This window comes from Ammodytes marinus, assembly GCF_949987685.1.
Source record: "Ammodytes marinus genome assembly, chromosome: 19".
NCBI lineage: Eukaryota > Metazoa > Chordata > Actinopteri > Uranoscopiformes > Ammodytidae > Ammodytes > Ammodytes marinus.
In genome coordinates this window covers 9373654-9517832 of record NC_137223.1, presented here as the reverse complement: position 1 = coordinate 9517832, position 144179 = coordinate 9373654, and the positions used below count along the sequence as shown (strand labels likewise).

Here is a 144179-nt window from a genome sequence, read left to right as displayed (position 1 = left end):
CAAATGCTCAAACACTGCACAACAGTTTAAATCACTACAAGGAAGGATCTTAACTCTATGGAAATGAATAACCTCAATGACCATTTCATCCCCTGCTGCAATAACTGTTGTGTTTCTTTGCCCCAGCATGACTGTTGTTTAAGCCCAATAATTTGTAGCTCTTCTGAGTGGCCATATATGAAGGTTGGTTCGTGATAAGAGTATTCATCATGGTGTGAAGTAGGCATGATTGTCGGATTGTTTCATGAAGTTACAAAAAAGAGTTGGACATAACTCCTCCAATTCTGACGTGGGAAAGGAGTACCGGTAGTTCCAGACCCTGTTAAAGGTGCAGTGTGTAGAATTTATTAGCATTTTTCAGAACAGACTTGGTAGAAGATTCAATAAAGAAGATAATATTCACAATTATGTTTTAATTAGTGTGTAATCGCTTGAAAATACGTAATTTTCTTCATTTATTTCCATAGAATGAGTCCTATTTTATCTACATAGGAGTGGGTCACTCCACACGGAGGCAGCCATTTTGCACTGCCATGTTTCTTCAGTGGCACTGAATGGACAAACTTAACAGCAATATTACCCACCGCACATGTTGATCTTACAACATTTTCGATTCAATACTGAGAGCCTATAGGAAAAAGGAAATGCAGCATTCATATAGGAAGTTAATTTGAGCAGCAACATCCACCATGAACAAAGACACAGTAATTGTTGACTGGAAAAACACAACAGCTGCAGCAATGGTTAAGTGCTTTGCAAAAAGGGATTTCCATTTTATGCATTACACATAATTGAGGATTTCCACTTTGGGTATTACAGGTAATTGTAATTGTGTGGTAGAACTCAATAAACAGTACTGCAAGTGTGAGTACGGTTACACTGAAGTTCTCTGCAAGTAAGTGAGCCAGATCCCTCATGTCAGTGATTTTAAGTCCTGCAGTGGTTTAGGAGAGAGTGATTGTACCAACAAGCCCATAGGTATTTTGCAACTCAAACGAAAAACTTGAGCCATAGAGAAGTGAAACTACTTTCGGGGGTTGAGCTGATGGAGCAGCTGGAAAGCAACATGTTCCAATGTTCATGCAACAGGAAAATAAAAACGGTACTTCCCCATTTTTCCACTATATGTAATTTAATACTGAATAAAAAAAAGAACGTCTGCTGCAGAAGTGGATGGCAGAGGTGTGATCTATAACATGCTGCAAGGTTAGTAATGATGTGTCTCAGTATTTCTATAATGTTAGTTTAAATATTTTGTCCTTTCCTATTTTCAGTGATAAAACAGGGTGATTCTTAAGGTCATTATCTCCAGAAAACTATATTGATACCGCAGCATCTTAACTTCCTCATTCTGACAATGACACATTGTGACTGTTTCCTGTTTTATTATCATCAGCGTTACAGGTTGCTTAAGACTGAAAAACAGCCCCAAGGTAAATAACCCCTTAAAGTTCATTTGCGTACTTACTTTGTGTCACTGATATATTAAAAATTATGAAAAGGTTTTGCTGATCCTACAGACATATATGGTAATCAAAGTGATAAGTGATACCATGGCAACCAGGTTCAAAACTAAAAAACAGATTGTTCATAAACTAACTGATAAAAAAAGACCATTTACGTGTCTCTGACTTTTTCAGTTTACTCTAAGCAGGCCTGTGAAGTGCAGTCAGGCTGGTTCCTCAGAGGGGAAACATCACCCGGCTCGAAGCACAACCAGTGGAGACGCACAATGTTATTCTTTCTGCCCTACAGAGTGGCAGAGACAAGCTAAATATCTAGCCATAAATTTGACCCAGTGTAGGCCAGGCTGCTGGCTGAGCATCAATAGGGTGTACCTAGTGTGTGCCAAGAAGCCAAGCCCCTTTTTACCACAGAACTGCTCATATATCTGAGTCCTCACATCATTCTGACTCGCTCTCCACATGGTCACAGCACCTGAAATTTACATTAACAAGTGTATTTTAAGATTGCAGTGAAATGCTGTAAATGAAACATTTCAGTGTTTAAATATGTGTTTGTAAAATATATCATGATGCATTAGTGCTGTTAGAGTAAACATATAAATGGTGCTGCTTGGTGTCAAAATTAAGACTTTATTACCCATAAACCTAGAGAAGATGTAACTACTTTTGACCTTTACCTGGTGTTGGTCTGTATGCGTTTGTCTAATTTTTTTCTTTAGCTGTAAAAATTAAAGCCTCTTGAGAATCATTTCCGTCCGCATGCTTTTAATTTGTTTCAATGTATACTGTTGAAAGAGACTCTGAAACCTTAATTCCTCGATGGCAGGGGTAACTTAGTTTTATTTTGCCCTGACTAATAAGTAGCCGGTGAAGTATCAGAGCCGAGAAGAAGTCGATATCATTAGACAAAGATGTTGGGGTAGCAGTTGCTAGTGGTAGTTAAAGCAGCATTTTGAAATGCATATACATATTTCAGCGTAAATACTTATTAATGCATTATTATCGCTGGAAGTTGCAACAAACTGTAAAGCCGGTGCGTTGATTGAATCTATGCTTGGCATTTTTTGTCACAGTTTTCTGTAAGTATTTTCAATGGAAGCTATGTAAGAGGATAATGTGCACCAGGGTTTTTTCCCTGGCACAGAATAGGGTGGTGGTGGTAGGTGCCATGAAAAAAATGTGATTGGCCATTTTCACAACTTTTTTAATTCATGCTAACCAGCCACACTTTCAGATACTTAAAGCTAATCAAAACATTTTACAACAACTTTTTTTTTGAGATGGCAAAATGCGTAGTTTCAGAAAGTATATTTTATTTTAGTGTGTTCAAGTGTTTCCACATTACAGGGTATTCAAGTTTGTTCTTATGAAGACAGTTCACAGCCAGTCAGAACATTTGAAAACTTCGTCATGCACTCCCTCTAGTCAAAGGCCTCTTCAATCGATAGCCACCTTGCAGCCCATCATCCAAATATCTCTCCTTCAGTCTGTTGCACAGCTGGTAAGAAATGAATAGTGCTAGTGTTTTCAATCATATTTTACAATATGTAAGAAGTGGATTAGCTGCCCAACAAAGCCAGCTGCAGCTCCTTCCTCGTTGTGTCTGAACCAGGTGAATTGCCAGCCATTGTGGGTCAAAAACTCTGGCTCTGTGTTTAAAAGATCTGGGAAGATGAATAAAAAGTTGATGTTAAAATCACGTGAAATTGGGCTTTCCTTTAATACAAGCCTATTAACATTGCAGCTTAATCTAGTATTCCTCGCTTTGACTCCTCCTTGCCTTTCCCTGCACTCAGCTCCTCTCTGCCAACAGTTACTTGAGGCTGAGCAGCAATAGTTTCATACAGGATACATAAACCGAATCTCGTCTGTAACATTATAACTTTTGTCGGGCGTCGCGTCGGGCCAAATAACGCCTGTTACTGTGATATATATTGCATATATAACGGCATACATGTCACAAGCCTTAATTAACTGGCTTAGAATGATCGACTGTCCTCCTCGCAAAATCGTTTTAGGTAATAACTGATTTTACGAGCCATACCTGCAAAACTGTAAACAATTAGGCCTACACTGATAGAATGCAACGTTAATTTAGGCAACCCCTTAATAAATGCAAAATAAACAATATTCACCTGCTCAGGTATCAGGGCATCGCCTGACGCCGACGTCTTCTTGCAGGAGGAAATGTCATCGAGAAAAATGTTCTACCTCTGCTTCAATTCTGGGATGTAGACATAAAGTCAGGCACCACGACAGCGCTGCAATGGACAACTACGGTCATTGCATGTTATTAGGAAAATGTGGTGAAGTAGTAGAATGATTATAGAATGATAGTTTTAGCCAACATTCATTTCATTTTAAGTGGTGGCGGGCTCAAAATCGGCGGTACGGCCGCCTCCTCCAAAATGAATATGCAGGAAAACCCTGTGCACTCTTAATTAATACACCATCAGATATATTTGACTTTTTCAACAATTGGTGATGTGGGTGGTCATTTGAAAGTCTAGGCTACATTTATCTTGCCTTACTTGATTATCTCATTTTCAATCCGGTTGTTGGAATTCCAAATGTGTGATTAATGTGAGGGACAGAATAATATTTTCAAAATGAATTTCAATTGTAATAAAGTTCCCAAAAACCTGAAATAATAATGGTTAAAAACCATATTCAAACAGGTCATCGTACTGGAGACGTCTCGGTAACTTTTCTCCCCTCATCAGTCGACCTTTATTTGTCTTTTGGCTTTAGTATTTATGAAATGTGTTGCACCAATCAGTCAGCACATTTCTCTGGCTTGGTAAACTCCCTCAAATTTGCAGCGTTTTATGTTGACACGACCACCATCACCAATATGACTAGGCACATGGTGACTGGGTTGCGTCCAATTTCTTCATACTGAGTTGACAAACAGTCACAGTGTAGATTAGACACATTTCAAAGGAAGTGATGGATGGGGAACTATTTTAGCCAATGCAAAACCACATATTTCATACACATTTCTGCCTAGAGGGTAATACAATCTCACATCCCACTGGCAAAATTAATGTTTATGAGTACTTTTAATGGGCTACCTAAGACCTGCACTTTTTAAAATTATGCCAGCGCTACTAGAGCCAGTAAAATGATTTCAGAGCTATGAAGGAAGCGTTATGTTTAACCACCTTCACTATAATTGAGAGCAGCTCTTTTCAACAAGTCATGAGAGTTATGGCAATGATGGAAAGGCCTCATCATGTAACTTTCAGTAAATCGTTGCTGAGGTTTCTAAAGTTACATTGTTTGAAAATTAGGAAAGCGCACGCTAATTGTTCACTGAAAAGATTCAGAGTGATTAATTGTCCTGTACAGTTACACAGTTGCTTGCACTGCAGAAGAAAAGCACGACTTCAAAGAAAGACACATTGGTATTATACTCATACAGGTATAAGTAATTATTCATTAGCCTAATGCTTAAACAGCAACTGAATAGAACCTTTCAAACAAAAATAGCTATCCGAGTGGTATAAGTAAGTAAGTAGTGGTAGGTATTTCAGACCCAAACCTGACCTGAGACCTGCGGTTATGTTTTTCTGCTCTATTGCATCCTTTACTGACTCTTACCTTGCCAGGCTGTAGCACTGCATTGGCTCCTCTGTCTCTTTTCCCCTTTCCCCCTGGGTGGTGGTAGGTATCAACTTGCAACACATGACGTGGATGGATGCAGACTATTGGCACGGTCAGAGAAAGAAAGAGAAAGATGTCTTGATGAATTACATTTTTGCAAAAATCAAACCAAAACCAAACCAAAATCCAAAGCTTAAAGCTGCATAATAGATTTGGGTAGCTTTACTACAGGAAAAACACAAACTATTGAGCATAGGCCAATAATGTGAAGATCTAGGTATATGGTCTTCTGTGGACACAATATTCAGCCTCAAAAACACACTGTCATGGTTCATATAGTTCATACAAACATCTTCCTCTTGGCTCCACTATTAAACCTGTACCACCAGAAGCCTGTGAACTACAGGTTTGACATTGCATATAGTCTTGAACATAAGCCAAAAATAACAAAAAACACAGGGAAGTTTGGGTACCGTGAATCTAAAACCGATCAAGTCTGAGAACTGCTCCTCCTCACAATGAAAGTATTCGCACTTGTTAGTGCACAGAGGGGAAGTAAAACGGGCCTACTCGTCATAACAGGAATCATTCATTTTAATCACCAAGTGCAAGAGACAATAGAGTTTGTCTTGTTGTCACTGGCCCTGAGACAGTTTGAGAATGTTCAGACTTTCACAGCCCATAACTGACACAACAGAAAGAGGCTCAGTTCCTTCTCCGACTGGCCTTAGGAACAGCAGCCTCGGTTTGTTTACTATCAAACCAATAATAATAATGTGTCTATCTAAATTGCTTTCCATCATTTGTTTTCACTAGGCCTACTCCAAATACTAAGTTGGTAAGGCACAACTTGCTGGAAACATAAAACCTGTCTCACTGAGTGAGCTATTGGGCTTCACCCTTAACTTATGACTTAACCAAAACATCCAACCTTTCAACGCTTAATACAATAATAACGTTGTTCATTGAATTGAATTGAAATGATATGCCAAAATTAATATGAAATATTGTTCCTGGCAGGTTGATTTCTTAATGAAAGGCAAAATATTAAAAGTGGCAACAGACAAGAGGGGCCCTCTCATAGCAGAGGTAAGCCTTTTTTTTTTTGCCGTCAAGGTCTTCCTTTTAAAGCCTCTCACAACAAACAGTAGCCTATGTGCAAGTATAGGCCTACTGTATTTTTCTTATAAACTGTATTGTTCTTTAAAAGTGTCATGCGTTGCTTTCTACATTCTCACACTACATAAGAAAGTCAAAACTATTATTTGATTTTAAGACTGCACAAAATGTAAAATAAAAAGTTGTTTAGCTTAGAGGCCTACTCACCACACAGCAGAACCTTAAATTGCTCACAGTCCCTCGAGGTTGGAAACGGCTGGTTGCTGAGAAACGTCGTTTTATAGGCTACAGTGGTTACCTGTGTCCGCGCTAGCTTGACATTAGCAATGCAGCTAATTTCCTTTCCAACTGTCAAAATTCGGATGAAGCAGAAAAAATAAAAGAAAAAAAGTTGTCTGAAGCTAGCTAAGCTAAGAACTAATATAAATAGTTACTCCAGACATTCTGGAATAGGTCTATATATCGACGTTTATTTCAGCATGTCCAATCTTCCAGCTTGATAGGCAGCCTCCATGGACATATGGCAGCCTCCTACACACCTGTTGTGCACTGCTCCCTCCCCAGCCAATCAGAGAGCATAGCCTACTTTTACTTATCCGGACTGTGGCAATTTTTTTTTCTTCTTTAAAATGTTACGTTTTTGTAGATCTTTTAAATCGCTAAAATGCACACATTATGTTAACTTGATGATGAAATAAATGAATAAATAACAGGCTAATGTAAAATGTAGCCTAAACATACTGTGTGCATAGAAGTTAGGCTGTATTATGTAACCATTTAAATGTCATTAAATAGGCTACATATTTACAGATGTATCTTTTTGTGTAGTCTGTGAAATTGCTCAACAACAATAGGCTATTTTCTATTTAATACAATCACACACACACATACACACATACATACACACACACACACACACACACACACACACACACACACGACACACACACACACACACACGACACACACACACACACACACACACACACACACACACACACACACGCATTAGCACTTAATATTATTATTTCTTTATTTACTCTTTATACACACCATCCATCACAGCTGCACTGAAAGTCATTGAAAGATATCAGGTTGTTTGGTTCGCACTTTTATTCTCTGTAAGCAGGAAAAATTATGACCACAGTGTTACACGACCATTAGTGCAAATGGAAAATACAGACACATTTCAAATTCACTATCCAAATCCCCAACTTGAACTTTTGCCAAATTATTTTATTATGAAGGGCTATGTCTGGGAAGATGTGTGTGTAGCATACACCTATTTTCTTTTTGACCCCAGTCAGGTTGGCCATGGCCCTATTTTAGGGGTTAAACCATAGACCCCCCCCACCACCACCACCACCACCACCCTCTGTATAGTTGGGGAGATGAAATGTTGCGTCAACGTGAATGGATGTGTGTGTACCGCTGCGCCCCTGTGAGAGGATCTGGGAGCCCTTTATCACCTTCCCGAGCTGTTGAGCAAAAATAATGCCCCCTCTGTTATCCTCATCAGCAAACGCAGTGAGCAAGTCTGAGGGGATATCCTGTTGGCGAAGTCAACGCATTCATCCTGCTTGCGGCGGTTTTGGTGACACAAGATTTACAAAATGTTCCACCCGCCTCCACTTACCTCTTTACAATACTCCGTATATAAAGTAATGGGCCTTAGATCCTCTGTTATTTCAGAAAACAGGGGATTCTCAAAACGGTGCCAACTTGCTCTCACTTGCTTTGAAGACCAGGATTTTAAGGACACACTGCTTTTTCTGTAAGGCAAGCAAAACATTCTGAGCTTAATTTAAACTTATTTATTACCCTTATAAAATAGATGTATACACAGAGTCTCACATTTTCAGTTCAATAAAACTGAAGCAGCCCTCTTGAGAAAATACCTCTTCCCTTTATGGTTAAAAAAATGCATCTGAAACATTAAAAAACTTAATTTCCATGAAGGTGGAGACAAGGCTCTGCACCTTTTGACATGCAGGCCTTCTTTCCCACTAAATGTTGCGTCATATTAAATACACTGCAGCCTTTAAACTAAAGTGAACAACCCACGTACAGTACTTGGAGTTGAAGGGTAGGTTTAGAAAGCAGATTACTCAACATCCAACTCAATGACTTAAGCAAAGTTTTAAAAACCACCATGAAACAATTCTGTGGGCTGGGTAAGGAGGAAGCATTAAGTAGCTGAAGTAATTCAAAACATCCACTAACCATAATGCACCGTGTGGTTTCTGATTTCTGGAAAAGTGAAGTACTTAAAAACTATTGGATTTAAAAAAATGTCATCCTCCTCTTCATTCCTTTTGCTCTCTGTGGCATCAAACTCCACACCAGTGGGTCAGAAATACCCCTAAAAACAACAGGGTTTTTTATTTCTGAATTATGGGGCTGTATCCTGCTATCACAGCTTGTCTCTTTTGTCCGACCCAAACCAGCGCTTGTGGTGAAGCTCCTGTCATACCAGCAAAAGCAATGACATTAACATCAGAAACCAGAGGAAGCAACGGTTGCAGGCCACCCAGGTTTTCCGGGGGTCTGGAGAGTTTGTGAAAGTGTATCTTGGACAAGTCACCGGACTACCCTTGCATTTCCTATTATTAATTTTTACGCAGGCAACTTACCCCTGTTCTGTAAATCATACCTGTGGTTTAGGCAGGGCCGATGGGTCTCTGTCTCTTTCTCTATCTGATTTGTGATGAGGTCTGCTCATTGTCTGTCTATCTGTCTTAGCTGCTTATCCGTCCAGTTATCCAAGAGATTATGCTTGTCACTTACAGAAACCTCTCACGCGTTTGATGTAGTCCTGAAATGCTGTCGAGGTTCAGACATAGTGACAAACGTGTTCAAGTTTACAACAAAAAAAAGTTCTGGACAAGTTCAAAGTGTCTACTTTATCCCCTTAACCTTTGGTATTGTCTTGTTTTTGGCACGTTTTTGTTATTGCAGCATCAGAGCTAGTTAAGAGAGGAAACTATGGTGAGAGAACCATGGACTCATGACACCCTTTGCCCTTCATATTAATAAGCAGAGGAGGCACATGGAGCATTCCCCTCTCAACCCAATATAACTGGTTATTTCTGATTCATGAAGCTTGGAGGAATTTCAAGGCTGTGAGACATTTTATTTTTTTGCCCTTTTGCATGTCAGGATTGAGCCAGCCACACAATACATAAGCTTGTCCAAGTGAAAAATAAAATTGATTGAGATGGATATTTGATGTGCAAATTAAAGTTGTGTGGTGAGCTATCGATATATGCGCAAACCGTACCCCCACCCCCCCAAATATATTTCACCCGTTGTGGGCACTCCTGTCTCTAAAATGAGACTTTCATTCGTAGACTTCAGACAGTAGCTTGGCCCACAAATGACTAATCCTCCTGCAGACCTAAACGGATTTGCGTTTAAGGCGTCTCCAAGCCGTCCAACATTTATAGAAAAATGTCCAGCAGAAACCACACAGGGACTATCATGTACATCTTTTGTTAAACACAGTAAGGCCATTCATTCCTCATTTTGTTATTGTACGTGCCTTAATCCCATTTGCAAAAATTAGATTTTTATCTCCCTGGTGTGTTAAGTCCTGGCAGCGCGGCGGGAGGAAGAAACTGCCTATGAAACCTCAAGTGATCGCTGGAGTCATTCATCTCTAGGTTTCTGGCATGCTCACTGCGAGGATGTGGCAGCTCCCACTGTGACGCATTTACTTAACTGGAGTCCATCAGAAACACAACTGTAAGGTATAATAAGTACAGAGCTGATAGGGATCATAGGAGGGGTAATGGGTTGTGCAGACAACTGGAAATTCAGGAGAGCAGTTTGACAAAAACAGTAAATAGCAGGTGTGGAATGTAGCTATGTACTGTACATTAGCTTAAATACTGTACTCAGGTAAAAGATTGTACTATAGTTGTTCTTCCATATTTCCACTCATCTATCTAACATACAAACTATTATTAACTTCTAAACAGGGTTGGCTGCTAGCGCATTACACAGACAACGTTTTAGAGTCTGGAATAATTTCTGCTAGATCTTTTGTCATTGAACGTACAGTTTGAGAGGGGTCTTGACGCCTCGTTATTTGACTGAAGGATCAACAATCTGGCACTGAGACAATCAGTTGGATTTCTGGCATGTCAAACAGTTTGGACTGCAGTTTGTTCCACGGTCCGATTTCCCTCACGCTTGCTGTCAAAAGATCCATCACAAACTTTTGTAAACTAATAAAAGTTACTGGAGAAGAACATGTGTTCATGTTGTGGTTTAAGGTCTCGACCAAGATTGTGCTGTGGTAGAAATAAAACTGAACTTTGCAGCGGAGCAGACAGACTCATTGTCTGCATCTTCCCAGTAATCTGCTGCTCCATGCCTGTCATTTTTCTTGATATTTTTACATTCTGAATTACATAAATGAACGATGCCATCTCACTCCTTTCCAGAACACTCCGATCTTGTTAGACTAAACTTAAAACGTGAAGTGTGAGTCTTTTTTTTATTGAGCTAGCTGAGTTGAGTAACTAAACTAAATCAAACGTAAGTTGGAAATACTTTTTGAAGTAACTTGCTAAACAATGCTTCAAAAGTATAATTCATAACGGTGTGAAAAAAAAAAATTCCCTATCTTTACGTCATAATAAAGCTCAGCTCAAACAATAAAAATTCCACATTTTAAAACTCAACATAATTCAAGCCTTTGTTGACTTAGTGAGGGATCTGCTTATGTTTAGATGCTAAGCAGTGAGGAGCTTCAGCCTACAGACAGCTGGACTCATAAAGATGGGCCTACTTGGAATGTGCCAGTAAAGCCGAGCTGTGGAGAGTCTCTGTGTGAATGTGTTTAGAGTCAGTGTCATCTGAGTGCATTAGGTAGAATGTAAACACGCACGGCAGACATTTACTAAAACCAGTCTGCATACTTAACACGCGGTGCAAAAAAGGACGCAAATGGTAGCCGCGTGCTAACCTTGAATCTGACTGGACGGTATTGATTTAAACACTACAAAAAGCCTTTGTGCACTGAGAGGGTGAATGGACCGGTGCTCTCTAGTCATCATCTCCTCAAGACTGCAGACAGATAGCTTGAGGAATTTTTAAACAAAGTCGGATAAATCCATCATATCAAAACCGTTTTAGGTTTTATTTGGGCCTCTGGTATCTCTCATCTCTTTTGGGACATGACAGTAATTACAGCCATCAAGGTGCTCGTCTGGAGCCATCAGCCAAGAGTTCTGGAGACTGCTTCTCCTCAGCTGCACTGACGTGGACAATCTGACATCACCGCTCAGTTTGTTTTAACAGAGCCTGAAGTATGTAGGCCTAATGGCGATAATCGCAGACAGGGCCAGATTTATTCCGAGGTGTCGCCCTGCTCTGATACATACATTAAGTTAACCGTTACTGGGAGGATAATCTTACAAACAAGGTAAAGGATTAGCCAGTGAAAGGAATGTGTGGATAAACTCACTGTAGGTTGTGAAATGATTCAAGAAGGGAGTTATCCTGCTCCCATCATATCAGTGATACATGGAGTCATTTTGAAGGGGCATTGATTTTGCACGTTGCTGTGAGGACATAGTGAATCAACGAGGCCTTCACACTTTTTAACTGTTAACATTTTTTACGCAATTCCCGGAATACAAATGGTAACTTGTGTGGTTGAAGGGAAGTGGGCATGTAGGAAGCAGAGAGGGCCTAATGAAAGTCTGCATTGAGTGGCATCATGGGAAATGTAGGCTCCAGCTTTTTGGCAGCTTGACCGATTCTAGTAACTAAAGGTCAGGATATCTTGGGCCCTGCTACTTCGATTTTGACCGTTCTCCCCACAACAAGTATGATACTAAATTGCTTCACGACCTCACTAACTGAAAATAGGACACCCTGAAGGTAGCACTGAAAGATGGAGAAATAATCGTTCACTCTCCCTGCCAGACTTTCTGAGGCAGTCCAGAGCTTTGAACTGGCAACCCTCCAGTTCCAGTCATACTGATATACAGTAGTGCACACATAATTTATATATTTATTTTGCTTAATGGTAAACACAAATGTCCTTATGTAGATGCAGGGCTTTACAGTATACTTCAAAATAATCAACCTGTCTGCTAACGGGCACCATACACCAACTGTGTTGATAAAATAAGTTGTGTTTAATGTTTAATGAAGGGGTAAAAAAACAATCTAATATATACTTAATAAAATAAATGGAAACTTTTGGTCAGATCCCTTGTTGAGGTTTTTATTTTTGTTAAAAAGGCAAAAATGACAAGTAGCAGTCTTTGTGCAATACTTTTTCTTCTGGGGAAATTAATTAAGGTGATAAACGTTTCCTTGTTGGTTAAAGTAGGACACAAAACCCCACTGCCAAGCAGGATTTGGCAGTGCTTGTCCACAATGTTCCATGAGTACTGAACTGTGCTCCAGTTTCATGCTTGTTTGACAATGTTGTCACCCTTTTTCCTCTTAAATATGAAACACTAAACACATGTGTAAAAATTATGGCATTTTAACAGCTATGAAATGAAAAGACAAATTATTTTTCTGCGTAAAAAAGGAGCTGATTGATTTGCAGCGCTCATTACTTCTAGGTGTTACTCTATTAGGTTTCAGGGTATTATGTCTAATGATGTCAGCTTTTTCCCTCAATGTGAGCGCACTCCACCACGTATTCATTCAAAGGGAAATGGCGCAGCTAAATCACGTATAAACTCTTTATAATGCTCCAATAAAACACAGGGCCCAGGTCGACAAAAAAGTCAACTCTGGAGAGAGAAATGTTCATAACATCAACAAATCTGCTGTGAAATGTGAAAATGAAGAAAGTGACCTCTGGTCCCACTGCTCTTGCCCCACTCCCATTCATCAGCTCCTAGGCTCCACTAAGAGCAGGCCCTACAGCCGGCTGGCACTCACACTCTAACATATGTTCTAGTGGATGGACACAAGTGTCGATGAGGTGGTATTTCTCAGGCCCCCTTGTCTTTTCGTTATCGCAGGATGTGGAGCCGGGGAGAGTGAGGGAGCCTGAGTGGGGAGGACTGGAGCCCTAAAGCATGATTTACTTGACCTTGCAGGGTTGGAACTCGCGGCCAGACCCTCATTAATTCCCAGGGTCATTCCCTTTTCGGACATAAATTGGTTAAAAAATCAGAATACGTGGACGACTTCCAGACATACTACCAAGACTTATGAAATTTCTGGCTTCACCCCGCCCCTCCCGACTCTCCTGGTATACCCAGTCTGAAACCAAGGCATTTCCAAATAGCCCCGGTGTAAATCATGCGGGTCTGTTTGGAGTCGCCTAATCCAGATCGGGAGAGGAGGATGCCCGTGGAACGTTTTTGTGCTTATTAGGCAGCAAATATGGCTTTGTTTTATGTGATGATCAACTGTGAATGATTTTTCACTCCCATCCATCCTGGAGCCTTGGCCTGTCTTTTGTTTGGGAAAAAGGAGCTGGAGGAACAGCAGGGCCGAGAGGGAAGCCCAATAAATTACACTAATGCACACATTTAAAGGGGCTCATATTCCCTCTGGCCTGTTATCAAGACTACTCCAGTGAGAATGTAAACCAGCTCTTTCTGTCCCCCCTCCCCTTCCCTCCCCAGACCCAATATTTAATGTTATCATCCTTTAAAACAACTCTACTGTTTACGTTATCGCAAATAAAAGGGCAGATCGCTTCGACTTTTTTCTCACTATTTCATATTGGCCGTGCAGACAAATAGTTGTCTAATATGGTGCCGTTGGCCTCATTAATCCAAGGAGATAGACCCGGGATTGTGTAAACACAGCGGAGTCAGGGCCTGGTGAATCACACCTTCAGTTTATAGAGACGGACAGAGTGGGAGGATGCGCTCTCTAAATGAGCCCACACAAGGCAAGCCGCGCAAAGGAAAACAAGCGTAATCCATGCTGATAAAAGCAAGGGATTGTTTCAAAGTTTATTTGGACACGCTGGGCCTGGCCTGAGGTTAGACCCTAATGAGACAGCGGCCTGTCCAGAGTGGATTCATCACCGAGGGATTGGGGTTATCGCCCTCCACCATGCTCCACCACTTTTAATCAGGCTCCTCTCTGGTCACTCCCTATCAGCAGCAGTCCATCTCTGGTGCCGTCAGCATCCATCAAGGAGCTGCAGACAGGCCCAGGGAGCGCGGCTGAGGAGTGCATTAGTAAATTATTGCCTTGTGGTTCAGCTTTAGTGTCTGTCATGTCGCAGAGTGCACGAGAAGTTGATGCACACACACACACACACACACACACACACACACACACACACACACACACACACACACACACACACACACACACACACACATAAACACACACACACACACACACACATACACACACACATACACAAACAAACATGCACACACTCCTGAATTTCTATCTTTGCGAGGACATTCATTGACATAATGCATTCCCTAGGGCCCCTTACCCTGACCGTCACAACTAATTGCCTAAACCCAAACCCAACCCTCACACTAACCCTAACCTCAACCTAATTCTAACCTGAACTTTAAAACTTAGTCTTAACCTTCAAACAGCCCCTTGAAGAAGTGAGGACTAGGCAAAAAGTCCTCACTTTCCAAAAATGTCCTCACACAAATGTTTAAATGCTAAAACTGTGTCCTCACAAAGATTCCTGTACAAGTACACACACACGCACGCACACACACACACACACACACACACACAAACACACACACACACACACACACACACACACACACACACACACACACACACACACGTGCACTCATGTACTTGAGACATTTATTTATGGGAGAACTCAATGGAAGAGATGAGACGTCCTAGTAAAAAAAAAAAGCAGTCTGATCCACTCTGGATCAGACTGGACAGCTTGGTGCAGTCAAACCTTGCAAAGCTGTACTTCAGGTTTTACATTTAAGTAATGCCTGTAGAACATAATGCAATCCAGGATATAAAGCAATAAATAGCGTTTGAGAATGTGATAATGAATAAACATGAGGGCTATCACTTGAAATCCAGGCCTCTCTTGTTGCCCAAACACTCTCAGACAAACTTATCTTCTGCACACACACACGCACGCGAACACACACACGCAGAGACATAATGTATGTCTCCTGTCGGATTAGTTTAACTTTAAAGGTGATTTAGTGCTGTTAGTGTTACTCACTACCATGACACGACCCGCTCCCACCTCATCAACGCGCCCCCACAACCCCAAACAAGCACATTAAAGTCACAACAGCTTTCCATCTTGTTCCGTCTCGAGATGACACGACGTGATTGTGCAGCACCTTTGTCTTGAAGGAATAAATAAAGAGCTTTCTTATCCCTCTCTCTCTCTCTCGCGCTCTCTCTCTCCCTCTATTCTAGGCCTACCACCTCCAGTTAGTTCAAATACACAAATCTCAAACGCTGAGAGGGGTGCCCTTTAAATCACTCGTTGTTGATGTTTAGACCAGTTAAGTCAATAATGTCAATCTCGCCGCCGCCGTGATAAGTGATATTGCAGGGAGACCCTTTGCCATTACTTTCTCTGTGTTTGAGTTGTTCTTATAGCAAAAACATCAGTGGGACCATGTGTGCTGAGTAATTGGCCCTGGGGGAGAAATACCCCTGGAAGTAAAAAGAACAATGTGACAAACTGCATTTCAGTTTTCTTTTTCTTTTTTTTTACATTTCGTGGTCACAGAATAGAATGCCAGCATTACCCAGAGAGGTTATGGAGATGTCTGTAGAAGATGTGCACAGTCTGTGTCGCAAGATAAGGGCAGCAGGACCGTGGGAATTTTTCTTAAAAAGAGAATGCAGACACTTTTGGTCAAGTACACAATAGTGGTTAATGAGCAGTAAAGGGAAGTCTTTCCCAACTCTACAAATACACGGCCGAGAGAGCAATGTGATGAGACTAGATAAAGGAGTTTCCTCATACATCATATCCTTATCACATACTATACAGGTGATAATACAAGTTAGTTATCACAACTACATTATGATACAAGTGATGATAAAAGTCTATGTATCCTATGTAAAATGTCCAATAAAAGCATTCGATTTGTGTGGAGCTATGAATCCAATGGTTCTTCTTCAACTGAACACTCTTTTCAACTATCTTACAATTGACTGTGACAGCTTGTTTAATGATGTTGTCTTAGTATGCCATCTTCTTCTGCAATGGTTTTATAGCACCTACCTCAAAAATGGCATAATGGCAGGGGATGGTAACACAACTCAAAATGATTTTAACATTGGAAGCATAGAAAAAATACATATATATTTTTTAAATACATTTAATGAAACAAAGTCAGATTGATCGACAATTGACACACGTCTAACTTCATACACTAATTAACAACACACAGCCATGTTTTCAAAAGGACTAGATCAATGCCATATCAAGATAAACTGAGCAGTTGTTGAGCTCCATCTGAATAATGGAAAAATCCACAATAAACCTGTTTCAGCTCTACAGATGACATACTCCTAGTCCTATCCCCCCGGACCCTCCCATATAGCAGTAATTACAAGCTGCTGAGCATGTGCCTGTGTATGTCGTGTGGCCTGCGCTGCCGGCTGCCGAGGAGCCCTGCATCCCATCACGCGGCCCTTTTAATGGAAGCCAGATGTCTCGCCCTGTCTGTTTGAGGCTCATAATCAATAGCCTCACTCACGGCGGCTCTGACTTTCTCTCCCTTTCTCTCTCGCTCTCTCTCCTCTTCGACAGCTTGTTATGAGAGGATCTGTAAAGGAATGGCGTGTTTCTGCTGCATACAAGTGGAAGTGTGTCAAGAGTGAGATTAACTAATTGGATTCCCCACATGAGTTCTGTGTTTGGAGGAGGAGGAGGAGGAGGAGGAGGAGGGGGTATGGTGGGGTGTGATGTGGCGAGGGTGCGAGTGGAAGGGAAGCGATCCCTCCTCCATAGCCTCAACAAAGCTACATGACACTGCAGCCTTGTCTTCCTCCTCCGAGTCCCATACACATCCACTCTCTGGGATTCCAAGAGCGATGGAGGGGAAAAGGGGGATTCCCATGATAAAAAAAAGAAAGACAAAAAAGTAAAGGAAAAACCCATCCAAATAAATAACCTGAAGTGGCACTCAAAGTGACGCTGTGAATCTCCATTTCCTGCGACTGTTTCCTGCAGTCAGACGGGATCGCTTTATATCTCAATCCCACAAGCTTGTGCCGGGGGGAAATTTAAGAAGCAGATGACTTTTTTTTTCCGTCAGTGCATGAGGGGGAAATGAGGGGCATGTATATGGCGCGGGGTTAGTGCAGGAAGAGGCAGAGGTGCCATGATTGGAGTGTGCGGGTCTCGACCTCTAACTTGTAATGATCACCTGATGGATGTTGTGAGCCTGAGGTCAACTGTGTAAGACAGAGGAAGGCAGGGATGGTATAAGGGGAGGTAGAGTGCATGGGCAGGATGCCTAGGCATACTGTACTGTGAAAAAGCCTTTAGCTCGTATGATGTTTCTTTCATCATCGGGAATCAGGAATTGTTGGTTATCTACCATATAGTAACCCCTTCTGATGCATCGAAATGTTAACTCTTTGAAACTAAACATATGTATATTTTGTGGCTATTGGAGAAAGAAATGTCAATGCCGGACAGACTGTTCAAGTGTTTTTTCTAACATGAGAGCTTAGCACTAAAGATGGACACAAAACGTTAAAGAACAAGATATAAAGTTTGGATTACTTCTTAAGCAAGCGGATCCAAATAGGAAGTACACCCCAAAAAATGGTTTAGGAGAATTGTATCAACTAACATGCCAAAAAAACGTGAAATGTGGGACCGATGTAAGACCTTGCATGCTTTTATTAGACTATTAGATTAAACTGTTGTTCTGGTAAAGATCCAATAAAAAAGGGAGGTTGAGGGAGATTTCAAAGAATTCAGATTTATTACGACTTGGGTCTAATTTTTGCAGCTTTTGCCAACATTTCTATCAGTTACGGTAGCGCTGTAATCGCTGATGTCATTTGCGGAGATTTAGCAATACAGAGAGATCGCTTACAGCCAAAACACAAGTAGGTAAAAAAGGGAGATAAAAGCCAACAGTTAAGGCAGATTCTCTCTATGTTGTTTGGAGGTCAAACTGAATATGAGAGGAACAAAAGTGTAGTATTGCCCAGGGAAACTGTACAGAGGGTCAAAGTTACAGGAATTCTGTCTGAAAAGTGATGGATAAATGGACTGTTTGGGTTGTTATTTCACCATTTTTCCTACGCTTTCACTTCCAAATAAGTTTGGCTGAGCAGCAGAGGTTGTATAAAACCTGTATGATCATGTGATTGCTAGTGTTTCCTGCACCTATTGGATTTACTTTTAGAATCGTCCCAGTATATCCCAGATCTCAACAATGATGTGGATAAGTACGTTATTATCAAAGATAGGAACGAATTACGATATATTCTAATAAAGCAGAATTATCCTTTAAAGTCTCTGAGGAGGATTATTTTTCAAAAACGAAACAGATAAACATTCTTACATACAGTAAGTAGAAGTTATGCAAAAAATGCAATACACAGAGAGCCTCTATCTTAGGTCATACATGACATGTGCATGTGTTGATGTATTATGTGATTGTTAGTATGTGTCTATTCAGGACCCATTGAATATTCACATCTTGTTAGGCTTCAGACAACTTGTATCTGATCAGAAGTCGTTTTCGTGGTTCCATTGAGTGCAGTTGATCTGAAGCGACTCTTTCCACATCTGTACAGTACACATATTAGCCCAAACTGCATATATGAAGGCTCCTCAATGGAGAAAAAGGAGGCCACTGGGAGCGGAGCAGCAGATCCGGGAGTTTTTTTTTCTTCGAGGCCTCCGTGCGTCCGGGGTGGGAATAACTCCATCTCCACACTGATAAAGGCAGCTGGCTCTGGTGACGCTCAGTAAAGTTTTATAGTCAGATATGCACAGATGATTAGGCCAGCTGTGCAGTGTCATATATTCCTAAACAAACCCTGCAGGAACTGAACTCTCACCCCTTGCACATATGGGTTACAGGGCTCGCACTCACACTCTTGATTTTGTGCACTTAAATATGTGCAAACCTTACGCACACAGGCACACACATACACACACACACGCACACGAACAAGAAAGTTACAGTGTGCTCGCTGGCTTGCGAGACAGCTTACACTATGTGACCCTTGTTAAAGCCGTGTAAATCACATTTCGCTGTTAAAGCTCCCATATTATACACTTTTTGGTACTATTATACACCATATTATATGGTCTTAGTGGTCCCTAATACGTTTTTATTTAATTGTTTGCTGAAAAAAACTTTCAGATAATTTATTGTACTATGCTGATGTTCAGCTAATCTCACAATGGCCTATTTTTTAAAAAGAGCTGCAGCTCCTCTCGTAAATATACAATCTTTGAGCTGCCCCCGCCCCCTGTCCGGAAGCAAAGCCAGATACGCCTTGCCCTCTGTCTGTCAGGGCCGTGGACCAATAAGAAATAGGGGTGTGGGCTGCACAGTGGAAGCTTCTGGCTTTCCAGTTTGTGAGGTCAGAAAAGGGGAAAATTCTGACTGGAGTATATTGGGGGGAGGGGTGGGGGTTTCAGAAAGGGGGAGAGTGAGAACAGGAGAGATAGTTATTTTTTTAAATATTTTGGCAGTCTCTAGGCACACCGTGGACCCATGGATATGTTAGAACACATTTAAAAAGTGCATTTAGGTGTATTAAAGCTACAAGTCTACAGAAAATGGCTTTTTGCTGTGACCACACATTGATGCAAAGAAGGACAGTAATTATGATCACTCAACCGCATCTAATTCTGTCTGCTAAATCAGTTAAAAGGAAGCGGGAAGGATGTGAAACTGAGTGGCACTTTCTCTAAATCACCTGTTCACTCTCACTTGCGTGTCTCTGGTTGCTGCGGTGACGAGTGTGACCCTATAGCCTGTTCTCGATTTCCAAATAGTTTTTCGATCAAATACTGCAGCACGATACTGCGCGGGCCCCTGGTCCTCTCCGTCGTGGTTCTGTTTATTTTGGAACAAGAACAAGATAAACCCAAGTGACGTCTTATTTATTTTCCCACTCTTGCCCTCTCCTCCCCTTAACAACTTAACAAGCACAAAGAGTCGCGAAGAAGAATTCCTCCATGATCCATCAGTATCACGTCCAAAGTGTGTGTTCCCCGGAGACACACATACACAAACACAAACACACTCTCATACACGTAGATGTATAATGGAGTGTGGCCAGGTCTAACGCTACAACACAGAGTCAGATAATGAGGGGCACTATCAGATAATAGGCCCTGAGCAATGACCCAAGTGACATGCTTGATTGTGATTGGTCCCCGGGGTGGTCTCTAAGGAAACAAGCATGATTAAAATGTGCGTGCGTGATTTTTTCTGTTCCTTTTTCGTTGTTTTAAGCATTATAACGATAGAAGTTGCTTTTTCTGTCTACTTGCTAGTTTGGCTACTTTTAACCAAACGTTTTCTTTTGTAATTATCCATGTTTGCAGAAGTTTAATATCGGCTTCTTTGCACTTCAAGAAGGCGACCTTTAGCACTTGTGTGACACTAGTTAACGAATAGATAATGCAACAACAGTAAACAGCTTTCCCCTTAATTGATCATGTCTGAGTTAAAAAAAAGAGGGAAGGCGTTTAGGTGACTGGTAGTTTACAGAATGATCCTTGTCAATTCCTTGACATGCTGATAAGCGGACGTGCAGCCTGGCTTGTTAGTCACTGTGCGCTGTTTCGTTTGAGCTGTTCTCCATGAAACGGCATCTGCCAGGCCACGATAAGCACTGAAAAAGGGGAAATGAGGAAACCTCAAACTATACTCAGCAGAGTTAAAACGTATCTTCAGAGAGGCCACGCAGGTGACCTCAGTTGCATCATGTTGTAACATGAGTTGCTACATGTCTTGTGTGTGATATGAACTGCACAATGCACATGCAGGAGTTTAGTGGATTCCACCAATAATTTACCATTAACTTGATGCGTTTATATATATTTATCAATTTCAACGCCATAAAAGCCAAGTGACAGGCACTTGGCTCTGTACATTTAAAGTGTCCTTTATACATACAGAATATATATTCTGTATATCATATTTCTTCATTTAGTATTATTTCTTGCATTTCTCCTTGTTACATTCATTATTATGGAGTATTTAATGTCTCATTTTACAGGTTTGAAATCTCAAGGTTTTATTGTGAACTATATAGGCCTGCATTTTTAATAGTTGTGACTAAAACACAGTAAATAAAGTGAGTACAAGTGATGTACTGTATTTGAGTTTTATTTTTTCAAACAAATTCAAAACTTTGAAACATTAGTTGTTTTAACTTTAAGGTGCTACAAGGAACTTCTTAATATTTGAAACAGTCAATTATTTTCTCTGATGATCATAAATTACATGCAACAGCAAACAGGACCATCAGTACAAAGAATGCTTTTTTATATAGCCTATATAGTTTTTCTTAATGCCTTTTTTCATGGGTACTTAATAACAGTACCACTTTTGTCCAAAGCGGGTGCAAGAATCAACACAATCTGAAAGTTCCTGAGAGCATCTTTCAAATGATCCGTTGAAGCAATGCACTGCAAAGAGTTTGCTGAACTTTCTCCAAACAAAAAGGATCTGAATTGAATTCCCACAATGCATTGTGTCAGAGTAAAGTTTAAATTAAGTCATGACGGATTCTTCTCATAATGTTAAAAACAATGCGAACAGAGATGAAAGTAATTCCAGCAGCACCAGCCACAGCTGTGAAGACCTGTCATGTTTGTGAGGTTAAATGTACAGCTGTTGAGTCAACTTAATATGGTAAGTTTATGAAACTTTTTTTATTTTATTTTATTTTTATTTTTTTTGCATTTTTGTTTATTTCAACTCTAGTTCAGTTTGTTATTTAACAGTGTTGAAGTCGTTTTACACAGTGTTCTTTGACTATAGCCCAATCTGGAGTGTTTCCACTTTGAAATCTGGACATAAACACTGAAAATCTAACCTCATAATATGATATTCTCATCGCAGAGAGAAATAATAATTTCATGCTCCCTAAAGCCAGCACTGAGGTTGAGAATCCGGGCAACTCTCTCATTTGCACGCACATAACGTCAACTCTCTCTGATGCTTGGACGACGAGCACGGTTAGTTTGGAAACCGCAGGCAGTTCAGCCCGGTTTCGAGGGAGCGGAGTGAAAATTTGCTGCTGATGACAGGTCCTGTGAAATGAAAGTGCTTTTTACATCCTCTCTTTTGTGTTTGCGTCTCAGCGGGCCGCCAGAGCTCAGCCATAATCCCCCCTCCCAGTGTGTACATCACTCAATGAATTCAGCCTCTATGGAAACGGGCAGGCGGTCGTACCGCTGCCATTTCACAGCCCTAATTAATACCAAACCTCTGCACCCCTTCACAAATTACAGCGTGTACCACACAGGGCTGGCTCAAGACAACAGTCTGCAGTCTGCAATAAAACGGTTCCTTCATGGCCACATTAAAAAACAGGGCGGTAGGTAGGTCAGAGGACTTTCAGCTTAATAAACGATTGCTGTTGGCCATCAGCTCCGGGCTGTGTAAGCATGCAGTGTAATATTTGAGAAGGGTGGTGAGAGAAAGCTTAAGTAGTGCTGTCCAGGTGGTGGATTCTCCCAGGGAATTCTCCACTGTGAGAGCCATCCAAGGACAACCCGGGGAGCTTTTCTGGTGAGGGTCAGGGGGCTTCTGTTCAGGCCCGTGAGGGAGGGACGGGCCGCCCCACAGTGCCCCGCTGGCTGTGGTCTGCAGCCAGTGCGGCAGTAGGTAACTCTGGAGCCAAGGTGGAGTGAGAAAAGGAAGGGAGGAAACTCAGAGAGAAACCATGAAAAATGTGGAGCATGAAAATGTCTCCCTTGGTTTATGGCAGCGCAAGCCTGGCTTCCAAGAGAAACACATCTTTAAATTTAACTTGAGATGTCTTTTCCTTTTTTTTCTTCCTTTTTTTTCTCCTTCCCCTCCCAACTGCTGGCAAGGGCTCAGTTTTGAAAGCAAGGCCAAGATGCTTGGAAAACTGCGACCATGTTAAAAAAGCACTCAATAATGTGGCTTTTTGGGAAAGTGGCGACAGCTTCTGTATGAGGAGGCTCGGCTTTCAGCCTTGGTGAACATGTTTGGTATGTTGGCAGCTGCAGTATAAATGTTCAGAAAAAGCCTTGATTATACAGACTGAAGGTACATATATATATATACATTTATATCTATGCTGATGTTTAACGTGAAGTTTAAGAAATAATAGGACTTCAATATTCTGCAGAATTATTCCACTGATATCTCAGCTTCTCATGCACTTCATCAAAAATATAAACTCCCATGTGGTGTTCAATGTGCATTTTTCCTTTTCCTCCGACTTCACACACACTCTCCTCTAATCCTACTCTGAGAGAAATGTCCCAACTGTGTTTGGAATAAAAGGCCATCAATAAAAGACTTGATACTGGTTGGACTTAAATGACGGGGGCGGCTGGAATTTTTTTTTGGCCTGCTATCAAATAAAAGGTTTGGTGCCATGCGATAACATTTTGTCTCAGGAAGAAGTCGCTCTCTCATGCCGATGATTCAGAGCTCATTTAAGGGAAAGAGCATCCAAGCCATCTCATAAATCAGTGTTTGATGGAACAAACATACTGTACTGAAGGAAGCACAGCCACCTCCGGAACATCGGCACTCACTCACTCACTCACTCACTCACTCACTCACTCACTCACTCACTCACTCACTCACTCACTCACTCACTCAAGAACTTCAGTCGCAATGACCGAATTAAACGCTCGGATGATGATGGACCTTTTAAAATAGTCTTCTGGCTTTGGAGTGCAATGCACATTAGACAAAATGTAACACCTGAGTTCTTAGCATAGTGGTCATAAAGCATTTATTAGGATATGGTTGGCAAACTTTGTTGGGTGAGTTATTCAGTAATGCATTTAACAATTAATGTAAATTACTGTAAGTAAATGTACTGAATGAGTGTACTATCCGTAAAGATAACTCAGTCATGCGTCAGTGATGATGGACCCATGCAGTTGCATTTTAACCCAGTGATTTGTAGTGTGAAGGTAAAATCTAAAAGAGGCGATTCTGTCATTTTTTTTGTACATGAAGTACATTTTTGCTTATAATCCTTTCATATATTCAACTCAAGTAACGTTTTATAAGTTGGAATTATTTATTTTTACAGTATGGTATTGCTCATAAAATTTGTAGAAAGCAACCATATTTACTCCAATATTGTACATAAGCAGTGTATTACGCAGAATATTTTTTCCCATTTCATACTGCCACTCCACTATATTTCCAGGGCAAATATTGTTAATTTTACACCACTACATTAACTGCAAGCATATTACTTTGTAGCTACAAAATTATAAATACTTCACATTTGTGCATAATACACCAATACTATGATACACCATTATATATGGGATCATTCCGATGGACAAGGTGTAGTTTTACTTTTGATACTTCTACTGGCACTGATGGACTTTCATTTGTAACAGAGTATTTCTATGCACTTCCTTGACCACTGCACTAAGTCATGAGAAGCTCACATCATCGCCATCACCATGACAACAACTGACATTATCTCCATCATCTTCCAAAATGAGGAAGAAGCAGAGCCACCAAAACCAAACCAAACCTCCATCTTTGTTTAACACTGCATCGGTCGCCTGCAGTTTCTCAAGCACTTGTTGAGTTATGGTGAAGCTTCATTGCCCCCCCACCACCCCCCACCCCTCTTTCTTTCCTCTAGCAGGGCCACAGACTCTCTCTTGAGGGCCTGGTCTGATGCATTACGGCAAAACGGAGGAGAAATCTCCATCAGCCTATCAAACAACTTCACAGATAATGCCTCAAAGAGACGTCACAGCTTTTTAGTCACGTTAATCCCTCAGCCACTGCAGACAGAATAACTCCCTCCCCCCCCTGCCAGTGCTCTCACAAGAGGTAATTTGTTTTACACAGCTACTTTTTCAAAGCGTTAAATATTGGTGAAACCTGCAAAAGGCTTTCCTTGTTTTATGAGTTGCCCTGTCCACGGGTTGCCAGGAGGGACGTACAGGACAGCTTTTAATAGAGGGGGGAGAGAGGCTGACATTAACTAGGGGCCAGATGGACTTTCTCCTATCCTGCTCATAAAAGTTCTTAGGACAGTTCACAAATCAAGGCCTCTCAGTATTATGCTAGGCGTTGGGGATTGTTATTGTTATTGTACATTTGCAAATACTAGTGTAATTTATAGCTTTTTTTGAGCATAATTCGAGACTTCGACCCACCCAGATGTTTAATGTGTGAGCGCTTAACGGTTAATATTGTGTTGATAAAGTGGCCGGGGCTTTTTTTACTGCCTTCCATCATAACACTGACAACTTTTCATACAGAGGGAATTAAAGGTGAATATTAAGCCCAGAGCCTTTCCACTTGCAAACTTACCCCAGCACAAGTTTTAGGGTGGAGGGGGCGGGGGGTGAAACATCTCCTGTATATAGGAAAAGTAATGCAGTAGAAGCAGCAGGTATACACTGTACAGGGCAGGAGAAGGGGAAAATGGGAAAAGTGAAATTCAAGATGCTATGCTAAAACGGAAAAACTTCAGCTCTCTGGGGGTCAGCCCTTCTTTCCGGAGTTGAGGGAAGTGGACCCCATATAGTGGAGAGCGTTTGCGGTGGTCCGGGGGTTTTGGGGTCACTCACTATTACGTTGCTGCTAACATGACAACAAATAGCACAGGGTCAAGGGTTTCCCGACTGCCATGAAGGGGTATATGGCTTTATTCAGCATCTCATCGGGCTTTATATTTATGTTTGACAGAGGTGTTGATATCAGAAGGGACGTTTTATTATCGTGAACACAAGTACTTTAGAAAGATTTTGAGGTACTTGAGTATTTCAATGTTGTATGCCACTTCATACTTCAGATTTCATAGGTAAATATGTATTTTTGTACTCTGTTACATTTATTTCAGTTACTACTTACTTTGAAGATGAAGACTTTACATAAAACAACAACAATAATTGTATATTATATGAGGGTTTTTTATTAATGGAAAAACACAAGAAGCCTATAAGAAAATAGTGAAAAGAAGCGGCACCTTGACCAGTTATGGAATTTAAATTCTGCTTAGTTGTGGGTATCAATAACATTATTCAATAATATAATATAATATAATATAATATAATATAATATAATATAATATAATATAATATAATATAATATAATATAATATAATATAATATAATATAATATAATATAATATAATATAATATAATATAATATAATTTATTTTTAAAAGTGCATCTTACTAGACTTGAGTGAACACTGCAGCAGTGTTGGAAGAAGTGTTCTCCCTTTTAGCAATAACGCATTGTTCAAATACTTCAAGGTTTAAAGTAAAAGTTCTGCATCCTACACCTCAGAGAATAGTACAGAAATAAAATAAAATTCTTTATGCAGAAACGGCCCATTTCAGAGCCTATATTGACATTACTGAATTATGGATATTGATGCATTAATGTGTTCATCACTTTAACTTTGCAGCTGTTTAAGACTGAGCTTAGTATACATATCTTTCAATATCATCGGGTAACATCATCTGTTATATACAGCATCATTGTTATTAAAGGAGGAGAGGAGGATGTGGAGTTGAAGAATAAAGTAGCATAACATAAAAATACTCAAGTAAAATATAACAACCTCAGATTTGTACTGGGATACTTGAGTGAATGTACTTTCTGAATGTACTACAGCACCACTGACGACAATGAGGTCTTCCCCTTAGTATTTTTCCAGGAATTTGGGCGTCTTTTTGTGGAGATTATATTGTACAATTAAACCTGCTTTAAAATTTGAGTACTTGTGGTCCAATAAAAAAAACACAAAAAAAATATTTACGCCAAGAAATGTGGAGAAACAGCATTTAGAGCTAAATTACTGTAAATGAACTAACACAAATCAAAATAAATTGAATAAAAGTCAGTTTAAAGAAAAAGTACAGACCTACTGTATTTATCTTTCTGGTTTCTGGTTTAATGGGTGTGTTTTGTGGACTCATGATGACTTCATTCTTTATAAAATCGTGCTCTACATTATAAGCACTTTTACTTTTAAATACTTTATTTCTGTTGTCAAAACTGTTATACTCTCATAAGAGTAAAAACATGAATGCAGGACTATTACCTGTACTATTTACAGTGTGGTATTGCTACTAAATCTGCAGACATTATCCTCACTGGTGTTTGGGATAAAACTGTGAAGGGTTGTTTATTTTAAGTGAACCTGGTTAAACTTGACAAACCTCTTGATGATAGAGGCGGATTGCTTACAGATTAACATCCCAAAAAATGACATATAATATTATTTTGGATTCATTGGAGCTCTTAAATATATAAACATTAATAAACAATTGTCTGACTCAAACCTCTCATCTTACGCAATCTTTACTGTATGTTGTCACTGGACTGCAGCTGCGTTTCGAAAACACTTATTCAGTAGGAATTTTCTGGAGAAGTCATCATGTTTTGTGCACCAATAGGGTTTTGAGATTGAATGCAACATAGCATGAATTTTGATATTCGTTAATACACTGAAAGTTAGTCACCCCACTTGGGTTTGAGGAATGACTTGTGAACTGAAATGTGGTCCTGATCATGGGCTTCTTTAGGATTTATGGGCCTCTTATAAAACATTATCACTCTGACAGACACACAGGTGAACTTAATGGACATGTACAGGGAGGCGCTGTGCCATGACATCATCCCATTAAACCTCTAAACAGGTTTAATTGTGCTGTGCATGTGGCAATAATGTGGATTTTATTTCCACCTTATAAATTGTGAGCAGTCACCAACGGCCATCGCGATAAGGCTGATTGGGAAATGACATTTCAACACTACAAGGTCCTCTCTTACGATATTAGTCAATGAGTCGCAGGATTTCCTTGTAAGTCATAATTAAAAAGAAAAGAGAAAAAAAAGCAGAACTGGGTTGGACTCTGGTGCAGTGCACAGGGAGGTTAAGATCAGCACTATAAATGGAGGAGCTGTTGATTGTATCTGTGTCTGGATACATAAAATACACCCATCCGGGTCGTCGCTGCTATCTGGAGCCAGGGAATGTATACACACTATAAATTACCCACTTCTTCTTCTCTCCTCTTTTTCTCTCTCCTCTTCTTTTTGAGCAAAGTCCTCTGGAGACGTTCAGTTCACTGAATGTGCATATAGGAAAAAACAGATCTTGAAACTGTATATGTATCATTGGGTTCTAATTTTAACTACTAACTATTCAGACTCAGTTTTTCCCGAGTTTAATTCAAAATAGTTAATTGAATTATTAATAAATGTATTATCTAAAGAATATTCTATTGTTTTTAGTGGCCTTAGACAAAAGGTCAAAATCAGTTCACTGTAATCAAGAGCCCTATGCAAAGGATGATGTTCATTTATCTATGTATTTGTTTACATGCAAATATCAGTTTTTTATTTTATTGCTGATGAGGTTTTTATTGTCCTTATGTTGAAAGCCAAAACAAAGAAATTTAAACAAGTACATTTTAAAATATATCTATTTTTTAAAACCTATACTAAGTTAAGTTAATTCACAACAAATGTCTAACAGGCTCTTCAAGAGCAGCTTGCCAAATCCTACAATAAAAATAAATAAAGAGGCTAATAATGATAATAAAAATTAATATAATAAAAGGCTTATAATAATACATTGTAATTCAATTTTCAAAGTAAGAAACGTTTTATTTACAATATTTTCAGTGCAAATTATTATTAACAAAATAGCACAACTATATATATTCAGAAAAAATAATTCAAATAAAATACAAGAAACACGTGAAACGAGTGGTTCATAACCTAAACAATAAAATTCACAACCGCACATTTTCCTTCACGTGAGGAAAATATGATGTACACGAAAGCTCTTGAGAGAAAAAACGACAGTAAAGAGACACTCGAGGTGACTTAATTTAAAATTTAAATAGCAGCCTGTGCTTAACATCATAACCCCGATAAGTCTATAAAACAATGGAGAAAAATGTACTTAAAAATCTCAGCTAATTGGGGCCTATGCTGTTCAAAATAACGTGACATGTTGAACAAATAATGCTTGTTGCTCCAATTGTTCCCAGGAATTAGACCGGGCCTGACTTAAGGTTGCAAGTGCTTCCACTTATCCATACCTTTATTGGAATGCCACTCCGGGTGCGTGTTAATATCACTGCCGTTCTTCTTTCGAGAAAAAATCAAAACAAAACAAAAAACTCGTTTTTATAGTCCTATAGTTCATAAACTGACTCTCTCACTCTTCATATGAGTCCTCCTATCTGTTAGGCCGGTGTGTCTGTTACTGTGGCCGCCTCCTCTGTGCTGCTCGCCGGCCCGCTCCCGCTCATTATCACGCTGGTTTTGTGGAGCTCCAAGTGTCCGTCTTCGCAGTTTTCCTCCGGAGGCTCGTCGGACTCACACTCGCTCCTGCCGTCGCTCTCGCACTCGGACTCGGCTTGCTCTTTGGGCTCCACGCCGCCGCCGGCCTCGAGTGTGGCGCTCTTGTCCGGCTGCTCCTTACTGTCTTTGTCCTTCTGGGCCTGGGCTTCTTTGGAGTGTCTCCACTTCATGCGCCTGTTCTGAAACCACACCTTCACCTGAGGAGAACACACGTGCACACGCAGTTTAGATCAGACGTCTCCTGTCTCTGGTTTTAAATTAAACACAGGTGCTGCAAACTGTTGTTTTCTTTCTCTTTCTTCTCTCTTTTAATTAGGAACACTTCTAATTTTAGGCAAGTAACACACTTCACACGTCTTCAAAAGCTAACTGGGAACAGTGAACAGGAATATTTTATTTAAACAGATAATTCTTATTTAGGTAGGGCAGAATTACATAACATCAAACAGTGTAAATAGTGCAAAACAGTAACACTATGCTACAGGAATATAAATAATATTTGTCATTAATAGTAGCAGGATCCGATAATCTGTGTTAGTTTTCATCAATGTGTGACAGTGTGCAAAAGATATGGTGACATTTGGCATTCACCAGGTAATCTCTTTCACCCAATCAGGTTGCACCATACGGTCATGATGCTGATGTGTAAGCGTCAGTTAAAGAGCTCTAATACTGCATGTCATTTTGTCAAACATTAATAAACTTAATCTATTTTAAATAAAGAGTTCTTGACCTAGTTTTTGAATTTAATTACATTTATTTATTTAGGGCTCGTGACCATAATCTCATGGTATGGAGCACAAAAATAGCCTACATTAACCGGCGCAAGGAAATGACCATGCAGGTTGCAAACGTGTGAGTTTCTTGTATTGGGAATAGTTCCTTCAGGCCTATGTGTAATTTCAGATATCTAAATAATGTGGCGGCAACTGTCCCTCAAATATGGAAGGGTACATTTCATCTTCACATCATGTCCTTTCCACCGAAGAAACTGAGGTCAATGTCCACTGCAATTTCTTTCTTTCCTTACATTTTTTTTTTGCAACATGCAGCTGACTTTACATTCTTTAAAATTTGAATGGCAAGTGCACCATTTTATAGGCTGTGTTTCAAGTACTTTTAGAAGCTGTAGTGAAAAAGGCCCCATTTAGACTTCACATTGCATGTGAGGGATTCAAAATATACAGAAAATATCATTCATAAAACCATTTAATAAATCAAGCTTTCTTTTCTTTTTGGCGACTGGTCATATTTCTCTAAAAGGGAGGTAAGGGGGGACTCATAACCTCTGTATCTAAAATCCTGTCTGCAGCCCTGTGGGTGCATTGTTTTATTATTGTTAATTGTTGCCTTGGCAACAGCTTCTATCTCTTTCTTCATCCAATACGCAAATGAAAAACACATTAATTTATTATCTCAGATTATTTGAACATCGACACATCAATGAGATAAAAAATAAAACTATTGAGTTTGCAGGCCTGTCTTCAAGAATAAGGTCTTTGTTTAACCTTTCTCTGTAGATGTATTTTGTGCAACAAACAAACAAAAAAAACACCTAATCAAACCATTCTCACAAGATGTCATCCAAAATTAAACCTTGTGCAGATTAACCCCTTGTTTAATCCCTCATGTAGTCAGCAGCACTGCTTCTCACCTGAGCGTCTGTCAGCCCCAGCATGGCGGCCAGTTGTTTTCTGTCCGGCTTGGTGACGTATTTCTGGATCTCGAATCTCTTCTCGAGCCCTTTCCTCTGCAGGTTGGAAAACACTGCTCTCGACCACGACCTCTTCCTCTTGTACGTCTGGGGCATTGTGTCTTTGGTGAGGACGGCGTACGGACCTGGAAGACATAGGAGAAGGAGGACATGAGATTTATGACAACACACACACACACACACACACACACACACACACACACACACACACACACACACACACACACACACACACACACACACACACACACACACACAACCAAACCAAGATTCAGTGCAGGTGCCTCACACCTCCACACACAGAAAAGCTTGACAAGGGCCAGATGTTTTGACTGTTTGATCCAGTCCTATAGTTATTATTGCTGTATTACATGGTGGTGGCTACCTGGGAAGGTGTCCTGAAACTGATGCTGGCCTGTTTGTCTGCTGCTGCTGCTGCCTAGTGAACTCATCATGGCCGAGGCGTCGCTCATCCCCGGGTCTATGGAGGAGAAGTACTGGCTGGCCGGAGGCGGGATGGGCATGTGGTGCATCCCTGACTGACGGCTCAAGCTAACGATGGACGTGAGATCTGTTACAGAGCGAGACATAAGGGGCTTCAGTCAGAATTATGTTATGGTATAGGGCAAGTGGACACAAAGGCAACTTTAGGGGACCATACATTCATAGCCTGGGGGGGTTCAACTTCAAATGTAAGTGTGACTGCTAAAGTGTGACTGTCTTTCGAAGCTTCTGCTGTTTGTGTCTGAGCCTGACCTTTGACCTCTCTGGTTGGGGGTGGGGAGGGCAAAAGAGGAGAGCGCACATTCTATGAAGGCTGTTTGGACTCTAATTGCTCTGTGAACCAGTCTGTCAGTGTTATAAACTATTATTTACACATGTGAAAGGTTAATGGTTTTCTAAAGTTTTGGACATTATTTTGTCTTGTGGGAGCTCCAATGATCTAATCTAAAACAAATATTGAGGCCCTAAAAAAACAACACCCCTGTTTATTATTTTCTTTGGCTCTCACGACAGAAAGCTCCTCTACAAACACCGCACATCTTTAAAAAATACATTAATTTTTTTTAAAATAAATCTGCTTGTAATAAAATCTCTCCTCTCACCTCTTAACGTCGACTTTTCCCTGCCCTTTGGATCGAAGTCCATCGACAATATCCGATCAATTCCGAATTTGAGGTCTTTGCTAGACGGCGGGGGAGCCTGTTGGGAGTTATTAAATACAGTTCTGGACACTGATGTGAGATGTAGTCCGTGTCTGTGGTAAGGGGACGCAGCCGCCGCCGGACTCAGCCTCGCGCCGTACGGCTCCGGCGCTACGGGAGAGGGGCGCAGAGGCGAGCCGGCGGAGTGGCTCTGTTGCTGGGCGCGATGGTGCTGGTGATGCTGGTGGTGGTGTCCCATATGCACCATGAGGGCCGACGATCCCGGGATGTTCTCCGCGTCTCCAGCCTGTTGCTGCAAAATGTCTGCGATGCAAAACGATGGCTTCTTCATCGTATCCACAGCGAAGCCCCCCGCGCAGTACGCAGACCACAGGCTAAAGTTTGATGCGTAAAACGGGTTGAGCCCGGCAGTGTACATCCCCGCAGCCTCTATACTCTCACTCTAACGCGTAGTCTGATTGTTTCTCGGAACAGGGTTACAAACGGACAGGCATGTAAAAAAAGCAGGGATCGCGTTTTAGTTGGGGGGATAGAGTCAGATAGATGACCGTCCTCTTTGTGTCAGTGCCAAAATCGCTCTCCCAACTCTGAAATCCAAACCCCTAGCAGTTCCACTCTGAAGTTCCTCCGCTGACACTGATTGGTTTGCTCTCTCGGCCAATGGACGCGTCGCATTTTTCTCACATCACGCCCTTGCAAATGAAGATGATGTGTACCACACACACACACACACACACACACACACACACGCACGACCGGGAAACTTTGGAGCAATTTTGATCCTGAGATGATGGATTGATCACTTAAAGAGAACCCACCACTAACACATTATTGGCTATAGCCCATGACCTCTCGCGTGATTTCGACTTTTTTTTGTTGTTGCTGGAAATTAATGATATTTCCCTCCAAAGGTGCGTATAGCCTAAAAACGCAGTGGGACTTAACATTTTTCAAGAAAGTCTTTATTGTCAACTCTCTTCACAAAGTCCCCAAATTGCCCTGCAAAAATAATAATAAAAAAAATCTTAATAAAAAAAAAAATCAGGTCAAGCAGTCAAGTAAAAAAAAGCTAAACAGGGAATAATACATAACTGTACAATGCTCAAGCCCAGGGGAGCCTCTATTAGCTCCGACTCATCCTGTTTTTGATGGGCCATGATTCGTGTTAAATGAGCGGATATTCCTGCTAGATTTGCCCCCCAAAATAGAACCTGTTCTAGTATTTTAGGATGCAGCAGAAATCCTTATTTCTTCCGGAGCCGAGGGGGGGACTTTATAATGACTGTTAGAACTTCCCTTTTTCAATATTTGTGCAACTTTATCTCGACCTGCAAGTCGCACGGTGACGCAAATCCGTCCCCATGCTCATAATAAACAGAGGAAACCTATTCCCCCTGCAAAACCAAAACACAATTAACTTCAGAAGGCGATAGCCTACTTCATCCGCAAGGCCCCGCAAGATTCACACGCTGGGCCATGGCCAATAAGGGACTTTAATGAACGAGGTTTTTTCAAATAGAGATTTTTTTTTATTTATTTATTTTTTTCTGGACCTGAGCTCATTTGACTAAATTGACCCAAAGCGACATGTTTTTAATTTAATTCTATTTTTAATATTTGCATTAAAAACAGTAGCTTTTAAATCAAGTTCATATACTTTCTATTATGTTTTAACTGTCGATTAAAATGAACTCTCTCGCTTTCTCCCCCTTTCCTCCCGCTGTCTTGATACTGCCCCCCCCCCCCCCCCCCCCCATGCTCCATCCTCCTTCACAAACTCTCCGATCGCATGTTTCTCTCGCATGTGTTGAAACAATGGCTTCTGAGGCCCGCATTCATTTAGTCTTGATTCATGCGGGCGGAAGGGCCGATGACCCTGGCTGCCTCCTATCATGCTGTTTTCGAGTGACACTTTTCCGGGTTAAATTTAGAAATGAGATTTTTTTTGTTGTAACGTTTGCCCTCCATCATGCAGTCAAAACAATCCAGGGAAGAGGATGTAGCAGGACGCAGCACGCCTCGAGTTATTTCAGGTGCCGATGAGCCCTGTTATTTTTTTCTTTTTTCAGTGGGAAGCGTTTAACAGGCAGGCCTCAGATCAGCCTTTACGCACGGCCTCTGCAACCCAGTCGCGTAACAACATAATTTTAAACCTCGTATTCGAACTTTTTTTTTGTAGAGAAAGCTGTTTTGCGAATGTAATTGCTGTGTTTTTGCCTTCGTCAGCCAGCCAAAGAATGGGAGGAAATTGGGTTTAATTGCAGGAAAATATAGAAATGTATTCGAGTCACAAAACTCACGGGGCGCAGAGGACTAAACATGTATCAAATTCATTAAGATTTATCTAGACATCAGAGGAGCAAACGTTCACTGTCTGCTGGATTTAAAAGTCCCAGAGGAGGGAGGATGAAAAAAACCCCACATCAAACAGGCAGAAGACTCTCTGGTACTAATGGCTTTTGAATATCCACACGCACGCACGCACGCACGCACGCACGCACACACACACACACACACACACACACACACACACACACACACACACACACACACACACACACACACACACACACACACACATATTTAAACAATATAACACACAACACAGGCTTTTATCCTGACAATTCGTAATATAATGTATAACTTACATTACTGTATCGGGCAATACGGATTTATTAAAGATGAATAGCAAGAATAGTATTGACACACAAAAAGAAGAGCTATAAGTTTCTACAGCAAAGACTGGTGGATGCAGAATGGTGGCTGTGCACATGAATACATCTGAATTTGAAACAGAGACAGGTTTTCATCAGAAGCTGGGCAGTGGGCAATAATGCTGCAGACTGATTACAATACATCGTTTCAAACCGTTTTGGTTGAAATTCTATTAGAATTATTTTCTCTCTCTGTTTGTATGTTATATATTACAAAATGTGCGTGTTTGTCAGTGTCTGTGCTTTAACACTGTCTCCATAACTGGAGTGAGAGCCATTTCCATTGCATCAAAACTTTCAGCCTTAGCTTGTAGTACATTTTGTTAATGTACATGAAACCTCTGATTGCTTTTGGTATCACTGTATCAATGTATCAATGCCGACGTTCAGTCCTCAAAACGCGGCTCCACGTTTTGATCCACACATCGCATGTAAAAACTGAAATATGACTTTTCAGGCCAGAGCCCTGCTGGATGCTATTATTCACCTTTATTTCCCTTCTCCATGCCGGTCCTCTGTGGAGCTGTATAAATGATGGCAGTTGGGACTCCTGCCAGTATACCAGGGACTCCTCTCTCCTGGGTGAGGAACTGGAAGTGCTCCAGGCCTGAGTCTGTTTGCTGCAACAGAAAACTCTCAGTGCAAGTTAATCCTAAAACTAAACTCTGATTCTCTTTCCTCAAGTGCTTTGGAAACAGAATAGACAGTAAGTAGTGAGTGAGTCACCTCATAGTCTTTTAAGACTTCCATGGCTGTGTTTTTCCAGTATTATAGTCCATTAATAGAAAATCACTACAAGACACTGATGTACATTTACTCAAGTAGAATTCTGAGATATTTGTTCTTAATGCTTCTAATCCACTTCATATAATTGACAGACGTAGTTAGTAGCTACACTGTCAAATTGTATTGTTGGTTATGAACCAATGATTAATCCATAAATCATATGGTCCAATAATTATTGGATCTCAACGTAACGTTATGTTTCCTTTGAGGGCCGAAAGGCTAGGTTACATATTTCTACGGTTTCTTACAAATGTAAAAGTAGAATATCAGGAGTGTGTGTGTGTGTGTGTGTGTGTGTGTTTGGCCAAAAAAGTTAGTCAAAATATACATTTTATTCTTAGTTTTTAAAGGTTTACTGTTTCCTTAATTATTTCAGGTAGATTTTACTTGTTGGGTATGGTAGAGTAGCCTTAAAATAAAATAAAATAAAAACAAGTTTTGTGTGTGGATTTGCAGATATGAAAGACAAGGGTACAAATAAATACTGTCAATGTCAAGGGTACACAGCGTTACCTTAGAAGGTACTGCCCCAGTGGCAAGCTAAAGCTGCAATAATGTGTTTGTTTTCTGAGTGTATAGAAAACATAATATGCGAAAACATTCTTAAATATTACCATTTTAACACATTTCTAAAATGTGTAGTAGATTTATTTAGCAATTCTCTCTCGACGTCCCAGATTTCCCCCGTGATTTATGTTATTTATGGAATAATGATTTATGGAAACCATACTACCTGCAGTGACTGTATTTAAAGCAACGGGATTCAACATAATGTAACAATTCATCAGTGGAAGGGGACATTTCTCTGGAGAACGAGTGCTTCTTCTTTGATTCTTTAAATGCATTTTGCAGATAATACATCAGTACTTTTGAATACAGCACTTCTTACTCATAATGGAGTATTTTTTCACATTGTTATAGGAGCTTTTACAGATAAAGGATCTCCTTCCACCACTGCAACAACCCCCTCAAAGTCTAGTGTTTATCAAAGAGCAAAACATCTTCTTGAACACTCTTGTTTTGAAGGGGATGTGTTGATCATCTAACTGACATTCACCTCCCTGCTAAAGGAGGACTGATTAGCTGCCTAATGAACTCAGGGGAGGCCAAACAATCCCAGCACCAAAAACAAACAGTGTACTGGATGAAAACACATCGGAGCAGAGCTGTGTATCACGTGAAGTTTGAAGTGTCTGATGTAGCCTGTTGTTGTTGTCACTGTGTGTTCCTACGCAATTAAATGATTTCCATTATTATTATTATTAATTTGAGAATGATTGTCCCCCCTCCCCCCTCCCTCCCTCCCTCAGTAAAGACTCCAGCTACGAGCCAAGATGACTATTTCTGGCAATGTTTGTCTCAGGAAGGAACTTTCACAGATTTAATAGGACCTGGGCCATTGTACACAGCCTTCTGTGTGGCACAGTGCCACCATTTCCAGAGAGCTAGAACTGACGGGAATACATCCACTATGTATATATATATCAAACAATGAACTCTCTCTGAGCTGGACATCAACTCAATCTGCTTTTTAATTTGCGTGCAGGATACGGCCTCAGCCACACTGTCCTGGGATCTGTCTTTGTAGATCTTAAACGAGACAGGCTGCATGTTCTAATCCCAATCACAGAAATTTTTGCTCACATTGAATATTATCATGGACAAGTGGTGGAAAAAGTATGATTTTACTACTTTAGTACAGCATTGAATGTAGTATTATCAGTAAAATGCACTTTAATTATCAAAAGCTTATGTACTCAGTACTCATGACCCCTGTATATTGTAATACAGTATTTACAAAATACTACTGAAACATTTAGTAGCATTCTGTAGTTGTAGAGGAGCTAATTTGACCTACTTTATAGGTACAATGCTTCGTATTTTATGTTTAAGTATATAAGATAAAAATGATAAAACATGATGCTTGAATTTAAATATAAGATAATTAAATAAGACATTAGAGCGTTGACATTAAAAAAAGCATTGTGCAAATAATTGTAAGGTATAATGTACTAAGGTTCTGATATTGCAAATAGTGGAGTCAAAATTGTAATATTTCCCACTGCAATCAAGCAAAGCGTCACATAATTTCACCTAACCTACACACATTGAATGCATATTCTTTACATATCATCATTGCGGTTACAGAATTACAAAATCCTAATTATTCCCACAGATATCACATGAAACATTAATGAGGCGTGACATGAAGACATGAAGTCACTAGATGTACAAGCAGGTTTGATTGGAGCCTTTGTTTAACTTTAAATGTGTCACTGACTGATTTTGTGATGATCAAAACTGTCAGTGGTGAATGGCTGCACAGGCCACTTGTCTTTTTGCACACTAACAACCTATCAATAAAGATCTCTTAACCACCCTTTCAAAATAATGTCCTACAGTGCAGGTATAGTTATACTGGACTTACTGGATCATTATGGTGAATGAATCCGTGCAGGGCCCTGTGTGTCTCCTTTTGTGGTAGCAGGGGTTCCATCCTTTACTCGTTCAGACTGTAAAACATTAAGTGGTCATTAGCTGGACAGTGGAGTGCTAGACTAATCACACTCGGCCCTGCCTGCCCTCCGCTGTATACAAGCTAAAGGAGCTGCTTTAATGGAAGCTTTTAAACATATGATGGTGACTCACTGAGTGTAGTTCGAGTACAAAAAAAAGAAATGGGAAAAAATACACCTGTTTACATTAAAACAGATTAAAGTCACCCCTTGTGCTGACGCCCCTTCTCCACAGCTCCAGTGTGCAAATGTACACACGGTTCAATCACATACTGTAAGCAGGAGGAGAGACTAATGGAAACACAAAAGGTCATAATAACAAACCATTATAGGGCCTGCTGCTGCTTCTCCGGCGAGCTGCTACAAGGAGCATCACAAAACGAGATGAGCTTGCAGTCCGAGGACAAACTAAAGCGTTATCCAGTTTTATTTAATTATTTCTATACTAATTTTAGCATTCGTTTTGCATTTAACACCTGGTTTAAATGTCTTTATTCTGCCAAAAAAAAACTTTATTATGAAGAGCATTTTCTTTTATTTTGCATATGAAGTTTGCGGGAGGGCAGAATAGAATAAAGCGTTTTCCCCCCTTATAACCAATTTTAGATTTTTTTGTTGCATTGAACACCCGGTCCAAAAATACGTCTTTTATCTGATCAAAACAAAAGCAAATAAAATGAAAAATACTATGCACAAAAAAGTGCATGTGTGCGCTTTGAGAATTAAATTAAAACCGGGTGATACGTTTCAGAAGATGCGTGCTGGTCGCTTGCGTGCAGCCTGACGCAGAGCAGAGCACTTGTCATGCGGCTCCAACGGTTCACGTCTCGGCCAAATCCGTCCGCTGCGGTTTATATACTATCTATGGTGGAAAACATACGATTCATCAGCCGGGAGAGAAGCTCAGAGGAAGGTGCAATGATCTCCTAACAAACGAGACGTCATACAATGTAATATAAGCTACTGTGTATTAGGCTACATGTATAAAAAACTGTTTATTTCTGCACAGGGTCCACGGATGGTGAAAAATATCTATCTATCTATCTATCTATCTATCTATCTATCTATCTATCTATCTATCTATCTATCTATCTATCTATCTATCTATCTATCTATCTATCTATCTATCTATCTATCTATCTATCTATCTATCTATCTATCTATCTATCTATCTATCTATCTATCTATCTATCTATCTATCTATCTATCTATCTATCTCAGTGGTTCACAAGCTTTTTTATTTTTTTTGCTCTGGGTTTTTATCACTTTGTCTCGGGGGAGGACAGATCGCATCGGGACAGATTTGTCCACAAAAAGCAGCTACTGGAAAGGTTTTTCCCGGGGTCCCAGGAGCGTCTTCTGCTCTGCTTTGGCTCATTTATTTATTTTTAATGTCAGAGGCTGTAGAACTTGATCCAACCGTAAACACGTTTTAGGCTTAAAATGAAATTCGTGCTCCACGTTGTTTTTACCCCACTAATAAACAACTTAAAAATGTTAAATAAAATGTAATGGGCTTAATATTCATAAGAGAAAAATAAATCCGTATACCTACATAGCCTGCCTATATGATGTGTGGTAAGTGAACTGTTCAAATGAATGGCTGCTGTTATTCAGTGTTCCCATAATATATTTTACTATATAACTATAATCTAACACAATTCATAGTGTGGTTTAGAATTATTAAAGGTCACCGATATTAAATTTCCTCATGGGTTTTCCAAAAATCCTACAGCGTAGGCTATATAGGGTTTTATATTTATTCAACAGAGTCATCCTTCTTTATGACCTTAATGTAGACTGTAGACAAAATAATCTAATGTCTTTTCCTCTCAGTACATTGAAGAGGTAGCAGCCCATTATCAGGAAAAGCCACACACACGCAAACAATGAAGAGCTGTTAGTTTCATATTGTATAGCAAAACGCTGCCACCTAGCGGCCATGTTGGGTATAACTGCGGCTCCAAACTGGTCTGCAGTGTGTCAGTCTGTGTTTCAGAGTAACAAAACATACACATAAATATAATAAACTTAATTTACAATGAGCCCCAATGGTTCATATTCGTCAGCTCATTAATTAATCAATTAAGTTATTTATTTTGATTATAATTTCTTAATGATTAAGATGAATATACAATGACATTTACTTCTTCATCAACGTGTAATTGGTCAATTAACACATGCACCTTCATCCTGTTGCAGGTCAGGGTCGTGTATGTGTGTGTGTGTGTGTGTGTGTGTGTGCAGACCTCAGGGGAATCCGGGGTCTTAACCTTTGACCTGGTGTGAAGCTGAAGGGAGGATGTTGGGTCTGACTCAGGAAGTGAAGGCAGGTGTCAGCTGCTGGTGACACTGGACCCTCCACTGGCTGTTCACTTCACTGGGCTGCTGTTCATCAGACAAAATGGCATCACCATAATACCATGACACTGCTTCACAAGTCTTGATTTGTTCTATTATATTTACAATGGGAGAAAAAGCAAGTCTTCACATTTCAGAAGCTGCACACAGAGAATATTTGTCATATTAGCTTTGGCTAACAACTGTGACAATTGATTAATCATTTGGTTAATCAGCTGATCAATTAATCGACCAATTGTTTCAGCTCTAAACACAAAATGATACTTCTCTAATCATGCAGCAAAACACGTTTTAAGACTTTTTGTGGTTTGTTTCAGAAGTGTATATATTTTTTACATGTTGTATGTACATTACAACACAGCCAATAACTGTAGTTTTCAGCAGTAAAACCAAGTACCAAAATGACAGTTCCCTTCTTTTTTTTCTGACCAAATGAACAGGCAACATCTCAGAGTACTAAATAGACAGTGAGAAGTGGGATTTACAGTGAAAAGTGCAAATGACTTGTTGGAGGCGGTCTGACTTCTTTGATAAAACTGTACAAACAAATCAACACGAATCAACGTGTCAGAGAGCAAATATACAGACGGACTCTTTCTAAAAACGACTTATCAGCAAACCTTAGATTATGTGTTCAAATAATGTGGGCTGAAGAAGTTTGATTACAAAGAAAAATGTTGAACTACTGTCATATCTCTGTGGTGCCACAAGGCAGTGAAGTAGCATTTACTAAAACACTATGACACGAACAAACACAAAATTAAAAAAAACTCAATTTCTTAAAACAGATCGTAAAACATTTGCATACAAAAGAGATGTTACCAACAATCTATTCATGATAATCTGCATAAAGTGTGCATTCATTTTCATCCAATGTGACAGTTATTTTCCTTATACCAGTGATTTAGTGATTCGGTACCAAGTCAGTTCAAGTTCCTTTTAAAAAAAATAAAAAAATATTTAAGGATCAAATTTGAGTTTTGTTTCAGAAGGAAACAACTAATCAGTCCATTTCTAATTTGAGTGAATCCCTTTAAAATAAGACCCCATTGTAATATAAAAGCTCCCTCACAATGCCATTTTTAACGGAATACTTTACCCTGCTTTCCTGCCAAGAGTTAAAATACACAAATGATACAACTTGTGTCTGCAAGGTGCATAATTTCGAACTATTCCTTTAAAAGAGCTCAAACACTCCCATACATTAAAACATTGTGTGACGTCAGTTAAAATCAGATGCGTGAACAAAAATAATATTTAAAGGTATAGTTCAACATGGTTTGACTTGCTCCCCTTGACTACCAGTGCTTGAGCTATAATAACGCACAGTTACAGGAACTGTTTCAGTTGCCTTTTTCTTGAGCCGGAGAGTGAGGTAAAAACAATTTTAAAAATGTTGAACTATTCCTTAAAAAAAAAAAAAAAAGAGATAATCACTGACAGCATTAAAGGTGCAGTCCTCTCTGACGGGACGGTCCAGGAGATCTTGGGACCGTCATCTCTTTAACTTAAGTTTCTTTTAGCTTTCGTCGGCGGCCTGCACCCGTCCGTCACCCAGCAGTCTCTCTCTTTCTCCCGGGTTGTGCTCGTCCCCTTCTTCCTCAGTAGTGGCGACCATGGCGGCGCAGCACGGTATCCTGGCCAGCAGGGGGCGGTGCAGTCCATTGTATAGCGCTGTACCCACTAGCAGTACTATGAAGCCCAGCACCTGCAGGCCTTGGAACTTCTCCCAGCCCAGGGCCAGGCTGACGGCCCAGATGACCAGCGTGCGCAGGCTGTCCAGCACCATGCGCGTGGTGGCACTGATCTCCTTGGTGACGCTGATGCCGGCGAAGTTGAAGAAGGCGATGCTGACGGTGTTGCCTAGCAGCGCCAGCAGGATGAGAGGCTGGTGGCCGATCTGACAGAAGGCGTCCAGTGCGTCCTCCAGCACGTGGCGCGGGTTGTCGCTGAACTCGCCCACAGGGATGAAGTACATGGGGATGAGGAGCAGAGACAGCACAAAGAACCCAAAGAAACCTGGAAGTAAGAGAGGGGAGTAGCTTTTAATATGACCCATGATGGGGGTTCCTGATCCTTTTTTTAAACTTGTGTGAGTCTTCTTCATGCAACCCGTCTTCCCCACGTGTAAACCACTTCAACCAAAGACTGATTCACCTTGCTGTATTTTAATCTTTTTTTGAATCCTGATTGAAGAAGTAAAACCATCCAGTTATTCACAAGATACAAGCAGGGCTTCTAGAATACATTTGTGTATCTGCCCCTTTTTTCAAAGTGTTGGTCTGACTTTTTCAGACCCTTTGAATTTTGCTATTTGATCATTTGGCATGAAGAGGATTCTAGAGAAAGGGTCAAGAGGTCAACAGAAACATTCATACTGAGGGTCAAACAGACTGACTGTTTCTGTTTCTCAGACTGGCCACGGCCAGGGTCTTAGATTCGAATGGAAATGAAAGATTCACCAACACAAAATAATTCTGAGATCCTTTGAACTGACCATTCATTGAGGTAAAAACTCAATACAAAGGCGCAAAAAAAAAAAAATGACAGAAAGAGATCACATCTGGACTTCTTCTGATATGAGACTGTGAGGCATGTTGTTGAATGAGCAGCTGCATGCCTCAGGTCTTATGAAGCTGTCACTCGTTAGTTTCTGACAGAGACACTCTTTAAAGCTGCACTGATTGATTTTTCTTTCATGGCAACTTGTTGGAAAAGTGTGTTGTAATACTGACACAATTATACAATAAAACGTTTTTGTAGAAGCAAAAATGTGCCTATCTACACAAATATCAGACAGATATATGTTTCTGTAATGTATGCAACTCCAATTATCACCCTCCGTTAAGCTGCACAATGCTTTAGTATGTTCATAGATTTTCTGCCGTTTGTTGATAGACACCTTTGTTATGCACAGTATGTTCTTGGAGCTTTTTCACTAAAATCATCTGCTACAAACATCATAAGAGTGCTGAACAAAAACAGGAAGTCTGGTTTTACATTAACCACCATTTATAATTGTAGGTTTTACAGTAATACTATGGCCAAACTCTGTAGACTATAGAGAAAGTTCTTGTATTATATGGATTTCTTCCTCCTAGAAGGTCACTGGTATCTGTGGATACACAATGATACAACTGGTTTATCTGTTGTTTTAGTTTGTTTGACCTTTGCATTACTTGTTGTTAACGTTCAATAATGCTGGTTTTAGGTTGTGAACCCAGCAATCGCACTCGGGTATGGACCAAAATAACTTCACCTATACCTTCTAGAGGAGGTGGTCTTGTTGCGGTTGTAAACTGTTAAAGATTTTCTATTACACATTTAGCATTGGCTTTAACCTTGTGATTGTATTGAGACTTTGCATTTGGGAGCAGTGGAAAACTATTGCAACATTGTAAGTTTCTATTGATTCATAAGATGTTACAAACAGGGCTTCGTGCATCATCAATATCATGAGAGCCTGTGGCTAGATTAGACAAAGTAACACATTGTTTATCTGTATATAGTATAAGGATTGATGTGACCACAGTTTTGCAGAGATAACTCTTAACATTAACCAACTCTGGGAAGCATTGAAGCTTTTTTTAGATCATACCAGCTCCCGTAGAGAGCTGCGCTATGCATTATTGGTAGCATTCTAAGCCTTTAAGTTTCTTTAAGTTCTACAAAATGCAGCAAACGAATACAACTTATAAAGTCTCATTCTTAAATTGTATCATTTGCCTGAAGTGAATTCAAATGATGTCACAACGTTTATATCAAAGTAATAGTTGTCCCTCCATTGTGAAATTGGAATTTGCTGCATTAATCTATTTGTTTATCTTCAGCAATTTGAAATTCTGAGCAATTACAGAGTAATTATATGGCGCATCACATATTTTGGTCCTCTTATAAAAGCTGCTGTGTGAACAAGAACCAAACTTGAGGCAAAAGGTCATTCGGACCACAGCAAACAGACCTTAAGTGTGAAAACGCCCTTAAACATGCGTTCCATGTGAAGTGCAGATAAAGAACTTCTGTACCTTCAGTACCAACAGCCCGGAGAGGATGGACGTCGTGTTTGTAGACAAACTTTTCCTCCAGGACCATCTGCACTGAGACAATCACCTGAGCCAAGATGATCAGAAGGTCTCCTGCAGGACAGAAGAAAGACATATTATAAATAGGGCTGTCAAGCGATTAAAACAATTTATCTAATTAATTACAGGCTCTGTGATTAATTAATCTAAATTAATCGCATACTTTTATGACACTTTTATACCTGTTTATAAACAGCTGTATAGCCTGCTAGTACAGTTTGTTTTTCTCTCTCTCTCTCTCTCTCTCCGTCTCTCGTAACTTCTGTCTCCACAACAGACAGCGCTGCACTGCCACAGATGCCTATGCTGATTCATTCACCATCGTCGTACTCATGGGCAAAAATATTGACACACACACACGGGGCGGGTGTCCGTTTACGCGGGAGACGAGACAGCTAGCAAACAAAATTGAGACACGCGGAGGAAGATTGAGAGATACTTTTGAACCTACATTGTTGCACCCACTAAATCAATAATGCACAGACACTGCGGAGAATAAAGTAAGATGTCTTCCTACCTTCATGCTTATTTGCCCGAAGCATCCCATAAACCGTCCATAGAGCCCTCGGCCCCGCCCTTTCCCCTGCTTCTCTCTTTACTTTTCTCCCTTTCACCCGTGCGGGCTGTGTATGCAAGCTAAAGGTGCAGCTCGGTGCAGCTGCGCATCACTTTTGCACCGGGTCAAAGGGCATTATAGAAGTGCGATTAATCTGCGTTAATTTTTTTAATTGCGTTAATTTTTCTGTGATTAATTAATCGAAATGAACACGTTAATTTGACAGCCCTAATTATAAAGCATTTCACAGGTTGTTAAGTAGATACTGTTTTGTTCCTCTGTATCATAAGAACACATTAAAGGTGGAGTCAACAATTCTGGACAACGCTTGTTGTCAAAATCCCTTTTCGTCAAAATCAGTGAATATCTCCTCCGATCCGCTACCTGTTCATACTGTGTGTGTGCGCGCAAAAAAAGAGTGGTGTTAATACACAGCTTAGCTCTGTAAACTAGTATGCAAACAAATAATATATAAACAAAGGGGGCCCACCGTAGCTAGCAACATGCCTGTTAACAAAGCCCAGGCTGTGTATCAAAACTGTATTTTCTTCCAGCGCACATACAGTACAGACGGGTAACGGATCGTGAGGAGATATTCACTCATTTTGACAGAGAATGATTTTGACAACAGCTTCTATCAAAAAATGTCGACACTTTGTATTATCAGCTATACTTGAAAAAGTTTTGAATATCAATTTTAAAAAGCAGATAGTATAAGAAATCCAGCTCACCTGTGATGATGTCACTGAGTTTGTGCTTGTCGTCTGCGTGGCCGCTGGTGAAGTCCGACAGGCCCACTATGACCAGGCCCATGATGGTGGTGAGGATGCCGAGCCACTGGCTGGGTGCCAGCCGTCGCCCCAGGAACGCCACAGACAGCAGGCCGGTGAAGATGATGACGGCCCCACGCAGCATCTGGAAGCTGGACGCGCTGGTCATGTTGAGAGCTGCAAACCAAGAAAAACAGATATTCAACAGTCTGTTTGCTCAGGAAAGCTGGAAGGCAGCGACAAAAGAACTCTTATCTTTCACTTTTTTTTTATCTCTATTCAGGGAAAAGGGATTGTTTGAACGGAAGTGGATAATCCATTGTGTTTGGGTGCTCCAGAGACACTTCGTTACGTCATTACATTTGACCTTTGAAGGGCAGAAATAGATCCAGACACTGGCTTTCAAAGACACACACTTACCATTAAGACAATGTATAAGCACTTTAAGCAGGCACAAGAGGAATCGTCGACGAAAGGTCACTTACCAACATACATGATGGAGGTGGCTGTCATGTCACACATGGCGGGTGCGAAGAAGAGCAGAGGGTTGAAGCTCGGGCCAGGGTTCATCGTGGGCTCTGGCCTTCGTCTGTCGTGGCAAAGTAAGATGTAGAAGACTGCGAGGCAGCTCAACTCACCCAGAAACATGCCCACCGCCTACACACGCAGAGAGGGAGAAAGACAGGGAGAAGGACGGGTGGATGCATGGAGAAGGGATACAGGTGAGAAAATCAGTTACTGTTGACGCATTATCATCTCATATCCAAGATATAATTAAACCGTTATTTCAAAACAACCGTGCTGACCAACCGAACAATTTATTTAGTTTGAGAGATAAAAAATACATACAAACAGGTTTTTCTATAAATATAAGATGTGTTAAGAACTTTAGTTTTAAATCTGGAAGTAGCACAGACTGAGCCAGCATTTTCAGCCAGTTTTACTTGTGTTAAACACATTTGGGTCGTTTCCAACGTGAAGTGCTTTACAATACTGTCACCTGCACTTTATGACCTTACCTGCACAAATGGGTGACTGAACGCATGTTCAGGCACGTCATGGCAGCCCTTCGCTGAGAACATGTCAGCCCATCTGTCAAGACAAGAGCACGTTGTTACAGCTTGTTTTTATGCAGATTTTACACAACTAGGCACACAAAGGCTTTCCCACAATATCTGTGATAAACAATGTATTAGTTTTTTAATTGTCATTTATTTGCTGGTTATAGCTACTGAAATACAATTATTAGCTTCTTGTCATCTGGATCCAGAACTGAGTCTTGTTGTGCACCAAGCCCCTTTTCATTTTGGATAATTTAATAACTGAACTGAAAGAAAGAGTTACTGCACAGTCAGACAAATGATATGAAGGGGGACGCTTTGTCACTTGTGAGGTTAATGAGTACGTTGGCATAAAACACTGACTTTAATGGTCAGGGGAAGCATGAGCATCATGTGAGCGTCCCGTCTGCTTCCAAAATGCAAGACAAGGGGAATGCGTTCTTTAAAAAGGTGATGACAGCGCACATCCTTCAAACGCTACAACTTCTGACTCATCAATACGAGACGGAAACTGTCAACTGATCAGAATCTATAGCTATGACTACCGGGTTTATTTCCGCGATATACTTTGGATTCATTTTCTTCATATGATGCAGGTTTGCAATGGGGGATGAATGAAAAAGGAAACCCAAACTATCAACCTAGCCGCTGTAACACCGATAAGGGAGAGGAGAAACCTTATCCAATAGTTTCTGTATTCTTCCTCGAAGCAACACGCCACGGCTTGTGTTGTCGGAAGGCTTGGCTCCACACACTTGGTTTAGTTTTTTTTTCAGCTGACAAAGGCCACAGGAAAAGATAGAGAAGTGAGTGTCTGGCAGCGGAGAGCTGACACCACACATTTATGGAGAAGTAAGCAGAATTACTGACACCTCTTCCCTAATAATGAGTGAAGACTTAAATAAGGTATTAATAAATCATTTAAGTTATTATGTCATGAAAGAATAGAAATGTTCTTCGGTTGCAGCTCATTACATGTTATAATGGCAAACTAATACAATACAGTTATAAGTGATAACTACTATTTTGTGTGTAATTGAATTTCTTGAGGTTATGGATCAAACAATGCATTTTAAAGACATTATAACAAAAGATGAAAGGACGACAACAAATTCTACAAGTTTTGCTTTGGATTTTGGAGTATTGGTTGTACAGAACAAGCCATTCGAGATAAGATGGCCTTTTTTAGTATGTGGAAGTAAAGGGCATTTTTCCACTGTTTTATTTATTATTATTACTTTTTAACAATTGATAATGAGAAATATGAACAGCTGTAGCTTTACCATATAAAATGGTTGTGTTTAACTGTGCATGGCTATCACCCCTATCAGGACATGTTTGCCTGAGTTCATCCCATTCACAGCTGTTTCCTCCCCGGCAATCTTGTCAGGTTTGTCAATAACGTCCTAATCTCTCTTTACACCCGAAAGAGAAATGTAGCCTTTCAACACTATCAGCTGCACAACTTGAACCTATATGTTTAAATTAGCCGCCTTTAAAGCTAACAAGCTAATAAGGCATTAGCTCACTTGCTATTACATACAATAGGCTAGCTACAACCACAACAAGTGAATTACGTGCTAATACTTTAACGCAAAAAGGATCAAAATAAACTAAAATAGCTTTATTAGCTACATTTAATGTCCATTCACATTTTGTGTCACAACATTGGTCGAACTCTTGTTTTAACAAGACTGCAATGCTATGCCACTGTAATTAACTTTAACTACAAACACATGACACCAGCATAGAAAAAAAAAAAAACATGAAATAAATCTACTCACTTCGCCGATAGTGTGTTCAGGGAGCCAGTTGTGAGCATAAGTCCCGCAAGGAACAGCTGGTATTTAGTCCAAGTCATGTTGGAAACTAAACCGGGACACAGCTACCACAGAGCTTTATTTTTGTGTTGTTCACAGGAATATTCAGGTTGTTATTCAAACCCTCTCCTCTGCCTGTGAACGCCACATGACAACTCGCAGTCAGCTGACCTACACGCCACCTTCACGTCCCGTCGGACGACGACGCCCTACCAACTGAGCTAAGGGCGCCCACTATTAAAAATGCTTTTTATTTATTTTACTACTAGGGATGGGTGGATATACAATTTTCTTTTTTTTAAGTATGATTACGCTCAAAATGTATTGATCACTGTTGATTTTTATTATCTATATAATTGTGAATATCCTTACATCAGATCACTTGAAAAACCTGTCCTGGTTTATTTTGAATTGCCTCAGGTCAGGTGGACACTGCATATTTCAAGTCATTCCTAAATCATCCTGGCTGAAGGTTCAGATTGCCAACTGCAGAGCAAAGATGTATTTTAAGGTCCCCCCAAAAAAATCTTGATTATTTGTAACACCGAATATGTACCCTCTGGTTAAGTTGCACCTATAGTTTGTCACATAGTTTTAAAAAGGGGTATTGAATAAAAAAAGCCAACGGAACGATGATATTATAAAACCTATAAACATTGAAAAAAAAAATCTTTATTGATGTGAGTAGCCTATATAAACTATGTCATTATTTCCCACCCCGTGCACTTACAAGTTGTAGTTAGCTGGTAATTGGAGTTTTTAGATGGGGACAGTAAAGGCATCATGTCATGCATCATGGATAAACAGCAGGGGGAGCCAAATACCAGATAAACCTGCAAGGATGTGTAAGCAAGGACCACAGAACATTTTTCCCTCTGTGGCCTCACTTTGTTTAAAATTAGAACATGCACTTTCCATGAGGATGCCATCCCTTAGTAGTGCAAATTAGGTCAATGTTATGCTTTTCCAAAACATAGAAATTAGAAAGAAAATATGATTTGAAGTATAGTAAGGGTTATGTTACAAGTTTAATCCACATTTGCAATATAAGATTAATGCCGCCACATGAACCTTAAAAAAAGTATTCAAATATTTTTTTTGATACCTTTTAAGCCTTTGTGGCGCTGTGCTAGCTGGAGTTAATTAAGATATCACACACACAGATTTTTCTTTGCTGAAGGAGACAGGCTTATATTGAGCTGCTCTCCTTGTTTCACTGCTTTGGTGTCACCGAGGTGCTTAGCAGGGTTCTCTGTGTCTTCCCAGACTATTGATGAGATCAAAGAGTCATCTGCTCAGTGACTCTTTGTGAAGTGTCTCGTCTCTCCTCCCATGGATGGCAGACAGCAGTAAAACCTCTCGGCTCCCACCACTTAACATTTTGGCTATCATAACTCTGTTCAAGTGCTCTCATGAAAGCAGAAAAACTTGGCACTCTTGGGACAACAGTAGATTTCCATTTATGCATGTGTCACATGGAAACGGGATGCTCTTGTAATGAAGATTCCTGGAATTAGACGGGTTAAAGGGGTGGTCAGCGATTCTGGAAAATGCTTGTGGTCAAAATCACTTTTTGTCAATATCACTGAATATAATGATCTGCTACCAGTGTGCACTGTTAATACACAGCCTAGGGACTGTAAACGATCATTTTGCGAACTAGGTTGGCCCCCTTTGTTTACATACATGTTTATAGAGCTTAGGATGTGTATTCACAGTGAAATCCATATTGATTGTCGACCAAAATATATATTTTTTCAATGAAATTATTGAGTCTTTCTGCAAAGAGTTTTTCTAGGATTTTTGAGAATTGGGAGAGTAAAGAAACAGGCCTGTAATTTGTGAAATCTATGTCTATCCCCATTTTTATATATTGGTATTACTTTTGCTATTTTCATTTTGTTTGGAAATGTACCGGATTGAAAAGACAAGTTACACATGTGGGTTAATGGTTCTGCAATTACTTCAATAGCGTTTTTTATTATAATCATATCAATATCATTGCAATCAGTAGAGGATTTGCTCTTACATTTTCTTACAGTGTCTATGATTTCTTTTTCTTCAACTGCTCTAAGAAAAATAGAGCTGGTATTTCTATCCCGAAGCTCAGTATCCACCACTTCATTTGACCCTGGGTCATTAATTTTTTCTGCCAAATTTGGTCCCACATTTACGAAGAATTTGTTAAAACCATCAACCACATCATCCATATTATCTATTGTATTTTCTTTCTCCATAAAATACTCAGGGTAACCTGTATTTTTTGATCCATTTCTAATAATACTATTTAGCACATTCCATAAACCTTTCATGTTGTTTTTGTTATTCTCTAGTATTTTATTATAGTATTCTTTCTTACATATCCTCATTATATTGGTTAATTTATTTTTATAGTTTTTATACTTGTTTTCTGCTTCTGCAGTTGGATTTTTCATAAATTTTCTATACAGTGTATTTTTCTTTTTGCAGGCATTTTTTAAACCCTTATTGATCCACGGACTAGTTGTCTGTTTTTTGTCTGTCACTGTATTGTTTCACAGGACAGTGCTTGTCATAAAGTGGTTTGAAAACGTTAAGAAATCCATTATATGCTTTGTCAGTATCTACTACCTCATATATTACCCTCCAATTCTGTTTCAGAAAGTCATTCCTTAATGCATTTATGTTTTCTTGGGTTCTCAGTCTTTTGTATTTAAATTGACTGGTGTTCTTTGGTTTCCTATAATTACAGTGATACACAACAAAAACAGGCAAATGGTCAGTGATGTCACTGTATAGCAGCCTGCTTACTGTATTGTTATCCATAATATTTGTGAATATATTGTCTATTAATGTTGCAGAATGAGAAGTAATTCTACTAGGTCTTGTTATTGTAGGATTTTGACCATAGATAGTAATAGACCCATACTGTACATAGTATTGATGAATTCTTCAGTCATTTTTTTAAAATTTTATTCAAAATGTCAATATTATAATCCCCACATATGAACACATTATTTTGCAATGATATTGTAAACATGTTTTCCATCCAATCTTTAAATATTTAAATGTTCGATCCGGGAGCTCTGTATATACAACTGACAATAACATTCTTGGTCTTTTCCATACATATTTCTACTGTAACACATTCCAATAAATCATCAATGTCTTGTGTGTTATGCTCTGTGTATGCAAAGTTTTCTAGTTAGATAGATCATGTTCTGCACACACTAGTATTTTATAAGTGAGCTCTTTGCTACACACACACATCTACACGCTGTAAACCATCATTAAATGAAAAGAAAACCTCATTGAATGCATGAAATGCAGGATACACACAATCTTCAGAGAATCTTAATTTCTTCAAATGTTCCCTTAAAGAGTCACAACATCTGTGACAGGCATGAAAAAAATATGAGTGCCCAGGGGCATTATCATTTCACGCCCGATGACTCAGAAACCTTTTGATTGACAGACAACCTCCAGTGGTGTGAGGTTGGACCTGGGGGAGGGAAAGGTGACGGGGGGAGCACTTTATGTACACGCAGCTCATCGGAGGTCACTTGAACTGTCACATGGCAGCGACGGGTCACAGCTTGTGAAAAAGGCTTCGTGAGAGATTCCTCCACCTTCAGACCGTAACATGAATTATTCATGATTGCATGGTCAGCAATGCTCACCTGTGCATGCTTTGACACAAATATTGACTCCGTGCTATAATATAACATATACATCTGCAGAGCCAGGTCTGTTGAGATTCAATTGTCACCTGCTGACAAATGTAATCAGTAATAGCCTTATGTAATTCAGTGGGAGGCTTTACATCTCTGACATTATCTTATTACACGTAAATACACCTGTAGCTGATTTAACAATGTGTTGTCTTTATTGTGAAATGTTGCATTCTGTGACTGAGAAAGGTTCATATTCTATGTCACAGATTAATGTTTATTCATTCAATCCCAAAACGGCTTCTGATATCTTTCAAAATATGTCCGCAAATCTCCAGATGTAATGTTTGGGTTGGCTTTCACCTGAAAAATCACTTTTCTTGTGGCGCTTGAGGATATTTTTGAAGGAAGTCCACTTCTAGGCAGATGTCCAGTCACTCTTAAAGCTCTCCATTTGTAGATGATTTGCCTCACGGTGGAGCTCAAACTTTTTTATATACATGTATAGCTGTCCCCAGACAAATGAAATGTGCAACATCAAAACTCTATTCCTGAGATCCTCTGAGATTTCTTTCCCCTTTTAGCATGTCTGACCTGTATGGGTTCACTTTGGTGGGCCTAAACTGACTTGGTTTTATCTCTGTTTTACCTTGTGCCACCCAATTTCTTCCCTAAAGATCTCTCATTACATTGGTCTATTTCATCAATCAGTTTGGCCCACCTGATTGTTTTTACCTGCTCGATTTAAGCAATGCAGCTCAGGGTTCACACACTTTTGCACATACAACAGTTTGTACAAAATAATTTGTTTTATCTCTTTTAACAATTGATTTCTGGAAAAGAAAAATGTTGAATTGATAAACAAACATCTGTTATTTCATGTAAAAAATACTGGCATTGATAAAAATGAATCAATAATGGTTAAACACAATACAATTCCAAAATGCTCAAGGGGTTCACAAACTTTCAAGCAGCACTGTAGTACAGACAGGTAGCAGATCTTGAAGAGATATTCGCTGATTTTCACAAAAATTAATTTGGACAAAAATTAATTTTGACAACAAGCGTTCTCCAGAAAAGTCAAGTGTTAGGTTATGCTCTTGACATAGTATTTACATAATAACTTACTGCAGATGTCTGACCTGACAATCTTACACAGATATAGTTTAAATATCTCCTATTATACCACTTTTCTGGTCTTAATTTCTCGTTAAAAACTGCTATAGAGGAACTTGACACGAATCACATCACAATAAACCATGTAGATTTTCGGGACACTCTTCCTCTCACCCTAGCGCGCACTGCAGTCTCTCTCAACACTCAGCTTTGTGCTTCTCCGCTCCCTCACCCCCCCTCCTGCAAACCCCACTCCGTTGTGATTGGTTACCTTCCTTCTGGAACACTTTCAGTGGCGCGAGGCGCGAGGCAGACTTGAGCAGGAAGGTGGCAGCATTACCATACATGGAAACATCCGCTTGTGTGACGAAAAGAATGTCCGTGTGACGAAAATAATGTCCGGAAATTCTGAACCGCTTTGAACACGTGACTTCTCGACCGGCTGCCCTAGTGTTTAGTGCTCTGCACAGACACCCCAGACGGTCAGCAGGGAATACGTCTTAATGCATGTACGTAATTATTTGATACGCTAGTATGGTTAAACATGACTATAAATCATTATAACAACGTTTATATGTCATAAAAGTCAAAAAGTATAATAGGTCCACTTTAATACTTTTGTAAAAAAATGGCAGCTATCCTGATACTCCATTGGGTATACGATCAGTATCAAGCCTGGCTGTTTTGGGCAGACCAGTGAGCACATCAATGATATTAAAATGTCCAATAACACTTGGTTTTATGTTGCTTAGGCAATCCTGGCACTGCCTGTAACAAGCTGTTAAAAACCTTAACACCTTTTGATTTCTAGTGCTACATCCAAAAATGTCATATTGATCCCATCAACTCTAAGCAGAGGCCTGATTGGCTTGTAAAGGAAACTGAAAGCATTTAAACATAAATGATTAACAAGCCCTTCAAAATCAGCTGGGTCTGAAGTGAGCCAGTCAGATAAGGGTTAAAGCAGATGGCAGTTAAAGGCTCCCTGTGGAGTTATAGACCTCGAAGTTTTTTTCGAGGGTTTTTTTCTCTCTCGGATAAGCGTGCACAAGGATGACGCATTGCACAGTCCTATCCAGCTGATCAACAGTCATGTTAAGTTAACATTGCCAGATTTGCAGCAATGGACTAGCAAAGGCAGAGAAGAAGACTGCAAGCTGTTAAATGAGGATGTAAACGATGCTGATTTGAAAGTGGTAAATTTAAAAAAGGGGGGAAATTCACTGGACAGACGTCAGCGGTGTGTTTTAATGAGTAACACCAAATACGAATATCTTTTGCTCACGAGAAACAAGAGGGACGCTTCAAGAAAAAATATTCTCAAACCTAATCGACTCTGTTGCTATGGTACCGTTCATCTCCCCAGACCTGTTTGATGACTTTTCCAGCCACTGCAATCAATATAATTGTTTTCTGCTTTATATTTACCTTGAGGTCTAATTTCTTCTCTCGACTGGTAGCCTACATAATACACATGAACATTTCCACAGCAGTAAAACAATGTTGACCCTCTGCAGTATATTGGCAGGAGCTTGGTGCAGTCGGGGGACCGCTATTGGCAGTCCCTTTAAGGCCAGGACACACCGGCCCGATAATCGCCGTCGTAGAGTCGGGAGGGGGCGGGGACACGAATCTGTTTGGTGTGTGCCGTGAAATCGGTCGTCGTAGATGTCGTCGGGCTTCTTTTGAGGGCAGTCTTTCAGTTGGAGCAATTTGATTTGTGGAGGGCTAGCGAATCAGTGAAGCCCGGAAGTGAGGCGGGTAGCACAAACAGCTAACAACAGTTTGCCATCGTTTTAATGTGTTTGTTTCGTTCAGCGAGTACTCACATGCATTAACCCTTGTTGACTGCTCGACACTCTCTGCTAAAAATGGTGCTCTTTATGGTCCATAAATATAAATACGTATTTCTATCTATGTTTATGGTCTAAAGAGCCGTCCCATCATTTCCGGCTTCCATATTTTTTCGGGCCACAATACAGATTAGCGCCGCCTGCTGTTATGGAGACATTACGTCCCGCGCAAGCGCAGAGCGTACGGAAAGTCAGCAGTCGGTTTGGTGTGTTCTTTGCACTTTTTCGGCCGCGACGGGAAGACTGGAGCTCCCTGAATCGGCAGTCTCCATTTTCGGGTAGTCGGACTGGTGTGTCCTGGCCTTTATGTTAATAAAACATTGTGATTTGCATTGGTGCTGCTTTTGACCATTGCAACAACCACAGCACCTTAAGGTTTTACATTCATGCCTAATTTGGCATCATTCTAATGTGCTTATGTAATGTCATTATTCAAGTCATCCCTATGGCATCGTTGGTCACTGAATATTGTGCATTTGTTTTTTCAGCAAATTACATTGAGGTCACTGGAGAACTGGAGCCATATTGATTAAGAGCAAAACAAGGTTAGATCTGCAGCATCAGTGGTTGTGCAATATATTATTCTATAGGAGCAAGACATTTCAATTTATAAAGATACAATTGATTAAAAACATGTTTTATTGGACATTGTACAGGTTCAATAAGTCAAGGGACTCGCTAGAACCAACCGATTATTCCACTCTTTATGCAAACATGTACTGTATGTTTTTTTTAATCAAACTATTTCAATTTCTAACTGAGCTTGAATTGAGCTTTCAAGCCTTCGCTGGGCATCACTCATTGAAAATGCTTGTTGACTTTTATTTTTGCAAAAACAACAATCAGAAATTCTCAGTTGTATGGTTAGGCCAATAATTAAATTCTTTGTCTGCAGTAAGCCTATATAGCCTACCTTGTTTTAAAAATGGGTCACCATTGCTGGCATTGTTTGTACATTATATAGCTGTTCGTTTACAGAGCGGAAATTTATTGCATGTACCAGGTTAGAATAAGCAACGGATACCATGAACTCACAGCAAGACTTCCAGGTAGAGCTATTGCTTAGATTATCATTCTTTCCATTTAGTAAATCTTAAGGCAAAAGCAAAGCAAGTTTATTTATATAGCACAATTTCAGACACAAGGCCACTCAAGGCACTTGACAGGGGCAAGATTAAAATACATCAAGTATGAAATACATTAGAAAAGCGAATGAAAAATATGAATAGAAATAAAACATTTAAATAAAATAAATTAAACATTTAAATAAAAGAAAAATTACAGGTTAAAAGGGAAACAGAAAAGCAGACCTCAATTGTTACTTAAACGACACCAAGTGTTAAATGAATAAGACAGTTGAGTTGAGTTCATTCAGGAATAAAGGTCAAATTAAGATTAAAAAGATGCGGCCAAAACTCGCTTCTTTTCTATTTTTTTAAGACATTTGAAATTCAAGTGATTGAGTTGTTACTCACCAATGTTCTATGTCAGAGCAGGGAATGCAGCAGCACGAGTGAGGTCAGAAGCCCCAGTCCATATTTGGGAACAGCAACACAAGGACAGATTCTCTCTTTGCGAGGGAGAGATAACTATAAGTCGCTGGACTGTAAATCTGCCTCAACAGAAACTGAGTGGCTTTGAAAAACATGGACAAGTTTTACAGACGGAGATATAATGGAAAACAGCTTATTTAGTTCATATAACAGCGCCAAACCCTGTATAGCATTACATCCAATGAAAGGTGTTGCAGGCGATGTCACTTAGCCCATCGACCACCTAATCATTATTATTATCTTGCACTTTATATAGTTAAATTACAGCCAGACTGGTACAGAAGAATTTCACTACGCATTGCCGTGTGCAATTGTGTATGTGACGAATAAATAAAACTAAACTAAACTAAACTAGGCAGGTATGTCGAACTAAATGAATAGACACACAAACCTTATTGCATGTCTTTTTGATCTTAAATCGCATTCAGCAACCAGCATTGTTGGCATTTCCTTATATTTATGAAATGGATATTTTATTTGCATTTTTAACCCACTGACGTAGACATGCCTGACCTTTGACCCACTGTTCTTCCTGTCCACTCGTCTTCTTTCTATTAGCCACTGTTTCAGCAACACACCACAACAGTTGTTGTAATTATGCATCAGCTGCTGAGGACTCTCATTGGGTTATGCAATCACTCTCCAGTGGTGCTCAGTATGCTAGTGACTGAAAAGCAGTGCTCTCTAAAGCACCCACTGGTCATTAATCATATACAGACATTGTAGACATGATCAGTGTTTTTTATAGGAGAGAGCAGGAAAAACTGTGTAGCAGGAAAAAGGCAATTATAACCTAAGGCAGTGCATAACACATTTAAAAAATCCACTTGGATATGTTCTCATTAATGATGTAACATTTTTCATAGCTGAAATCAAACTTGTGTTTTATATTAGTTTGAATATATTGTATTGTTGTTGTTCTTGTTGTTGTTGTTGTCAGGAAACAGAGCTGTCATACCTTGCATGAAAGAGGAAGAGAGTATATTCATTTTTTTTCTGAACAGTTCAATCCATGGGCAATTTGAACACACACACTTTATGGCTCTAAATGCTTTGTATATATTCTATATTATTTAGCACATAAAACTGTAAAACACATAAAATTGTACAGTGAAAATGAATGTTCTGTTAACTTGTGGAGCGATTGTTATAGTCAATACTGTTAATACCTTCGTCCCAATCCAATCATTTTTGCTTCTTTATTTTTATGTCCTGTCTATTTTCGTCCTGATGGGACAATGAAGGCAGCATTTGCGTATTACATTTGCAATGTTAATTCATTTAAATGTTTCTCCTGTGAATAAACAAACAACGGTAAATCTTTCCAATTACAAAATACATTTTAGTGGCACGTCTGGTTGTGAGGGGTTGAGTGTGATCATCTGAGTCTAAATGTTGCAGAAGTGTTGCTCAATAATGGTTGAATCACTGTCCCCTTATCACCAAGTATGCTCCTTTAACAGTGCCTTTACTATATAAATACTCTATGTTGTGAAAGTGGTTTTGTTCGTCCTCTTTGAGAGATATCATTCGGTATGCTAATTTAGACTTGGAGTACAATTCCACGATGATTAGTAAGCATCCCTCCACGTTTCATTGTCACATTCCCAGGTGTCCATCTTCAACAAACTGCGTGAGTGGATTTCACAACAATCCCTTTCGGCTGATAACTGAGCTTATCATCTAACCGTCGAGTAGTTTCACGACATTCACCGGCCGGGGCTTTTGCCGTGTACGGAAGGGGCCGGGGCAAATTTTTCCCGGCAGATCTTCTTGGAGGACACCTAATCACAAGTGACACAGAGGCAGCACCGCAGATTCTGATGCTAATCCATGCTGAAGTCAGAAACATTTCCAAGGCTCTCAGCGCTTTTCTTTCTAGAGAAAAGGTCACCATTGAAATTGTGCCACAAAAGGGTCTGCGATGTGATACCTTTTTTCAATCATCCACAACAACCACACTCCAGCTTTGAGTAAGGAGGAGTAAAAATCTGGACTATGTGCACTTCAGAAATAAAGATTTGGAAACCTTCCACAACACACAGTAGCTTGTGTCTTTGAATGGTCTGCCACGTGTTGCTCTACTCTGACAATATGTTTATGTGTGTGAGTGCAGTGCAGCAGTATAAGGTGTTGAAATGACCTCAAGATGCTCGTTTTGTCTGCGTCCCCACTTAAATCTATTCTTAACTTGTCAAATGTGCTTGTTCATTATAACAGTGAGTCATGATGTTAAAAACAAGATGGAGAAAACTAAAAATAACCACACAATGAGCTGTTATTATTTTTTGGCTGTCAAAGCACAGTCAAGGTTCCAAGGTTGATGTATGACAAAGCCTCCCCGGAGCTCTGTCTACTCTAGTAAAAGAGGGTGTTGCTTTGCCAAATTTTGAGCTCAATGCACTGTGACACCTGAGAAAAAAAATTTCAAAGGAGAGAAAAGGTAAGAAGAACATTAAATATGTATTATGTAAATGTGAGGCAACGTTGAGGGCAAGCAGTATTTTCTGTAGTCCTACGAAAAGATATCGGATGACGTGAAAAGATAGTGTGAACCAATAAGATTCTTTCTTTGAACTGTGGCTCAATCCTGAATGGAGATATTGCTCAAAGTGGTTTCTAGTATCATGCTCGGTTAAAATAAATAGAAAGGCTCTTTTGTGTTATTGCAGGAGGTACAACCGTCCTTTGATGTCTCACGCTCTTTTGATAGTCCCTCCTCGGCGCGGCTCTATCACATTAACCTGGCAAGCCTTCCCATTAGTCATTCATTAGTTCTGACTTAACACAGACACGCAGATGATCAAACACCAGACACTCAGCAAAAGTCTCACGTGGGACTCGTAGACAAAGTACTGCACGTAGAGCTTTACACTATTTATTCAGTGTTTCTCTCCATTGGGTCTGTTGAGACAAAAGGATGTCCCCCTTGGCCGAGTTGGGCAGAACATTCATGGACGGACGGACAGCAAAAACAGCACAGTTTAGTGTAAATAAAAGATAACAGAAGAAGATTAGAGAGCAGGGGAGAGCGGGAGCAGCGGGAGCAGCAGAGATTCCCTTTTGGAGAACAGTTTAATTGATCGTTCTCTAGTTTGTGTGAACGTTTTTAATTGATGAATTTAGATCATTTAGATCATTTGCTTTGATTTGGGGTTTTTGATTACAATGATTTCCAGGACCGCCTGGGGAGATGTTGCATCAAACAGGAAGTCAGTGAGTTCACTGTGGATAAATAATTATAAATGCGATGAAACATGGAAATAGATTTAACATACATTTAATTTCAGGTCATACTTTGCTGCTACTCTGACATCTCACATATTTCTCACAGGTTGTCGGTTCAATACCAAACTCCTCCTGTCCACGTGCGTATGTGTCCTTGAGCAAGATACTGAATTGAATGATCCGACTTGTAATTTAGACAATAAGAAAAGAAAAATATATATAGGCCGACCGTAAATAGCTCTAGTTAAATGATATATCTAGCATTTTCCTGTACAGACATCAACTCCATCAAAATAAAACGAGGATCCTTATAATGGTTGCAGCTATACATGGCTGCTGTTCTGATTCTGCATGCTCGGGCTTGTTCCCAAGTCAGCTGACGGCATCATCAGCTTGATCAAAGGAACATCTCGGCAAGTGCCAACAGCTTGTTTTGCCACAAAGCTGGGTTCACGTCTGAAGCCATGTGAGCAGAATGATTACAGAGGAGTTGGGAGAGGGAAGGGTGAGGGTGAGGGTGAGGGTGGGGGAGAGGGTATACTGTACCAGAGTCGCCGGCAGAGCCGGGGGTCACACTTATGTAACACCACTAATGTCAGAGCATGACATAAGATGAGGACCTCCCTCTCATCCCTGTTGCTTGATGCCATCTTCTCTTTACATCAGTTGGGGTAATCATCACGTTACAGCCTCTACATCTTGAGAACGTGGAAGCCGGCCGCCTCCAACCAGAGCGTCCAGTTGATTCAGCTGCAAAAGAAATGGAAGATTGGAGCCGGGGTCGACGTGTTCTCACTGTCAAATAGTGTGCCATTATATCCCATCAATCACCTATCACTCATTTCTTCGGGGGCTTTCATTCTGATAGGTGTACAGCACACGTATGAAAGCACCTGCATGCCGATTCCTGCTTTCACAGATGGCGCATGATGAAAAAAAAAGCAAGAAATCCGAGTGCAATAGGGTAGAAGCGAGAAACTGAGAAAGTCAGAGTACCTGCCATTAGGACAAGTATCACAAGATTTCCTCTGCCGACAGAAAGAGAAGAGGCTCCAGGTGTCAGTCCAAAGTGAATCTCAAATCTCAGTCTGTAAATTTCACCAAATGGGAGAGAATTGATCCCCACTGTGAGTACGCTCCCTCCCCCCATCCCTTCTAACACCTTATGTTATACATTGAAAACACGAATAAATGGAACACATAGTATGTGTTCCATTTATTCGTGTTTCTGATAGAGTTCTTTAACTGCTTTATTTAGGACACGCTCAATTGTGAGAGTCTTGGCAACATTGATACTCTATCATCCCTGGATGAGGAACAGAATGTATGCAGCTCCCTGCAATGAGTAACCCTGGATGGATTATGCACGCACACTGTTGATTTACATGGGCTTCTAGTGTTAAGTATAGTTGGAATTTGATCAACATCTGGTCCTGATCAAAATGTTTAAGCAATGCGAACATCAGTCAACCGTCAGCAGACAGTAAAATGGTAATACTGAACGGACTATCATGTCTGGCTCTCGATTTTGAAGAGATCTTCTCATGTCTGCAATAAACTTCACATTGGTTTATTTATCTTCTAATTGTTAAAAAGAAGATACAATCTCAAATTGGCATATTTTTTTTGGATTAACTTACTTACCTACTGGACTTAGTTGCTGTTTCAGAAGTTCTTAACAACATCTCAGAAGGATGTTTCTCAGTTGCCATGGGGATGTTTTAGTTTAGTCATGTGACCTGATTTAAAATGTTGGTCATGTGATAACAGTGATGACTTTGAGCTGAGAAAATGTCCTCCCCAGCGACTGAATCTTCAAGCTCAATAAATAAATAAAAATGCGCAAGATTGTGAATATTTAACAATCATGTTTTATTAAGACAGGCTTTGCATTGACTGCGCCTCTCTTTTCCACTTTTGAACTCGTTGATGCAACCGCCCCTAGGTGCTTTTAAATTTTCATGTGAGAAGAACGGTGTGGAATGAAATCATTATAATATAAATAGAACATTTAAAATGTATATACAGGTATATTCAAATAAAACTTTCCAGCCAGTGAGAAATTACAAAGAGACATAAGGACACATAGAAGGAGAAATGGACATTTCACAGATTGGGATTGCATCGGTGAGTCTGTTTGATGGCTGACATCTTGTTCATTTTATTTTTTATTTTTTCCGTGAGTGGCAACAATTAATGTGACATTAAAGTGTTTCTTTGCTGTCAATCTGAAACAGCAAATAAAGTGTCTGGCCGCTTGAAAGTCCAAATACCACACAGAGACTGACGTGAAAATAACAGGATGGTGAAGGTTGCAATATGTAATTTTTTGACATGTCAGTTTCCTAAATACACAACATCGTGTTGCTTTTCTCAGGAGAAATGGTTTTCAGCACGTAAAAGGACATTTCCCCTCTTTGTGATTAACAACAGAGAGGGGAGCAGACCATTAATGGCATTCTTCACTTGTGAGATAAAGGTCCTGGCAGACAGATGTATTTTCAGATTCCTGTGAAAAATGAGTTGGCTTGAATGCTTTGCAATGGGACTGAGGTGTGATAGGAGCTGAATGCTGGACATTAAGAAGCTCTGGAAAGGGAATATTATAAAACCCATCACCCACAAAACATCCACTGACATCCTCCTCTCCTTTCATTCATTCCCGTGAATATGCTCTGCTACCTCTGAAAAGGTCTCATCCACAGATTATTCTGTGAAATAATGACAACAGCGGATTCTACAAGTTTCCAATCTCAGTAGACAAAAGAGCGACGGTGTGTAAGGAAATGAAAGAGGAGGGAGGTGGTTGTTTGTTGGTAAAACGTTTGTTGTTGAAGAAAAAAGGGAGAAAATAACATTAAGAAGAAGCTCAGATCTTGGAGAATGGCCCCCTGTTGAACATACTCTTCTTCCCCTGCCAAGTTACCAACACTTATGTTGCTTCTCACCGAATCGTTGCCTTGATTTGACAGCATGCTGATTATTCAGTGTTCCTCATAAACAAGACAAGGTATAGAGATGACCTATTCCAGCTGGTTTCTTGGTGATAGAAAAAGGGGTTATTTGATTTATAGCGACCTAAGTGCAGCAGAGAGCACTGTGGAAACATTTAGTCTATATGGAAATTGTCTTGTGTTTCCACTCATCTGTCACTCCTAACACACTTTGCTTTTATCTGATGTGAGGAAAAGCCTTGTATAGGTAAAGAAGCAATCAAGCCTTTTTTCTTTGCAATTTATATTCATTTGTCATTAAGCCTTTCTGGTGTTTATGCAAGTTAGAAGAACAACACAACTGGTTTAATATGAGCATTACTGCAGACTGAGCTTTTCCCCTCAGTTCATTGTGAATTTCTTGGCCCTACAAGCATGCATGATGAGCTGCCGCCTGTCAGATGTAATTTGTGTCCTTAAACTCATTGGTCCATGCATTTCCTCTGTCATTTCAACACAGTTGTACATAAGTGCTCATGAGAGGGTTTTGAATAGGAAGTTCAAAAGAGAATGCTTGCCTTTAACAACTTACATTGAATAACTTACATAATAAAACTCAAATGTTACTCCTCTGTTACTAAAATCAGGATTTAGATTCAGATTCTGTGCATCCACAAGGGTTTGCTTTAGTCCCATGTTCACACTTTGGGGACAGAATTTATGTACGGAACAGGCTGACCTGCCGTAATTTCAACATTTGATGAAATAGAATTATACACCGTTAGTCTTCTGTATGAGAGAAGTGAAAATCTGATACTGATAATCTGACTAGATGAAGAAACCCCTGTCTAATGAAAATAAAAGAGGACCAAAACGGCTTCCCTGAGGAACTCCCATCATTAATAATTAGTGTCTGCGATACATAATCACCTAGATTAGACAAATAAAAAACTAAACAAAACTTATGTCCAGTAAGATATAAACAAAGCTAATCAGTCACTCTACCAAAGAGGAAATCAGTATCCAGTCCTGGTTAATTGATAACTGTATCTTTCAGTTACATTCTACAATATACAAAGATGTAGGTTGTTATAAAATCAATTATATTATAACTTTAAAAAGAAAAATCTCAATAAATTGTTACTTCACCCTGGTTATATGTGTATGGTTGTCATATAAATCAGAGTGACAGGTGGTGTTAGGATGAGCTGTAGAGGAGCACTAGATTTCAGGCCTGGCTGGGTGAATGATGAAAGGAAATGAGAGGCATCCAGATCTCAGGTGATGGTCTGGGAACGTTCTCCTTGGCGGCAGTGGAGCAGAACAGTTCATGGTTTGCAGCTATAAAGGTGCGTTCCGTGACAGTTACATCACAAAAATCACAACATGGATGAGTAACCACAGTCACCCCATCCTAACTTTGTTTATGTAGTGTGTCATCCAAGCCCCCGCCGAAAAGTTTGCCCTGATGAAAGCAGTGGTGACACAGTCGACTAGAAAAACCTAGAGGTTTGCTGCAACCGTGTCCCAGCAGGACAGGTCACGTGGTAGGTGAGTGTTTGACCTCATATTAGGACTTCCTTTCCTTTTAAAAGAAGCATAACATCATCAATACAAGTTTAGCAGAAATATATAAGACACATATATAGCTGTAATCAGAAGATTAACAGCGACCAACAACTGAGTCATGTTTTTATTTAAAAAAATAAAAATAGACTTACAGATGACAGAATGCTAAATGACCTGTATTCAAATATCTCCTAAATGACATTCAGGTGATTTTTACTGGTGCCCCCCCCCCCCTCTGATTTCTCATGCCCTTTTCTGCAGGCTTTGGCTGAATTTCATCACTCATTACTCACTCATTATTATTTCTCAACAAATGTAATGATTTTTTATAGCCATACTGTATGTATTACACCTGTTGATGTGGGGCTAACACTGTTAATATCAAAGAACAGCGAGTCAAATGAAATAAAGTGTATTTAAAAAATGTTTTTGGACCATCCGACACTCAAATAATTAAACTCGATTTATTATTGTTTTAAATTAAATCATATTTTATTATGAGATAAAAGATAAAACATACTGTAAATGTAAAGCCACACATAAGCGACTGCAGTCCCCTTTTTCAGGTCATGAGAGTTGCTGAACAATGTTTAACAGGCGTATAACAGTTTATAAGAATCTTTCAGTAAAAGATCCAAATGTGACCGAAATGAATGTGATAGGACTTAAATATTGAGACATTGTAAAGTAAAACTACAAAAAATGAAATAATGATTATGTTAGAAAACTCCTTCAAAGGTCTCAAGCAACAACAACAAGCACTGCATAAAGACCTCAGTTGGCTGAATCAAGTGTGTTTAGGTGGGGCTAGAGCAAAGACCCCCTTGCCTAAGTGCATGAGGTGCAAACTCTGAGGCCGTTTATTAGTGAGGTGTACTGCTATTATTCTTAATGGTTAGTAACAAAGAGCATCAAGTCAAACCTCTCACACTGATTACACAGGAAATACTTTTTTAGGGCATATTATTTACACAACAAAACATTGGGTGATTGCATTAAATAAAAAAATTAAATAAAGAAGTGCACTGACTTCCAGAGTTCTAAAGCATATCCATCGGTCTCCTAAGGTGCAGCAGTGAATAAAATATGAATTTCTACTATGCACAAAGTTAAATGAGAATATAGTTGTTCTATATGAAAACACATTATGACGCGCAACAAGTAAATAAAAATAGTTTGATGTACAGGAGAAAAGTCCAAAGTGATTTATACAGTGAGGTCTGAAAGGGTCGGCGGGGAGGCCTAGTGGTTAGAGACAAGGGTTGCGTTCCGAATCGCATACTCTTTCTTTTTTCTATTCTACATACTACATCCGACGATAAAAATAATCTAGTTAGGATGCAGTAGGCATACTATTGGGACATACTTTACTCTCTTATTTCATCATAACATTGCGCCTTGATCTTGCCTTTTGCTTTTATATCCGTCGCATCCCCGTTTGTTTTCATATGGAGGCTTCGTCGATGTGACGTCACTTCACGTGCGCACTGGATTGTGGGTCAGAATCGCCCAAATAGGACTTTTCAACACTAACAATCTTGGCCGCATGAAGTAGGACATCCGGGTACTTCTAACCATCCTAAATCTGGCCACAAGAATCGGGACATCCTAAATCTTTTTTCTACATACTATATAGTAGAAAGTATGCGATTCGGAACGCAACCAAGGTCACAAGTCTGTCAGCAAGACATGGAAGCCAAACCCGCTCAATCATTCTCCATCAAAACAATCAGCCATTTCAATGCCGGTAATATGAGTTTCCTCATGGAAGAGAGAAAAAAATTAAACAGATCCAAAATTTGGCTTAAACCTGAACTTCAGTTACAGACACTCAGGAGAAGACGCTAAGAAAAATCTTTCGAAAACTCACTGAAAAAATAGCCTATCCCTCAATAACACTTACACGTGAAGTGTCAAAATATATACACATTTATATTGCACTGAAGTCAGTATAATACTTACAAACAAAGATTCCTTTTGGAAACGAAAGAAGGTTATTCAATAAAATATTTCTTAGCAGGGCATTATATACAGTTAATACACCCCCAATCTCTCTTAAAAACATGTCTCACAGTGTACTTTGTCGCTTTTCATATTAGAACAGTTCTGTCCTATGAACAAAGAAAATACTGGATTTAATAATGTCATTCTACATATTCAAATCCAAAAGTTGCAGATAGAGCTGCACACATGTGGTTTCCCCTGTCTTTCAACAGCAACAGTTTTAGAGTTTGCGTCACGGATGCTTCTTAAACAACCATTAGCATTATTTCCCAGTGACATCAACGCCGATGTTAGTTTCTAAATGGTTTGTGCTTAGCAAATGGATGTTAAATACACGGCTGGAGTCTGGAGCCTCCTCTGTGCCAGAAAAAAGCAAACATCAGGGAGTCCTGCGTCTTTTTAGGACTGGAGTTATCTTCCCTTGATGTCCACAGTTTCTCTAGTACCACACTATAAGGGCCCCTCCCTCACCGCATGGTACACCACAAGTGGCACCTGACCATGAAGCATCAGGTCCTCCTGGTTCAGATTGAGCTTCTGCGTTTATTGAGTCTTCTGTATGTGTTGATGCTGTGCAGACCTGTGGAAACCGAGCTGATGCCCGAGTGGTGCTGCATACTGCACATGCAGCCGTTGGAGTGCAGGGGGTTGGAGAAGGCCTCTCCCTGCTCCATCATGTAGGTGTCCGAGGTGGAGAGGTCCCGCGGGATGATCATGGGTATGGAGTATTGCAGCTTCTCCCTGCTCTTGTACCAGAGGCAGGAGCACATGGACTGGAAGTGGAGCACCTCGGCATAAACGCTGCGTAGACCCCGGCTGGCCGCCCCCCCTCCTCCTCCCCCACCGCTGCCCCCGACTGGGCTTCCACCGTCGCAGCCTGACGGCGTGGAGGAGGAGGAGGCCGGGTCCGCGGAGCAGTGCATGTGTCCGCCCACCTGCCCGTTGTGAGCCAGGAGAGCCCGCTGCTCGGCGTCACGCTTCTCGTCCTCTGCGTTCATGGTCATGAAGCGCAGCACGGCCAGGTTGAGGAAGGCCCCGATCACAGCCAGCCCCGTCAGGATGTAGATGAAGCTGAAGGCCACGTAGTCCGGCTTCTCCTGCAGCGCGTGCTCATTCTGCAGCGCCACGTAGTCCCCGAAGCCGATGGTGGTGAGTGTGATGAAGCAGTAGTAGTAGGCGTGGAAGAAGCTCCAGCCTTCGAAGTGGGAGAAGGCCAGCGCCCCGACGCACAGCGTGCAAGTGCAGGAGAAAAAGCCGATGATCACCATGTTGGCCATGGAGACCTCGGTGCGCCTCATGCCCAGGCACTTCTTCAGCCGGTGGAGCAGGTACCGGACGAAGGTGTTGATCCTCTCGCCCACGCTCTGGAACATGACCAGGGTGAGCGGGATGCCCAGGAGGGCGTAGAGCATGCAGAACACCTTCCCTCCATCTGTGCTGGGGGCTGCGTGGCCATAGCCTGAGGGGAAAGAAGGAGAAAGGAGTATGGTTACTGGGGCAGAACTGATTAAATCTACAGTGTAGAGGACAGAAGGCGGCAGGCTGCAGGGGAAGTTAGTCAAACCTGGAGAGGACGGATGCAAATCTGTATTCCTCGAGCATCACTTTTGATAAATTCAAAGATTTCTCAGCAGCAGAATGCACTCGAATATGAGAATGCAGAGCCGTGTGGAGGGAATGGCCAAGTATACCGATGTGGTGTATGGGAGAGAGCTTGAGTAATTCATTGACAAATGGTCTATGCGGAGTGGCTCCTGCTAATGAGTACAACAATCCTTAATTGGTCCTTACATTTTTCCAGATCAAATGTACAGAACAACGTACGGTACATATATTTGTCCTTATTTTTGTTAAGGTATTAAATTCACTCTCTGCAGTCCAGGTAATGAATCCGCTCCAGGGGACAGAACATGCCACGTCAAAGTTTGAAGGTGGAGGCTAAAATCTTTTCCATGAAACAGAGTCGGGCTGAATAACCATTTACTCTAGGCATGCTCTATTGTCAGTGACATGTGCACTGACTGAAATAGCCAGTACGCAAATATTCTCACCAGACAATTTTAGATATGGCATGACTCACCCGGACTCCGAGTGATTCTATATGCACTCAATGCTGTAGAGCTCATGCATTTTAGGACAGATTTGATCTTCCTTTCCAGCACATTGCAGGTTAAGCGTCAACCTTTTTTCTCTTAACGTCATGTTCTCAATCTTTTTTGTCCCACAGGACATGGTGCCCTCGAATGCGACATCATTACCTGCCTGTAACATATTCCCCCCCCACACCATGTGGACCTGTTGCGCACAGGAACCGAGAGATGATGCGCCCGATAACAATGGGATCGGCAAATGGAAAAAGGCTGACCTACAGTTTGAATGTAATTACTCCGAGGGTTGATTTAATTCTTGGGGCTCTGGTTTTATTGTCACGCTGATCCGTGCAGTTAAAGCCATCCGTCTGTCTGCTGCCAAATCTGTTTAACGCTTTGCCACTTGTGCCGCCAAAATGAGAGTCATTACATCTGATGTATATCCTCGTGGAAAGGAAAAACCTGACCCAGCCACCGAGGAAAGAGACACCTTGCCTCCGAGAAGCATTGCTTATCTTTAGTCTGATAGCCCACAAAGGCAGTTTTATCTCATTTTCTGATGACAGAGACGGGAGTGACGAGGATTTTGTCCTGATAAGAAGTCGATTTATAACAGACAATGAAACTAATTCTCTGACTAGTTTATGACCTTTCAAGATGACCTTATCTGTAGATGCGCCTGAAGACCCAATCCCTTTTTGTCTGATGTACTCCACGGCCCTATTGAAGAACTAGATAATCTCTTTTTAAACTGGATATTAAACACTATTAAGTATTTTTGAAAATGTAATACTTGAAATCCTACTACATGGAGTGACAGAACCTGCACATTTCAACCATTCGTAGTTTATTCATAGCTTTCTATTTGAATGATTATTGTAGTTGAACTAGCCAAAAGTATTTCATTATATTTTAACAGTTTTTCTATTAGGCCGACAATATGTTAAGTTTTTAAATCAACTTAATTTTCATGATTTGTCTGGTTTGTTGCTATGCAAGTCTAGACAATGTGTAGTATGCATGTATCCGTCATGCTAAAACTTGCAAGTAGAGAGTAGTTATGGTGTTGCAGAAATCATAACCTAGCAATGTCAGCTACAGAGCCATATATGTTCACATTTTGTGTTAAATTGGTTAACTTGGTAACTCTTTACCTTATTAACTGTTAATAACTGTTTATGCATTATACTTAGTTAATGCATAATTAACATTAATTAACTAAGAATAGTTCATGCTTAACCAAGCATGAACTATAACTTGTAATAACTAAGAATTAACAGTTGGTTAATGCATCAACTAACAGTTAATAGCATTAACTAAGCATTGACTCTCAGTTAATTAATGTACCCTTGTTGTAAAGTGTTACATTTTAGCTTTAACTTTAACTTTAGCTTACATAAGCTACTGGTCATACCAAACCACGTGAGGGTGCAGGAGCAAAACCCCTGAGTTTCTTAACAAGAGTAAGAGTTGTTTCTTTTATGAATGAAACTTTCCAATTCTAAGTGTAAGATTGTGATACTTCCTATTTTAAAAGGTTGCTCTGCACTTTATGCTGTGTCATAACCCATCACTACAGAAAGAGCAGGACAGTGTGTTTCATCAGGTGAGCACAGAGGTTGAGCTGCGGGCCTGTCAGCAGCAGGGAGCAGCTTATCAAGACATGGGGACGACCGGAGTGACAGTGGCGCCCGTCAAAAGCAGACGCAGGAGCTGGAGGGACAGTGAGAGAGAGAGAGAGAGAGCGGAGAGGCCCGCATGACAAGCTCACCCCCCCCCCCCTCCCGAAGCCTCCCCCACTCCCCACCACCGTGACAAAGTTATTATGAGGCACCACGTCCTCGCCGTTTGTCCTGGCGTGCACGGGAGAGCCACCATGACTACTGGCTCTGTTCACATGGATTACAGTCCTTGCCACCAGCAGACAAAAAAAGTGCAGCCTCACCTCACCGCTCAAAGGTGAAAGAAACAATGACAACAAAGAAGTTTGATTGACACCTGAAGAACCATAAGGCTCCAGCGCCGGCTGAAGCATTAATACTGAACACGTGCGGCTATTAGCACATAGGCCTATTTAATGGAGAGACGGAGGAAAACACAATGAAGATGTCTGGGAAATTATAGGCTATCAGGTTTTTTCCAAAGGACGCATGAATTCCCTCTAAAATTAGCTCAGTTATTCAATTTGGTTAAGGATTATTGCAACATATAACAGGACCATTAAAGACTTTGCCGCTAGCCGGGGCAGATTGTCTAATAACCTAATTTCTGTTATTATCATGTGAAAGAAAATATGAAAATGGCATAATATTGAATGACTGTAAGAGCCCTTAACAAGACTTATTATAGGCAATACTAACAATCACGGTAGGCTTGTAAATGTCAGCTGTACACAGGTGCACCGAATACTCTAAACTCTCATTTCCTGCTCGCTGCTGCTTCTCATTAGGGGAAATCATAATTTACAGCCAATCATTTCAGCCAGGGCCTCTAGCAACAAGTTAACCCTCATTTAAATGCTTCAACACAAAGAGAGGAGAAATATTCCCTAATGGCATTGTTGCTATTCTGAAACACTGCCAATATTATCTCATTTAAAACGTATAATTTCAAGTCTTCCAACAATAAAAAAAAAATGTGTATGTCTGTTATTCATCAACACTTTCTCTCCGAAGCAATGCAAATTATATCATAGATGCCTGTTGGCGATCCACCCCTAGTCGTGTGATTGTAAGTTTGTCCCCACAGATGACATCTGGGTGGATACAGTTCCCTTCCCCAAGGTGTCTGTCTCTGAAACACGACATCGCCCGAGGCATCCAAAGTGTTCATTACACTGATTAATTAGGTGGGGATTATAACGGGCTTTGAAAATACATCAAAGAATGGCATAATGTGCCTGTTACGGCTCCGCTTTCTCTGTCACTCATTGTCATTTTCATTGATTACAAGGCACAATTTGTTCTCTTGCCAACAAGACGACGAGACACTGCCTATTCATCAAGTGCACCACCTCACCTAATGGGGCAGGATTCTGAAAGAGGCGGTGCATTTATCAGGCGGCTAATTTATCTGGAATTTATATTATATATTTTCTGTTATATAAAAAAATAAAAAATATATAAACAGAGATTCTGTTGAAACCCACATGTGGCCGAAAAACAAAAAAACTTACTCAAATGTCCTGGACATGCAAACAAAAGGGCTTAATGTGTATGTTTCTGACTCTGATGCAAACACACCAGTGGCATTGGGATTACAAATCATGTTACGAAACATGGCATGTATACACATACAGTATGTAACAAGATAGAAAGTCTCTGCAGTCTCTGGAGAGGAACCGTCAGGATGTGTTCTCAGTGACTGAAATGTTGGTGGCAGCATTGGTGTTCAGCGGTGACTGATAATGTCTTCAGACAAGTCAGCACCCAGGGGACCAGCCACTGCCACAGTGTATAATACGTGGGGGGGAAAGGTGTGTGTGCTGCAGGTTTTTACACCAGACTGAGAGGCAAAGTGAAACAGTATTTGACTGGATTCTGTTGTCTTTTTGTAATTGCACAGGTATAATTGAAGGACAGCTGGTCATGCGTTTAATTAAAGGGCTCCAACTAACTTCTTACTGCTGCAAAACAGATCATTCTTGCACCCTGAGCTTTTTGGCACATTTTCATCGCAGTTGATTACATTTATCTGTTATTTTTGTTTTACAAAATCATATGGTTTTCAGCTAAACATTGTTCAAACTACAATAACTTCATGATACACATAAATATGTCCAGGGTAAAGTTTGGAGGAAATCTGTATGTGTTGCATTTGAATGTGTCACTTAAAGAACATTGAGAAGATTCAGGAAAGAGCTGAAAAAACCTGAAATACAAATGTATGACACTGACAGTGAGGAATGATGAGATATTTCAACCCTTGAAGCTAAAACTGTACGTTTAATGCGTGTAAAGCACTTCACACAAACAATGCTATGCAAAGAAACTTTCCCAGCTCCTGCAGAGTTAATTCTGACGCTGTTACCCTTGATCCCTCAGATTATAATAATGCACTGAAATATAAACAAATTATGATTAAACTGTTTGCTGCATATTTGGTCATCCCAAATCATTTGCGGCTGCTGCTGGTAACGTAAACATATTGCTATGAGTGTGTGGTAATATCCGGAGGTGACAACATTTTGATCAATTCAAGTGCTTCCCATGTTTGGTTAATGGAGTCATCCAATATGAAGACACTGTCTAAATACATTTAAATGTAGTAAATCAATCTAAAAACCACAAAGGTAAGGGGGGGGGGGGGGCAAAGTGCAAATTATGACCCTGAGACAGAAATACTGAAAGATTTGAAAACCAAAATACTTTACAGAATGGAAATGCAAAAATACACACATTAAAAAGGAATTATGATATCAGCTATGAATGATGTTTCAAAGTAAATGATGAAACATTTTTGGATATACAAGCAGTAAACCTTTCTTCAGTCACATCAGCAGCTGCAGTTAAAAACTCTTGTTGAGGGAGAGTAACGGGAGTAGTTGAAATAATTTACATCTCTCTGAGTGTGTTACTGTGGTGGTCAGTAAACAGATTCCTCCGGCAATGTGTGAAGTGTGCTCGGAGGTGTTACACATAATCACGACATCCAGCCGTATAAGGCTAGCCTAGTTCTTCACAGTACAGGTGGCTCTGGCAGGCACCCCACATGACGTCACTCTTATCTGCTTTGACGCCATCCCCGAAACGCAGCACGGATCGGAGGAATGTTCTGTACAACTGTGCAAATAAACACCGATCATGTCATCCGTTCGGTGCAGGCTGTGTCTGAGCAGCAGCCCACTCTGCTTCCCAGCACGCCTTTCATGTCCAGCTGCGTCTGGCCAAAGATATCACTAACAGGACTCGACAGACTGTAACTCTGGACCACTTGTAAAGTACCAAGTGTTTACAACTGATAACACCCAAAGATGTTACGTTCAGTGTCGACTACGAGCCCGCATTTCCCCACGAATCACGTCCCATCTCTATCTTAACACATGGACCCGCAGACCGACATCAATTCTCGGTCACAGACACCCCAAACTCCAGATGACCCCGTCACTGTTTATTCAGGCACTCAAACAACGGCTCTGGTCCACCCACCTCGCTCTATTACTCTGTACAGCTTTTGACCCACATGGCCTCGCTGACAGCTGCTGTGTAGTGTCCATGAGTGTGTGAAAGGCAAGAATTCTAGGAACACGTTGTATAGTGGAGAAAAAAACAAATCAATATTCAACGTCAATGAGAGCAATCATGGATGTGGAGAAAAAGCAGCTTCATTTATTTTCAACGAGGTATGGATTAGAAGGAAAGCATTTTTCGACTGTTTTAACAATACAATGTTTAATCTCGGTGCTATAGGGGAAGTAAGGAGCAACATATGGTGTATGTTAGTGCCATAAGTGAATTAAGTTAACACATCCTGAAATAACAAAAACAACTCAAATAAAACAGCTCTTTCGTTCAACGTATTCAGGAAAATGTCCCGTTAAGTTGTAATGCACCAGACTGTTGTATCTAACATATAAACCTTTTCTATGCACCCTGAGTGATTTGCCCTGGGATATCATAGAGGGGTCAAAAGTTGAAAATGTTGAACTTCATGCAAATGGCAAAGGGGATGTGGCAGGTAGGAAGGAGTAAATATCCACTATGGAGCAGTTTAATTTCAGTTACTGGGATCCTTTTTGTACAGCCCTTACCTCCAACAGTACAGATGTAAACAGGTTCACTGTGCACTAATTGTTCTCTTTCTGACAAATCACGGACAAAATGAGAGCAAATTAATAAAACATCTTCACTAATTGAACAACACTTGCGCAGCTTTAAGAAGAAAAAAATTCTGCAAAGTGAGAAAACAATCGAAAACAGGAGCACAGGCGACAATGCAAACTGTTTTCCGGGGGACACTAAAATGGATGAACATGATTGGGATGCACTTATTGTGACCATTCTTTGTGAGTCATGAAGCTAATAGTTGGGGGGGGGGGGGGGGGGTTGTGTGGGTGTGTGGTTGTGGATGGGAGAATTAAAGAATGTATGAAGTATCTCATTATTTACAAGGATGTCTTTTGTTTTATTTACTATTTGGTGATGTCAGCTATGTCAGCTCCTGCATCATTCTGCCGTTGCAGACTGGGAAATAGTAAGAATAATCTCTCTAATCAAACTTTCATTATGTGCTCCGACAGTGAACAACGAGCCCGTCCATCCAGCACAAGAAGAGATATATAGAGAGAGAGAATCCCAGAGAGAGAGAGAGAGTGGGGGATACATGATGCATTCATCACAAACAATCTGATGTAACGCCAGAGGAGACAGCACATTGGCAAAGCGTCTGTCTGGGTTCACTCTAACTCGGTTACCCCTGTGCGGGCTCCAAATGCTGCCTGGGAGCATGTGCTCTCCTCCGGCTCACAGCTGAGGCCCAAACACTAAAGCATCAAAAAGCCCGAAGACCAAAGCCACCCGAGGTTAGATCATAGAGCTGCCAGAGCCCTGAATCTACCTGGGGTGTAGGAAAAACCATCTCACTGTCACGCAGTACACCCACAACAGTCACGCTATCCATGGAAACACTTTTTCCCTCCATCAAAAGCACTAGTCTTTGTCTGTGTGTGTCCGACTATCCTTGTCTTATGTTTTGCTTTCACTGTGAAAAAATCAGGGTCTATTTCCAAAAGTACTCCTTAGGTTCCCTTTTAGGGGATATGAGAAGAAAACTTGGCAGGCCGCAGTTTTCCATGAGGTCAGTAAGCAAGGCATTCCAAGCAGAGTGTGAGATCTCTGGGAGGGGTTGACTAATTAAATAAATCATTTGATGTATGTACCTGATACACACAGTTGATACAGACTTGAGGTAAAAATCAGAGCACAGCTGGCTTAAAATGGGGTTCACAAAAGCAGATACTGTGCACAACAGGGGGGCAGGGGGAGGGAGAGATGGAGGAGGGAAGAGTTGGAGAGGACAAGAGGGATTATAAATGCATAACTCATGTTCAATTTATAAAAAATCCACTGACCAAAGGCATTTGAAGCTTTAATGCTTTTGTCCGATGTTAGGAGTCGTTAATTTGAAGTCATTGCTAATGTAGGAATGGGTTTGGGATTTCTTTCCAGGAATTTTAGGAGGTCAACTCAAATGACAGATGTATCTGTTTCAAATGCTCCATTTTGGCTAGCTGGTTTAAAAGTGTGCCTGTGTGGAGAGAGAAAGTGTACAAGGAGAACATGTTGTGCAATATGATACTGGAAATTGAAATCGTTATTTTAGGGAATGGATTATAAAACCACCGTGGTACACACCTGGCAGGAGTGCAAAGCATACCTTCATTCCACTGCTGATGACACATTCATTTAAAACAAGCAATAATAATGACATGATTACTGAGGCAATGGACCATTAACTGATACATATACTGTATATATATTATAATAACACTTTATCACGGATGACTTATTTTTCTTTAGGGCTGATTAACGTGCACGTTCTGGAGAACTGGACAACGTCAAGTCTTACATAACAGTTGCTGGCCAAGCATACAGTTTTTACACCATGAATAACAATAAACACATTATCATCAGCATATAACAAAATACTAAAATGTACATTACCAGTTAATATGCTGAGATCAAGCCTGCTTGATTATTTGAGCTAATTAATTAACATAAATGAAGTCGGGGAAAGCCCATCTCGCTGCAAACCAACCAGTTCTGAAATCATAACTTGCCACTGGGGCTTCGTACAAAGGCTTTGATGGAATTATAAAATGTACCGTCAATACCGTCCTTATACTTCAAAGGATCTATTAATACAGTCAAAACATTTTTTGATAAAAACAAAACACCTTGGTCGAGGTTGTGTTTACCCTCTAATTTTGCTTCGATCTCACCATGATTAAATGATATTGTGTACATATAAACAGAACATGACCTGTGTTTCCTAACACCATTCGGTTAATGATTATAATTTATAAATTGTAGTGATCAAGTTGATACCTCTGTAGCTTAATGGGACTCACTCAATGGTAGTTTTAGCAGATTTAGCAATGGGTTTGATTATTAATTTATTCCACACAGATGGAATTACCCCATTGTGAAAGCACGTTTGACAGACAATGCAAAATATTCAACATAGTAGGGGTTTGAAGGATCTCATTAGGGAGGTCCTCTGTATACCTGCAGCTTTATTTAATTGAGCTGTATCTACCACCCTCCACACTTGCCCTGGTGTGATCTCACTATTCAGCATGGGGTTTTGACAACGTGCTGAATTACTCATTTCGTGCTCACATTTCAATTTACGGATTGAATTTAAGAATTGTCCATCAAACAGAGGAAGACTAGAACATACATATTATTGACTGTGATCTGTTTCCCACTTAGGTACATGGTAGTGGTAGGTAATTGACTGTAATTGAAAAGTCTTACCATTTTCCTCAATATGTGAAAGGAGAAGCATAAAGCATAAAATGGTTTAAAATAGCCACAAAAAAAATTAAAAATAGTGTACAAACAGTATGACTAGAAAGCTCAAAGGGCTTGTGGATAAAAATGTTGAAATGTTCAAGTTTTACCACCTCATTTGTAGTAGTAGCAGCAACGCAAACTTGACCAAACTGAACTGAATATTGACAGTTCAATAGGTTGAAAAACATGTTAAAATATATATCTTTTTTCTAAAATACATATTATGTAATTGATAGTGTTAAATACCATGCAGTTTCTATTGAGTTCAAAGGAACAGATCAGGAATATGACGTGGTGTCGATGGAGTTCGTCTCACAGGGCTGCGGGGGTATGTCAGACAAAGAAGGGCTTGGAAGCACTCGCCTAGACTATATGCAGAATTAGTCGCAGATGTCACTGCTGGTGATGGTGCTGAGGATGAAGAGGATCATTTTCTGTTGAATATAAAAAGAGCAGAGACACACTAACATCTAGGCGAAACTCACACGCTATGAACTGCCTTTGATCCATTTGCTGCATCTTTTGTTTTTACGTCACATGTGACACTGAAGAGACAGCTGACAACTGTAGAACATAAACAACGTTCCGTGGTTGTTAATCCTGACACACTGGAGGGGGTCCCTCTGGTTCGGCCTGTTAGAAATTATATGTGAAAATTGACTAGCTTGGTGTCATTCGAAAACAAAACATATGTGACAAGCTTTCTATGATTTAACATGGTTATTTCACGGCTGCCCTATGATTTCTGGTAATGTGGACTGCAGCCGGGTAATGTTTTTCCACTTGAATGCTCTTTTTTTTAAATAGCTTCTGCTTGTCTTGTTATCTTGGTCCTCCGACTATTTCTTTCCCCTCACTCAAATTTATTTTTCTTTCCAGTTCTGACTTTCAACCTTCCTCTCCCCGTTTCGGTCCCCGTCCTCTTAGTCTCTAATAGCCTGGCACTGCCCGCCTACCTACTTCCACTCAATTTTCATTTCCCTTCAGTAGTCAGTCTAGGTCCGCGGTATATGCGCGGGTTTTCTCTTTTACCGGTCCAATCAGCGAACAGAGTGAGTGGCTGAGAACAATGATGTGTGCTAGTTTCAGTTGTAGTCAGAAGCTGGAGCACCAAACATTATGCGATTGGTTGGCAGATTCAGAGTGGCACTGGGCACATCCAATAGTTTTAAACTTCAACAGACACCTGCCTTCAAGTGAGTTTGTCAATTAAGCAATTCCAGACCTTCTGTACAAATGAAATGAAGTATGATGGTATGGTAGAACCAGGCTAAGTCTCTGATGCAAAGGGATGTATTTGCTCGTTCTTTGCAACCTGCACGACACAATCACCTGCCTCTGTCACCTGATCCCACTGATATCTGCGAACGCGCTCTAGTCCCCAGTCAGCTGCTCTTTGGGAGCAGATGCTGTCCTCAACTCAACTGACATGTGCTGGCGACTGGGAGGGAATACTAAGGCTGGCACATAACCCGCGCAGATCAGTTTACTCAGCAAAAAGAAAGACAATGTGGAAAAACCTCCGGATTAGATGGGAGGACAGCGAAGCACACTGATCAGTGCCAAGTTACACAAAGAATTTAATTTGAATAATGCAACCACAAATTACACCAAGTACATATTGCACAGTGCTGTAAACCCTTGTCCTCCACATATTGTTGTTGTTGTATTTAAAAAAAAAAACCTTACTACTCCTTACTTTTAGGACTATAGCAGGACAATTTAGTAAAGAGACAGCAGTATGGCGATGCCAAAGATATATTTGAGATTTAGAAACAGTCTGTATGTCCCACGAGGCCGGCGCCAGCCAGGGGCGATGTGCGTCTTGCCCACCCAATCAAAACTTAAGAATTTTTATTTTTTTTATTTTTTCAGCCAATTAAAATATGTGCATTTACTATATCAGGGCCATTCCTAGCTTTTTTTGGGGGCATTTTTATGCTTTATTGATAGTGTAGAGACAGAGTTGAAATGGGGCAGAGAGGGGAGTGACATGCAGAGAATGACCGCAGGCTCGAATCGAACCCGGGTCCGCTGCTGGCCGAGGCCCATGGGGGGGATACCCTACCAACTGAGCTAAGGGCGTCCCCTGCCATTCCTAGCTTCTGATTGGGTGGGCACGGCGACAGCCCGCCTCCAAATTCACCCATCATCTGCTTTTCGTTGTCAACCGTCAATCACGTCCACAGAGCGCAGTCTCTCCTTTGCAAAGGCAGTTAGAAGACTACCGCTACTCAGAGACTTTTTTCACACGTTAACCTGTTCTTTCGGTTAGTAAATGCTGTGCGCAAAAGCTCATTAGTAAGTCAGATCCTTTTCCTCATCCCATAATGCATACAGTAGCTTCCTACAGTTGGCTCGTACTTAGTCTGCTCACGTTCTCACCAAACGGAAAGCACCAAAGTTTGTTTGTTTGGAAGGTCTCAGTGCACTTGTTTTGTCCACTGTTAGTGCGCACCAGAGTGTGATTGCTGTGTTCTCAACTTCGCATAAGGTGGAAACGAACCCGAGTTTGTTTTATTTGAACCAAACACGCTAGGTGTGAAAGCGCCCTAGTATTAATGAGCTTCAGAGTGGTGCTGCTAGGTGGATTTTGTTACCTTTGGACAAAGTCATGCTAACTGCCCCCCTTTTCCATAATTTAGGCAAAGCTATGCTTATAGATTACTGTAGGTAGCTTCATAAAGGGCCATTATAAGAGTGGTATCATTATTCTCATTTAACTCTTTGCGAGAATGAGAATAAGCATACTTTGTTAAATGTCAAACTGTTCTCATAACAGAGGCAGGTTATGTCAAGACATTTCTGAATTCTTATTGCCATGGCTCTTTAACTTTAGTTTCACGACGGCTAAGATCTAATTGAAGTCTAATGCTACAATGAACTGTTGAATATTAATAAACAGAACATGTATTCATAGTTGATTAATAGTTCTGTTTGTGAAATGTGTTAATAGCTCATCTCCTAATTTCAAGAAAATGTAACCTTGACCTATTAACTGAAAGAATGATTTAAGCTTTTGCTTGAACCTAAAGTCAAAAACAAGTGTACATGAGTCAATAATGATAGATAATTAGTTGGTTACAGAAAACAAGGCCCATATTAAACTCACTGAATATACACATACACACAAGCACAAACCCACAAGCCGAGGCATGTGTGTGGTCCTTTGACAATGGCCTTTTACTAAAGACATAAGTGCCCATCAATGTCTTGGCTAAGCTGTCTGACTGGGCTCATTGCCACAGTTTAAAGATATCGTATGTCATGTCATATGATGCATGAGACTAAGCACCTGGCTTAAGAACCAGATTTGAATTAAATTGAGCAATGGATCCTTTTGAGGTGTTATATGAACCTCTTACAGCACTGCCTGCTGCTCCTGATCCGCTTGTGTACTGCACACAGTGTTGTCTGTTGTTAATCTTTCGGATTATTTCAGTTTTCTGGTGCAAAACTGATGCTGATGCTGTTTCACAAGAGAGCCTCAACTGTCCTGCACATCATGCACATAATACTTTGATTGGAATGTCTGGAAAAGCTTCAACGCTAAACATTAGACCTAATGGAGATGCAATGATCTGCAATATACAAATTGCTTTTCCAAGTACAACATATTTATTAAATGTTCCGTGCCTTTCAGCCGATAATACTACCTGCAAACATGTGATCTATTTTTCATGTTACTAGAAATCTTCTAATCAAATCACGCAGAGTGTTACTACTTTGTCCGATTTGTTTTAACCTACTTGGAGAACTGGATGGATGAGTTTTATTGACTCAGAACCAACGTGATTTTAATATATATTACTTAGGATTAATGGACGGCGCACCAAGGTCATTTGATACAAAAAGTTGAATCCATTATTGTCAATCTTGTTTATACAGTGGTGTCAGGAAAATGTGTATAATTGGCTACTTTTTGTTCCAAAGGGTGTGTTAACTTCCATTGACATTATACAGAGACTAAAACCCCTGTAATGAGGAGACGCAAATGCCACTTCCCTCAAGCTTACGTTCCAGACGGATGTTCATTAGATAGATGATGGCAATTAAACTAAAAAAAAAAAAAGATAGCATTACATCTGTCATTATAATCTTGCGGCTCAGACAGAAGTTATTATTGTCAGTTAATATAGGGCAAACACCTGGTGGACAAGCGTGTGTGAGAACTTACAGTATGTAACCTACCTGAATTTTCCCCCATGGATTGGCATTTTTTTATTCTAATTCCAATGAGTGACACAGAGCTCAGAAACCAAAGACCATAAATACCACAAGCCATTACTTTTTAATGTTGCAATGATAGCTGGTAGGTTTACTGGCATGCAAGTGTAAATGTCTTCTTGTTCCAGCACCAAAGAAGGAGTTCAAAAGCTCCCTGCCTGCTTTATATTTTGGATCACTCACAGCCTCATTAGTTTAGTAAAAACAAATACATTGGATTACTCAGAGGCTTTATCAATCCAATTTGACCAAAATTGGACAGTGGAAAAACTATCCTGTAACCCGTGAACAGTCGTTCGCAGTAAAAAGACGTATTCTTTGTACGCATCGATTTAGTACTCTGCAGTCTAAGAGACACAGGCCTAGGGAAGCAGCAACGCCATGAAGAGATGAGTTATCTGTCTACACCCGAGAGGCCTTCACTATAAAATCATCTGTATACTCACAATCACAAACTAGAATAGTCCCTCATTGTTATGATTGATTGGCTTTTATGCAATGTTTGTGGTCACTGCAACACATATGAACAGATAAGACTATAGTAGTAACCAATAGAAAACTTGAGAGGCCCTTGCACACTTAAATTGTTGGTTTCAGAAAGTTACAAAAATGGTGGCAAATTGTGACAGGAAAGAAAAGAAAGAGTTTGGCCCGGAAGACCCACACATGCGGTACATGTCATCTAGCTGAGACTTTTATCCAACGTGACTTACAACTGGCAGTAGGCAGTTAACATTAAGGGTCTTGTCAATGGTGTTTCCTACTGAGCAATCCAGCTGCCATACGAGTGCATTTGCAGCAGTGAGGGGTTTGGCAGTGCTCAGGGGTTGAACTGGCACCTCTCCAGATATCAGTCCACAATCCAAGTCTGGTCCCATTCTGGACTTGAACCAGTTCCCGAGCCAACCCATGATTTCCCCACGGACTGAGCTACTGCCATTTTTTAAATGCAGAACTGTCTGGTCCAAATGCCCACTTACTTTCAGCTTTGATACGAAGCAAAGTTAGAATACTTTATTTCTTGACACCAGCTGTTGGCATAGCACATAAATAACAATGAGAGGAATTGTCCATAATCTACAACATTTCTAGAATATTTCTCCATTGTGACAGAGTTACTCGGTGATTGCAAAGGTGATGATTGGTTTGATTAACAGTTGCAATGCTTGAAATGTATCTTTAATCGGATGGCTTCAGGACCCGTTGGTACTGTATATATTTCTGTAAACAATAAATACTCTGGCACTGTTTCCGACCACCACACATACAGCATGTGAATGGGGACACATCACTGCTGACATTAGGATTATTCCAGAGAAAAGAGGTTGGCAGCCTGCTGTTTTAGCCCAAGGTTGTTTTTTGTGTGATTTTTTTTCTTTTTTGTATTGATATTAAATGTGCACTCATAAGCTTGCGCTCTGATCACAGCCCTCTGGGGTAAACACGATTCACCTATTACTATTATTGTTATTAACATTAGGCCCCTAGTTTGTGACGGTCCACTTCATCTAGGTTGGCTTGTTGAGATTAAGAAGATGCTGGAAACAAATAGGAAAAACTAATTCCCCTAGGGGACACAGTATATATGCTGGGTGATATGCTACAGGAGCGAATCATTCCAGTGCTCTGAGCCTATGGGAGATGCGTTAAGCTAATAGAACACATGGTTTACCAAAGCATTCAACTCAATCCCATGCTGCGCTGGATTGGGAGCCAGCCAGTTGTGAGCAAATCACTTCAGGTTGTAATGATGAAGGACGGCGTGTGTGTGTGTGTGTGTGTGTGTGTGTGTGTGTGTGTGTGTGTGTGTGTGTATGATAGAGAGAGAGAGAGAGAGAGAGAGAGAGAGAGCTGCATTTCATGACATTGTGTGTTCCTCAGGGAGAATTTCTCTGATGTCTTGTGACTAGCTGTGGATCTGCTTTTTAGGGCTAGTTGTAAACTTTATGCCACACAATGCACCCTATGGACAAAACTTTACCCGGTATTTTGAGTTTGATTTGAAGCAGCAGAACAATAATTTGTGTTTTTTATCGAAGATGTTTTTTCTTAGATAATAAAAGATAACCTGTTTGTTCTGATGTTTATCCAAAGGGGTTCAAATATACAAGGACACACATATACACAGCGTGCACACATGATGAGCCTCTCGGTGCAAATTTCCCATCAGCATTCACACGTCTCTCAACGAAATGAACGCAGACAATTTGCGTCTCAGTGTGGGCCATAAGATCGTGTCTCTTGAGCATCATTGAAGAAAATGACTAGATGCTTTTGTCAGTGCATCCTTTCAAATTTCAGGGAATAATTTGCCAAACACAATGCATGCATGTCCTTTCAGTCAGTTTAGATGGAACAAGCTTGTATGGATTTTTAGATCAATGCTCTCGAAGCCAATGAGCAGGAAGCAGCGTGGACAACAAATGCATTCAATTTCATATTGAAGAGACACATTGTTGAACGCCATAACGCGTGAGTTTGACTAGTGACACGGATAGCGACACAGAATTGCTCAATCACAGCCGCAAACTCATCCAGAAAAAGTAGGCAAAGCTTTGGTCTTAAGATGCTGTCCGCGGGTTCAGAAGAACAGATGTAACACATTGGTATGACTCAATAATAACTTGACAAGCAACATTTATTTCAGGCTAGTTGTGATTGAGTGAAATGCTTGGTTTGTTGTTTCAGAACATCCCGATAACATAACAGTACCCCGTTTATTTGTGTGATACTATAACCCTTTCAGCTCTAGTTAAGTTACGTTAAGTTACTTTATTAGTCAATTGTTACATTGAAATTTGTCTTTTCGCATATTCCCTCTCAAGTTACCGCACTTTGGAGGGGGTCAGAGCGCAGGGTCAGCCATAGTACAGCGCCCCTGGAGCAGTTTGGGGTCAAGTGCCTAGCTCAAGGACACAATTGTAGAGATGGTGGGCACCGTACATGTAATACCAGCCACCACTAGTTTTACAAATAACACCCTCCTGTCCGGTGCCAGGGGTCGAACCAGCGACATCATGGTTACTGGTTGGCGCCTCTTCCTCTAGTCTAGGCCATTCTACCACCCACAAAAAGACATCTATCTGTTAAAGTGATGCCTTTTTTCATCATTTGAACATGGAAGTCTTTTTATGTTTCTTATGTTCAGCCTTGATAGCACATTTAGAAGAAAAGCTGCTTCCTCAAATGATATGTAGTTATGGTGTGATAAGGAAGAAAAACGGTGCATCAGTAATGGAATTTTAAAACGTTCTTTTGCGTCTGTTGAAAACGTAATGACCATTGTGATTGCCATTGCGATGTACGCTCACCACTGCTGCTCCTATACATTCCAATACATTTCCGCACCGATTTCATAGTGAAAGGTTAGAACAGGTTAGTTAAAGGTTGCTGATTTGTTCACACATGGATGAAACTATATGGAGAGATTATAAATGAAGGTATTTCAACCTCTTTAAAAATAATAACATAAAATATTTTACACTGATGATGTGATTGGAAAATAATCTCCTCAAGGACTTGAAATTGGCCCTATCATAGTGATTCGTAGTTTATATTATACTGCCTATTAATTTTTCAAAGATTTATTTCAAAGTGATCTTTGAAGGTGTCACATTACCAGACACACATTTCATCTCTACGCTAATCTGACGTCATTCATGTCAGACACAAACATTATCATGTCTGACCCAGAAGGATTGCTGTCCTGACTTTCAAGTGAGATGTGACCAGCATGTAAAATTATTATCACATTAATGTTTGAAAGAGGAGTCAATCAATAGAAAGAAGACTCATTTTGAGCAGCCAAAACATCTTAAATTGTACAAATGATCACAAGCTGCCTCAAAACCATGTTTTACCCACCAAATCATATCATTTCGGTGAAAGGGCTTTCTCATTTGGCAACACAATCCGTAGAAAAAAAAGGTGTATAGGAAGGAACCCTGATCTCTTCCTGTAAAGCTTGTCCTCTCTGCAACACACAATAGCCACACAGCCTTATTAAGAGCATTGTTCCTGGAATCACATCCAAACTGAAACTGTCTGCACACCGAACAAGTTTCCAATACCTTTCCTTTTCAGGTCAAGGGAAGAGAAACAGCCGCATTCGATGACACTTTCAGTGTGCTCTGCACAGAGGTGCACATTTCGTATCACGTTTTCCCTTTGGGCCTCAAGTCAGCCAGCCAGCCATGATCTGAGCCGGAGAAAAAAGGTTTTGACTGACCTCAATGTTTTTCAAATAACATATCATGCACACATACTGTATAAAGACCAAATGAATATTGTTATCCATTGTGTAGGGTAAGTCTGGTGTTATTCTATGTTGTTCTTATTGTCTTCTCCCATGAAATGAATTGATCATAATAGCAATTACTGTTTATGTCGTCAAAGGCTGATATTAGTCTATGCCAAAGAGCTCCATATATGTATCTTCCATAACTATAATCATGGGCGTTATAAATTATTTTTGGAGGTAATCCCACATACGCCATTCTGTTTCCATGAATACTCACTAGACCTGCAAATGTGTGTTAATCTGCTGCTAAAAATAGTCCATAACAAAAGACCCGTTTACACTCGTTCAAGTAATGTCTCCTAAAAAATGACAGTGCCAAACTGTTTAACAAAATTGTTTACTTAAACAAAATGAAACAACATATTTGTGACTCATTTTTAAAGATGTACGTCTTTAGTGTGTAAACCAAATGTTTCAGACAAAATACAATATATAAGCTGGTCAGTGTTGAGTGAGAACACAGTGTTGGTTTCAGTATTTTCCATGGGATATGGAATAACACAAGAAATATCCTTTAAAAGCTGTAATTCTACTAATTCTTTCTCATACTTACTGAGACAGTATATTTCCTTCACACTGTCACAGTGCTGATGGAGTTCTCTAACACATTTAAGTGTCAGAAGCGCCGCGACACACATCTCAGTTAATCTCAAATTTCCACTGGAAGGGATTAGTTCATTAATTGAGCGGCTGTGTCAAGCCCCTCACTAAAAGCTCTGGCTTGCAAAGAGCCACATAATTCAATGTTCCAGGACATACGGTTTTCAAAAAGTCTTCCATTCAGAGCAAGAACAAAATACAGCTGAGACGAGGGGCTCTGTAATTTCTGATCAAATAAACCTCACACGAGCATAGCTGAGACTTCACACGTCAGCCAGTGTATATTTATACAGTGGAAGATAATCAGTAGGGGAACGTCAAGCGAAAAGAGACTCGGATCTCTCACTACTGTATACTATTTTATTTGGTTAAACTCCAGCCAGCCCCCACCAGATTATGAAGTCTAATAAATACAACGTCATGTTTTGTTTTGTTTAGGGAGTCAGGCAAGCATTCAACTTTCCATTGAGGCAGTGGAGCATAAAGCAGACGTACAATAGGTAAACATTGGCTGGCCATGTGAACGGAGCAGCAGCAGCAATGAGAGTCACTTCTATCAACTTTCTCAGACGCTGCTCCTTCAGATCCAGAACAGCAACAAACTCTCTCTCAGACATTAATAGCTGTGGATGTCTCTCTCTCTCTCTCTCTCTGTTTGAACATACAGCTACGGGGCCAGTGATCGGACAAATTTGATAATTTGATTTAATAATAACCCAATGGAAATCACAGATCCATTAAATACACAAAAGGATTTGTTTGCGTCTAATTATGTATACAAAGGCAGAGTTTTGGTGTGTTTTACTCTCCCTGGTGGCTATGTAATATTTACCCTACCTACCCAATGACTTTAGTGTGGAAACTACAAGCTCGAAACATAGAAACTATTCAAATCCAATTTACTGATATCTTGCTCATTGAGATCCACTTGGTAAACTCAGAAACAGGCCATCATACCAACAGCTAAGCAGAATTTCCTTGAAAGTTACACTTTCTATGACGTCATGTGATAGCAGATGAGATAACTCTTTTTGAAACCTTGTCGTATATAATTCAGCAAGAATTTTGGGGAATGGAGAGCAAGAAGTTATACAGATGATAGCTTATACAGGTGAGTTTTTGTGAAGCTTTGAGTCCAAAAATATCTGATAAATAAAACTAATCAGTTGGGAACCTTAAAGCTATAGTGTGTAACTTTTTTTTGCCCCCATGAAGAATTATGAGTAATCAAAACAACACTGTCGGCGCATCTACATGAGGTACTGTAAGCCTACGGTGATGGTACATGGATTTTATGCCTACTTATGCCCAGTTAGGTTTTTCCTGAGCAATACAGTATAATCAACAACTAAAACATTTTGTGGGCGCTTCCAGTTCTTGTGCCAGTGTCGAGTGGGTGACACCAGTTTATAACACTGCCATACTTAGAAACACAAGGAGGGTTTTGTGGAGATGATAGGCTTAATCAACTTTGTGTCAAATAATTTGCAAAAGGTTACGCAATATAGCTTTAACCAATACATGATGAGAAGTCAGCAGGCGTCACATGTTCCACCACTAATAGTGTATGTCTTGACACTGACCACAGTGTGAAGACAGATGTTTAAGTTGAAGTTAACAATGTTAATAGTTTCCTGACAGCAAATTTTCGGTCTCCGTCATTATAAGTCTGTTAGAAATCAGCAGTGCAACATTCAAACGCAATCAAAACGGAGTCAGCTGAAGTTGTCTTTCTGGCAGGGGTTCTAAAACATTCAATCTCTCTGAGCTGCTGCAACCTCCCATTTTGCTTTTACATGATGACATATTGTATTTTTAGAGTAGGAATGCAAACATGGCTCATACTGGAGACTATGACTATGCAGCTATATTGTTTTGATTAACTCAACCAAAGGGCCAAACACAGAAAAAGTCATTACAGACTGTATTGACAAGGAGATGATAGATAAGCATGAGGGGCTCAAAGATGGGAAACAACAAAAGAGGGGCAACAACATTTTTCTGTAACAAGAAATCTATTTACTTTTTGAATTGTAAGATAGATTGTGGAAATGTATCTTAATGAGTTTTCTTGTTGGATAGTTCTCAAAATGAATACACAAAATCCCTCTGCAAAACTTTGGGGTTGTTGTCTGATCATAAATTGCAAAATGAATTTGTCTGTTTCTTCCAAAAGCATTTCAAATCACTGTTTGCATGATGTAACGACGGTTGCCATGGTTAAGGGTTGGTGTCACGGTCTGGGTTAAAATAATTGCTTTGATAAGGGAAAGGGCCAATCGTGATCATTTCAAAACATAACAACACTGGATACCTTCCATCCCTGACCTCTTCTCTAAACAAAGCCTGTGTGTTTTTATTCAGCTGCACACTTCTTTGTTTTGGAAGTTGGTGATTTGTAACCGTAGTGACACAGAGCAGGGCAAATAAAACAAGCTTAGACGTCCTTCGAGCTCTCTCCAAATTTTAAATGACAGACCTGCACAAGCACTGGCTCAAAGACTGTGAACCCAGTGCTTTTTCTCAATGAACACAATGCCAACTCATAATGCATGCGAACATATGTGACTTGTGGGGCCCTTACGACCTGTTGTGTAACTTCAGAAAATACACTCGCAATAAATATGTCTTTCTTCTGTGCATGATGAGTGAGGAGAGCAGCGCCTCACCGCAGAGCATGACACAGTGTTATGCAAGGTCATTTGCCCTGTTTCAAGGTTTTTATGCAGGCACCAGTGAGAGTTACGGTCACCTTATCTTCCAAATCTCTTAAAAACAGCAGCAGCTCTGCAGCAAGTATCAATTCAACTCCCAATTCAATTATAGTGTAAACAGAGTTGATTATAAACCGTTCACTCACAATGAATCATTACGTAAAGGATGCTTTAAGTGTTTTTTTCACTTTTGTTTTGTCATTTTAGAGCTATTTGAAACACTGTCTTTTGTTAGGTGTCCCTATGAGAGAACTGCTGATATTACAAAGAATTAAGTTTAATGGAGTAAAAATAAATAATTTCCACAATTTTTTGTTAAAATTACAGTTTTCTTCTAGCCAAGCGCTTGACGAACTGCACGGTGAAACAAAAACATGTAACGTTGAGCGAGCTGTTTTGGTGTTTTAAGGTAAATGGTAATGCTAGTGTGGCAACATGCCTCCGCATACATGAAGCGTGTGTAATGGGAAACATGTTTACCATACTAGTTGAGCATGTTAGCATGCTTATGTTTGACAATTAGCACTAGACCTAAACTTGATAATGGCGCCAGATGAAAATTTACAGGAACATAAAAACGATTGCAAAGCATACTGAGCATGATTTTTTGTTACACATTTCATTGAAATCCATATAGAGTAGTTGTAGACATATTTAGCTCAATACCCCATGTGAAATTCATCGTGATGCTTAATGAGAAGTCAATAGTATCACCAAAGTCCAACAAAATGAAAACAGAAAAACTGATTGATAAACCTGTAAGAAACATTTCATTCTGTTCTATGTTTTAATACTAGATGAAAGCTAAACTGAAGCACACTTAAAGAGGACCTGTTATACTACTTTTCTGGTCTTAATTTCTTGTTTTACACTGCTATAGAGCAACCTGACACGAATCACATCACAAAAAACTATGTAGATTTTCGGGAAGCTCTTTCTCTTATTTTGGCGATCCAGCACGTCCTGTCAACACTTGAGTGTGTGTGCTTCGGCAATCTCCGCTCACTCCGCCTGTGCTTCGGGGATCTCCGCTCCCCTCCCCCCTCCTGCAAACCCCACTCCGTTGTGATTGGTTACCTTCCTTCCGGAACACTTTCAGTGGCGGGAAGCGCGAGCATGGACCTATAAGGGCGCGAGGCAGACGCGAACAGGGAAGTGACAGCATTACCATACATGGAAACACCCGCGTGGTGACGTCACAAAGTTACATGCGACGTCACGAAGTTACGGAAGGGTTAGACCGCTCTGAACCGCTCTGAACACGTGACTTCTCGACTGGCTAGAATAGTGTTTAGTGCTCTGCACAGACACCCCAGACGGTCAGCAGGGAATACGTCGAAATGCATGTAAGTCATTATTTGATAATTTAGTATGGTTAAGCATGACTATGAATCATCATAACAACGTTTATAGGTCATAAAAGTCAAAAAGCATCATAGGTCCTCTTTAAGTCTATTTCTACAGTAGGTGTATGTTGAAATCAAAGCCTTTTTCGCCAAAAGACTCAAGGGATACAAAACCAAAAAGCACTTTTCACCTCACGCCTTCACACAGAAAGTCCCCAGAAGGATCTCCATCATGTCTCTACTTATTCCAATACATCACTGGGTGACTTCATTACAGCTGTGTATCTACTGGTTTTGTCACCTTTTAAAAAAAAATGTCTAATGCCAACACTCTTGAGAAGTATCCACCTCCCTCTCTGTCTGCCTGATGATACGGGCCCCCATGTGGAATAGCTGGTGAGAGTTATGTGCACTCAACCACTTACTGCACTAACCTCTTAAGCTGACTGAATAATAATGATGAAACTAATGCAAGTAATTACCATTAATAATTCAGCATGTGCCCTCTAATTATGCAATGGCAGAAAATGGATTCATGCCTGCCGCCCAATCAAAAGTCCATGTCAGCGATGCAAATGGAAAAAAAATATAAGATATTTTATTCATTGTCGGTTCCGCAAATAGAAACATTAGATTCACTGACCCTGAGGGAGAGGGGTTTGCTGAGCACGTCTGCTCTTTTTTAGCCACGGCAGCATGCTTCACGTCCACACACTTATTTGCTTCCAACACTTGGTGGCTGCCCAGTACATTAGCAACAGATGTACTGGTTGTGACAGAGCACCTAGACCAGAGCTGGATGGGGCTTCAGCTCCCTGGTCCAAGCCATTTTTAAGGTGATGGAAAAGTGTCACCAGTTTGTGGCTTAAACACTGACTGGATGCTATCTTTTTTTTGGATTACAGCAACTCGCACATATTGCAACACCCTGGATGTTTTTGTATTCACTCCATAACCTGTTCCCAGACTACTGGCAATAAGCAAAAACAGAGCTCATGTTTACTGATTCAACGAGAGGCAAACAGCCAAATGATCGTTCATCACAAAAACTATTTAAGAGGTGATTCACAATAATAAAAATGCAAAGCAAAGTAGGTGATTTGGAAGGAATGTTTTTTTCTAACTAGGACCATATGGGGACTTTAAAGGGTCCTGTTCCATAAAAAAAGGTTTTGTTTATGAGCCAAACTCAAAGGTTAATTACTTAAGAGATAAGATATTAGGCAATAGGTCACCATTCAAATCGTTTATTTTTATTTTGCCACATTATTCTTTACAACTTCAAAGAAGTAGATCAGATAAAGTTAATGGTTGAGTTCACTCAAATTACACACACAACATACTGGTGATATCTTACTGATTGGTAAGTTATTTTGTGACTCGTGACTCCCTAGTACAATGTAGGTGAATTAAATAAACTGAACTTGTCTTTCCACACATGCTCTATCGACCAGATACCTACAAACCTTGACAGATACAATCTAAACTTTCTACTTGGCTACTAGACTATCACTACCAGAGATAACCCAGATACTCTTTCTTTCTTCTTTTTTTGTTGTTGTTGTATGAACTGGCCCTTTAAGTTCCCTGCCGTAAAAATACTGTAATACTCACGAACATAAACAACAATATCTTATCAGAAGAACATCATGATTGGACTATTGGACTTTCTGCAATATCTGGATATGGTTAATACTTACAGTAAGAGAAAAATGGTGGTTTAGGTAAATGCAATGATTTGTTAAGATATGGTATGGGTTAGTTAGGTAATTAGAGGTGTAAACAGGGCATGAACAACATCCGTCGTCCATCAATATTGCTACATTCTTACTTTTCACCACACTGCAAAAAGGTCAAGAAAAGGATACCTGCAATTGCACTCATTTGAATTGGACAAATAAGCTGCATGGCTATGGTACGGTAAAGTTCTGTTTTGGGCAAGATATATTGAAATGGTATTCATGCTATTCTTTCGATTACTGTAAGCAGCTCCATCACCACTGCACTGCTATGGAAGAAAAGACTCGCCTCATCAAGTGAGTGATGAAAAATATGTATGTATGAGTGTGTGTGTGTGTGTGTGTGTGTGTGTGTGTGTGTGTGTGTGTGTGTGTGTGTGTGTGTGTGTGCGTGCGTCCATGCATGCATGCGTGTGTGTGTGTGTGTGTGTGTGTGTGTGCATGCTTGCGTGCGTGCGTGTGTGTGTGTGTTTGTCTGTGTGTTTGTCTGTGTGTGTGTCTGTGTATGTGTGTGTTTGTCTGTCTGTGTGCGTGTGCGTGTGTGAGAACTGGTCCTATGTGAATCAGCTTATACAAACACACGGTGATATGATATTGCGTAATACACAAAGGCAACACTATGTCAACACGTGTTAAAAAGAAACACCCACACACGCGCCTGCTGCCCGTGAAGAACAACACAACGCCATTTACATGTTCCAGCTTTCGCCGCCATAGATAACACACAGATGATTTGAGCCATGTCTTATTTGTGTTTTTTTTTTCTTTCTTAATGTTGTGTATTTTTCCTCTACAACGTCTGGATGACCTTGAACTGCAGCCCGACGGGCGCTATGTACAGTCACATGCACTGACGTGGCAATGACAGGATGGGCGCCCCCTGGAGGTGGTTGACTCCCGCCATCTCGAAAACAAGCCATGACCCCCCCACCCCCCTCCCACCCTCCGCTTAAAGCTCAATTTTATTTTCCACTTGTGATGTGTCTCACAGCCCTCTCCACCCTCGCTGTTTCTGGGTAAATGGACACCGTGGATTCCTCCTCCCCTCTGCTCTTAGGAAAGTGATGACTGATTGCGGCTTCTCCTCCCTTCCACACTTATATTTAATCATTAGTAGAGATTGCTGTGGTCAGGTCATGTGTTGCTGCTGCTGCTGCTGCTGCCTGTGTTGAAATGTGAATTGAAGTGCATATGTATTCATAGATTTCCAGGATCTAATTTGCTCTCGTAGTCTCAACAGTCGCTGTGTTGTATATGAATTTCTAAATAGTCGGCTCCAGGCTGACTCATTGATGCTTTTTTAAAACTCTTTCTAGACACTTGATTCTTCATACAGAGAACTTTAGCTCTCTGGTGCTTTGGGGGGTGTCCTGTGTTCCATTTGAATGTCCTCAGTCCTCAATTCTAAAATGACTTTAATTATCAAGAAAGATGACAGGAATCGATAGGGTCTAATTTCAAATGTTGGTCAGTTACAGAAATGGTCTTCTCTTGGCCTCTTTTTTTATCATCAAATATTTTTTAATAAACCCCAACCTTGGTGCAGATGTACAGTAGCAGAAGCTTAACAAATGAGATACTGTTGCTCATTGGACTTCACTGTAAGTCAAGGCTGTGTTATATTGTGTGCACACAGCACAGTATCTACAGTGATGATGCTGTGTGCCAGGAGGCCAGCGGAACAGTGAAGGTTTGGTGTTGTCATTAATACTTAATGGCAGGCTGGCACGCCAATCACTGTGTTTGGAGCAGCCTCTGGGCTCACAATTACAGAATGTGGTTACAGACACCCGGGGTTGGGTTGGTCTGCAATTAGTTTCCCTGCATCTGATGGGGTTACAAGTCACACAGGTCACCACTGACAACTGCCCCTGTTGTTACTAAATACCACAAGGAACTGACCACATAGAACATGTTGATAATGAAGGCTTTTAGGGAGTTGGAAACAAGATGTTAAATAGAGACAATCTCCCTCCTACCAATGAAACTTCAAATTTTTCCGTCAATAAAATGCACCATTTCTCCTGTCAATGCTCTCACATGTTTTGCTTGTACAGTCTTACCTGCTCTGTTATGACCAGTAGCTTATAGCTGCTAGTGTTGGCTAATGCTAGCAAGCTGCATAACTGACATCATGACATTATTAATATGGCTTTACCTGTTACACTATACCAAAGCACATCACCAATGCAGGACAATTGAAAGTGCCATTGACCTGTAGTGTCTTTTATTTAATTTTTTAGCTTTTATTGATTTTTTTTTTGTTGATTTTTTTAGCTTTGGAGTTACAGGCAGACTGTTGTACAAACAGCTGAACTTTTAAATGTTTTGAGGGCATTTTTGAAGCAGAAATCAGCAGAGAGCACGAGAATGAGGCACATGAATCTCTCAAGACAGCCTTCAGCTAGGAGCAGCAGGATTTCATATATTTAAAATGAAGCTCATCTTTAATTGTCCTTCACTCATTCTGCAGATTTTGGACTTTGAGGCGAGACCCTTTTCAACGCTGCAATTTTAATGAATCGCTCATGTATAAAGAGGTTCTGATGACAACCTGTTTGTAGAGCAGAAGTGTGAGTTGGGTTTAAGTGTGAAGCAACACACACACCATGTTTATGCTGCAGTAACGAGGTTTCAAGCTGCCAGCAACACCTCGGGCTGATACAGAAAAAAAGACTCTTCTGTTCAATAGATGATCTCATTAATTGTATTTTTAACCGTCTTTACTTTAATACTGATCAGGTGGTAATCATGTAAATATGAAGTTAAATAATGACTTAGTGGTGTAACTTTTTATGTTATTAAAATAAACATATTCTTAGTATATGGTACACCTTTTCTTTGCCTCCAGATGTAACTAAGTAAAGCCCTTGAGAATCCATGGTTTGATCCTTCTTCTACTCCAGAGGGAAGCATTGCCTTTTTCTATTCCATGCACTACCAGACTGCAGTGATTGGTTCCTCTGCACATTTGAGATTTTACTCACACATATGATGATATAAGTAAATAGGATGTCTTTTTTTATAGATTGAACTACCCAGTTCATATTTCCTACATGTAGAACAGCAGAAAGCTGAATGTATCAGTAACCATGAAACAATATGTCATAATAAAACAGCATTTTTCAGCATTATGAACTTTTGATTATGTAAGTATATTTTGCTAAAATGCTTATGTAGCATACTTTGACTTCATTTTCAATGCAGGATTTTTAACATCAAATGATGATGATCTGAGCACATCCTCCACATCCTATATCACTTTTCACCTGTTGAACCTAGTGCTAAGTTCGGTTTGAAGTAAGAAAATCCACCAAGACCTAGAATTCTATTATGGTATCGGCTCCAATAGTTCCCTTAGGATGTGGGGTCTGTGTCGTTGTTGGGATGTTAGTGTCAAATAAAAAACAGACACATCAACTTTCAAAGTTCTCCCAGTGATGAGCGTCTCTTACCTATTGTCGTGATCACGGTGATGGCGAAGTAAAAAGAGCCGGCGAATTTCCACTGCACGCCGGCTTTGTGCGGCTTGAGCTGCAGCACCACCTTCTCCAGCTCGTCAAAGTCCTCCGTGGACAAGTTGAAGGTCCTGAGCAGCTCCGCTTTCCTCAGGCCAAGCTCCCCGCGCTGGCTCGTCTCCATACGGGATTCCATCGCGTCGAAGATCGCGGCGCCGACTATCAGGTAGGTGAAGGTGCAGATGATGAGGGCGAGGGTCCTCACGTTTTGCCTCTTCATGGTGGCGGGCTGGCGGGCGGGGGTGTGGTGTGTGTCAGGGCCACGGGCGGAGTGTCAGCGCGGGTCTGGAGGACGGGGAGCTCGGCTGGCTCATGGCTGTGCTGCTCTGACGGAGCGGTGAAGCTCTCTGATTACTTTATGAGCCGAGGAGCTGTTCATTCAGCACCACCCCTCCCTCCCCTCACTCCCTCCCCAGTAGAGGAATCCTCCCCCTCAATCCAACCATCCATCCATCCACCTATCTCCCTCTCATCTCATTGCAAAATAATACTGAGTGCACTTTTCATTTCACCCTGTTGCATTTGGCATTTCTTTTAGCTGCTTTGGTGGAGAAATGATCCACATATTTTACTTAAAGCTATAGTGCGTAACTTTTTCATACATAGGAAAGTCGCTTACATTCAAGCCATGGCCAAATGATTTGACATAAAGTTGATAAAGCCTATCAGCTCCACATGACTCCCTCTGAATTTCTCAGTATGGCAGCGTTTACAAACTGGCGCAGGAGCTCAAGAAGTGCCCAGGAAATGTTTCAGTTGTTGACCTGGACTGACAGCAGAAGAAATAATGTCCATGCGCAATCGACGAAGGCTTACCTCATGTAGATACGCCGACAGTGTTGATGTGTCTGATTTTTTTTCATTCCAATCATTCTCTTATCTCACTTTCTCAGATGTGAGGATTTGCTGCTTTCCTCTGTTTTATATTGAGTAGTTCAAAACAAGCCATTTTAAATTGTGATGAAATTAATCATGATTTATACTTCATGACCACACTGACTTTAACTTCTCAAAACCTTATCCCCTCAAAAAAGAATCCCATAGCAGGGTGGTCACTTTGCAGTGGGTATTACATGAAATGCTTTGCCTTTTCGGAGGATGTCATAGAACTTCCTCTGAGACTAAGCTGACTACTGTTTTGGTCACTGCTGAGCTGCTTCCGCCGAGCAGCTGGGGGTAAATAGCCCCGTTACTCATTCACATCCAACGCTGCGAGAGGGTTCTCTTCTGTTTTTTTTTTGTTTTTTTCACACTAAAAGGAAACTTTTCCCGCCAATGAGAAATGCTCTTAACATGAGTCACCACAAAACTTTTTACACAACCCAGCTGTTCCTTTAGCTCCAAGAAAAACTAGAACTTCAGACCTTATCTTTCCGTCCATTTGCAAGAAATGGAGTGTAAATAAACCTCATATTAACTTCCCAACCTCGGTCAAATATTTTGTGTTTTCACTGACGGGCATTTTCACAGCAAGAACGTTGTCTGTGGAGCGACTATTTAATGTGTTTTTAGGCCGAAAGAGAAGCATGTGATGATGGCGATTTGACGCAGAAAGACTAAATGTCAAGTGAAAGTCTAACTGGGGCCAAATCTGATGACCTTCAATGTCACTGATTTCCAGTCCGTGGTTCCCTGATGCGTTGTATGTCATTGGGAGACGTCACTCTGTTTTGTAAGAGGTCAAGACTGTCCTTGTCGGATTTTATTGATTGTTTATTCCTTTATTATTGATATTACTGATTATTCCTTCTTCAACAAATGTTTTCTTTTGCACACACACACACACACACACACACACACACACACACACACACACACACACACACACACACACACACACACACACACACACACACACATTTGTTTGTTGTCATTTTCCAACATGCCATTACAAAGCATTGGACAGATCCTTACTGCCTTAAAGATAGTGCGTAACTCCTACACAAGCATCTACAAAAGGTAAGCCTTCGGTGATAGCACATGGTTTCTATTCTGCTGAATGTACAGGTTTGTCCTTAGCAGTAGAATCAACAACTGAAATACTGTATTTGTAGGGCTTTTCTTCTGATTTTTCTGAGCTCCTGCACCACTGTCAGGGGGCGACACCAGTTTGAAAAGGCTGCCATACCGAGAAATACAGAGAGAGTTTTGTGGAGATGATAGGTCAACTCAGTTGGCGATAACTCAAATGTAACCGACATTCATTTATATGAGAAGAGTCACGCACTATAGCTTTAAATATTTATATCAGGAGACACTTACGTAATGAATCAGATGTTGAAAAAATTTACAAACTGATGTATTGATGTGCTAATGATAAAGGTTGAATTGCAAAATAGTGTTTGGGAATTAGACTGCATCTTGATATCATCCGAGGGGGAGAGTGAAGCCATGGGTTGTTCAGGATGGATGGATGCAGTTGAGTTGAGTAAGACTCTAAAAGCTATTGCAGAAGGATTAGAGGTGGATTGAAGGTGACTGGGGTAGATCGATCTACCCCCATTCACCTGTAATGACAACTGAAAGGAAAGAGAGAGACAGTTATAAAATCATGTCAGCAACACAATGATGTTCTCACGTGCTGAATATGATAGGTTTAGGCTAAAAGACTGAAAAGCCCACAGTCAGCTGACCTAGGTGACAGCTAGAAACAATTTGGAGTGCATGAATTAGACAGAGTGAGAGAGAGGACTTTTCTAAATAAAGAGTATTCAGTTATCCTCTTTGAACTTTTGCAAAGCTTCATATCTATAAGTCCTAACCGTACCTCCACCAATGCTGCTGCGACTGACGACAACATGTGCACAGCTCCTCACCTGCTCTGGCATTGACTGATAGATTCTGGCCAAACTTAAGTTGCACACTGTGATCCAGGCCAAAAATAGCCCTGGCTTCGATAACCAGTTTAGTCAAGTCATCCGTGACTGAGCCTGCATAAATCCTCCCTCCACAAACTGGAGTGCGGCAGCCCGATCAATATGTCTATTAATCCATGACACTTAGATCAAATATGTAGCCTTTTAAAGACTGCTCTCTGCAAGGTAAAGCCCAAGGAAACAGGCATTTTAAAATCATATCTTTATCAGATAAATGGTATGGTTACTGGCTCAATAAGAAATACACTGTATAGATAACAATAACAAAACCAAAATTAATAATGACTAATAGCAGCCACAATATATTTATTTGAAATGGGAAAGACAGGTTTTATTACATTTATTTGTATGCGTCAACATTACGACAGAAAGACCAGCATTTCTCTTAGCCTTTCTATGGCTCCTTGTCCCAAAACAGCTGGTTTTCAATGAAGATGAAACAGGTCCCAATATATTCAGCAACTATATTGCACTATAGGTCTCAGCAAATGTTACTCAAACAGGAGTAAATAGGGCCTTTGTCTGGGACTATTTTCAGCTGTGGATGAATACGCACGTGGATGAAAGTATTTCAGAAAGATGGTGAATGTGGGATAAACTTAAAATTAACTTCAATGAAGGAACATGATGGAACAGTGTCGCTCATTGGTGACTTTTAATAGTCAGAATACACAGCCAGTACTCGCTATAAGGATCAATTAATTGTTGGCTTTTGTCTTAAAAATAGATGGTAACACTTTACAATAAGGATAAATTGATTAACTGTTAATTAATGCTTAGCTAAAGCTAAATTAGCATTAACTAACCATTAAGTAAGCATTAGTTACTTAGAATACTTTATGCCTAACCAAGCATGAACTAACTGTTAATAATTAGGCATTAACAATAAGCTAACTAACCTATTAGCTAACCATTAATAGCGGTAACTAAGCATAAACTAACAGTGTAATAATGTACCCTTATTGTAAAGTGTTACCAAATAGATTGTTGTCCCACTCATCAAGTTATTGTAGCAATTATCCTCTGCTAACAGTGGTGACAAATGTCTTTAATATGATGCTCTGTTTTTTGTTTTGCATGTGTGATACTTTATCCTCAGGTTGGCTTCCTCTCTGAAATAAAAGGCTTGGTCTCAGCTGTGGGTCTGCAGGGCTGCAGGCTGCTCAGCTCTCTGTGTGTATATCCTTCACCGCGTAATCACAGATGCATCCACATGAGCCTGGGCCACTTCACACAGCCACCCACCCATCAGGCAAAATATTCCGGTGGCAGGTTCTGACCTCCCCCCGGCCATTTGAGCAGGAGAGCAAGGAGTCTCATTACTGCGATTTTTTTCGGGGAGGCTGCAAAGTCTACAGAGAAGTCAGAACTTTGATGTGGTGTGAACCTCGCGGGTGTTCAGGGAGAAAATAACTCCCAAAATAACTTGAGTGAGTATCGTCTGACGGGTCTGAGGTAAAATAAGAAATAACAAGTAGGTTAGATTTAGATGTTATTGTTGTTTTATTTATGCTCTTGCTGTTTTGCAATAGGTATGTGAAAACTAGACGTTATTTTTATTAACCAAACAGAGAGGGAACCTTCACTGTAAATCGTGTGACACTGGAAAATGGCATTCGCTTATTGCCAAAAAAAGTCCTTACAATATGCAATATAATCTCTAAAGCTGCGGTGACTCTTCTCTGAGGCTTTACACAGGTCACGTAGAAAGAGGGCCAGGCCAGCAGACATAATAAGTGTCAGAGTGTATTTGCTCTGCCTCATCCCCTCTCAGAGGAAGCAGTGCTTGGATTTTGATGGCATCCCTCCTTGAAACGTGTCCTCGGTGATAGGCAAAGACACTCGGATAAAGTGGGCGCTCGGGCCCAAAGTTTGGGAGAGGAAAAAATAGATGCACGTCACCAGGCACCAAGTATGACTCTCACTAAGCTGGAGGAAGATGTTGGACCTCGCAGCAAAGTTACAAAACCTTATCTTTACCTTATAAGGCCTTTCCTGCCGGGTTTGTGAAAGATGCATCGATGGTGATTAACTAGTTCGATAGAAAGTAGCCTGGGGGTTCATATCGAGCTTCTCAGTGCATCGTGCTTCTCAGTGCAGCGTGTTTTTAATTTCATGGCTTTGGTGCATCTTTATGCTTTTTGTTAATAACTGAGAGTGGACAGGAAATGAGGTCTGATAATCTCTCTCTCCAGAGATTATGAATGAATGACACGTAGCTGGAAGAAAACCTTAACAGTTAGTCATCGGCACCTCAACCCCATAGGAAGCCTCGCAATAATGAAAAAATAAATCTATTAATTAATTGACTCAGAGGATTTATTTGGTAATGTTTAATTTGAATGTTTGGATGTTCAATCGATGTGACAAGTCACGTACATGCACTGGTACCAGATTTATGATGTCCAACATTTTGCAGGGTTTTTTCCAGTTTTATAAAAATTTAATTCAAATGTGTTTTTGTTTTGGACTGTTGGTCAGATGAAAAAAACAAGCAATTTGAAAGTGTCACCCTGGGCTCTAGTAAATAGATAAATGGATAATGAAAATTGTCATTTGCAACCTTAGAAGAGGAATGCATCTTCCGTTTTACTGATTGCAAAGCCCCCTTGAGGAACATTTGTGTAAATGGAATTGACTGATTTTGAATGATGTTTAAAAGAGTGTTAATGTTTGAAAAGAGGGAGAGAAATAAACAGTATAAAAAGGCAGGTGTTTTTTTTTTACAAAACGAAGTTCATTCTCTCGTGCTATCCTGCAGAATAATTCAGCATCTTTAAACCAGTCACTCTCAATTGATCAGTTTTCTTTCGTGGTCTCATCAGCAAAGTCAAAAGATAAAAAGTCAGAGGTCAAAGAAAAATCCATACCTGCCCTAGAAAGGAGGCACATTGATTCTGAGGCCATCCAGGCGAAAATAACTACACACCTTGAACCAACATGTGCGTAAACACATGTACACACATGCGCACAGCTGGCGTGTCAGCTGTTGCACTCGTTGGCAGGGCTCTCGGTTTATAAGGCTGACTAAACATCACTGAAAGGCACATTACATAATGCCTTGATATGAGGACATCATTTGGGCAGTACTCCCGGACAGTGGAGCAACCCCAGCCAACCCCCCCCCCCCCCCCCCCCAACCCAGTCTGCACCCTGGTCCCCCTCCCTGCCATCCTGGGAGGGGCGGCTTTCGGCTGCCTACGTCTCATTAAACGAGGTTCAACGCAGCCTGCAGCTTCCCACTGACATTCAATTAAAGTCTTTAATTTTCCCATCATTTGCTCAGCCTCGCTCCTGCTCTCACTTGATAATCATACCAAACATCCCTCCAATTAGAGGTGAATCTATTTATCGGCCCTGACACCCCCAGTGAGTGTGATAGACCTGCAATGCTCTTCATGATGAGAGCATGGCAGCCACTGGCCTTTACTGGAATGTAGAGACAGAGGAAGGAGAGCAGTAAGAGATCAATCAATGAATCAATCAAAATGTATTCATTCATTCACCTTTCATAGAAGTCATCACATGTAGTTCCAAGTGGTTTACATTGATCGCAATATAGGAATGAAGCAACAATGGATCATATTGATTTGCAATGCAGGCTAAGCAATACATTATGAATTAAAATGATAAAAGAATAATAAACAGTCAATAAAATAACAATAACAAATGAAGAAAATAAGATAATTATAATTAGATACAAAAATACCAAAAATAATTGAAACTGTTTAAAAATATTAAAACATAATTATAAAATAATAAGACTTGAACTTGTAAAATGTGACAAAAAAAAACAATAAATTGTAGATAAAATGGAGGAAAATAGTGATAAAAGTTAATAAATTGTAAGCAGTATAAAAATGTGTAGTAAATAAATGCTAAATAAAAATAAGATACTACATAATAGCCAGACTAAAAAGATGGGTTTTTAGTTTATGTTTTTTTTAAATTATCGATATTTTCAGCTAACCACTAATGAGGAGATAACCTGATGAGAATGAAGGTTCTAGTTCATTAGTCTCCACCTTTAACCTGTTATGGTTGAGTTGTTCCACTGGGCCACTTGACTCCCGGTCAAACCTGAATTGTGCATGATGACATTAGCTCATTTCAGACTTAATTGCTTTATCTAACTGTTACAAATACTTTACTGTCTAATTGGGAAATTAACTGATTTGTCAAAGTCATACTGTTTAACAATGTAAGTGTCCCAATCCCACACAATCTACCAATACTTAAAAGCATGTTAGCATTCTGAACTTTGCATTGAGCTCAAAGCACCGCTGTGCTAGAGCTAGTATCATGTCGGTCCATCCAAAACACATTTCAGTTGCTGGTTTTCATTTCAGATTGTATCCCACATCTACATCCTCCATATTTTGCCATTATGAAATGGTACAGCTTCAATTGTTACCGTTGCAGACAACAGTGTATACAACAATTCACCAAAAAGTATTGAGTAACATTCACAAACAAAAGAGCGAGTGATTATTTCTCACTTGATAATTCTTCTAAAAAATTGTGAAAAACTGTGAGAAATGCCCCAAGTTGACTTCTGTAAGAGATTTCTTGAATTCTTAATTGAATAGAATTAAATCAACCCCATGATGTTTTCTACTATTGGAAAAAGATGAACGACACCTCTCTATTCGATTCAAGCCATAAAACAAACAAAATTACTCCTGTTAAAAAAAAGTGCCTCACTAATGTTGGGTCAGGACGGGCCAAATTCCCTGGAAAGAAAGAGAGAGATGTGAAATAGGAGGGTAAGTGGGGTTTTCTTTTTAGACACGAGAAAAGTGTCTTTATATACTACTGTTGCTGATTAATATTACATCACCATTCTCCTCTCGGTTGCTCTGAGGACATATTTGTTTTTACCTGCACTTAGAAGATTACATCTACTTTCAGTATAAACCCCTGTCCTGTCGCCCCATGTCTGTCTCTTGTCCTTCCGCCAACAAGTCACCCCTGCTGTCTGCGTGACCACTTCCCAACACTTGTCTCTCTGTATTAATATTTCAGCAGCGATAAGCCACCCTGTCACCAGCTTATCTTCCCAAAGAACCACAATAAACATTGACAGTCTGACCCCTGGTTTAACTCAAAGTTTGAAAGGTCAAGAATTGGGCTCTGAGTTATTGATTTAGCTCAAAATAGGATCAATGGCAAACAAAATACCAGATATAAATGTATGAATCACGAGCAAATGAGAACACCAGGAGCTCCATGTGAAAGGTCGGGGCGAAAAATAAACTCACGTGGGCGATCAATGTGACTCATTATGCAATTACATATAGTTCAGGTTGATTGCAATGCCAATTACAGTAGGAGTGATTACTACTATATTTAGATGTATGGAGTGAATATGTATTTATAAATGCTACAAATATTTGCTAATTATTAGCAATACTTTTTGTAGATGTGTTGTCCATGTGAACAGGTGAATTCAGGCCATTATCCAGTTAATTTGTACTTTTTACCTCACTTAACTGTATGACAGTTGAGGTACATTTGAAGACTCTGCCCTTGATATATTTTCTACATTCCAAAATTATAGTTTAATTTTAAAGAGATGAAAAAGAATTATTGCACAATAGAGTGACAAGCCTTTTACAGAGGTTATATCGACTCTTGCGGATGATAAAGGGAGTACATCTGGGGGTTCTGGAAGCAGTTGGACGTGCCACTGAATGACACATCTGACACCCAGTAATGACACACTTAGCAGCTCCAAGCTTCCCGTGGTCTGGACATGTGGCTGTCAAAATAATTTTCCAAATTCGTATCCAGTTTCTTTGTGTCTGTTATGTCTTGTTATATTATATACCAAATAAATATACGTATATACTGTATGTGTAAACAATAAAAAAAAATTGTATTTGTTTATATTTATTTATTACAGTTTCTATGTAAAATTTTAATATTTTTGATCTCATCTTGAACTTCTGGGGATATCAATACCTACACATATAAATGTATCACCACCATATCCCTGCACTCAGACTGTGCCACAAAGTTAACATTAGTAACTGAGCCGACATTAAAATCTCCAAGGTGAACCAGTAGACAACTTCCACCATCAACTCCAGTTGGATTAAGTCATATTTTCATTTTGTCATTGTTTCCAGTATTGAATGCTGAATTTCAGAAAACACTGTGTTGTCAGCTGCTTCTTGGCAGTGGTCATTTCCACATTTTCCAGACAAATATTTTAGGTTATCTGCCAGTGGTCAGTGTTTCTGTCTATGTCATGCAAAAAAAGAGTGATTCCTTTATTTTTCTAATGCCGGCAAAACCTGCTTTAAATAAAGAAGTGGAAGTGGGTGGTTTGTAAGAGCATTGACGGGCAATAAGCCACACGTCATTGTGGCCAAAGTGACCTCATATTTCATCAAGTTAAATATGGACAATAATGTGCAGTGCAACAACACTTAATCAGATTTGTTCTTCAGTAAAAATGTCAGTGTTCGATACTCACTGTTCTGTTTAGAGCAAGGATTTTTCCGAACTGACCTCTGCCCCCACACACTGCCTGTCAATATTCTTGCATGCTCTTTTTTACCTTTAAGTACCACATGCACCAGTCACAAGGGACTGTGTGTGTGTGAGTCAGTGAGTCACTTCAATTGATTGCACTGCTGTCCTGTTCTCCCAGGTGGCAAACAATGTTCAATGTGTCGCTTTTTATTAAAAGCCTCGCCAAATATTCAGAGGTTGTTTTAAAGAAACATGATTTACTCGCATTAAAAACAAGTCTGTCTTGTTCTGTTTAATGGACAAGATAGTTTGTTTATCACACAGCAGCAGGGCTGGATAGGTATCGAGGTAGAAGAGACGTCAAAGGACCAATAATAAAATCATTATCCTGTATTTTCGTTCAAACATTTGTTTGTATTCCGGGCAGTAAAACCCATCATGTGACCTTTTAAGGCCTTAACTCAGGTTGGGATGCAGTGGAGTGAAGAAGCTGTACAAAGATAAACAACACTGAATGTATAGTGTAATAAGGTAAATAAACAAAGGCTTACGTGTTGCGAGTGATCAGTGCTGGCAGGCTGCATGAGAAAAATGTAACCCTCAAGGCTGAAAATGCTTTGCAGCTGCAGGACACTGACCATAACTCCTCCACATACATTTATGTGTTGAGAGAGACGTGGGCACAGCACTGTCTGTAAGTGTCCCACACTGTCACTGCACTGCACTGCTCTCTGCACCGCATTACATTTCCCAAAATATATATCTTGTTCAGGGATAGAAAGCTGCGGTGACATTCACCTCTCAAGATTTACTTTTATCAAAACGTGTTTATGTAACATACTCGAATCAGCACAATTATGCAAAACACAATGTGAAAGTCCAGCGCTTTTATTGCCAAGTAAGTTTACACATACATACTGTACATACACAGAATTTGCCTTGCTATGATGTTGCATTCAATGTAATATGAATAGAAAATATATAAAGAAAAACTTTAAAATACATGTTCTTTAAAAAAGGAGAGCTGTACTGTATTGTGCAATTGTGCAGGTTTAATATAGACAGTAGTGTAGTGTAATGTGGGAAAGTATATGTGGTATCTATCTATCTATCTATCTATCTATCTATCTATCTATCTATCTATCTATCTATCTATCTATCTATCTATCTATCTATCTATCTATCTATCTATCTATCTATCTATCTATCTATCTATCTATCTATCTATCTATCTATCTATCTATCTATCTATTTATCCATCCCTGTTGACAGGCAGACAGTGACAGATGTGTCTGAGAAGACAGACACTTTCAACAACATGGGCTGAGGCTTGTGTCATGTTGAGGGAATAATTCATGGGAGATTTACAAGCTCCCATACAGTAAATCTCTTGGGGAAAGTCGCGCAACTGTCAGCTGATGAATTCTTTAAACACACCTATACTGCTGCTCTGCCTAGATGTGTCATTCATAACTCACGGGCTCGGTCTGGATTACAGCCAATCCACTTTACCATCAAGTGCTGGCAGGGGCTTTGCATGGTTCTAATTGATTTTAGAGCATCCGAGTCAGACGGTAGAGACTGTTAAAACTGATCAAAACTGCATCGGCTGTCGAGGGGCAATTGTTGCTGATCGGACTGTTCAACTTCATGTATTTGTTGTGGATTGTCTGAATAGACTTATTCTGGATTATATCCCATACATTCATTGAATAAACAACCAGCAACAGACATACAGGGATGTATTGGTTAGGTGAAGATACAAAAAGGCTTACTGGCAATGGGAGGCGGGTCCAGACATTGTAAACAGAGAGAATCCAGCAGAGAACAGGGAACAGTGGCAGTAAAAGGTGAAGAAGGGCAAGTAGGTACACAAAGCAAGGGCACCGAGCCACTTTGACAATCTGGCAGGGAATGAGTGGAAATGGAGCCAGTTATATACTTAAGGGGCTGTTAAGGGAAAGTGGGAAAAAAGCATTCTTGGTGGATGTAAAGCACTCATAGTCTGGGGCATAATATTGGAAGATGTCTAAGGACAAAACAGGAGCCAGGACACTGTCTGAGCTAATGGGCCATTCCCATCAGTAGACCTATTACCGCTGACTATTATTTTAGATGGGTGACGATTGATATCCCACCTCAGGAAAACATTCAATTAAATGTGCAATACATTCATTTGCAACTCATGGGATTTTAAGAGAGGGCATTCTCACCGACAACGGCACTCTGTTTCTTGCTAAGGATTGATAACATATTTTAAGGAAAATCGGCATTACACCCCATAATGACCTGAGAAAAAGGTCAACTTGAAAAACAGGACTCTTCGTACAGCCATACAAGAATCTCAATTTTACAGTAAAGAGTCGGCCACACACAGGACACTTCAATGTTAATGGCCACTGTCCATCAGCACTGCTATTTAATGGCCAGATCTAGACCAAATTTCTTGAAGTGTTAGTGATGCACCTGCTATAACCTACCAGTTACAATTCAGATAAATGCTGAAGGGCAAAGAAGGTACAGTGCAAAGGTATGACAAAACTTTCTACACCAATCGAGCAAGACAAGGGAAATTCCATAAATTTTTAAAAGGGATAGCCGGCGTTGAAGACAAATAGAAACACTACAAGCACAGCAGTTTGAGATACAGTAAAGTACATTTTATAGGTTGACTTGTATGAGATAAATGTGTTGCCATGGTGCAGTAGGAGGTGCTTTAAGGGATGCTGCCTTCAGGTACTGGTCTGTACTGGTCTATCATTTGAACACCACTGCTGTGGCAAATGCATCGTGAAAAGTTAAACCATCAGGTTGAGGTTGCAAAAATTAAGTGTGAAAGAGAGAAGACAGGTTCACTTTTATCAGAGAAGGTAAGCTGAGCCAGAAAGCTGACCAGGGGTCAACATGGTGATTGTCTTTCTTCTGTTGGTGACTGCTCCTCTTCATATTTTGATCTGGTGGGGTCAGAAATGCAATGAGAGGATCCCTGACTTTTTATAGCAAAAACATGCACATACATACTGAATGATATATTCAAACATGAGAATACCAAATGCTTTTTTTAATTACATTTTATTTATTTATTTACATTTCATGAGTTTCAACAACATGCCTTTGGCAATTTTGGCAACGATTCAGCCAGAGCAAGGCTTGCGGCATTGGAAAATATTTATTGGAAAGACTGGAAGACGTGGAAAGGAAACATGTGATGATGATGAGGACAGTAAGTGCTACATGTGTAGGTCACCATCAAAGGTCATGTTGTGAAATCCAGCAGGGCCGGGGACAGCTGTAGGGAGAGACATGCAGTTCACTGAGCAGGAGGACACACACACACACACACACACACACACACACACACACACACACACACACACACACACACACACACACACACACACACAGGCACACACGGGCACACACACAGTGTCCCACAGAATCACTGTAGCACTAGCCACACACAGTCATGCACAGCACGGACACACTTGTAGCTTAAAAATGACAACACAAAATGATGTTTACTTTCATACTCAGTACATGCACACAGTACAAAGAGGAAAGCAAACGTACACATTCACAGGGAGACAGAGATAAAAGCTGGTTGGGAGTTCAAGCCACATGTGATCTTCATTATCACACCACAGGAAACAACTGGATCAGATGGTAAACTGGAATATGCCTGTGTTAAAGCTGTCAGCGACCAGGAGCAGTATTTCTGTTATATTTATAGCACTTCTTTTTGCTCCATGAACATATCTTTAACCCAGGGGAAAGGCAGTTGAATGTAACTCTAATGGGTGGTGCAACACTGCTCTCCTGTGGCTGCTTTTATACTGCAGTTTACTGGATCACTAAAGCACACTACATCAAGTGTGTATGTATGATCTATCTCTTTTACATCAAGTCGATAGTATCCACACTACAGCATCATGTTCTGATTTTTAACAACATGTTAAGTTTGCAAAATGCATTGTTACTGTGTTCCTTTTAGACAATGGGGTAAACGAAAAGTGTACTCTGTCATGGCTCATAGGCCAACTATGGGTAGGTGGAAATGGACTATATATATACAGTATACTCGGAGGCAATTTGGAAAATGGGATCCAAGTGTGCACGTGGGTTGTGGAAGTATATTAATCACAGTAATTATAATTTCATATAAATACACATTGGCAGAACTGCTCAGGAAGCAAGTATAATTTTAGATGGTAGATGTCAAGCGAGTGTTTGGAGCGTGAACATATTTCTTTCAGTAGCTGAAGGTTCAACAGACTATAATACCTCCATATGTGATACTTGCACATGGAGCTCAACAGCAGAGCTTTATTTAACACTGAGAGAGTGCATCATAATGACATATCTATGTGTTTCTGACACAGATGAATATTTATAACTGTCGTCTCTAAGTGTCATCGAGTGCATAGGCTACTGTCACTTTTCAGCACTGTGCTCTCAGTCTTGTTTATCGTGACACACCTTGACAGATTTTAAACGAACACATAGATAGGCTATTATGACGTAAATGACACAGGAAGCTTTGTGGTTATACAACTGAATTGCCAAATATGGGGTGATATGTTATGTGCAAACTAGTTTGGAAGCACCGCAGAGATATCATTACTGGTTTTACATTGTCAGATAACCGAAGTATCAGCGAATAGTATAGAAGCCTTAACTTTCAGAAAATCATGGAATATACTGTAATACAACTATAAATAATTTCTGCCTTATTCTATCATGTATAACGCTCAATATGTGACGTGTACTGGCAAGATATACTAATAACACATTGTATAATCAGCAGAAATACCAAACATTTATTGTGCAAAAACTATGTACCTCATTTAACTTAGATTACCGTTATTGATCTATGCAAATTACAAGGTTACAGTTTATTCGGCCGCACCACTCCAGACAGACCCCTAGGGGGCAGCAGAACCCAGTCACCACTCACAGTACAACTTAATTAAAGTTCCACATTGTTTGACTGTTTGTTCTTTGTCTTGATGAATTACACGCGTTAAACTCCAGAGACACGCTCAAACAAGCCAACACACATCTGGAATGAGTTTGTCCATTTTTGTTGTTCTTTTTATTTTCACCTAAAGCTCCAGTTTCTTTCTGAAGTTTCCAAGTGTGAGAACTTCCTCGTGAACTGACTCCGGGGTAAAATGACTCCTACCAGACTGTTGAGGTAGCCTATGCTCTGCTTATTTCTTGAATCAGCCCCCCCGCTCAAGATCAATCACATGCTGGTAAACTTTGGGAGGACGTCAACAGAACAAGGCGGTGCTTCCAGTGGAGGAGCAGAGGTTCACATCCTATAGCCCGCACCACACATTTCTCCTCACCGGGGGGAAAGCTGCAGTTCAGTCCCTCCTGGAAACATTCCTTCAGGCAGGAGTATTTTTTTAATTCCCCCTCTTTTTCAGCGCTCAGTAGCATGGAGGTAACCAAAGGAGAGGAGCGCTCCGCCGAGCATGCTGCCTCTTTATTTGGGGCACCAGAGGTGGAGAGTCAGAGGAACAACAGTGACCGGGGAAGGAGCAAGAGTAACCGCTATAAAATCATTGCTGGGGTACGTTCACTGCGACTATACCTACTACACTGCCGGTCTCCCTGAGTGAACACTTTACTCTTTAACATGACCAAAACGTTGGTTTTATTTTCCTTTCACAGTCCTGCAGAACAGTAGTGCAGGTCATTTTATGATTTCCAAACTAATTGTTCTCTAGTTTCGAACTGAAACTGATCATGACACACATTTAAATAAGGTTATGAAAACAAGACTAATATTCATGTTAAACACTACATTCTTGAAAGGAGTTATCCAAATCCACCCTTTATCTTTTTAAATGGGCCTGAGGGGCCCCATTTTTTCATTAATCTCAACTGCATAGAAGTTGCACATAGAAAGCTGTATTTCTCCCCATGATGATTTATTTTGTGTCATATTTGAATGATATTGCGTCTGAGAAAGGCGAGGGCTTTCCAAAACTGCACATCAGATGCAGGTGAATGTGTGCCCATGACTAAGTTTAGATGCTGTTGCCATGAATCCTGTGTAATGTGTATCTGCGGAAAAGTCAGTGTACTTGCCAGCCTGGTATAGGAAGAGTGGTTTAGGGGTTGGGGGCTTTTAGAGTCTGGGCCTCAGACCATTATACACTCAACAAAAATATAAACGCAACACTTTTGTTTTTGCTCCCATTTTTCATGAGATGGACTTAAAGATCTAAAATTCATTCCAGATACACAATTGTACCATTTCTCTCAAACATTGTTCACAAATCTGTCTAAATGTGTGATAGTGAGCACTTCTGCTTTGCTGAGATAATCCATCCCACCTCACAGGTGTGCCACATCAAGATGCTGATCTGACATCATGATTAGTGCACAGGTGTGCCTTAGACTGTCCACAATAAAAGGCCACTCTGAAATGTGCATTTTCTTTGCTTTATTGGGGGTCTGGGGACTCAGAACCAGTCAGTATCTGGTGTGACCACGATTTGCCTCATGCAGTGCAACACATCTTCTTCGCATAGAGTTTATCAGATTGTCAATTGTGGCCTGTGGAATGTTGGTCCACTCCTCTTCAATGGCTGTGCGAAGTTGCTGGAGACGGCTTATGGTGGAGAAATGAACATTCAATGCACGAGCAACAGATCTGGTTGACATTCCTGCTGTCAGCATGCCAATTGCACGCTCCCTCAATGCTTGTGACATCTGTGGCATTTTGCTGTGAGACAAAACTGCACATTTCAGGGTGGCCTTTTATTGTGGACAGTCTAAGGTACACCTGTGCACTAATCATGATGTCAGATCAGCATCTTGATGTGGCACACCTGTGAGGTGGGATGGATTATCTCAGCAAAGTAGAAGTGCTCACTATCACACATTTAGACAGATTTGTGAACAATGTTTGAGAGAAATGGTACAATTGTGTATCTGGAATGAATTTTAGATCTTTAAGTCCATCTCATGAAAAATGGGAGCAAAAACATAAGTGTTGCGTTTATATTTTTGTTGAGTGTATCTGTCTATGAATTGGGCCATATGGTCACCTTTATCTCCTGGATATGTCCTGTAAAAGGCTCTATAGCATGTTTATGTGTCTATATGAAATGTGTCCATAAACTCTCTTACATGCTGAGTTAGTTACTGTTAAAGCTGAAAATGGGTGGAGAAAGTGGAAAAAAATGCTAAATGTTCCTTTTTTCCAGTTACTCTAGTTAACTTTAAAATGTCTATTCACTGCATTTCTTTTTGATTTGGGCTTTTTGTCCCAAACAAAACGAAACCTATGGTAAGATGTCATATGGGCCTAACTTTATCGCAAGTCGTTACTCACTCACCAGGAATCAAATACTACCACATGCCTCAGGTCTGCATTTCTACACTGTTTACTCTCTAGCGCAGTTAATCCACGGCTGTCACACGGCCCAGACGGTCAGCGCTGCCAGCGTGAAAGTGGAAACTAAATGTTGACACCCCAGTGCAAAAAGACACAGGCCAGGAGTGTCTCCGCAGGTGGACATGCTGGCGGTGTGTCCGGACCTTTTGAGACCACGGTAGAGTGGAATAAAAAGCTTTCAGATTAATGTCCGGTGCAGTCAGAAAGTCCCAGAACAAGTTGTTTAACAGCCACTGTGTTTGGCTATAGATCCTATTTCAGACATTTAATCTGGAGGTTTTTTTTATGGGTTGCAGCAGGGGAGGGACACAGCAGGGCAAGTGGACTGAGGAGTTGGGTTCAGGAATGAAAACAATAAAACACACAAATTCTCAAGAGCACAAGGTGTTGTCCTCAGATAGCTTTGGTTGTGAGACCAACATCTTGCATCACAAAATATTCACTGTGTGTGTGTGTGTGTGTGTGTGTGTGTGTGTGTGTGTGTGTGTGTGTGTGTGTGTGTGTGTGTGTGTGTGTGTGTGTGTGTGTGTGTGTGTGTGTGTGTGTGTGTGTGTGTGTGTGTGTGTGTGTGTGTGTGTGTGTGTGTGTGTGTGTGTGTGGTCTGTATACTTCTGCTTCTGGAACTCAGTGCTCTGTGACACTTTACTACCACACGATCTTTCGATTTCATGATGAGTATCCGCTCAGACAATAGTGCGACTATTTAGTTTGTGTTCACCCTCACTTCATTCTCATCAAAAAGCAAAAGTGTCCAAAACAACAGCAGCTGTTATTGCTCGCAGCTCCTCTGGGCTTAAGACTAACCTTGCAAGATCTTTGGGGGTTTTACATGAAGCCTAAAACCATAATTGAAAGAACTGCAAAGACTATGTCAGTGATACTGCTCTGATGTAGATGGATTTAGAACTTTTGTTTTGTTTTTTTGTTTAGAGTAGAGTAGATACATAAAATAAATTTAGTTATGAGGCCTACTGTGTACCCACTAATGTAAACCATACACCTAGATCAGGGGTGTCCAAACTACGGCCCGCGGGCCAACTGCGGCCCGCGGCCCGCTTTTTATTGGCCCGCGGCCGATTTTAAAGATATAATGTAATATGGCCCTTTGAAAAAAAAAAAAAAAAAAAAAACACATTTTTTTTTTTTTTTTTTTTTTGCATTTCTTAGTTAACCCACTAGTGCAGGGGTGTCAAACACTGATTGATTGGCCCGTGGCACATTTAAAAAATATAATGTAATATGGCCCTTTTAATTTTTAAATAATTTAAATGCACTCATTATATTACAGAGAAATATGTCCCAAAAAAGAAAAAGAGCTCCAAGCCCATCCCAGGGGACCCTGCATAACATTTTATTTTAAATTAATATTATTATGGAAAATCCATGTGTCCTTCTCCAATAGCTTCTAATTCATCTGACACAGTGTCTCCATTTTTTTCATACAAAATTCTTCAGCCTCTTAATTTCCCTCTCAAAGTGCACCAGATTCATGCATTTCACTTTAAAAACTTAAAAAAATCTCCCGGGGGGGGCATACCCCCGGACCCCCCTTGGAGGGTCGGGATCTCGGCTGGCTACTATTTTCACCCAGCTGGACATTGGACGCAAAAGCAGAAAACACTGGGTGTATCAATGGCATTTAACAAGAGGGGGAATGTATCTGTTTAATGTGCAAGTAAAGTGTTGCCGTGAAGAAGGATTACAATTTATGAAAACACTATGAAACTAAACATCAGAGCAGCTACATGTCCTGATAAATGTGTTATTTTTGCAAAGTGGCCCGGCCCTTCGTAGATTTTTCTGTATGTGGCCCTCAGTGAAAAAAGTTTGGACACCCCTGACCTAGATAATCATCTGACAGTATGATACACAGTATACTGTATACACACCTTTACTAGCAACCTCCAGCTAAATCCACAGGAACTTGCGTTTTCTGTTGCTGTCTGCTTGGTATACTAATTAAAAACACATGTGGGGCAAGGTCGAGACAACAGTATCTGCTGTCCTGTCATGCATCGTTGTGTGATATTGTTGCAACACAGTGTTATTTGACCGACTCACAGAAGGACAATCGCAACATCTTGGGACTTTGGACAAAAAGGGAGAGCTACTTATTTTTCAAACACTACTAATGCCTTTAGGGAAATGTTTTTTAATGGTTTGTTGTGCCAGTTGAGTCTAATTCCGGACTCCACTGTGCAGACAATAGAGACCAAATTGAAGTAAGTAGAGACAGACAAACCTCGTAGGATTCCACCAGACAGTTTACTTTTACAACCCACAAAGACCAAGTCTTTCCCAAGGTGGTTGTTCCAATCCATCTCTCTCTCTCTCTCCCTCTCTCCATCTCTGTCTCTCCACCTATAGATGGAGAAAAATAGGTGCACATACCCAGACACCACACTCACACACACACACACACACACACAAATAGCAGCATATTTTCATAGCCGTCTAGGAACTCTTGTGCATGGGAATCCCACTCAATGGATTTACTTGTGGGTGATGATTTCCTGTTTTTATGTCTGACTTCACACAACTGCATCTTCCATGGTGAATAAATCAAAGACTTAGGCTTAAAAACATCTAATTCAGGGTTGAGTCAGAGGGCTGAGTTTGTCTTAAAAACAAGACAAAAATAGTTCCCTGTGTATATATTATCAACATCCTCCTAGTGTGCTTCTGTTGGATTTAAGTGTTCAGATTGGCTTTACCTTATGTCTCAGTTTGAAAAAGAAAATACTGAACCGAGATAAGTTTGTGTGCATTGGATAAAAGAGTATATTCCCCCCGCTTCCCATTTGACACTAAGGGCAAGACAAAGAAGATAGGTAATATTAAGATGTTATGGCTCCTGTAAGAGATTCCAGAGAAGGTTTGCAACAAAGTAAAGAAATGATGCAACACTATTTGCAGAGTATCTTCATGTTTTTAGAGAGACTCACTCTTAAGTCATCGCTTTCAGAGGCAGATGTCGATGATTATGTGATGAGTAAGCAGTTACAGTTTCAAGATGCTTAATGGGAAAAAAGATAAGAAATCATGGAACTTCATGGACATGCTGTAATTCTGTTTAACCGTGACCGCCTCCTTCTTACAACATTCTCCCCCATAAGTGAGCAGCCATATTTGGGCAGATATGAGCCGAGACACTGATAACAAAGTGTTAAGGTCTTGGTCCTCTTTTCAATTACAGAAACCAACATTAATAAATGGGTCAAAGAATGAAGGAATAAAGTCAAGGTGGTGCTTTGAGCTCCAAGCTAACATAAACATGCTGATGCTTGGAGTGTAATGCTGACCATATTAGTTTAGCTTGTCAGCATTCCAGCATTTATAAATAAACCACCAAGCAGAAAGTACAGCTGTGGATTATGGAGAAACATTTTTTTTGAATTAATTGAAGTTTGGATCAGATGATGGTTCTAATTAGAAACTCCAGAAATCATCTAAGTCATTACATTTATCGTGAGGTAAAAAAACAAAACAGTCGAAATCCAATTTCATGGTAATCTATCAACAGCTTTCGGGTCAATCACTAAAACACACTTGTTAGCTCATAGTGGCACTATAGTAAAGGTCAGTGGATCACCAAAGTTATTACAAATTATCCTTTGAGAACCAAGAGTTTTTTATTAAAAGAATTGAGTCAAAACCAAACATTGAGAAGTGATATGTATTTTGTTAATATAAGTGTTAAATCACTCTATATTCATACATCAATTACTTAAACAGTATGTGCAGTTCATAACACAGTTCTCCCAGTCATTCAGCCTTGCAGTAATTGCCAGATAAAATGTTGAGTATCCCGCTTGTTTTTATCCAATCAGGTGACATAGCCCTATAAAGAGGCGGGTCTCTGTTCCCGTGATCAATGACTCGCTGTTCTCCATCGCAGCACTATTTGACGACAACGGCTGCGTGTTCATGTGGTGATGTTGGTCAGTTGGTAGAGCGGGTCGGCCGATGATCAAAGGGTTGGAGGTTCGATCCCCGCCCTGCCACCTGTGTCATAGTTGTTGTGTCCTTGGGCAAGACACTTCACCCAACTTGCCTCGTGTGAATGTCGATAGTTAGCCTGCTATCGGTGTATGAATAATGAATGTATGTGTGAATGGTAACGTGGGAAAGGGAAACAGGTCTCCCTTGCAAAAGAGTCTTCGGTCTTAATGGGATATACCTGTATAAATAATGGTTAAAAAAAAAAAAAGGAGGGTCAGTAGGATGCACACTTTCTGTTTCTGCAGGAGTTGCTTCCCAAAGTGTCCTGATTTACAGCTTCTCTTAAGCAGCCACAAGTCTCTCACAGTCTGTTATTATTATGGTTACAAAGCATGTACTGTAGTTGAGTGTGTCTAGAATGCCAGTAGAATCAGCCAAGGCCACTTTCACCACAATGTCATTCAAAATATCCTGTGGAAAAATGTATTTGTTTTCAGTTTTCATTCCATCAAAGGTAGTAACAAACAGCTGTCAGGTATAATAGTGGTGGTTGTCATATTTTGTAACATCAGCACATTATTTTGAAGACACAGGACCTATTGACTTCTTCTTTTTTTGCCAGAGCAAAGAGTTTGTTTTGTTGTCACCTGTATGTGATGTATGAGCTGCTGTCTTCAGTAACTATAACTAATCATTCTGAAATATTTTCTCTGGATTGTAGGTGCTGCTGCTGTGCTTAGTGGTGGTCATCCTAGCTGTGGTGCTTTCCCAAAAAAAGAGCGATGAAGGTAGGCCCCGTTTCCCATTTCACTGTCTTGATTTTTTATCATGAATATTATTACTTTCATTATAACTACTGTTGTTGGTATTATCTGTAAGATTCCATGGCTAAATGGCACGGCACTTTTCATCAAAAGAGGAAATATACCTCAAGAATACACCAAAACTCCACAGATTTAAAGAAGACCGATAGATTACGGCAGTACTGTATGTTTTACAGTGAGTGTATTAATGTTTTTTTTTCTAAATGTAGTGTTTATTAAAGTCTTAATTAATTAATTTGAAAACCGTCCGAGCCACAACCTTCTGTCGTCAACACAGACAGTCTGAATGAAGACTCTTTAGCTTCGACAAAGAGAGACAAGAGTCAGGAATAAACATCTCAGGTTACATTGTAAATCACTCATTCAACGGAGGCTGGTGAGAGTTGGCTTCAAGTTGTTGGTGTGCAGACTTACAAAAAAAGCCTGCATCCTGCTACATTGAGGCTATACAAACCTGAACCTAATATACGAAGTGAACCTAATATAGACCCTGCTAACTTCCCACTGTAGATTCCTCAGACACTCTAAACTGGCAGCATTTAGAACAGCCTTGATATGAGTGAGGGAGGGGTCAAGTTACCAGCAAGCCGGTAAACTTGAGACACAGGGGTGAATGTTGACCCCTGCATTATACGATTTGTCCACACGGTAACCTATGCTTCTGTCAGGGTGGTGCCATCCAGCTTTTTTTTTTGGCGCACTGTTGCAATACGAGTCGTAAACACACACTTAAGTGAGACAGGAATGTTCATCCGAGGGGTTGGCATGCGTTCTGGAGCTATAGATTCCCTCTGGTGAGACGTGGGCAGTGGCGTCAGTGTGCCTCTTTGTTGCAAACCGCTGTGCCAAAACACCCCTCTCTTCCATTTCGGGGGCCGCGGTGGTGACTCTGTGGGCAACTACTGCCCCTAGCCTGGGCGGGGTGCTCTCTCTCTCTCTCTCTTTTCTGTGGCATTTCCCTTTTTTTCTAATACTTCCTACCCAACTATGAGAGCCATATGGGAAAAATAAAATTCTGACTTTTCCCTCACCCACACACTCCTACTCTGGCGCTATTCATGTCTATGCAGCTTTTGTCGGAGCGTTTACATCTTTCAAACAGTGCTGTTGTTTTCTTGGTGAGGTTTTTAGAAAAAAACACATGAAAGGAAATAAATACAAGCCACCAGGACTGTATATCTTCCAAGAGGCCGACAGCATGTAGTATAAAATGCTGCTGAGAGCGGGGTTTTCTCCTGGATTACAGACCACAGCAACTTGTCTTCTGAGACAGAGCTGCTCTCCGGGACGGGTCCAAACCGCACGGCTGGCCTTGAGATGCAGTGAGGAGGGGCCTTTCTCACCGACATGCTGAGACTCCCTGCTCTGTCAACTGTCCAGTCAGCAGCAGACTTGACGGATGTATTCGAAAAAGGCGGTTGCATCGAAAGGTGAAAGAGTTTGCCAAGGCTCCCTGGTCAGAGTCACCTTGTCCGTGGGAATGTCCTTGTGGAAGACGAATAGTTTGTGTCCAAAGGCTGTGGGAGCTGCCCAGGAGAAAAAAAAATTAGGGCATATATTGTATTTGTTTTGTTGCACTTTTGTTGCTTTACAATAGTCTCCTCCTGGTTGTTAATGTGACCATCCTTCGCTCTATATTTCCTATCCCAAAAATCCTATGTTTTTTTTTCTTTCTTAAAATCACAGTTAAACAAAGTGGTTGTGGCGCCGCAAATACAGCATGATACAAAGCTGAGGAGGACAGAGCTTCAGAAAACTGTTGACATTCACCAACCCCTCCTTCACCTGCGGTGTTAGATTAGAGAGGAAGATAAGGGGTAAATTAATGATTTGGAAATGCAAACAAGTTTTTTTTTCCAGCTGAAACCACACCAAACACACTCCTCTTAACTATGATATTGCTCTTCTAGCTACCCACTAGCTAACAGTCATGTGTGGCTTTATATAATGGCTGGGGTTAGCTAGCCCCCCAAATCACATTTAACGGAATGCATTTTTGTAATCACCCAAAGTTAAGGGTTTCGTCACAAGGACATTCTGTCACGTGTAGCATGAGATAAATGGAATATTGACTTAGGCACAGGATCAGTTCAGTTTCATTTCACTGTGTCTTTAAAGCTACATTGATCAATATGTTTATATTAGGAAAGGATCACATGACTATTAGTTATGTGGCTGGTCAGCATTAATCAGCTTAAGAGACAAATGTGTCCCTCCGGGGGGTTGGTGGAAACCTTAACAGAGATAAAAGGAGTGAATATGAAACAATTGTCAGGATGTCAAATCACTACCTTTGCCAAAGGATTCCCCATGACATACGTATATCCAATTTGTATTTACTGCTTGTTCAAAGAAATAATGAATACAAGTACTTAAAAAGGCTGTGTATGTTGTGGGAGGCTTTAAGGTGCATGTAACTCACTTACATTGTCTCAGATAAAGTAAATTAGTCTGAGGTAGTTATGCTCCTTGTTGTCTAGTGCCTTTGTCCTCAAATGACAGTAGGGGTAAGTAGTTCAATGATCACACCACTTTAAGAAAAGCATATTTTTTTCTTGTTGTGTTGTTTCCAGAAATCCAGATGGTTTCTATTCTATGTGAACACATCCTGCCCAGCATAAAGTCTGGGCTTAAAATATGACGTTTGAGCATATTGTTCATGGAGTCATTGCTGTTATCCATTTGGGGTTCTACGCAACATATCCATGTGGCTCTAAGAGAGGCTTTCTTCTAGCTCCAAGAAACAGTGGAAAGACTTCAGTGGCCAGGAAGCACAGGCAACCTCCAGTCTCTTTCTGTCTTCAGTCTTCTCATGAATATGTGGATTACAAAGTGGCATTTCTGCGCTTTTGCTTCCTCTTGAATGCCACGAAAATGTGACTCAATAATTCCATTCAAGCAAACACAAGACTTTTTGCCTAGTGTCAAGGACAAAATATAGCTTTTCCTCTTTTTGTTTTCGTGATTCTCTTCTTAATTTGTTGTTGCGTTGGAAAAAGGTGACGTCATGTTTTGCTGCTTACCAATCGGAGTTGTTTTTAATCAAAGGGTTGTTGTCAAGGTCTGGGGTTGTTTAATTGAGTTGCCAGAACTCAATTAAATATGATCAAAGCAAAAAACCACTTGCCTGATGACATTACATTACATGAGTATTGAAACATAATACAATAACACATACAGAGTTTTTCCTTAACTTTCAAGAGGAACTAGGCATACTACTTCTAACTAATTGTTATTATTGAATTTTTTAGATGTGATAATACAGACAATTGTTCCAACAAAACGCACATGTAAATAAAGCCTTTTCTGCTTAAGATTAGCTCGTATGCGCCTGCTTGGATTTGAAAGTTCTGTTTAGCTGAATTCTCTCACCTCTTTCTAACCCTAACAAAGTGGAGGACTCAGAGGTCTGTTAGCCTACATGTGTTGACTTCCTTAGACAACCGAGCCGCAGCTTCAGGTACAAAAAGCAGAACATTGGCTAACCGTTGTCCCAGTTTGTAGCTCCTGGTTGGGTTAAGCATTGGCACTAGCATTAGCATAACCTGATGAGAAACTAGCTAGCTACAACACAGGTCAGATATAACAAAGGGGGGCCACCGTAGCTAGCAACATGCCTGTTTACAGAGCCTAGGCTGTGTATTAACACTGGATTTTTTTTATTCTCGAATCGCTGACTACACCTTTTAAGTCATTAATATTTAATATGATAAAGAATATTGAAGAATTGGAACCAAGTTTTTCAGGGGATTCAAAAGTTTTCTCAGCACACTAATGCACTTTATCATCCAAAATGATCAATATAATAACTTTCCTGTTGTTTATTGATATCAGTATTGTGTTACAGCCACATAGGATCAGAAGAACCATATACTGCATGCAACTGGAAACATACCTTTTTTCACTCACCACACGTTCTTCTTTCCCATCAGTGGGCCAGATGTGGCTGCACGCGGCAGATGAGGAACCTCACCAGCTGCACTGTCCCAAAGGGTAATGCAACACTTTGGTTTTGATTTGGGTTGTTTTTGAATAGAAAGTGATACTTCAAATCTCAGCTGGGATTACATCAGCTCTTCTCTCTTGTTTTCGAGGTTGATAATGAAGCTTTTCAGCTGTATCGCCCACAGTTACCCTGTGGCAGTAGTCAATAGGCAGGACACATTAGACTGTGACCATTGTGACACACAGAAAGGCTTTTCTGTCGCTTCAGTTCCGGTTTTTCATGTTATTCTTTTAACAAGTGTCTTAATAAACCAAACACATGGCGTTTGACTATGGTGTTGGCTAATATAAGTGGAAAAGACGAAAATGTGTCTATGGAAACAAGGATAATGACTCCGAGTAATCAGGCGTGTGTGTGTGTGTGTGTGTGTGTGTGTGTGTGTGTGTGTGTGTGTGTGTGTGTGTGTGTGTGTGTGTGTGTGTGTGTGTGTGTGTGTGTGTGTGTGTGTGTGTGTGTGTGTGTGTGTGTGTGTGTGTGTGTGTGTGTGTGTGTGTGTGTGTGTGTGTGTGTGTGTGTGTGTGTGTGTGTGTGTGTGTGTGTGTGTGTGTGTGTGTGTGTGTGTTTTTCTGCTTTGGCTAGGGAGTAACCCCAGACAGGTTCGTTACGACTTTGGAAAAGAAAACTTGCTCCAAATGATCTATTTTTAAGTTTGAAAATATCTTTAAACAAATAAATGTTTTATATAAAAGTCACATCATTCTCTTGGGTTTGTTTATATTGTTTCTGCGGACAAACCACTCTTTTAATATAATGTGTGGTCTGGTCTTTACACGCAAAGAAGCAGATCTTCTGGAAAATGGCTGATGGCAAACTTTTTCTCACATGTTGATTTGCAGGGCTAAAGTAGAAGTACTATGTTAATGAAAAGGAGAAATGGAAAAGCACGGGGGAAAAATGACTGCCGAAAGAAGTTTAATAATCATTTGATGCCACACAATTTTTTTCTACTTTTGACTCATTCAACATTCGATATTGCCAAAGTATGGAGTTTCAGTACACACCCTTATGTAGCTAGCTGCCATCATTTTATTACAGTATAACTAATCATAATGTAGCAATAAACTGTAACATCCGCTGACAATTAATTTAATGTGAAACTGATATTAGAGGGGAATATGCCTCACTTCAAGTTCTGAGAAACGTAGACATCATGTGCGGAACAGAACATTAAAGTCACGTGTCTTCCCATTCTCCTCCTGTGTGTGTGTGTGTGTGTGTGTGTGTGTGTGTGTGGTCAGTCTGTAACGTGCCTATTTTTCCCTCTTTCCTGCTCAAGTCAAAGAGCTGCTTTGTAATCTCTATACACAGACCTTACTGTACAACACTACCGGTGCCAAAGATATCAATGTCTCCCCGCTGAGTGAATATTCCATTTCCTGTTCACGTACCCGGCTCCTTGTCCACTTAAAGCCTCTGTGTCTCCACCCTCACCCAGGTTCACCTCTCCCCATCCCCTCTTCCTGGTGTCCTTGGATGGGTTCAGGGCCCAGTACCTGAAAGATCACGCCAGCCACATTCCGGTCATCAACAAGTTACGTAAGCATTGCATTTCACACAGAGCTATTCAGGTTTTAATATTATTCCTTTATCCATGGTGTGTGGCTGAACTTTTACTGTGTTGCAGGAAAAGCCGGAACAACGACGCCATACATGAGGCCCGTCTATCCCACAAAGACCTTCCCCAACCACTACAGTATTGTGACTGTGAGTCTATTTCTAGGCAGAGGCTTGATTTATTGGACCAGGAAACAGTTGGTTGGATTGTTTGTCTGTGGTGGAATAAGAACACATATTGATTTAAAGTGACAGTAAAGCAATGTAAACATACTCTGCTACAAGTCCTGCATTGAGTTATTTTCAACAAAACAAGTTAAAGTACTGTTATGAGGAAATCAAGCAGAGTGATACGTTTGTAATAGCAAAAGGTTTATTTTCAATCAATAGCAAGAAACTCCGCGGAGTGGTCACTAATCCCAACACATGTAGCGTGCAGCAAAGAGTGACCACGTTCCCTTAAAGTCATGACATATTTAAGGACATCGTAGGAGACAGGTAGACAGGTTCAAATATACATACTTAAGGAAGCTGGGTGGGGGAAGATGACTAAATTGTATTACAAGAGGAGGGGGAGATACTTAAAGAAGCTGGGGAGACAGACAGGCGCCTAACAGTGAGTGACAGGCTGTTTTGCAGACAGTTCTAATATACATGCATTGTTATTGTAAAACATGGGAGGGGTCAGGTTGGTGTGGCCCGTCTGAGTGGTTTGTTGGAAACGCATTTGAGGAATCTTCATTTCAGTTTACAATTAACCAACATGCAATATATTTCATTACACTTATAAGTCTATACAAGATAATAACAATGTTTCCTATTGCATTAATAAGTATTCCAACATTTGAGTCCAGAGATATATCATATGCAAAATCTGCCACTACAGTACACAAAATGGAGAACAATGGCTCCTATAACTGATGGCATTATATTACATTACGTCTTACAATATTAGACCTACAGTATATTTATGGTTTATATTAAGTGTAATTTTTGTTGTTGTATCTGAATGAGGTCGTTAGTTAGCTAGTAGTTAAAACCACTTTATAAAAAGTGACCTAGTTTTTCTTTTGGCCCACATCAGTGGTCAAATTAGATGATACATGAAGAAGAAAAATATCGGCTGAAAAAGTTTACGTTAATTTATTTTTATTTTTTGTATTTTTTGTTGTTGTATTGGGCACATCACAAAGGGTAACAAATTAATCTGACGGGTCGTTAGATAATGAATGGGGCAGGAAAGAGAAAAAAACTAAATCTCTGTGACACGAATGAGTTTAAAAGGAACTACCAACACCATATGAAACATAGCAGGAGTCCCCAGTAAAACACGACTTTGAGTCACGAACCCAAATGAATGATAACCATAGGTGTGATCTTTAACAATGCATTCCATTTCATACGGTTATTTTGATCTTTTAAATGTGCATACTTAACCTGAAAAGTAACTAGTAGCTATATTGTAGATGTCAAATACATGTAGCAGAGTAGAAAGTAGAGCTTCAGATAGTTAGAACTAGTATAAAGTATAAAGCGGCATAAACCAAAATACTCCAGTAAAACACAAATACCTCAAAATGATACTTAAGCGCAGTATTTCTTCCCCTCGAGATTGTCTCTCCACATTAATATAGAGTTAACTGTTGGGGCCTAATGGCTACCGTGCTGGTGGAAAGGCACAGCAGCAGCACTGAGGGGCTTTCACCTCAACCAGATCCTGTAATTACAGCTAAACTGCTGTGGTTAGCAGTAATATTTAGGTTAGAAAGATAAAGAGAGGAGGTAACTTTAAATCCCTGTAGTTACTGTATCAAAGCCGCTCCGCTTAACTGGACCTCCTTTTTTTTCTTTTTCCTGCAGGGTCTGTATCCAGAGTCTCACGGGATTGTGGACAACAAGATGTACGATGTGACCGATAACATTTTCTTCAGCTTGAGATCAGATGAGAAATTCAACCCAATATGGTACCAAGGAGAGCCCGTAAGTCAATCTGTTGTGACCATGGTAACGCATACAAAATACAGCACAAACAAGCTGTGAGCTAATGTACATATATAAAACAGTTTCACAACACCTACCAGGAATTGTTCTGCTTATTGAGCAAGGCCACAGCAATGCAGCGATGATGAATGTTTCCCTAGAGTTTCCTTCACACATCTGAGAAGTCTGAGCCAGACACTATTGTTCTGTGTAACATGTAAAAAGCCAACACGCCCTGATGTTGTAGGGAACTAAAGTCACTTCAATGTAAGTGTAATTTACTGTCTGCAAACGGCACGAGACACTTGTCTATTTGAACTGCCTGGAATGTTCTCTCTATCTCGTTCTCCTCCATAATGAGCTTCTTGCTATAATTATGGACTCAGGCTGGGGCTAGGATGACAAGCTTGTGAGGCCTGCGAGTTGTGCTTGTTTAGACGCTCTGTGGTTTCTTAATTGAGTGGGAAGGCCTCTTAAATCTCATTCCTCAACTGTGTGACAGCCCTCATGCTCCTCTTGAAAAGATACACCATGCTGCGACCATATGTCTATCCAGTAGAGAAGGAGAAATTGATGAGTGACGACCCCCCCCCCCCTCCCCTGTGGAATACATTGTTTTTATGTAATGAACCAATACAACTAAGTGCATCTGCTAAAACGTGCTTTTAAACCTCCTTTGTATAAAGAAAACACTTGTGCATATCAGTCATATAAAGGATCGATTTATCATAAAGACATGCAGTAACAGTTCCATCAGTCATGACTGGGCTGTGTGGGATTGCACTTCAACCTTAATTAATGAATCAATCCTTTCATATTTTCTCTTGCTTTTTCCTTTTTTCCCCATTTCTCCTCATCCTCCTCAGATCTGGCAGACTGCCATACGTAACCAACTAAAAGCAGGAACCTTCTTCTGGCCCGGCTCGGATGTCCCACTCAATGGCTCCTATCCAACCTTCTACAAGCTGTATGACAGGTAAGACTGACGCCACATCAACGTTAAACTCCTATCAGATCATCAAAAGAAAATGGCCTAATACAGGTTGTGTGTTGTTGATAATGTTGGCCTTGCTTTGTGCACAGGTCAATCACATTTGAGGAGAGAGTGTCCACGCTGCTCGAATGGCTCCGTTTAGATGAGGGACAAAGGTATTGCGTCTTCCTCATTATTATAAGAACGATCATCATCAAACAACATTCAGCATGGCACCATTAACTGTTGTCTTTGTGATATTTTCTTTTTTTAGACCTAACTTCTTCACTTTGTACGTGGAAGAACCTGACTCAGCAGGACATCGCCATGGGCCAGCAAGCAACGAGGTCAGTCACTCGCTAAACCTCATATTCTGGCTGTTAATTAACATACATGTGAAAATAATGAGAAACTTCATTCTAATCTTAACCACCGGGTACATGAACCTGAACAAAAATCTACAAGCCGGATTGACCGAATTACAAACTCCATTCACTGAAGTAAAATGCTGCTCCTGTGTAGTTTTGTGATATATGACTAGGGCTGCACCTGATGATTCTTTTCATTATAGATGACTCTGCTGTCGTCTAATTATTCTATCAAATCCAGAAAGTGTAACTGAAAAATTATGATATTTACCTGCTGACGGAATTAGCCTTGGAGTTGTTAAAATGAGAGACTTACTGTACTCTGGTCAATTTACTGTAAATTCTGCTGTGCCTTTCAGGTGATTGAGGCCTTGGAAAAAGTGGACAAGACATTGGGCATTCTGATGGACGACCTTATGAAGTTAGGCCTGCATAACTGTGTCAACGTGATGATCGTGTCAGACCACGGTGAGACAACAACACAGCCCCCTCACATAAACACATTCATTAAAGAGGGCATATTAGTAAAAACTGACTTTTCCAGTGTTTGTGCATGCACACATATTTGGGTATTTGGTTTCCCCTACCAGCCCACAAAACCCAGTCAGTTTCTTTTGGGTTGTTATAGTCAGAGAGTTTGTGTGAATCGGCACGCTGTTTAAATGATGTACAGAGTTTGATCCAACACTTTGCAGCTCATAAGCATAGTACGCCCCCACTAGATAGACATGTAGTGAACACTACCACTTGGATTTGGCCAATCGAATCAGACAATGCACCATGAAAACCGCTTGTAGTAGACACCAAAAATACATGTTTGTTGTTTTTTTATATACCATCTATGGTTTGACTTTGAACCCAAAAATGAGCATTACATGTCCCCTTTAAGCCATTCAGAAAAAGCTATCAATTAGTGCATCCGTTTTATATCTGTGTGGTTTCACAGTAGTAAGACACAGTGTGGTTTTAGAGCTTAGGTGCCACTGCTCACTGTGTCCTGTTCAAATGTTTGACTTGGTTGAGTCACTGCACCTGTTGCAGGAGGAAACTACAGATCCATGCCAGAAAGACTGATTAAGAAAAATGTATAACGAATGATTTGGTATATAAACTGTTCCTGATGGTATGTTTGTCTGGAGATGTTTCTCTGGACATCTGGAGACCATATGTCAAGTCTTGTAATTAGGTAAAGGAGGGGGAGGGAGCGTGATTCAGGGCGATGCCCGGCTATCCTACTTCAAAGGCAGCATTACTCTGACAGCACATATTAATTATAAAGGGACATGTGCTGGCTATCAGTCAGAAGCTAGTCATGAAGCGCAGGAAAACAACAACAAGAAAGATCCATCAGTGTTTACGGGCCACACCCGAAACAATGTCAACAAATGCTACGCTGTATATCTTCTGGTCTAGCTACTCGTGTGCTGTACATTTTAAGGGAGGAAGTGAGTGCTTATGTCCTTAGGCACATCTCTGTCAACATACTTGATACAATTTCAAACACAGATCTTCACCACCTTTGATGAAAAAAACTATTATTTTTTTTTCACAGGCATGGAGGAGGCCTCGTGCGAAAAGGCCGAGTTCGTGTCCACCTACGTGAACCATACCTCTGACTTCTCCATCATCCAAGGCCCGGCTGCTCGCATCAGACCCAGAAGCCTCCCAGATAACTACTATTCCTGTGAGTTCCTGTCCATTCACTGTCCCTCTTTCCACCGGCTCTTCTGCAGCATCACTCAGTGTCAGTTTTGTTTGTGACCTTGTCCCCTGTGTCTCTCTCCTTTCCCTCAGTCGACTACGAGAGCCTGGTGAAGAATCTGTCGGTATGCCAAGTATTTCCAACTGTGACTTTTTGTATTGATAAGAAGAATGAGAAATTATCTGCTTGCTTGGCTTCTCGTCAAACAAGCCCTCAATCCTCCTCCTCCTCCTCCCTTTGCCGCGTGTTGATTCTCTTCCTCTGTGTCTGTTTCTGAAGTGCAGGAAGTCTGAGCAGCCAATGAGGCCCTACCTCAAAGAAAACCTCCCTAAAAGGATGCACTTTGCCAACAACAAACGCATAGAGAGAGGACACCTCTACATGAAGGAGGGCTGGCAGGCTGCACTGTGAGTCGCCCATCAGTCCACTACCTTTTGAAGTGTTCACTGTGTTTGGTCATCAAACTGTGTCAAATGTCCACAATGGAAGAAATCTGCACTGTAGTATAGTGTCACCCATACAAACTCCAACATCTCAGCAACGAGCAAGCTGATTGGTTGATCCAGCTACAGGGGTGAATGTTATCATAGTTGTATGTACAAGTGTAAAGGGTACAGCCACACAAACATCTCTGCATCTTTGCCTATATGCAGCTTTGATAAGCATGATTCATCTTTGAAGCAGCTCTGTTCACAGAAGTAAGACCATTGGAAGTTAAAGGCACGCCAGTGAACTGATGGGCGTTAATTATTATTATTTTGTTTGTTTGACAGTTAATTAAAAAGAACAGTATTGTAAAGCCAGGTAAAATAAAGTAAAGTTAAGTAACCACAGCTTAAAATAACTGGTTATTTGCTGTCCCGTCAATGGAATTGATTAGAGGATTTTGGAAGTGATGTAATTCTGCCTCCGCATTTAATTGAATGGCCGTCTTGAAATTTAAGAGCAAATTATAAAAAGCAAAGACAACCTCAAACAGTTTTCCTTGGTGGTAAAAATAAATCAAATGTTGTTAAATGTAGCACTTGTGTAGTGCTGTTTTAATGAGCCAGATGTCTTTCAGTCTTAGAAACTGTTTTATTGACTGCATTTAACAGATGTAGACGTGAACACTGACAGATTTACATGATAAAGTAAGATAAGATTTAGCTGATATGCAGTGTAATGAGATCCTAACTGGAAACGTACTTGGTCAGCAGTTGTCTGATTTATTTGGCCACACAGAAGTTGAAGCATTTAGAGTACTTAGTGCTATCATTCATTCATAATGAATGAAGCAGGGTTTGTTGGAGTGGAGTTGTACAACTGCTTTGATAAAAAGCAACCATGCAATTATGTAAAATTGCTTCAAGCTGAAGAATTAAATCGGTGGACTCTTTGGGTCTGAAGAGAATTAAACACTCCTGACTCCTGAAATTGAGATGATTTGTGTTATTTTCTTGAAATAAGATGGAAACACTTGTTAATAACTGTGAACATGTCGTGAGATAGTGACCCTTCCTTTCTCTATGCCAGATAAAGTGTATTGTTGTCCTCTTCTGACAGAACCAAGGAGGAACTGAAGTATTGCTCTGGTGGATTCCACGGCTCAGATAACCTCTTCACCAACATGCAGGTCAGAGGAAGGAAGATGTGTGTGTGTGTGTGTGTGTGTGTGTGTATACTCTGCCACGATAAATGGTTATCACATATCCTGTTTAGACTATAAAAAAGCTGGAGTAAATATATGTGCATAGTATTGTACGCATTTGCTTAAGACTGAACAGTACCGGTAGATGCAAGGCTGCTTAATATGAATATAATATTTTTTTTTTTCAAATTTTGGTGGAACGTTACCAGTGGTCTATAGAATAAAACTCCAAATGTTAATTTTACTCAAACACATTCCGGAAAGATATAAACAGAGACTAATTACTTGGAGTGGTCTCCTTATTTTTTCCATAGATGTACAGTGAGTCCAATATGTATTTGATCCCTTGCTGATTTTGCCGGTTTGCCCACTAATAAAGACATGATCAGTCTATAAATTTATGATAATATGTATTCAAACATGGAGAGACAGAATATCAAAAAAAAATCCAGAAAATGAACCTAAGGAATATATATTAATTGATTTGTATTTCATTGAGGGAAATAAGTATTTGATCCCTTAGTATTCATTAGGAGTTCTGGCTTTTACAGACCAGGTAGACACTCCCAATCGACTTGTTACCTGAACTGAAGCCACCTGTTCTCACTAATCACTCGTGTGAAAAACATCTGTTCACAGAATCAGACAATCAGACAGATTCCAAAATGTTCACCATGGGGAAGACCAAAGAGCTGTCTCAGGACCTCAGAGTCAGGATTGTTGATCTCCACAAAGCTGGAATGGGGTACAAAAAGATTAGCAAGGTGTTGGATTTGAAGGTAACAACCATTGGTGCAATTGTAAGAAAATTTAAAAAGCATAACATGATCATCAACAGACCTCGGTCCGGTGCTCCTAAGAAGATTCCACCTCGTGGGGTAGCAATGATTCTGAGAACGGTCAAAAATCATCCTGCAACCACTCGGCAGGAGTTGGCAAATGACCTGAAGGCAGCTGGGACCACAGTTTGCAAGGAAACAATAGGCAACACTTTGCGCAGCAATGGGTTAACATCCCGCAGTGCCCGAAAGGTACCCCTTCTCAAGAAGGCACATGTGGACGCGCGCCTTAAGTACGCCAATGATCACCTGAAAGATGAACCAAGTTATTGGGAGAAAGTTATGTGGTCGGACGAGACCAAAATTGAGCTTTTTGGCCTCAATTCTACCCGTCATGTGTGGAGGAAAAAAAATGCTGCTTATGACCCCAAGAACACTGTGCCCACCGTCAAGCATGGAGGTGGAAGCATAATGTTTTGGGGGTGTTTCTCCGCCAAGGGTACAGGGCCACTTCACCGCATCACTGGGAAAATGGATGGAGCCATGTACCGTACAATCCTGAAGGACAACCTCCTCCCCTCTGCCAGGAAGCTGAAAATTGGCCGTGGTTGGGTCTTCCAACATGATAATGACCCGAAGCACACAGCAAAGGCAACAAAGGATTGGCTCAAGAAACATCACATCAAGGTCATGGAATGGCCCAGCCAGTCACCGGACCTCAATCCGATCGAAAATCTATGGAGGGAGCTGAAGGTCAGAGTGGCCAGGCGACAGCCCACCAACCTTCATGATTTAGAGAGGATCTGCAAAGAAGAGTGGGCCAAAATTCCACCTGGTGTGTGTGCTAAACTTGTGGTTAACTACAAAAAACGTCTCACTGCTGTGCTTGCAAACAAAGGCTTTGCCACTAAGTATTGAGTGTGTTTGGCCAGAGGGATCAAATACTTATTTCCCTCAATGATATACAAATTAATTAAAATATATTCTTTAAAGTTATTTTCTGGAATTTCTTTTTGATATTTTGTCTCTCCATGTTTGAATACATATTATCATAAATGTATAGACTGATCATGTCTTTATTAGTGGGCAAACCGGCAAAATCAGCAAGGGATCAAATACATATTGGACTCACTGTATATCTACAGTGGCCCAGCTTAAACAAGTTGCTCTCCTCGCTTAGGGGCGTCAACAGGCCTGAACATGGGACACTTGGCCCCAATCTATTCTCACAGCTAAGAACACAAAGGGGCAAAGTCATTAAACTCTTGCTGAAAAAAAATTAGAAACATTTCACACGTGAAGGAATCTTTAAACGGCCGACTCACCCGATTGCAACACACCTCCACCCGTGTTCCTCCTTTTCACGCATGTCTGACTAAATCAATGTCACTCATTCCTGATGTCATTGATGCCTTCTCCGCTCTGTAACCTGTGGTTGGTTTTCTGCAGCTCTCCCTGCCTTTGGTTTTCCCTGTGTGCACAACATTAAAGAGCAGAGAGGCCCCAGAACAGAGACATGCCGCCAAATATAGCTACTGCGAATAGCAATCTAAAGTTTCTGTGACTGAAGTGGGCCTGACTGAAATGGTCTGATGTGGCCTGTGGTGTCTTAATGGATATTTCAAACAATGTGTTCTTGTCTTAAAAGGTTTAAAGAAAAAATCTGATTAATCATGACGAAATAAACCAACAAGAGTTAAAATACTTGTTGTGAGCCCATCCAGACTTAGGTTAGAAGCAACAACATTTGCCAAATAGATAATTGTTTGTTCTTGACCATTTTATTTCGTTAAACCTCAAAATGATTCATACCTAACCCACTACTACACTTGTCTCAACATCTGACAGCTGACACGACCCAGGAACAGTTCTCCTCTGTTTGTTGCGATGTTTGGTTGCTCTGCTCGGGGGTTTACGCCATTTAATCAAAGCAGCTCCACAGAAAACGGCTCACGTCTACGACTATATATGGTTTTGAATGAGTTTGAGTCTTTGTCTTGCAGGATGTGGTATGGCAATATAATAGAAAAGCAGTAGAGAAGTATAGGGAAAAACAGGTCAAAGATTTATTCAACATGTGATTTTGTCTCAAACTTGAAGGATGCTGCAGTGACATTTTCTGTATGCTTGAAAATAAGCTGATTGGCCGATAGATGTAGGAATTAATTTATTATGTATTATACATTAATGTATAAATCCAGATATCTTCATTTTTTGCTGAATTATTTCTGTAAATGAAAAATGGAACATGACAAGAGCTTAAATACTGTGGAGCTATCAAAACTCTACTCAAGTTCAGTTAATACACTTGTTCTTGCAAGTCATCACAAAATAAGTCGTCTGAGTATGTTTCCAGACGTGAGTCACACTGGAGTTTGACTTTATTTAGCTCATGAGGTTGCTGACTTTAAAAAAAGGTTCATGAGTCAAGAAAAGTCAACTAATGAGTAACTAAATGAGTGGGGTGTGCTTGAAATAGACTGTTTTCCCACCTGCAAATATCTCAACATTCCACCCAACTCAACATCCTTCTGTTTCATATATAAGGTTATTTCAGGTCATTTAGCTGCTTTAGTTCATTTCAAATATTTACCCGTGGCCTCATCTCTGTATTGATTGTTTGAGGTCTTGTTATTTACAGAAAGATGTCTTCATTTCACAAACTGTCGAGTGTTGTTGTTTGGGGGAATTAATGATTGTCTGTGTGCTACTGTGGCTCTGCTTTCTCCAGGCGATCTTCATTGGCCACGGTCCAGGATTCAAAAAGAACACCGTCGTGCCCCCGTTTGAGAACATCGAGCTCTATAACATTATGTGTGGTAAGGTGCTTTCGATAATTTTTTTTAAATAAGCATTCTTACACGAGAAGGACCAATCTCCTGTCCTGAAGTTTTGTCGTCATATGAGGTTTCTAAGCAACCATACAAAGTATTTCCTCGCAGACAATAAAAAGTCCCGCACGTAAACCCCCCGTGAAGCTCCATTATTAATGTTATATTTCATTATGTCGTTTTACACTTTTTTGTACAAAGTAAAAAAGTGTCCTAAAATGTTGAACTATTCCTTTAATGAGATTGTTGTTTGTTTCCAGTGACTTTGAAAACTGAGCGCTAATGTCTTTTTATGTCTCAATATTTAACATTGTTGTGAGTAACTTAAGTTATTATATCTATTGTCGTTATCTCTTTTATAACTGAAATATGGGGCGGGGCCCTAATATTTCATTTTGTAGCCATCATTCTTCTTGGCTATGAACAATTGTACTCAGCCGGTTGGTTGTCCTAGATGCAGCAGCACAGTTAACACGGTTTAAAGAGGAAACAGGTGCATTGCTCCTGCATAGAATTTCAAAAAAGGTGCATATTAACCAAGCTATTTAAAGCATTTTGAAGTAAAAAGGAAGAGAAACCTATGTATATAAAACTACACCTGCTTACAATGTGGTGCTTTAAATAAAGTAGCTCTCTAAACTGTTCACAGATGTTTACAGCCTACAGATGAACTTCCCCTTTTTACTTCTAAATAATGTGGTTGGGTAAAGTGTTTCACTTCTGGATTGTTACGTATGGATTATACAAAAGAAAGATGCAAGGGGAAAGTTTCTTAGGGTTTGCATTACATATGCATTTATTGGACATACGTTCCTGGCTGGTAAAAGCAATTTTTTTCCCCACTTGAAATCTCAAACACAGCAGTGAATTTGATGTTATTTGTATAATTAAAATGCAGCTCCTCATCCTAGCTTTTTCTCTCTTTCTCCTTACAGATCTGCTGGGTATTCGCCCTGCTCTGAACAATGGGACTCATGGCAGTCTGAACCACCTGCTGCAGACTCCCCTCTACAAGCCGGTTCACCCAGCACAACTCTCTCATGACACCCCGTGTGAGACCAGCAACCCTGAACCCTCCGACACCCTGCAGTGCTCCTGTGCATCCCAAACCAAGGCAATGGTATGATGAGCTAAACATTTATTGAAGTTTTTTGTTGCCATTTTAGCGGCTTGGCTCAAGGGATTGGCGGTGTCTAATATCTGGTTCAGGCTGAAATATCTCAAAAGCTATTGGATGGTTAACCAAGACAGAGGAATTCATGGTTCCCACAGGATGAATACTGTTGACTTTGGTGACTTTTCCATCAGAAAGCCTTCTTTATCCAGTGCAAATTTCTCAACATCTACCAGACGTTCTGCAAACAATGTTTTGAGTAGACATTCATGGTCTCAAGAAATGTCCTCTATAGCGACTCTTTGAGTTTCGTAATTTTGATGCCTTGAAAAAGAATTTCCATTAAAATTGGTAGAAACATTCGTGTTCCGATGAATTTGGTGATGTTGGTCATCCCAAGGTTCATTTAAAAAGTCTTAAAGGCATTGAATTCATTATTCTGAAAATAAGGCCTTAATTGGTATCAAAGTATCTCAAATCATTATTTTAGAAGTCTTAAAAAAATGTTAAGACAAGTATTTCATGAATATTTTTTGTTTATTTTGTATACGTTAGCTACAATTACTTTGTGTGCCTATTGTCCCAAAGAAGACTAATTGCGTTGTTTCTTTGCGTCTGAAGGAGTATTAAGTCTAACTCATCCTAAGTTGTAAGAACTCTGAAACAGCTGAACTTAGTGTTTAGTGCTTACTGTAATTAAAAATGTTAACATGCTAATAGATAGCATTGTCTTTATTAGCCTGCTGGTGTTAGCATTAAGCTTGTTTAGCTGTACAGCCTCACAGAGCAGTTAACATATGGCTTTAATGTTTAGTTCCTCTTTTGTGTGTGTGTGGGGGGGGGAGAGAGGGTTACAGTTAATGTTTTCCTGAAGTTGGAAAAACTGCCAACTGTCAGACGTAATTCATTATGTTTGACAGTTGGCCGTTTTCTGATGCAATGATGATCACAATGTACACACCTACTTCAAAACTTTATACCCCGGCTTCATGTACCGACATGGTGAAAGTGTGTAAAATAAATGGTAGATTTACTATATGTTTTTAACACACACATAGGCTACTGACAAAAAAGTGTGAATTTCTTTTCAGGAGACAGATATGAACATCCATCTCATAGCAACCAATGCCAGTGAGTATCCTTTTATTTTCCTTTTCCTTTATACATTTTCTTATTGGAAATGTGTTTAGCTCATACATTACATTTTCCCTTTAGGTGATATAGCCAATTTAAGACGTCTCCACCATCCCTTCGGCGTTCCTCGAGTGGTCCAATCAGATGCCGGCTTCTGTCTCCTGCACCACTCCGACTACCTCAACGGGTACAGCAGGGACCGCCTTATGCCCCTGTGGGTGTCCTATACCATCCAGCCTCTGGTGAGCCCTTCATCTCTAAACATAGACTTCATGCAGTGGAGTTTGTCCCGGCGCTATATTTCTTCTGCGGTTAGGGGTTTTGGCAGGAGATTGGTAGTAAGAGGTTGTTTGGTATCTGAACCCCATCTCTAAGCAGCTGTTACTCATCTTCTGCACTCATTTTGACTCAAACAATTCTTGTCTTTCTCATTATGTGGTTGAGCTTGTGAATGTAAATCATGACCTCAGGCGGAGTGATACATTCCCCGGGAGAGTTGACACTGTTTGACCATACTGTCTGTATGATTGAGCAAGTGAGGACGTAGATTTGTTTTAATTCCCGGCATTACTTATTAAGTGTATGTTAGTTATTCCATAGCTAAGTAAGTAACGCCTCACATGCCGCTAGCGTGGCTGTAACCTTTAGTGTCATGTTCAGCTGACACGAGGGTCAAGGATTCTTTATGCTACTCTATCAATAAGAGGAATTAAAAAATACCACCATTTCTTCTCTGACAAAGGGGTGAGATGAGGTTATTATTTTTAGAGAGCTCTGCAAACAGACACGGCGCAATGCCCTCGCTGACCCATAACCACAAGTGAGGCAAAACCAAGTCGAGTGCTATTACACAACCCTCCACAACATAAGGGCTGGCCTGGAGTCCCTCTACACACTGTTCACCACTGACCGATTCTCTCTCTCTCTCTCTCTCTCTCTCTCTCTCTCTCTCTCTCAGGCCAAAGTCCGACCCCTGAGCCCGCAGTCAGAAGCATGTGTGCGTGCTGACGTACGCATCCCACCGACCGCCAGCCAGCTGTGTCTGCGCTACAGAGACAACCCTGCTCTGTCCAAAGGCCTGCTGCATCCCCCCAGTGAGTGTGTGTGTGTGTGTGTGTGTGTGTGTGTGTGTGTGTGTGTAAAGCAGAGGGGGTCATAGGAGGTCCCCCTCCCCAGCCGGGTGTTGAATTCAAGTTGACATGTTCCAGAGCCACATTCAAATGTAAAAATGCAACAGTGAAGTGTCCACTCTGTTTCAAGAGATTCAGCTTTCAGGTAGTTCCACAAAAGGAAGTGATGGACTGAAAAAGTAAAAGCTCTCGACAACTGTGAAAAGTCTTCTCAGACGGTGAATTGTGCAATTAATCCTTTTGGAGCTGCAACGATTAGTTGATTATTGGGTATTTTGACAATTGATTAATCGCGTAAAGGTCGATTCAATGATTCTGGAGAATGCTTGTTGTCAAAATCATTTACAAAAAAAAATCTGTGAATATCTCCTCAAGTTCCGCTATCTGTACGTACTGTGTGTTCGTTAATACACAGCCTAGGCTCTGTAAACGGGCATGTGCACTAGCTAGGGTGGCCCCTCTTTGTTAACATACTCTTTGTTTACATACTAGTTTCAACACCAGATTTTTTTTCTCAACCAAAAAGCCAAATGTCTTTGGGTTTTGGACTTTTGGGACATTTTCTGGCATCAGCTAAATACTCTGGACATTACATTTAATTGGACCTTTCGCAATACGTTCTTGCCTTTTTAGAAGAAATTATAAACTGATTAATGGAAAACAACAACACATGTTAGTTGGAGCCATAAATGACTTCCCTTATTCCTTTATTCTTGACTTTTACAGCATTTTTTTTTCAATATGGGTATGGCCTTAAACACCATCACATTTAAATGTTTCTCTTCATAGACCTGAGTACCGACGGACCTGAGACAGACTCTGTAATAACAAGCAACATGGCACCAATGTTCCCCGCATTTAAAGGTGAGTCAAAGTTTTGGAAATGAATGGGAGCTGAGCAATTGAATGAACTGGCGAACTGAAGAGATTCTCTGGATCACAACCCCGCATTATGTAATACTGTTTTGTTTGAATTTTTGGAGGCTCAAGTTTTATGAGAGCAGGTACTAATTGTAGGCTGCCCGTTCGCATGAGATATTTTTATTCAATATTATACTTTTCAGGCTATATTTTTGGTTCTTAAATATACATGGCAGGAGTTTAAAGATCTCGCCGCCATAGAAATATGGGGCTACCGTACTTTAATTTCCTCGTCCTGCTCACTGTAGACACTGTGATTGTCCTAACAATGAGATTCACTTAAAAGGGGTTTTGCTTTGTGATCTGACTTGAACTGATACAACAGACATTGCTCTAAAAAACGCAGTCGACAGGACCATACATGAAATCACTCTGTGTTTTTGGCTACCAGTTAGAATAGAATAGAATGGGGGTTTCCTCCCTTATGTTTTGTTCTTTTGCTCAAACGGGTGTGTTGCTTAATGCACTTAATCACAGCATTTCGCAACACTACAAATCAAGTTATTTCTTATGCGAAGGTTTGTCCATGTGTGTGGTGATGTTGTAATTTAACGCTTAAAGCCATGGGGGCTTTTGCGGAAACTTGTTCTATGTGCTGCTGGCCAGCAGTGCTGGGTATTGTAAAGTTGAGTGTTTCAGGCAGCACAGCTCTGGTTGGGTTCCCACTTGGGGCCACCCACGCTATAAATGGAAATTCTCGCTCACACTAGCATGAATCCCCTCCAAATACGATTTGTTTGGGTATGCTGAAAACCTATATATTTATCAGCATGCAGATGCTGCCCCCTTGTGGCACAGCCATAGGGCACAGCACCATGTTTACATTGTGTGAACCTCCAAGCTCTAAGTGCAGGCCAATCAGTCAGTCAGTTATATGATCAAATAAAAACACAAGGTCCTAACCATATTATAAATGCAACACAATTTAGTCAACACATAAATAATACTAACTTTGCACTTACAATGAAAGTAAAATACATGATGCCTGTTCATCATCCGCTTTGATGTGTTTTTGGAGAACTAAAATTGTGTATCTGTGTGTATTTTTCCTATGTTGCAGACATTTGGACCCATGTCCACAATGTCCTGCTTCCAAAATATTCACAACAGCTGAATGGGGTCAACGTCATGAGTGGGCCGGTATTTGATGAAAACTTTGACGGACACGTCGATGCACTCAAAGCGATCTCAGGGTGAGTCAGCAGCACACACACTCCAGGCAATCCACTTGGGCTGCAGCCAGCAATTGGTCACATGATCTCTTAATCCGTCTATTATTATAATAAATATATTGCCAGAAAAGCTCAAAATCCTCACATTTAGGAAGTTTCCAGCTGTGTATTAGTGGCCATTTCTGCTTAGAAAACAAACAAAATTATCTGATCACAAATGTTGTTCAGCAGTTCAATGTTGTCGTTATAATAACGTCGGTTATAGAGGAAATAGCAATGTGTTTTTATCAGTCTACATGAATAGATTGTGGCTGATAATGAAACTTCCTTTTCAGGTTTCCGGCCTCACACAAATACTCGAAAAATACAATTTAGAAAATGAAATATATAATAACTTAAAATGCTAAAAATTATTCTTGAGAAAGGAAGGTTCAGCACAATTAAGTCTGATGTACAGTAATTATTCAAAGGTAAAGCCACATTTATATATACATGTTTGCCTCTAAGGTATGGAATAAAGCTCCAGAGATGTAACATGGCAAAACAATCATCTTGTTCTTTACCATTGTGGTGTGGGTGCCACTAACTATACAAAAATATTCACTTTTATGATGAATTAAACACCTCAAGGCCATTATATTTTTAATTCAAGTATTCATGCTGCTTTAACACATCCCACACTGATTAATTTCACACCAAAAGGCACTGGACATGTATTTTCTCTATCAACTTGTTACAGTGAGCAACAAGCTCTCTGTGTGAAAATACTTGCTAAGCATCATCTGATATCAGCTGGCGGATTTGTTGGTCACTTTCAGTGAAATCTGAACAAACCACACCCACACAGAATTGACTGTATCTCTTTATTAATAATGTTGTAGAAAATAATTGAACATAAGCCGCAGGTTTCTCAGTTTGTGACCTGGAGATTTTACCATTTCCACATCAGCTAAGGTTTTTATAAATATATACATATAAATATTTGGTTTGTTTTTTCTGCACAAGTCACATTTAGAGTTTCCTATGAAAGAGTCAGCAGTTTTCATGAACCCTGGTGATCTCATGTTTCTCCAGGAATGAGGCTCCCGTCCCGACACATTTCTTTGTGATCCTGACCAGCTGTGGGAACTCGGCCTTCAGCCCTGTTAACTGTGAGGGCCCCCTGCAGGCCCAGGCCTTCATCCTGCCCCACAGACCAGACCACACAGAGACCTGTGCTGTGAGTAACAGCACCAACTCTTTTCTATACGTCAGCTCAGCTCTGTGAAAAGCTGCTGACAGATCCTACACTGGAATAACATGATTAAAGCTTAGCTCATTCATAAATAGGTGGAGTCAGAGATTTCTGAAGAATGTTTGTTGTCAAAATATATTTTTTTTTCAAACTCATAGCTCCTCATGATCTGGTTTTAGTACACAGCCTAGGCTCTGTAAACTCGTATGTAAACAAAGGATATATAAATAGATGGGCCCATTTTAGCTAGCAACATGCCCATTTACAGAGCCTTGGCTGAGGAGATACAGTATTCACTGATTTTGACAAAAAGGGGTTTTTGACAACAGGCGTTCCCCATAATTACAGACTCGACCTTTAATACATTTTCCTGGTTAAATGAAAGGCTCTTTCTCTCTACTTTTCTCCAGGCGGGGTCAGACTTGGCGTGGGTGGAGGACTGGCTGCAGTTTCACGTGGCGCGGGTCCGAGACGTGGAGCTCCTGACGGGGCTCAGCTTCTACCACGACAGGATATCAGTGGGAGAGACGCTACAGCTCAAGACCTTTCTACAGACTCCTTAGAATTTTGAAAGACACTTTCCAAATGAAGCTTTAATTTGAAAGGGAAGACATATCGGTCTGCCCAACAGGCCTCTATCCACGAGAGCCCCCCATCAGGGGGTTCAACAGGTGCCTCACAGATCCACGTTGGACCCAAAATGAAGTTCCATCCACCTGTTGTTTGTGAAATGTCTGATTACCAAAAAAGGATTTATACTGATTCAGTGTGTGACAGCTGTATATATATATATATTTGTTTTTCATCATTTTTATCATGATTTAAAAAAAGATTTTTTAGAGAAAAGTCAGAGGGATTTTTTAGATATATGAAGAACTGGAGCTCTGAACCAAAGACGCAGAAACATCTGCTGAGTGACTCCAAAGTTTGGCAGTTTATGTAGCGATGGTTTTTATTGGTAGGGGCCGAAGATCGCTTTGCTGGAAACAGTTCTGTATGCTGCGGCACATCTGGAAAAGAACACCCGACATGAAAATTCAGGAAAAATAAGTTTTGCCCCACAAAAATGTTAAAATGTTTTCATTAAGAATTCATGGTTGTTGTTGTTTTTTGGTATGTTCTTTACACAGCACAAAATGCTTTGGTTTGTTGAATTACATTTTTGAGATGATAATGTTTTTGAGTATGTGTGTGCTTGAGAATGTGTACTGTTGCATGGATGGATTATGAGACATGCTGTGCCCCTTGGCACGGACATGTTAAAGGCCCCGACCCCCTGTATAAAGGAGCGAGATATCCTAACTGAAAGAGACAAAATGACTACAAGCTACTTAGATGGTTGGTATGTATGTCTGCCCTCCTTCATTGTATGTGTTTTTGTGCCTAATTATAGTAACGTTTTGTCTCTTTATGGTCATTTTGCATGTGTTCATGGTCATTTGAGTCTCACTGTGGTTTTGTAGTCTTTGTAGTTGCTTTGCGTAATTCTGCTGTCGTTCTGTGTCTCTGTATTTCTTTTTGCATCATGTTATAGTTCCAATGTGTCTTTGTTGTTTTTTGTGTATATTTGTCACTTTGTTTTTTTAGTTGCGTCTCTTTGTGGTCATTTTCTTCATGATCATTTAACTGTGGTTGCTTGTGATAACTTTGTAGTCACTTTGTGTCTTTGTGTGTGTTTTTTTTTAATTGTTTATCTGTCTTTGTCATTTTGCATCTATTTGTGATTGTAGTGTGTGTCTCTTCATATTTATTTGATGTCTTCTTGATGTCATTTTTCATCTCTTTGAAAGTCGTCTGGCGTCTTTGGAGTTATTTTTGTTGCATTGTGTTCCCATCATTCTGCGCCACGTTGTAGAAGTCTGTTTTCTTTTTCTTGTCATATTACGTGTCTCTGGTGACCATCTCTACGCAGCTGTTTTGTGTCTCTTCTTAGTCATTTCACGTCATTGTGTTGTTATTTTGCATCCCAGTGAAGTTTTCCCGATTCCCTCTATTTGTTCTTTGCTTTGTGTTGTTGTTGTTTTGCGTCTCTTTGTAGTTGTTTTGTCTCTTGGTTATTTTCCGTCCCTTTCAGTGAAATTCTGCAGGTGTAGCAGAACTCTCAGGTCAACCAGATGAACTTCAGTATGTACTGCAGTCCACGCTGGAGATGTGCATTGTGGTCCCATTCAATTATTCCTCCATGAGTTTTTGTGTGTGTGCGTGCGTGCGTGTGTGCGTGTGTGTGTGGGTTTTTGGGATCAACACAGATTCTGTTCAATCATTTTATCTTTGTACTTTTAAAGTGACACTTTGGAACTTGAGGATGTGCAGTATGTCATTTGTGGAAAACAGATTTAGCCATTTTGTATTACAGCTTTTTTTCCCCCAGCATTGTCAGAAATGGCAGCTGCCGGTGAAGTACACAATTCCATATAAAAACCGTTCAACACTGACTTTGTGACTATTCCTTTTTATTCCTAAACTATTACTTTTAGATTAAGGCTGCACAGAACAAAGGGATCCTCTCAGACACAATGTAACCAGCCAGCAGTTTCTCTTCTGGCCACCTCGAGATTGTAGCAGTAGCCTATGTGTTAACAACAAAAAGAAAGGAAACTGTGCTTGGGGTTTGTTTTTTTTACCCTCAGTGTCTACAATCTGCCACTTCCTCAGGCTGACCACTCCTGCACTGCAGCAAACCTGAAGGTAAGATCTTGCAGCGTTCTCTTCTGCACTTAGAAAGTCTTTGTTGACCTAGTTCTCATGTCACAAACCTGAACTTGCTTTACCTTTGACGTTGTAAGAAGGGTTGAAATTAATCATTTATTTTTTATTCCAGAGCCAAAGTGATCAGAGCTTCAGTCGAGATTTAGCAACAGAACGTGTTGAGTAAATGTTTGGTAATCACAGATGCTCACATTCAAGTCCTTGTCAGAGGGAAAGCCCAGAGTCATTGCTATACTACATATTAGTGTGAATGCTCTGAAGTTTCCTGTTCTCTGCGCTGCATTGCATTGTTAACTTTCTCTCCTGATGTTGTCATGCTGCACATGATGCCTGACATTCTGTCGTCTTGTTTCAATTAACAAAGGTATATTGATATACGTACATGTAGAAGAGAACTTGAAGTCTTTAATGTGGTCATTTCCGTTTTGGTTCTCTGCTCCATGTGTACCACACTTGAGTTATTATTTTCTTTTTCACTTAAAACTTGTTCAAAAGCAAGTGCAACTATGGAGCGCTGTATGTCTCTTACAACTCCAACTCTGCTAATTTTTTAAAACGTACATGACATTTTAGTTGCTTAAACTGCATTAAGAAAACGACTTGCAAATCATTTTTTAGATAGGCCTACTTTAAGTTTCATAGCAGGATTTTCTGTGAACAGTTGACTCTGTGTGAAAACAAAGGGCCCACAGTTTGTGTGTCAGTCAGAGCTTATGGTGTGCTAGCCTAGCCTGACCCTGACAGATGATGATGGGTTTTTATTTGGAATATGCTGGTGGTGATCAGTGGTGTGAGTGCCGGACATGCTTGTCAGGGCTGACTTGAGGTATGCAGTCGGTTCACACGGGTCTTCCAGGAAGCTCCACCCTGAGTGGTGAAACGTGTCAGAGACCATTTCAGACTCTGTATTTGGTTAGCAGTGTCATCAGTCAGGTGTCCTTTACTGTCAGCGGTGGTGGGCTGATATGGGCTCACACCACCTCTCTTCTCGGATGTGAACTCATAGTCACTGCCAAACCACAGTGAGCCTGAATCATAAGGCCTCCTCTGCATAGTAGAGGCGAGTGAGAAATGAGTGTGCTTGGCATTGACGTGATGATTGTCATACAAGTAATAGCCTACTATCAAACTGTCAAACTGAGAGCTATTCGCCTCGAAATGAGAAATCAAATCAAGCGTGAAAAAAATGTCCGCTGCTTCATAACCTCCCTGTAGTATCATATTTCACATC

At 40.4% G+C, this 144179-nt stretch overlaps 4 protein-coding genes across 5 annotated transcripts; 1 reads left to right on the top strand and 3 right to left on the bottom strand.

Annotated features, from left to right (window-relative positions):
- Positions 1-28953: 28953 nt before the first annotated feature.
- hlx1 (H2.0-like homeo box 1) lies at positions 28954-33099 on the bottom strand. 2 transcript variants are annotated; one of them, XM_080047446.1, is made up of 4 exons: positions 32494-33099; positions 31773-31958; positions 31328-31512; positions 28954-29870 (listed from the first exon to the last, which is right to left on the bottom strand). In XM_080047446.1, exons 1-4 carry the CDS (start codon positions 32969-32971, stop codon positions 29556-29558), a joined length of 1164 nt encoding a protein of 387 aa, XP_079903572.1. In that variant the 5' UTR covers positions 32972-33099; the 3' UTR covers positions 28954-29555. The 2 variants fall into 2 exon arrangements, with proteins under 2 accessions (XP_079903572.1, XP_079903573.1); XM_080047447.1 differs by lacking the exon at positions 31773-31958.
- An 8090-nt stretch (positions 33100-41189) lies between these two features.
- Positions 41190-49329, bottom strand: slc35f6 (solute carrier family 35 member F6). The gene is made up of 6 exons (XM_080047579.1): positions 49184-49329; positions 47358-47430; positions 46824-46995; positions 46300-46515; positions 44956-45066; positions 41190-42949 (listed from the first exon to the last, which is right to left on the bottom strand). The coding sequence occupies exons 1-6, from the start codon at positions 49258-49260 to the stop codon at positions 42450-42452; spliced, it is 1149 nt and encodes a 382-aa protein (XP_079903705.1). The 5' UTR covers positions 49261-49329; the 3' UTR covers positions 41190-42449.
- An 18320-nt stretch (positions 49330-67649) lies between these two features.
- kcnk3a (potassium channel, subfamily K, member 3a) lies at positions 67650-96395 on the bottom strand (the record flags this gene model as incomplete). Its single annotated transcript, XM_080047418.1, has 2 exons — positions 67650-68584; positions 96113-96395. The coding sequence occupies 2 exons, from the start codon at positions 96393-96395 to the stop codon at positions 67650-67652; spliced, it is 1218 nt and encodes a 405-aa protein (XP_079903544.1).
- Positions 96396-110867: 14472 nt separating this feature from the next.
- Positions 110868-142667, top strand: enpp1 (ectonucleotide pyrophosphatase/phosphodiesterase 1). The gene is made up of 23 exons (XM_080047426.1): positions 110868-111109; positions 117609-117675; positions 121644-121704; positions 123153-123253; positions 123342-123421; positions 125132-125251; positions 126118-126227; positions 126335-126400; positions 126499-126571; positions 126952-127060; positions 128145-128276; positions 128387-128418; positions 128574-128701; positions 129840-129909; positions 133435-133522; positions 134470-134654; positions 135740-135779; positions 135864-136024; positions 136741-136876; positions 137702-137776; positions 138894-139026; positions 140080-140224; positions 140650-142667. The coding sequence occupies exons 1-23, from the start codon at positions 110975-110977 to the stop codon at positions 140800-140802; spliced, it is 2400 nt and encodes a 799-aa protein (XP_079903552.1). The 5' UTR covers positions 110868-110974; the 3' UTR covers positions 140803-142667.
- The last annotated feature ends 1512 nt before the right edge of the window (positions 142668-144179 follow it).

Coding starts and splice junctions, on each gene's coding strand:
- hlx1 (XM_080047446.1), bottom strand. CDS start 32,971: ATGTACACTGCCGGGCTCAACCCGTTTTACGCATCAAACTTTAGCCTG. Junction 31,959..32,493: donor GGAAAAGTCGACGTTAAGAG/GTGAGAGGAGAG, acceptor GCTCTGTAACAG/ATCTCACGTCCATCGTTAGC. Junction 31,513..31,772: donor GTTTCAGGACACCTTCCCAG/GTAGCCACCACC, acceptor TATGTCTTCCAG/GTCCGTACGCCGTCCTCACC.
- slc35f6 (XM_080047579.1), bottom strand. CDS start 49,260: ATGACTTGGACTAAATACCAGCTGTTCCTTGCGGGACTTATGCTCACA. Junction 46,516..46,823: donor CACCTCCATCATGTATGTTG/GTAAGTGACCTT, acceptor CTTGGTTTGCAG/CTCTCAACATGACCAGCGCG. Junction 42,950..44,955: donor CCGGGCTGTTGGTACTGAAG/GTACAGAAGTTC, acceptor TCTTACTTCCAG/GTTTCTTTGGGTTCTTTGTG.
- enpp1 (XM_080047426.1), top strand. CDS start 110,975: ATGGAGGTAACCAAAGGAGAGGAGCGCTCCGCCGAGCATGCTGCCTCT. Junction 127,061..128,144: donor GATGATCGTGTCAGACCACG/GTGAGACAACAA, acceptor TTTTTTTCACAG/GCATGGAGGAGGCCTCGTGC. Junction 128,419..128,573: donor GCCTGGTGAAGAATCTGTCG/GTATGCCAAGTA, acceptor CTGTTTCTGAAG/TGCAGGAAGTCTGAGCAGCC.